This window comes from Eucalyptus grandis, chromosome 3 (genome assembly GCF_016545825.1).
Source record: "Eucalyptus grandis isolate ANBG69807.140 chromosome 3, ASM1654582v1, whole genome shotgun sequence".
In the NCBI taxonomy this organism is placed as follows: Eukaryota; Viridiplantae; Streptophyta; class Magnoliopsida; order Myrtales; family Myrtaceae; genus Eucalyptus; species Eucalyptus grandis.
The window spans coordinates 71,647,498-71,789,440 of NC_052614.1; the positions used below are offsets into that span (position 1 = coordinate 71,647,498).

General features: G+C 38.9%; 12 protein-coding genes and 5 pseudogenes across 17 annotated transcripts; 9 read left to right on the plus strand and 8 right to left on the minus strand.

Moving 5' to 3' along the window:
* The first annotated feature begins 1,018 nt into the window (after positions 1–1,018).
* Positions 1,019–4,440, plus strand: LOC104429128 (3-hydroxyisobutyryl-CoA hydrolase 1). The gene is given in 12 exon segments (XM_039310011.1): positions 1,019–1,023; positions 1,383–1,461; positions 1,595–1,678; positions 1,907–1,931; positions 1,934–1,990; positions 2,132–2,217; positions 2,362–2,483; positions 2,588–2,648; positions 2,754–2,855; positions 3,030–3,131; positions 3,538–3,579; positions 4,128–4,440. Coding segments are annotated over 12 exon segments (912 nt in total). The 3' UTR covers positions 4,275–4,440.
* An 11,364-nt stretch (positions 4,441–15,804) lies between these two features.
* Positions 15,805–16,932, minus strand: LOC104440429 (annotated as a pseudogene).
* A 3,167-nt stretch (positions 16,933–20,099) lies between these two features.
* Positions 20,100–28,096, plus strand: LOC104440428 (annotated as a pseudogene).
* A 1,739-nt stretch (positions 28,097–29,835) lies between these two features.
* Positions 29,836–30,887, minus strand: LOC104440427 (annotated as a pseudogene).
* A 4,247-nt stretch (positions 30,888–35,134) lies between these two features.
* LOC104438367 (secoisolariciresinol dehydrogenase-like) lies at positions 35,135–36,569 on the minus strand. The gene is made up of 2 exons (XM_039308125.1): positions 36,371–36,569; positions 35,135–36,054 (listed from the first exon to the last, which is right to left on the minus strand). The coding sequence occupies exons 1-2, from the start codon at positions 36,406–36,408 to the stop codon at positions 35,280–35,282; spliced, it is 813 nt and encodes a 270-aa protein (XP_039164059.1). The 5' UTR covers positions 36,409–36,569; the 3' UTR covers positions 35,135–35,279.
* A 4,067-nt stretch (positions 36,570–40,636) lies between these two features.
* Positions 40,637–49,270, plus strand: LOC104438365. 2 transcript variants are annotated; one of them, XM_010051489.3, is made up of 20 exons: positions 40,637–40,879; positions 41,046–41,138; positions 41,752–41,890; positions 42,011–42,238; positions 42,831–42,917; positions 43,043–43,132; positions 43,226–43,352; positions 44,014–44,114; positions 44,617–44,785; positions 44,948–45,069; positions 45,184–45,312; positions 45,390–45,488; positions 45,845–45,902; positions 45,989–46,064; positions 46,149–46,278; positions 46,670–46,827; positions 46,989–47,061; positions 47,140–47,334; positions 47,995–48,088; positions 48,246–49,270. In XM_010051489.3, exons 3-20 carry the CDS (start codon positions 41,816–41,818, stop codon positions 49,133–49,135), a joined length of 2,901 nt encoding a protein of 966 aa, XP_010049791.2. In that variant the 5' UTR covers positions 40,637–40,879; positions 41,046–41,138; positions 41,752–41,815; the 3' UTR covers positions 49,136–49,270. The 2 variants fall into 2 exon arrangements, with proteins under 2 accessions (XP_010049791.2, XP_010049790.2); XM_010051488.3 differs by lacking the exon at positions 41,046–41,138 and having other exon boundaries at positions 40,638–40,879.
* Positions 49,271–52,946: 3,676 nt separating this feature from the next.
* LOC104440426 (probable calcium-binding protein CML43) lies at positions 52,947–53,537 on the plus strand. Its single transcript, XM_010053354.3, has one exon. The coding sequence runs from the start codon at positions 53,122–53,124 to the stop codon at positions 53,497–53,499; it is 378 nt and encodes a 125-aa protein (XP_010051656.2). The 5' UTR covers positions 52,947–53,121; the 3' UTR covers positions 53,500–53,537.
* A 241-nt stretch (positions 53,538–53,778) lies between these two features.
* LOC104438364 (basic leucine zipper 9) lies at positions 53,779–56,077 on the minus strand. Of its 3 annotated transcripts, none has more exons than XM_039310516.1 (7): positions 55,598–56,077; positions 55,399–55,516; positions 55,128–55,293; positions 54,966–55,041; positions 54,670–54,795; positions 54,173–54,490; positions 53,779–54,063 (listed from the first exon to the last, which is right to left on the minus strand). In XM_039310516.1, exons 1-6 carry the CDS (start codon positions 55,811–55,813, stop codon positions 54,203–54,205), a joined length of 990 nt encoding a protein of 329 aa, XP_039166450.1. In that variant the 5' UTR covers positions 55,814–56,077; the 3' UTR covers positions 53,779–54,063; positions 54,173–54,202. The 3 variants fall into 3 exon arrangements, with proteins under 3 accessions (XP_039166450.1, XP_010049789.1, XP_039166449.1); XM_010051487.3 differs by having other exon boundaries at positions 53,779–54,068; XM_039310515.1 differs by having other exon boundaries at positions 53,783–54,490; positions 55,598–56,076.
* A 2,781-nt stretch (positions 56,078–58,858) lies between these two features.
* Positions 58,859–60,485, minus strand: LOC104440425 (annotated as a pseudogene).
* Positions 60,486–67,985: 7,500 nt separating this feature from the next.
* On the minus strand, positions 67,986–70,581 carry LOC104438363. The gene is made up of 2 exons (XM_010051485.3): positions 70,228–70,581; positions 67,986–68,770 (listed from the first exon to the last, which is right to left on the minus strand). Exons 1-2 carry the CDS (start codon positions 70,399–70,401, stop codon positions 68,201–68,203), a joined length of 744 nt encoding a protein of 247 aa, XP_010049787.2. The 5' UTR covers positions 70,402–70,581; the 3' UTR covers positions 67,986–68,200.
* Positions 70,582–74,869: 4,288 nt separating this feature from the next.
* LOC104438362 (AIG2-like protein D) lies at positions 74,870–76,576 on the minus strand. The gene is made up of 5 exons (XM_010051484.3): positions 76,392–76,576; positions 76,186–76,258; positions 75,780–75,872; positions 75,513–75,596; positions 74,870–75,246 (listed from the first exon to the last, which is right to left on the minus strand). The coding sequence occupies exons 1-5, from the start codon at positions 76,499–76,501 to the stop codon at positions 75,103–75,105; spliced, it is 504 nt and encodes a 167-aa protein (XP_010049786.2). The 5' UTR covers positions 76,502–76,576; the 3' UTR covers positions 74,870–75,102.
* Positions 76,577–76,720: 144 nt separating this feature from the next.
* Positions 76,721–78,665, plus strand: LOC104438361 (probable nucleoredoxin 3). The gene is made up of 3 exons (XM_010051483.3): positions 76,721–77,102; positions 77,204–77,692; positions 77,781–78,665. Exons 1-3 carry the CDS (start codon positions 76,968–76,970, stop codon positions 78,357–78,359), a joined length of 1,203 nt encoding a protein of 400 aa, XP_010049785.2. The 5' UTR covers positions 76,721–76,967; the 3' UTR covers positions 78,360–78,665.
* A 659-nt stretch (positions 78,666–79,324) lies between these two features.
* LOC104438360 (aspartate--tRNA ligase 2, cytoplasmic) lies at positions 79,325–84,564 on the plus strand. Its single transcript, XM_039308745.1, is given in 12 exon segments — positions 79,325–79,887; positions 79,890–79,950; positions 79,952–80,216; positions 80,317–80,430; positions 80,933–81,223; positions 81,294–81,404; positions 81,508–81,544; positions 81,547–81,560; positions 83,161–83,240; positions 83,351–83,466; positions 83,949–84,063; positions 84,253–84,564. Coding segments are annotated over 12 exon segments (1,617 nt in total). The 5' UTR covers positions 79,325–79,601; the 3' UTR covers positions 84,380–84,564.
* Positions 84,565–86,456: 1,892 nt separating this feature from the next.
* Positions 86,457–96,241, minus strand: LOC104438359 (DDB1- and CUL4-associated factor homolog 1). Its single transcript, XM_010051479.3, is given in 15 exon segments — positions 86,457–87,397; positions 88,008–89,619; positions 89,718–89,836; positions 91,256–91,366; positions 91,758–92,321; positions 92,436–92,618; positions 92,704–93,296; positions 93,299–93,308; positions 93,429–93,846; positions 93,980–94,077; positions 94,181–94,973; positions 95,072–95,238; positions 95,358–95,474; positions 95,617–95,695; positions 95,832–96,241. Coding segments are annotated over 15 exon segments (5,739 nt in total). The 5' UTR covers positions 96,002–96,241; the 3' UTR covers positions 86,457–86,692.
* A 672-nt stretch (positions 96,242–96,913) lies between these two features.
* LOC120292112 lies at positions 96,914–98,080 on the plus strand (annotated as a pseudogene).
* Positions 98,081–102,872: 4,792 nt separating this feature from the next.
* On the plus strand, positions 102,873–105,243 carry LOC104440424. Its single transcript, XM_010053353.2, has 3 exons — positions 102,873–102,962; positions 103,478–103,692; positions 104,952–105,243. The coding sequence occupies exons 1-3, from the start codon at positions 102,873–102,875 to the stop codon at positions 105,235–105,237; spliced, it is 591 nt and encodes a 196-aa protein (XP_010051655.1). The 3' UTR covers positions 105,238–105,243.
* Positions 105,244–106,377: 1,134 nt separating this feature from the next.
* Positions 106,378–118,945, plus strand: LOC104438357. Of its 3 annotated transcripts, none has more exons than XM_039309006.1 (7): positions 106,378–106,699; positions 106,795–107,010; positions 107,131–107,239; positions 107,620–107,665; positions 108,061–108,146; positions 108,886–108,944; positions 117,734–118,095. In XM_039309006.1, exons 1-7 carry the CDS (start codon positions 106,587–106,589, stop codon positions 117,780–117,782), a joined length of 678 nt encoding a protein of 225 aa, XP_039164940.1. In that variant the 5' UTR covers positions 106,378–106,586; the 3' UTR covers positions 117,783–118,095. The 3 variants fall into 3 exon arrangements, with proteins under 3 accessions (XP_039164940.1, XP_010049780.2, XP_010049779.2); XM_010051478.3 differs by lacking the exon at positions 117,734–118,095 and adding an exon at positions 118,611–118,945 and having other exon boundaries at positions 106,379–106,699; positions 106,825–107,010; XM_010051477.3 differs by lacking the exon at positions 117,734–118,095 and adding an exon at positions 118,611–118,945 and having other exon boundaries at positions 106,383–106,699.
* Positions 118,946–141,943: the final 22,998 nt, after the last annotated feature.

Sequence of the window (141,943 nt, forward strand, 5' to 3'; positions counted from 1 at the left end):
TGTGACTACTTTTTTCGCATTAAGTTATAAAAATTATTTGGGTATACCAATTTTCATTAAAGTCACTTGTCAACATTTGGTTTCTCTTTTACCAACTTTTTAATTGAATTACCAACTTTTATTTGCCTGTGTTAGCAATCTTTACAGCAGACAAACTCTGATCAAACATTACCAACCTAAATCAAAGTGATTTACCAATTTTTGTCACTAAATGTTAATAACAACAATTACAATTGCCGCTATTGTGATGTTATAAGTAGAAATAATTGTCTTTGTTAAGGGTCTTTTCAGACATATAATGGTACCGATTTCCTTTATGTTTATTGTGAAGTTATGTCCAGTTTAGAGTTGATGAATCAAAATGAGTTAATCACTTAACGGGAGAAAAATTGATAAGTCACACATATATATTTTGATAAGTTCATATGAGAGTTAGTAAATTTAATGCGAAGACATATGAAAGATGGTAAACGATTAGAAGACTTCGTTTTTTAAAATCAAACGAGAGTTCATAACTTAATTGAGGGAAAGGTTGGGAAGTCAATCACTTAAAGTTTGATAATTTCATATGATAGTCGGTAAACTTAAGGCCTTACATAGCTAAAAGTGGTAAAACATAAATGATTTTTTTTTTTTTTTTTAATATCGGAGATAAGAGAAGTTGGTAATTTGAATAATCAAATTAACCTTGATAACTTACTCAACTTTAAGAGTTGCTAATGCAAAACTAGTTGGTAACTTTATTGAAGGGTTTTTAATTTCTCTAATTGAGGTTGTTAATTTCTAAAAGGAATTGGTAATATTTAAAATGTTGGCAAGCAAAACCAAAAAAAAAAAATGAAAGGGGAAAAGTAAATTTTGTGAATATATTAAAAAAACCAGATAAATTAGGATAAGCAATAGAAATGAATTGATAACCCAAAACTAATTGGAAATTTGATAAAAAAAAATTATAAACTTCACCAAAATAAATATTGGTAATTTCTTATAATAGTTGTTGAATTTAAGGCGTTCGTAAATGAGGTAAATACAAATAGATAAAAGATAAGAGGATTTTTCTTTGCGAAAGATAAGAGAAGTAGATACTCTTTAAGATTAAAAAAAAAAAACAAATAAACATTGGTAACTAGCGAATAAGTGGCCAAAATTAGTTCGTAACTTAATCAGAAAAAAAGTAAAAATTTTGTTTCTATCAATTGTTCTTTGACACTTAGAAACCTTTTCGAAATTAACCATCACCGGAAAAAAAAAAATCAGTTCTAAGGGAATAGTAAATCATATATAGATATATAAATATATCTTCCACAAACGAAGAAATGTCATCAATATAAATCTTAATCTTATGATCCAAGTAATTTCTGGTATTAATTAAAACCCTTCAGGACATTGGAGCTACGGAGCAAGCTTTACAAGAAAGAGCTCACGTTGGATCACTTGATTGCTACCTATAAAAAGCCTTTGGTGAGACTTGGGCTCTTCTCTTCTTATCCAGTACTTGCATGTTTGATGAACCAAACAATGCAGCTTCTGAAATTAATTTACTAATACCTTCTAAATCAACTTGAACATCTTCTTCATGTGAATTTTTTTAAAGATATGCCTCATCGATGGAGTCGTAATGGGTGGTGGCGCTGGAATCTCCATGCATGGGAGCTTTAGAGTTGTGACAGAGAAGACGGTAAATAGTCACCAGATGAGCTTAGTTCATCGTACTTTTCCTTTTTTATCGGGAAAATGATTTATTAGCTAACTCAAAGAGTTTGAGTACAAAAGACACGAATCAGAACAAAGTAAGGCCGACAAGGCTACTGGTGGACTTGATAACCAATAAAAGGAAGAGACCCATTTCTAGGGGAGTTCATCGTAATTTGTCTTGTGGATAGTGTGACGATTTATGATATTGCAGGTATTGGCAATGCCTGAAGCCTCAATTGACTTTTCCCGGATGTGGGTGCTTCTTATTTCCTGTCCAAGCTTCCCGGTTACTTTGGTAATTTTCAACATCGTTTTCTTTTGGAAGGGAGTTAAAGGCATATTATCATGAGCAAAGAATTCATTTATTGTCCTTTGGAAGGAGGGAGTTAAAGAGGGAGAGAATGACATTGAATCAAACTTTTCATTCCTCGTGCAGGTGAATATTTAGGGCTAACAGGAGCACGAATAGATGGAGCAACAATGCTTGCATGTGGTCTTGCAACTCATTTTGTCTTTTCAAAGGTTACTAGTTAGCAGTAATTCTAAAACTTGTGCGCTTTTTAAATTCAAAAGTTAAAATGAAAAAATGTGAAATGGTAGATGTATTAATATTTAAATGAATATAATTTTGCTTTTCTTTATATGGGTAACTTGTATTATCAATAGGATCTTCCTCCGTTAGAACAAGCTCTCTCTTTAGTGGAGTCCTCAAATGCATCAGAAATTTTATCTGTCATCAGCAAATATACGCACAAATCCAATGTGAAAGAGGAAGAATTCCACAAAAGGTGACTCGTATTCAGTTCTGGCATTTCACTCTCTTCTTGTTGAATTTAAGCTCTTCATTAGAGCTAGTCAGAAAAATTCCAACAAGTCTTCATCGTGGGAATAGATTGAAGAGTATAAACAAATGTTTCTCAAGACAAACTGTGGAGGACATATTACATTCTCTTGTAAGTGCATGTTGTTGTGAATTTTTCCTTTTTCTTTCTTTTTTACTTTAGCTACAAAAGCGTTGATCGTGATAATTGCACAGCTGAGATAATAATATGGTGCAGGAAGAGAAGTTGTTAGACAACTTTACAGAGAAATGGATCGCGGATGCAGTGAAAAATATGAAGTCTGCTAGTCCAACTAGCCTAAAGATATTTCTGAGATCGGTAATACACAAAACTAACTCCTTGCGTACGGACGTACATGCATGTATATGTTTATTCCTACAGTTCTGTACATTATTGCGTGCCGGACATTGTCAATTATTTTTGTGTAACATTTCGAGGAACATGGCATATTCCATTCAACAACCAGAAGAATTTGCTGGTTTTGATGATTAGATAAGAGAAGGACGTGGTCAGACGATTGAACAATGTCTAGCTCGAGAGTACACCATCTTTTGCAACATCGTGCGAAGGAAGATCACCAATGACTTCTATGAGGTACTTCGAGCAAGGGTAGCGATAGGGTGTAATATAAACAGCTTTTTGTGGAATTCATTTACAAATTGATGCCACTAAATAGACATTTTAATATCTAGGACACATTCAAGTACCCCATCGGAGGTTTACTTTATCACATCACTTTTGTAAGCGACCTCTTAATAGCGAAGAAGTTATTGCTTAGACTGTAGACCCACATAGATCAATACTATCTCAACCATTGATTATCTAGATCCGACTATGAGGGCCACATAATCAATAGTGGAGATCAGCTTGGTTTAGATCATTTGTGGACCATAAAATACTTTTGTAATCAGATTATTCAACAAGCAGTTCTAACATTTTTCTTATATGTTCTTCTCTTCATTAATTTGGGCAATGCATTGCTAAATCCGTTTCGGTGCAGGGTTCAAGGGCAATTTTATTCGATAAAGACAATAAACCCAAGGTGCAAACACATATTCTGTGACCCTACTATTTGACTTGTCGAGATGGATCTTGAAACTTTATTTAGAAAGAGAAAAAATAATATCGATTTATTTGACATTTAATATGGTTATGACATCATGCTTTAGACATCTCTCTCTCTCTCTCTCTCTCTCTCTCTCTCTCTCTCTCTCTCTCTCTCTTTTAATGTCCAAACCTTTTGATTGGTACTTGGCTTTATCCGTCATTAGCTGTATATTGGCTAGACTAGGACGGTCTTAATCAATAACTTCTCTTAACGAATTAATGGGAGGGAAAGGATTTATATTGCAATAACAAACTATAGAGTCTCATGTATATTAGCCCAGTAAAAAGAAAACCATGGACTTAACACCCATGAGTTTAAGAGAGAATAATTGAAGACTCACATTGTTAAGTCATATACTACATATACATTGCTGGTCCAATTTCCAATAGCTCAACCTTATGGGATAAACGGTTTATCTAACATATTTGATGAATTAATACACGGGGCTGAGTTTGAGCCTGATTTTAGTTTGATGAACACAGTGGGAGCCGCCAAAGTTGGAGTTAGTCAGTGCAGAGACGGTGGATATGCTGTTCAAAGCATTGGAAGAGGATGATGACGATTGGCATTGTCTGCAGCTCCCTGCACGGTCCTCCAATTTGCTTGACCATGCAAGATCGAAGCTCTGAATGAACCTATATGTAGTATTTAATAAAGATGAATGCAACCGGACTATCTTGCATCTATCTTCAATACGTTTCTTTCTGAACTATCTCACTAGCAATTTCTCAAAAGACTTGTAAGTTGACTATTGCGGTGGTAATTTAAATAATATGTGCGTCATGGTGATAAAAATTTCATTCCAACAATACTAAGGTTTTTTTTTTCCCAGCAGCAGTATTTATGTCTTTCAGATTATAGAGGCTTGGTGATTGTTGTTGTAGAGATGCGACAGATGTAGGCCATCATTTTCCTTTGGCAACTCAGTCCGTTGAATGAAGGAAAACTATTTTTAAGAAATTATTTTCCAATTTTTCGGTGTTTAGATAACAAAAAACTAATTAATCTATAGAAAACATTTTTTATTGACTGAAAATAAGTTTAGATTGGGGAAAAACTACCTTCCGGGGATGTTGTCCTTTCCAACGGCATATTTTAAAGATGACCACAGGAAGCAATCTCGCTTAAACATTACACAAGTCGGATCAAACTCTGCTATGTATACGATTTTTCGTTTTAGCAATTTGTTGACAGCTAAATTTTGGGCAACCCGTTTAGTCATTTATTGCATTAAAAATTAGGGGGTAATTTTATCATTGAAAAAAATATTAGTTGCATAGCATACAGATTTAGGTGCATTGATTTTTGATTTGCATTTTTTACATTTATTGGACCAATGACGGATGGGTCGAATTAGTGGTTTTAAACTTTAATTTGATAAGTTGGGCTAAGCTCACGAAGCGATAAATTGGCCCAAGCCCCTCCCCCCCGCCCCTTTTATGATCGGAAATTATCTTGTGAAAATAGGAGTTTGAAATTTTCCGAGATATGATGGAATTTTTCGGATAGGACAAGTGTAAACAAATATTGTGTTCGGAAAAGTGAATATTGCGTTTGAAAAAGATCTTCGTGCATATCGATTTGGAAAAATTAAAAACCCTAATCGATTAAGCTAATGAAAAGGTAAAACACATAGGATTTTGGGGGCCACACAATTCCATACACGACCACCGTTGGGAGAGGACGCTGGTTCACGAGAAAAGAGAGGGTCAGCAACATTTAAAACCCACCAATGTAAATCTAGAGAGTGGAGAGGGAACGTGAGGGGAAGGAGGCTGGCTTTTCTCTGCAATGGCTCGTTGAAGCTTCCCGCAGCATCTCGGCGCAATCTTTAGCAAATCTCTGCCACATCAAACAAGCCTTCGAGCCAGCATTGGAGTTCCAGCAGTCATACGGGTTTCCCCGAGGATAGTCCAGCAACCTCCAGGTTCATGAAAGTTTGCAGAGGATACGTGAAAGAAAGCTTGTTAATTTCATTGAGTGGGGCCCGGCGAGTATTCAGGTTGCCCTATCAAGAAAGTCTCCATATGTTGAAACCGCCCATAGGGTCAGTGGTCTTATGTTAGCAAGCCACACCAGCATACGGCATCTCTTTAGCAAGTGTTTGAATTAGTACGAGAAGTTGAGAAAGAAGCAGGCCTTCCTTGACAATTACCGGAAATTCCCAATGTTTGCTGCGAAATTTCTTAGACGATTATACGGTATCCAACTCGGCTTTGCCTCGCATCGTCACGTGGAGATTCCTCGACGTTAACTCAGCCCACCTCACCATCGGCTACACCACCACCTTCGCCGAGCACCGTACCGCAAGCTAAGGCGACGAGCTACTGATCCAAATCGAACTCTATCACGATTCATGAGCCATCGTTCAAAGTCCAAAATAGGTAAAAATTTTGTCTATTTTAATTTCCAAAAATTTCGTCAATGCGGTGTCCGTAATCTCAAGTAAGATTATAAATTGGGAAATCTTTTTAATTTCATAACGTGCATACGGTTGATAGTTCGATTTTCGCACCCGAAATCTGACTCTTAATCGCACAGAAAATCGCCAATCCGATTTCATGCTTGAAATTCGATTATCGGTTTTATTTAAAATTGACCAATTTGATCCTATGTGCATGATATGATTTGTCAATTTATAGATATCCATCTTATCTTGTCTGATTTGTTGTCGTGGTGTTTGAGTCGATTTTATTTCCGTAAAAGAAAATCCCAAAAAAATTTGAGTTAGAATAGGTTCATTGCTTGTTTTAGGGTTATTTTGCATGTTTAGAATAGGAAATTTAGTTATTTCAAATTTTTGAAATAAAAATCCAAAAACATAAATTTAGGATGTTAGATTTTCCTTTCATTAATTTAAATGGCACGTTTAATTATTTGGCAATTTTAAATTTCGAATTTTATAAAAAAAAACACAAAAATCATCATGCACATGGCATATAGAATTAGGAAATTCTTTGTACATCATTGCATATTATGATAAAATTGAGTGTTTCATTTTAAGCTTAGATTTATTTTTTAGATAGATTGCATCTTAGGTTAGAGATTGCTAAGTTAAGATAATATATTAGTTTAAATTATGGTTTAGCATGATCTAATCCTTAATATAAGTTGGATAGAATTTTAATCTAGCTAGATAATTTTTGCATTTTTCTTAATTTCAAATTTCAGGGAAAATACCAAAAAGATTGCCTTTAGAATAAATCAATTTCATTCTTTAGTATAGACTGCATTTTATTTATGTCATATAGTTTGAGTCATATTGCCATGCCATATCATTACATGTTAGATTAATAGCATTGCATTGCATATTAGAGTAGATTATCGTTAATTAAACAAAAAAGAATTTGCGTGTTAATTAGAAATCATATCTAGGACTGTCGATGTGAATTCTGATCTAACATTGCAGATGCTTTTGTTGTCATGAGGTAAGTCCTGCAATTTATTCACTGCTTTATCTGGGTGTTAAATTGGTGGTTTGCGCACCCGCATGATTACCTCATATGTTAAGGAATAAATTAAAATCAATTCAAGCTACCTGCAAAATATTTTTTCAAAAATGAAAAAGAAAGGTAGTGAAAGGGCATTAGAGAAATCTAGCATAATCAAGTTCCCGAACTCACAAATTTCTAGTTTGTAAAAGTAAAGTAAATCTCCCGTTATTTACTTGGGTTTCTAATCGACCCACCAAAGATAGATTAATGGTGACTCTTGATTAAAAACATTTTGCATGTTAAGAACTTGAATCTAAGTCGCGAATTGGTATGAGCCTAGGAGAGCCCGAGCTAAGTTTAGGCTTAGTAGTTTATTAGCCAAATCTTAGGTGGTTCACCCAAAATTTTGGTCGCGACACAATTGTATGTGTAATTTCATTAGTAAGTCAATTTCATTTCCTTTGTGTAAAAAATATTTTACACCAATGGTGTTCCTCGTATTTATCCTTGTTTAGATTCCTATAAAGTTCGAAAGAAATAGTTTCAAAAAATAGAGAGCAAATTTCTTTTTCCATAAAGTTGAAACAAAATCCTTTCTAGCATCAACATCGTCACGCCCCGATCCTCGAGCGCATGCCCATCCCTTGATGGTGGATAAAAAAATTTGGGACGAGTTGCCAACCCTTTCTTTTTTATTGCATATGCGAAAGTGAAAACAAATCCCCCGACAGTAACCATCTCGGGATAGAAAAACAAGACAATAGATTCACAAACAAAACATGCTTTTATAAATCAATTAAGTCAAGTACAAAAGTCAACAACCAATAGACTTCAAAAGACCAGCTCTCAAAGAAACTGTCTTATTTGACCCATACCTCAGATCTCCTTAGCTCAGCTCCAGGTCCCCTACTCTACAATCCTGAAAAGTTAAAGTCCACGATAGGGTGAGATATAAATCTCGGCGAGTTCACGTCCTAAACCCCAATTAGGAGGGTAATATGCCTAGAGGTATCCTAACCATATAATCATACAACCACAGAGACTTCCCTCATCTTAGATCCTCCCTACACGTTAGTATAATTTATATAACACAGAAGTGCAGTGATAACACTTTATCAAATGGAGTGTCTCAAATCACATTTCCATCAATCACCACATCTCAGTTGATCATATGTTCCAATTGATCACTATTACATAGGCACGACCTATCATGCATTTCAATTGATAATAGTCACATAGGTACGATCTAACCTTCACATAGCGGATCAAACCATTACATAGCGAGTTTATCCGTCACACAACGGATCTACCCAGCACACAGCAGACTTAATTGTCACATAGCGGGTTTATCCGTCACACAGTGGGTTTATATGTCATATAGCAGATCTAACTGACACGCAATGGATCTATCCGTCACACAGCGGATCTATCCGCCGCATAGCTAGGCGTCGTCTCGCCCCATTGAGCACAATAACGTCTACCTCAAGACGGCTTTCCATATAAAAGCATTGTTCACTTGACACAAAGCGGGAGATGAATTCTCTTAACCAACACATGATCATCCAATTTTAGAATAAGTAACCCAATTTCCAATCAATACTCAATTTGCACAAATTGCCAATCAATTGCAGAAATTAACCACACCATTGCAATCAACACGAAATTCCGGTCATCGGCTATCCCGGTCTAATTTCTAGAAAATATTAAATAATTAAATAAATTACAAAATAATTAAATAAATGCAATTAAGTAAATAGATAAATTGTGATTAATTAAATTGAACTACTTAATTAACCTAACCATGCAGGCACCTGAACAATTAGGTCAACTTTAGCCTCCTTCATATAGAACTCCAAAACCCCATTTTAAAAATAAACTTGGCACCTATTTTTTCTTTTTTCAAACCCTCCAAAATAAATTCATACGGGGTCTCGTATTTGAAATTAACCCACCAAACTTTGCACACACCTCATACAAAACCCCATCATTTTATTGAGCACATAAAACTTGGCATTCAAACCCGACACCATATTTCTTTTCTAATTTATTTTCCAACCACCCTCTTTTGAGAACAAACCTTAGTAACCCCTTTTTTTTTTTTTTTGTTCTAAATGTTTAGAAATAAATTCATAAGTGCTCACGTACTTAAAGTTAATCCGTCAAAATTTGCACGCACCTAGTTTAGAACCTCATTTTTTTATGGACAAATAAGTTTTGGTGTCCGGACCCGACACCTCATTTATTTTTTATTTAATAGTCCAATGGGTCACTTTTTGCAATAGTAATAAATCACCAACAAAGAGCAATCCACCATATGACCTCACACATAAGTTCTCAATATGCCACAAGTCCACCACATCACTAAAAACACCTTATTTAGCAAGCACAATATCAAGAACAATCACCAAACCATAACCGATTCTAATTGGTAGAAATCGGGCCACTCGCGCGTCTCCAAGTTTAAATCAAGAAACCTACCCGAACAAGCTTAGAAAATTCTCAAATTTGAATATATTGTAAAGAACACCTAAATGAACATTTTTCATGCAGACATATTAACCTATATCCTTCTAGATTCGTCCAAGTAAATCACTCAATCTAGTACCAAAAATTGGATCCGTTTCCAGAAAGTCTATTTTCCGAAATCAGTTTGGTTCAAGGTCCAAAAAATTATCCGTTTTATCTGAAATTTGAGTATGTTAAATTAGAAGATGTAAAAAAAAATTTTTGTGAAGAAACTATTTTGAAATTTAGACCCTAAGAGTTGATAAAAACCCCTAGAATCCCGAAATGTCACAAATTTCAACACAGTCTGAGACTCTGTTTGCAAATGACAGAGCTGATATCTCATTCTTTTAAATCCCTAAAAATCTTGAGAAAAATATATGTCATAGCTGAAGATGTCTAAAACCTTTCTCAAGAAGGAATAAACCTCAAATTCGCAACTCATTTCGATTTACAAAAATGGTAAATGACAAGGGTCCAAAAATCCGAATTGCAGAAAGTCCACTGATTTGGACTAATCCATCTTAAATGTGTTAATCTCACTAATTAGATTAACACTAATCAATTCTAAGACTAATCTAACCATTCTAGATTATCACAAATCCATTCTTAAGCTAATTTAACCAACCCTTAAACATAATTAACCTCATAAGCAAGGTTTAGTGAGTAAACTCATCGATTTAGTGGTCCGGTGAGTCCACGGCGACGGCGGCACGAAGGCGACTAAGGCCCCTGTCTTCGGCGGCTCCAAAGGAGGCCCAGATGAGGTTGAAAACAGCCAACAAGCTTGCTTCTTGAGCTGGGAAACCAATTCTGAGCTAAGCTGGATCGAGGGGTTGAGCTAGGCGAACCAGTTACTGGTCATTGGCATTGGCTGGGCGTGGGGCTACTCTACTGCTAGAGTTGGAACGCTGAACGGTGGCTTGCGGGTTGAGCGGCACGAGGAGCTGGTCGCGGTTGCTAGCCTTGCTACCCTTATTGGATTGGCTGCTGGAATTGCTGGCTTGCAGCAACAAAACAAAAGGAAAGGGCCTGGTGAAGGAGAGGGACGTGAGGTGAGAGTTTGCTGGGTTGAAGTGTTGCTGGTGTGACTGAAATTGGAGGCTATGGCAGCCGAGTGTGAAGCTTTGGTGGATGCTGGCATTATATGGTGGGGTGAGGGCTGGTGACGTGAAGGGGTGAAGAAACGTGAGATGGAGAGAGTGGAGGGGAAGAAAGATGAACACGTGAAAGGGAAATGGAGTGGGTAGAAGATGAAAAGAAAGGAGGGGCTATTCTATCGAGTGCGCCGGGGGGGGGGGCTGAATGTGAAAATAGAGAGGGAGAGAGAGAGAGACCCATTTAGTCAAGGGAAAATATCCTATGTCATGATTAAAATGCCACAAAAGTCTTCTTATGCTCATCTTCTTGTCCTCAATTACTTTCTTGAGCCTAATATCCCAAATGTCGCGACCTAAATTTTCAGATGTATCATCTAAAATTAGGTTAATAAACTACTAAGTTTAACTTAACTTGGGTTTTCCCAAGCTCATACTAATTCACAACTTATGTTCAAATATCTAGCATGCAAAAAAGAGTCGTCATTAATCAATTTACAGTAAGTCGATTAAACACTAAGTAAAATAATGGGAGAATTATTTCACTTCTACGAACCAGAGATTTTAGGTACAGGGACTTGATTACGTTAGATTTGTCTAACGCCCTTTCGGTACATTTTTCTTTTATTTTGAAAAATGCTTGGCAAGCAACTTGAATTGATTTTGATTTATCTTCCTAACATGTGAGGTTATCATGTAGTGTACAAACCACCAATTTAACACTTAAAAATACAAATAAAAAAATGCAAAACTTACCTCATAGTAACGAAAGCATCTACGAATTCACAATCTAGAAAAATTTCTAATTAACACGCAATCACTCAATTTTTCACATCAACTATATTGAATGAGAATATAAAATGCAATGCTTCTAATTTAATATAAAATGATATGGCATGGCAATAGGTCATAAACTATATGAATGAGTAAAAAAATTTTGTGATTTCTTAATGAACATGCAACAATTAAAGATGCAATCTGAATTAATCAAAATGACCTAATCTTAATGACATGTAATTTCTAATTAAATAAACCTAGCAACAATTACTAAATGGCATGCATTTCATGAACCTAATTCCTTATGACGTGCACATGATTTTTTATTTTTTTAATAAGAACATGTAATTTATCTAGGAGAAATTATTTAAACCTATAATTAATAAACACACAATGACGTGTGAAGAATGCCCTAATTCTACATGATATATGCATGATGATTTTTTTTGTTTGTTTTTTCTAAAATTCGAAATTTAAAATTGCCAATTAATGAAATATGCAATCTAAGTTTAAAATAAAACTAGCATCCTAAATTGATTTTTTTGAATTTTTTATTTTTTCAAAATTCGGAATAAAATCCCTATTCTAAATATGCAAGATAACAAAAAATATTATAAAACAAACTTAATCTTAATTTCAGCATTTTTTTATTTTTTATTTTACGAAAAAATAAAATTAATTCAATCAACACCACGGCAAACCAAACAAGATAGATTAATATCCATAAATTGGTGAACTATGGGTTGGCCAATTTTAAAATTAAATCACGAATCGAATCTTGGACGTGAGATTGGATTGTCGATTTTTACAAGAAATTGTGAGTTGAATTTCGAGCGCAAAATCGGAGTGTCAATCCTAATTTAAGGAACTAATTCATGTCGTAATCCCAATCATACATTATTACACTAAAAAAAAAATACTATAAAAGACATAAAGATAATAATAAAAACATAATAAATAAATAAAACTACCTAATGTTTTTTTTTTCCTTTTTTATCTTTTGCTTTCCAACCAAGGGCAGTGCTCGTGGTGGCTGGTCACCGTCAGTCCGGCGAGGGCGTCGCGGTCGGAGCTCCGGCGAAGGTCCGGCGAGGGGCAGGAGCGCGCGGCAAGGAGCAGCAGCAGATCGGCGTTCGGGTGTTTCGGGTCTGCTGGCGTCAGTCACTGGCAGAAACGAACAGGGCAGAGGGCAACGCGGGGTCGTCGGATCGCTGGGTCTGTGGCGTCGGGTCGCTGATCGGAGGTCGCGGTGGTCGGATCTAGCTGCAGGAGCGGAGCAAAGCGAGCACGGTGGTGCGGCGCGGTGCAGGGATGCGGGCTCGCAGGCGAGAGTTCCGGCGAGATGGGACAGCGACGACTTCGTGGGTCCGGGGCAGATCTCTGCTCGGAGCAGGGCGTCGGAGCAGCAGAGGCGGTGGCGCTGCAGGTCGCAACAAAACCGGCGGCTCCGGCACGGGCTGCAGCGGCTTCGTGGCTCAGGTGAAGAGGCAGGCGCTCGAGCTGCTGCAGGGGCGGCAGAGACCGACGAAGGCTCGAGCCCGGCTTTGGCGGTTGGCAACGACAGCAAACGGGGGCGTCGCGGGTCTCTGCAGGGGCACGGAGGTGGAGGTGGCAACGCTCGGACGGAGGACTCGGCAGCAGGCTTTGGCGTCGACGACGGCGAGAGCAAGGGGTCCCGATCTGGCGCGGCGGAAGAGGCTCGGTCGGTCGCTCGGTTGCTGCGGGGCGTGAGCTGGAGGCGCACGGTGGTGTGGTTGTCGAAGAGCAGATTGCGGGCGGAATTGGGTGGCGGAAGGGCGATGCGGCGTCCGGCGGGGCAGCTACCGGTGCTGGGCTTGCGAAAAACAGGCGGGCGGCGAATGTGGCTTCCGGCGGGCAGAAGGTGAAGCACGGCAGGCGGTAGACGAGCCCACCGGGGAAGAAGAACAGTGCTCTTCTTCCCCTTTTTTTGAAATTCTCTCTCTCCTCCTGTCTCCTGACGTCTCTTCACCGTTCCTCCCCTCTGCTGGACGTCCCCTCTCCCTTTCCTCTCTTTTTCACTTTTGTTTTTTCTTCTTTGGTCGACCAAAAGAAACCCTAGAAAAGCCCCCCTTGTCCGTACCCGAATAACTTCTTTTATAGGGGAAAAAATTAGACATTTGTTGCATATTTTATTTCCAATTTTACTTGTGCATAATCCTCTAAATATATCGTTGCACCTCGCGCGATATTCTCTTTTCTATTTTCCGAATATTCCGTCCAAAAAATTTCTTTTTTGCTCAAAATTCGTCCCCCAGTGTCTATTACCTAAATATATGAAAATCCCAACGGAATATGTAAAAAATTTAGCGATCACCGTCAGTCCAATAAAACAAAAATAAGATAAATGTTCCTAAACTATATGCCGTGCAATTTTTTTGTTATTATTCTTTTGGGTAAAAATTAACCCATTTTTTATGCAAAATTTAGGTGTTAATACCAAAATTAAGGATTTTTGGGCAGCAAAATAGCCCACACCTCCTCCCATCCAAATTTCACATTTATTTTCCTTTTGTCCGAAATTCGATTTTTCCGCAAAATCCCGGACTCGACAGAATTTTTTCGAAAGATGAGATGACGTCCTATAAATGAATCATGACACGCTCGAATGTCCGAATCCCAAAACTGAATTCAACTTCGTGGTTAAAATTGACCGGATGCAATTTTAGTCAAATCCTACCTACCGGGTAGCTTATAGGGATTTTACCGCAGTTATATCCCTTAATGGCTTCATCCAATAGATTGGTTAACTCGTAAGTGATCAGTTCATAGAAAAATGATCATAGGCGCGCCGATGAAAAGCCCATTTCGTTTTATTGGGACGAGTCAAAAATTTAGGATGTCACAAACATCTTGTTATTATTATTCGGGAAAATTCCAAATAATAGCACAAAGTGCAATCATTTTTCTCAAATAAGATTGTGAAGTGGATATTATTTTAAATAAAGGCCTGAAGTGCCTTCATTTTTTTTTTTTTTTTTTTTCAAATAAGAGCATGAAGTGGTTATGTTAATTTTAAAAATCGCTTGACTTTCTAGTTGGTCAAGGGCATTTTTCTCCTTGACCTTTATTGAGTTTTTTCTTTCTTTTTTTTTTCTTTTTTCGGATTATCCTTTTCATCTTCGTCGATGGTCGGCTACTGGCCATTGGGAATGCCCAGAGAGGGCTGGGCGAGGGATGCCTTTGTCTAATCTGGTGAGAGCCACCCTCGCCGACCATAAATGAGGCGGCCCTTGCCTTGGGTGAGGTTGCCCTTGCCGACCATGGTCGAGGGCTCGTAGGGGCAGGACCTTGCCCAGCAGTTGGTAAGTGTCTAGTAACCCTCACTAGCGCTTGCCGAAAAGAAAAGAAAAAGGAAAGAGAAAAAAAGGAAATTAAAATAATTTAAATTACAATTTTCTTTTGACGAAAATGCCTAAATTACTTGGAATATTTAGCCAGCTGACGACTAGCTAGGTCAAGCTCTTATTTGAAATTATCATAGCTACTTTAAGTCTTTATTTGATATTGATATGGCCACTTTAAATCCTTATTTGATACAAGATCTAGTTTATGCTTTTATTTGAGAAAATAAGAGCACTTTAGGCCCTTATTTGAAATTTACCCTTATTATTCTTAAGTCTTCATTATTCAAAGATCAAATCTTAATCGATGAAAAACCCAATATAAATAAAATCAAGAAATAACAAATGAAGTCATATAGATATATCATTCCTCAATCTTTCATAACATCAAATAATATATCGCAATCCAAAACCATATTGGTTTTCGTTTTTTACACAATTCAGAGATAAGCATACCTATTAAATCCCTTAGATATTAATGCCCATAGACTATTCCATACACTTGAAAATTTTAAAAAACTTCTATCCCTTGGGTATATTGGGAGATAATTTATAATCTTTAGAAGCTACATTATGAGGACAAAGGGTCATCACTTTAACGATATTAAGTTACCAATATCAAAATTCCTGTGGCTTAACTAATCATATGATTTCAAATTTGTCATGCGTACTTGAAAGTAAACTATGGCATTTCTCTAGGGCCAATATTAAAAATCAAGTTAAGAAGTGACCTGACTTTAGAATATGTTTAATACTCGGGGTTAAGTTTAGAGTATCCTCTATAAATTGACCTAAACCCAAAAAATAGTGCAACTTCCAGTGTAGGTGTCATCTCAACTTCTAGATGGGAGCTCTTCTGAAGATTGGAACCTTTCGATTCCTTTCAATTTCGACATGAAAATTACAAGACCGTTTATTCGACAAAAGGTACAAAGTGGAAGGACATGAAGGGTACAAAATTAGGGCTTGAAAGGGTGTGTTTCCTTAGGCACGAGCAAGCAAGCCAAAGGCGGGATTGATGGTGGTGAAGCCTCCATCCACTGCCAGATTGTGGCCACTTATGTACTTGGATTCATCACTCCCCAGAAACACGGCAGCCTCCCCTCCATCTTCTCTCTAAAGACTCACCCCATCCAAGTTAGAGTACACCCCGATTCTTTCATTTCGGACGACGTTGAAATACTCCCTTGACAATGGTGATAGAATGAAATAGGGCGAGAGACAGTTCACGTGAATTCCATATCGCCCGAGCTCCGCAGCCACGTTCCTTGTGAGCCCCACGACACCGTGCTTGGAGCTGGTGTATGCATGGGGTGCAACCCCACCCACACTGGAGCTGACGCTTCCAACATTGATGATGCTTCCTCTTCGTGACGGGATCATGGCTCGAGCCGCATGCTTGGTTCCTAGGAAAACACCCGTCAGGTTCACGCTTACTACTCTCTCAAAGTCGGCCTTGTCATTGTCCAATATTTTGGCTTTGAGTGGTTCCATGGTTGCAGCATTGTTCACCATTATGTCCAGCTTTCCATGCATGCCAATGGCAGTGTTAATGGCTTTTTCCACGTCGGATACGCTTGATATATCACAATATACAAAGGATGCAGTCTCTGGCCCTAGATTCTTGCACACCGACTTGCCCAAGTCGTCGCGAATGTCAGCTATAATGACTCAAGCCCCATGCTTCGAGAAGAGCCTCGCAGTAGATTCTCCTATGCCACCCGCCCCACCACTGATCACTGCCACCTTTCCCTCTAGTCTGAAAAGAAAAATGATCATCTTAAACTTCATCTATGCATTGATATGTGAATGTCTAAGTTGTGCAAGCAAAACTCCATATCGTTTTTCTTTTGGAAGATCGATCAAGAACAACGTCATGATTACAAAAAAACTGAGCTAAGAAGTTTCACTTAATGGGGCAAGCTAGCCTTATCAAACTACCGTCTTGCAGTTTCCATGACATTGAATCGTGCTTAGTAAGGAACAACGCATGTGAGGGTTCGTGGCGGAAAAGTTGTATGCTTTGCTTGAACCTTTTAACATGAAAAGCAATTTAGTCCTAAAAAGCGGATACCTTCTTGCGGCTCGGGAGAGAAGTGCTCCTGTTGCCATCGTTTGCTCCGATAATAAATTTTTGTGGTCTGAGGAGTGTGTGGGTATGCAGGCTTTGATCACTTGGTCCCAGGAATTTCTTTTGAATGAACAAATCAAGACTGCTACAAGACCACCAGCTCACTCTTACTCATTTCCATTTTCTTTCCTCTATCCTTTGCATACATTGTGGAGCTCTCTCTCGCTCCTCCTCAGGAGCTTTTTTATAGAGAGCATTCTGATAGATAATCGTCATGTCACGAAAATCTCATTTTTCTTATGACCACCTCATTTTTCTTATTATTTTGTCCTTTTTCCCACGCACAAGTATCCTGTTTGCCCAACTTTTTGACTGGACTTGCCTTTACTCAAATCCATCCTTCTCTTCTTGATGCATTTAATTCCTCTGTCTCCTTCTTTTGATGGATATAGAACCACAAATTGTGTGGATGAAAGCTTACCCAATCAGCAAAGATCGGGAGTTAGATATTGCCGACATCATTTTTAGGACCGACACTAAATAAATATTGTTCGACTTTTAATCCTTATATTTGTGTGTTCTAAAGTGCATCGTTGAATTAATCATCGTTGGAGGTAGCTGGCAACTCCAAAGATTGATGGCCTTTCGATCAAGACATGCTGGCAGCTATATCTATCCTTGCTTACGAGGACGACTACCAAGAATTTGAAGAGCAGAAAATGAAGCAACTTAGCAGTTTGCCACATGTTTGCCTGGCTTGAAGGCGAAAAAATTATTTTCCATTTTCTCTTCTATCTTAAAAGTTATTGTGTAATTCCTTTTTGAATTGTTATTTTATTACGGAAAGAAGGGTAGAATTTCCCATAGAAAAAACAGGCCAAGAGGAATGAATATTATGAGATTATATGATTTCAACGAGTGAGACCTATGTCCACGTAGAAGGAAGTGGCCATGAAAACACTGCAGAAATCAACTTAGAATTTGTAAGTGTTGTTCAATTCCAATCTCCAGTTTTACCCAAGTTGACTTAGTGTATCTCTCACAATGTTCAAAGAGCTCACAAAGAACATGCAATTTATATTAAATTACACGTTATTTGTCTATTTTATTATTTGATCGCTTACTTTTGCAACAGTCTTTTTAGCCCATTTTGGTAGAAGATCGCTGACGTGGACGTCAGCTATCCTACATGGTATGGCTGGCGGTAAAGTGGATAATTTTTGTAATTCCTTTTAAAAGTTTTTCGATTTTTTTTTCCTTTTTCCTGGTTTTTCTTTCTTTTCTTTACCTTTTATTTTTTCCTCTGTTGCATTTCTAGCCAGCGGGGCCTTTGCAATGCCCTAGCCGACTATGGGCGAGAGCCTCTGCACCCTCCCTAGTCACCAGCCATAGGGAAGGTCCTGTTTTTCACATGGATATTGTTTAGGCAATGTGATACATTGGTCCCTAATTGATTGCCCAATTCCAGCTAAATCAGGGGATCCATCTTTTGCTCCCGATGGTTGCACCATTCTATGTTGAAGGTATCGCATGTGATCTCATGACATGACCTAATAAATAGTTTGAGGACGGAATCATCTCTATCTCATTAAGGAATTACAAATAAATCTTATCATGAGATTTAATTTGCACCAACATTTGAATTGTTAGCGTGGTTCCACAAGGAATGTCCTTTGTCAAGCACTCATGAAAACGAGGCTTCTCTACATTCACATCGACGACGGCAACACACCCAAGGTTCCCACAACCATGTATTTATATATTATTATTGGAGAAGGAATCCAACTATAGGTTTGGCCTATACGTGAAAAGGAATTCAACATGAAGAAAAGAAATCCTCGCATAGTATTTGTTGCAACCTTCCCAAAGGTGAATTACCAAATAAAAAGCTAATGAATTGTTGAGTCCAAAGATTTAACACAGACTCTCCCAAGTCCTACCAATCGTAACTTGGTACTCAAATTAATCAATTTAAGCATGCAATTTATATCAATTGGGAGTCTCAACTATTAATTTGGGTTGATTAGAAACCCAAGTAAAGTACGCAAGAATACTTACTTCTACGAGCTAGAGATTAAATAGGTTTGGGGACTTGATTATGCTATATTAATCCAATGTACTCTCGGTACATTTTCTAATTATTTTCAAAAATATTTACAAAGTAATTTGGATTAATTTTTAGCTTAAATCACTAACATGCAAGGGCGATCATGCAGGTTGTGCAATCAATTGTTGTAACACTTAATAATCCAAACTATTAAATAAATTGCTGGAATAGGGTAATAATTTAAATATCTCAAGCAAGCAAAGCATAACCCTACCCATTAATTTCTAAATTATTGCGAAGTATTAATTAAAAACGCAGAGCCTAACATTCCTAGATAATTAATTCCTTTTGAGTTTTTTATTAATGAAAATTAAACTATATGCAAGGCATAAAATGCAGTCTTAACTACATGACACTAATTTAATTTGATGGGTGACATGCAATTTATCTAACTGTCCTAATTCTAGTGACAAGTAAAACTATGGAAAACTATTTTAACATAACTTGTAATTTAATATAAATGACCTTAAACATGCAATTATTAAATGACATTATTTTGGCATTTGATGGCATGTTATATGACATAACATTCATGACATGGCATAAGTGGTTGACCTAACATATGACATTGCATGTGATATAATGTGGCGATGATGATGCAACTAATTTTAAATAACACACTATTTTTTATGATTTTTTTTTAAATTAAAGATATGAGACTATCTAAAATGCAAGATTACTTAATTTAAATTAGAACTTAATTTTGATTAAATCCTATTCTAAATTGAAAACCTTCCTAAATTACTAGATATTTCCTAAGCATGCAATTCTAACTAGGAAGTTAAACTATTTATATGCAATGTAACATTTTTGTTTTTTTTTTTTAAGAACGAATTCCATCAAATTAACGACATAAAATATATTAAATCCACATCAAGATTCAAAACAAAAAAAATAAAAATCAACATAATAAAAACTGATCTGACATCTCGCTGCTCATAGTAGTGATTATCTCCTTAATTGGATATTGTCTAAAATCAAAACAAATCAAGTTAGATTTGATGAATCTCAAATATCACAAATTAAGCAATGAATTATTGTAACTGAAATTGGTTAAGAAAATTACTTAGTTTGGAAGATTTGTTTATGTAAACGGGGCTGATGACCACCGATTACGGTGGTCGACGTAAGGATCATGGTGACATGGCTAGGATGACGATTGGACTAGGGCCGGTCGGCCGCCCGAGGACTTTCCGAGTCACCCAAGAACCTGTAATAACACTGATCAAATTGTTGAAACCATGACAGGGTTGCCGGGATTCACTGGAGCTCGCCAGAAAAGGAACTCCTCGGAAAAGGACTCCTCGATTGGGCCGCGTTCGCTCCACGTAGTCGTCGTGACGCCAACGTCTAACGACAAAAAGAAGCGTTATGCTGCTTCTTTGAGTTTTAACTGGAACTAAACTTGAGCTGCACGCATCCCGATGCATAAAATATGTGTGGTCCTTACCCATTTTTATCCGATTAGAGTCTTCGAAACAAATTCCATGACATCCTTGCCATTGCCAAGCCAGGCAGGTGTTTGCTACTAGAAAGGTCAATTAATGTCGCCCAAAAATAGGAAAGAAAAAAAGAATAATAGAACTAGAACCGAGACAGAGCAGCGAATGGGCTCTTTCTTCTCTCGTCGTTTCTGTCTGGTGGTGGAAGATCGTTTTCTTATCGGCAGTGGGGACTCATTGAGTAGGATGTTCTTGTTAAATTGCGAGGACAGCATTACTGGCTCCACTTATAATAGGAATTGAGCTTTTTCCTTCGCCCTGTGCAGCTCAAATAGGAGTATAGAGAGAAAGAGAGAGAGAGAGAAGGATGCAGGCTTTAAGCTCTACTCTGTTGTTCAGCAGAGACTTAACCGAGCAGCCGGTGCGTGGTCTCTACTCATTGATCTCCAACCATATCAATGTAGGGCATGCTTGGTGGCTTGATAGATGATGATTTCATCTGGCTTTGGCAGGTACTGTTTGAAGAGCATTCAGGAGTGAAAAAGGTGATCCTGAACCGGCCTTCCAAGTTGAAAACCCCCACTTTCGAAATGGTACGTCCCTTTCTATTTTTCTTTACTCATTCATGTGTCTCCATTATTAATGTTGGCGGTTGTCTCCTCCGAGCACGCAGGTCTCTCAAATGTTTAGGAAGTTGCAAATGTACGAGGACGATCACACCGTGAACCTTGTCATCTTGAAGGTAATTAGATTTTGCATTTGTGTGTGTCCTTTCATTTCATTGAGTATGAAGTTTTGTAGAACCACTGTCAACTGTTCTAAAAGTTTTAAGTTGTAAAAAGACAATGTGGTTTAATATTTACATATTCCAACTCTGAGTTGCTATGGCATATTTACGTAAATTACACAAATTCATGTTCAATTTGCTATTATTTTTTCGTCTCAAGTATTAAATTTTGTTCGATTGACTAATTTTCATCACCAGCATGGAAGTTAAAAGGTACGCAGCTAAAAACAATGGTACGAGCATCGAACAAACAATTGTGCGTGTCCAGAGCACAAGCATGCACAAATCATTCATTTGTGCATGTCATATGGATGATTCGTACAACATCAAACAAACATTTGTGCACTTCATGAGTACTTTTAGGCTTCATTTGTTTAATGGAAACTAACTTATAGGAAACGATTTCCGAATTTTCCGATGTTTAATTCTTTAAAAATGAATTAGTTGGGGAAAATGCTTTCCATGAAGGGAAAAAAAATCTTCTAAGAAAGGGAGAAATATTTTCCACTTTTAATAAAAAGGAAAACATTTTCCTCACTTACTTTCTTTTATCTCACACCCATATCAAATCTTTCTTTTTCTTTTTAATCTTTTTTCATTTGAAAAAAAATTCAAAATTTTATTTCCTTTTCCTTTTTTCCTTTTTTTTTTCTTTTTTTGCCTTTTTTTTTTTGTAAAACTTTGTCTTGGCTGGTTGTTGGGCACAATGTTGCCGACGACTAGCCATAGGCAAGTCTTGAGCTCATCGGCCTTGGGCAAGCTCAAGGCTCAAGCTAGGTGAGTGGCAAGCTCGAGTCCTAGTTTGTTGCTGCCCGATCGGTGATGAGCTTGAGCCCTAAAATGCTGCTCACCCAATCGATAGCAAGCTAGGGCTCTAGGCTTGCCGCTCACAGGCTTGTTGATCTAGTGAGTAGCTAGCTCAAGGGCTTGGCATGCTCGCTCGCCTAGCTTGCCGATCTCGACGAGTGGTGAGCTTAGGCCTCGCCAGATCGGTGAGCGTGAGCCTCGGCTCGCCGATCCGGCAAGCATCTCGCGAGCTCGCTTGTCGATGACCGATTGACTAAGGAAGAAGAAGACAAAAACAAAGAAAAGAAAAATATAAATAAAAAATAAAAAATAATTTAAAAAATCGGTTTTTTAAAATAAAAAAATATTGAAAAAAGACTGTACGAAAGAAAAAATTTTCCTTATTGAATATCATAAAATATTTTTCCTTTCTTTTCAGGTTTTGGCTGAACACTAAAAAATAATTATATTTTCCTAGAATATGGCTTCTTGGTAAATATTTTTTAGAAACGTCACATTTTCCGCGAAAGGAACAGAGTTTTAGTTAGAAAAACACTAACTATAAAGTAGAGATGAAAAAAATAAAAATACATGAAGTAACGAGAGTAATCAAGATCATGTTATTTATTGAAAATTCCCTATCACTTGATAATGAGGTTCATATACTTCTTATATACATGTGATCTTCATTCATCTAATAGTTTAAGTTTTTGGACTGAAATTTCTGAAATTGCATTAGAGCTGGGTTTCACCACTTTCGCATGTCCATCCAATCTTATTAGTTAGATTCCACGTGTCACTCCTAATTTGATTTTTTTTTTTTGTGGTCATATTAATTCAATGTTGTAAATTAAGTCGGATCGCCATTGATTGCAATGGAATTTTAACTATTAGAATTGCACAATATGTGGAACGTAAAGAACACAGTAGGTGAGAGAAAAGAAGTGCAACACACCAGCAATTTTTTAGGTGGAAAACCCAAGATGGGAAAAACCATGGGAAGCTAATCCAGGAACTCTCCACTATAATCAAATGATTACAATTAACACTTTAACCGTGTTTCTCTCACAAGCTATCTAAAAACACACCTTCTCTTGAAAAATTCTCAAGAACTCTCATATTTACTCACGTTGTTGAAGACTTTTGTCATCTCTCTAGAGTATTTTCTAGTGCTCTTTAAATCTCCATCCAATCCTTTTATTTATAGTGGTAGACCTCCACCCAAATTAGGAATCTTGCCTTGATTGATAATCACCTCCCAATTAGAAACTTTCATGATTTATTGAATTCCTCTAATTTTGGTAGTCACTAGAATTATATCATGGTATTCTTCCTAAATAAGACTAATTCTTATTTAGATTTCTTCCTTTTCAGCGTCCTACCATATAAGACTCCCTTCCTATTATGTAAGCTTGATAAGTAATCTTCAGAATATTCCAAATCGACTCTCGAGCATGTTTGGCTACTCCCAACATCCGGTTTAAAGGTGTATTGAAATATCCACATCGCTTGACAATGGGGTTTATATGCTTTTTATATAAATATGGTCTACCCCCACCTAATAATCTAAACGTTTGGGTTTGACTTTATAACATTATTAATACTTTTTAGCAAAGGAATATGATGCACAAATGTAAATCATCATCGAAAACAACAAATGAACTTGCGTAATTGATTTGGTAACAAGAAAACGCATGCAAACAACTGGAGTTCCTTATATATCCAATTTAATCAATCTTCACATCCGGTCTGTCTACAAGCAAGATTTAATTAATTTGATGAGTAGATTAATCAAATATTTAGATGACTGCCACTTCAGTTTAGCTAAATACACACAATGATGAAAAGACGGCATCAAACATTTGTAATGATGGAAATAGGAGCAAACATCACTTGTATAACAAAGCATTTATGAGTGATTTTGTGAAAAGGAGAAAAAAATGATTATAAAAAACATGTGCGTGCCTTTTGTGATAAACAATGAGTTGGACACACATTGTTTTGATGTAAGTTCGTAAAGACATGTTATTTCACGTATGTATGAAGTGTATGAGGGATATGAGCAAGGTTGTGTTGTTTCGCTGAACTGATGTGTGCACATGAAGAGAAGCCTTGTATTGTGATATCAAATGATGCAATTTTTGGTAATTTAAAGGTTGTAAATTGCGGAGGGCATAACTGGAAGAGGAAAAGTTCAAACACATCCTCTAGAGTTTCACGTTTTAATAAACTGACTGGATTTAGGTTTCGATTAGATTAATTGGGTACATAAGTGTTGATTGTACATTGATAATATATTTTCTGGTATATGCGTTGGCTGATTCTTGTGACTTATGTAATTATTCACCTCTTGCTCAAATATTCATCAGGGAAATGGGAGATCATTTTGTGCGGGTGGTGATGTCGTGGGAATTATGTGCTCCATATTAACAGGTGATTAAATTTGAATCTGCTCTCTTTTAATCGTGTTTCATATAACTCTAACCTGTGAAAAATGCAAGAGAAATAAGACTACCCTAGTTAATGGCATGCAGTAATCTTGGCCAGAAACTAATCATAAACTGATGGAAGAAAATTTTGGGAGATCAATGAATCATATAAGAGTTAAAAGAAAATTCTAATGTTCATAAGAAAGACAAATAAAATTTGATAAACGATAACAAAAATTGATAAATTAAGGAAAAAGAACCAAATGGATATTGGTAAGTAACGTGAATGAGAGTTCGTAATCAAAATAGTTCGTAAGTCACTCATATAAAAATTGGTAATTTCATAGAGAGTTAGTAAATTTAAGGCATTGATAAGGAAACAAATAGGTGTGGTAAAAGATAGGAAAACAATTAGTGAAATGGAGAAGAGATGGTGATTTCATAAAAGCATTGTTGAGTTAATCATCAAATTGTTGGAATATCAGTTTACCGATGATATATTTCTACCGACAGTTTTTGACACTAACAACTCACTAAAAATCATCTGGCACGAAAAAATTAAATTTGTCTTATGGAACAATTAGATTATCCTATGAATATGCATACATATAATATCTACACACACATATATACAGATATTTAAGAGTCATGGGTAGACATTCTAATTAATGAATGTTTTGGGCTAAGTTTGACAGTTCCCACCTATTTTATCAAGATTAGAAATGCCTTCCATAAGCAAAGAAAACTCATTAATATACATTTTAATCTTATTATACAAATGATCTCTGACATTACTCGAACCTTCTAGGACATTGGAGCTTTGGAGCAAGCTACTACAAGAAATTGCTCAACCTGGATCACTTGATAGCTACCTATAAAAAGCCTCTGGTGAGATTGGAGGCTTTTCTTCTTATACAGCACTTTCGTGGCTGATGAACCAAAGCAACTGAACATTTTTCTGTCTATATGCATCATGCCGAAGGTATGCCTCATCAATGGCATTGTAATGGGTTTGGTGCTGGAATCTCCATGCACGGGAGCTTTAGAGTTGTCACGGAGAAGACGGTAAATAGTCCTTGTATATAACCTCATTCAGTATGAAAAACTGGACATAATGCTCCTGAATGATGATCGCATATGAGCTTTGTTCATCCTGATGTGTCTTCTGAGACATCTGATACAAACTTTCTGGTCAGTACAGAAGATGAATCTTCTGAAGAGTGTTTCGATTCATGCTGTCGCAGGTATTTGCAATGCCTGAAGCAACACTTGGACTTTTTCCGGATATGGGTGCATCTCATTTCCTATCCAAGCTTCCTGGTTACTTCGGTAATTTTTAACACCTCTTTCTTTTCCGTTCTTGAATTTCCCATGACACAGAACATATTTTGTCCTTTGTAGAAGGGAGTTGAAGAGGGAGAGAATTACATTGTATCAATCTTTTCATTTGTCGTCTTTGTGTTTGTGCCCCATCGACAAAATTTTAATTGCCAGTCAGTGTGTATAGTAAATCAATCTTACATATAGAGTATATTTTTCCATAATTTAGATTTTATAAGCGGTGTTATGTCGAGCAGGTGAATATCTAGGACTAACTGGAGCACGGCTAGATGGAGCAATGATGCTTGCATGTGGTCTTGCAACTCATTTTGTCTTTTCAAAGGTAACTAGTTAGTAGCCATTCCATAAATCGAGATTTAAAAAAGTAAGTCTACTTTTTACTATGATTTTATTTTGTATTCTATATATACGGCTCATTCCCTATGTTCTCCATAGGATCTTCCTCTTTTAGAACATGCTCTCTCTTCGGTTGATCCATCAAATGCATCAGAAATTTCATTTGTCATCAACAAATTTGCCCAAAAGTCCAATACGAAAGGGGAAGAGCTCCACAAAAGGTTACTAATATTCTGCTCTAGCATGTCACTTTCTTCCTATCGAATATAATCTCTTCATCGCAGCTAGTCAAGAAAATTCCAACCAGTCTTCATTGTTTGAATAGACTGAAGAGTATAAACAAATGTTTCTCAAGACAAACTGTGGAGGATATATTACATTCTATTGTAAGTATTTGTCGGTACGCTTTTTCCTTTTACCCGTTCTTTTTTAGCTACAAAGCAGCGACCGCGATAGTTTGCACAACTGAGATAACTATATGGTGCAGGAAAAGGAGTTGCTAGACAACTTGGCAGAGAATTGGATCGCCGTTGCAGTGAAGGGTATGAAGTCTGCTAGTCCGACCAGCCTAAAGGTTTTTCTAAGATCGGTAATATGCAAAACCGAAAGTATAATATCCAGCTTAGCGAAACATTTTACAAGTTAAACAGTTTTAAATGATAGCGAAATTCGACAGATACCTTCCTATTTTCAATTTCTACTCTTATAGCCTCGAAAGTATTCAGCAATTTGTGTTGGAATAGAATAGGAGCTATCTCATTATTGAAGTAACTCCTAGCGGAGTATATGGAATACGTGATTGTGTACATGGCATTTTTCAATTATTTATGTTTAACAATACGAGGAGCATGGCTTATTCCCTTCAACAACTTAAACAAATCATCGATTTTGACGATTAGATAAGAGAAGGACGTGGTCAGAGGATTGAACAATGTCTAGCTCGTGAGTACATCATCTTTTGCAACATCGTGCGAAGGAAGATCACCAATGACTTCTACGAGGTACTTCCAACATGAGTAATGATAGGGGATGTGATATAGTCATCTTTCTATCGAATTTCATTTACAAAGTGATGTCATGAAATCTAAATGGATATTTAAATATGTTGGACACATTCAATACCCAGTCACAAGCTTTAAATGGATATTTATCACATGGCTTTTGTAAGCAACTTTCTATTAACTGAGAAGTTGTTGCATGCACTATAGACCACATAGATCCATACCGACTCAGCTGTCGATTGCATGGGTCCAACTGTGGGGCCCACATAATCAACGGCGAAGATGATCAATATCTTTGTAACCGAGTATTCATCAAGCGCATTTGTCATTTTTCATGTATAGTATCCTCTACATCAGTTTGTGTGATGCATTGGTGAATCTGTTTTGGCGCAGGGCTCAAGGCGACTTTATTTGACAAGGACAAAAAGCCCAAGGTGCAAACGTCATCTACTTTATTTAGAAAGAGCAACAATGTATCATTTTACTTGACGTTGAATATGGTTATGACATACTACTTTAGACATCTTTTTTGTTTCATTCCCAAACCTTTCGATTGGTAATTGGCCTTATCCGTCATTAGTTGTATATTGGCTAAGCGAAGACGGACCAAATCATTAGTTTCTCTTAACTAATTTATGGGAGGGAAAAGGACATATGTTGCAATAACGAACTATAGTCTCTTGCACATTATTCTAGTAGTAAAAACTCATATACTTAACCTCAATGAGTTCAAGAGGAAATCTTTAAAGCCTCGCAGAGATTTGACATCCTATAATGGTCGGTAAAGTATAGTGTAAATTAGAATTATGTTAAGTAATAAATACGTTGTTGGTTTATTTCTTGACAGTTTTACCTTTTGGAACAAACGGTTTATCCTGAGCCTAATTTTAATTTGATGAACACAGTGGGAGCCCCCGAAGTTGGAGTCAGTCGGATGAGAGACGGTGGATATGCTATTCAAACCATTAGAGGATGAAGACGATTGGAATTGTCTACAGCTTCCTGCACGGTCCTCCAACTCAGTTGACCACGCGAGATCGAAGCTCTGAACAAATCCATATGAAATGTTTAAATAAGATGCAATTAAACTGTCATCTATGTTTCTTTTTATTTATCTATTTATGTATGGGGCCACTTATTTGAAACGTCAATAAGAACGTGGTACACTATTAAATAAGTTAATTTCAGTACTCTTAAGTCCTAATATTTCTCTTAAAGTGCGCTAGTACATGCTATATACAAGAATTTGTAACGACTTTCGTAAGTTGTTAACATCAGCACATGGTGTTAACTGTTAGCTACGCCTTAATGAATTTTTATTCAATCATAGCAAATTATGCCTTCCAAATGACAAATTATTCAGTAAATTTTCTGTCGACGCAAGGCTACTCTATAAAAGCCAAGTACAAGTAATACAAAGGAGCATTCGTAGTATAAACTTTATAGAAATTAAAAATTGTTCATGGGTAGCAATTTTAGAAGGGTTTGGTAGTAAATGTTGCGCGGATACAGTAGCTCCGTATGTGAATTAGTACATGTGACTGAACAATTGATAGCAAGTGTCAAAAGATTGGTAATTTAACAATAGTATGCCGACAATCCAAGTAACTATAATCACCAATGATAATTATCAAAACCTATTGGCATTAATATATATTGCAATGAGTTTTTATCTCTGAAATATGGATCAATATGTTTTTCGAAGGAAAGTTGTTTAAAAAATTTTAATTTATTGTTTTTATGTCAATTTAGTCATAAACATTTTAAACTTCTTACAAAAAAAAAAAAAAAACATTTTAATTGTGCTAATTAAGTACTAAACTTTTTTACATTTTGTTAATTGAATTCATTCGGATAATTTTTGTCGGAAAACACTGACGTAGATATCGACCGTCCCACATAACGTGACTGTCATTGATGTAGACAATTATTAATAATATTTTTAATTCTTTTGAATTTATTTATTTATTTTTCTTTTCTTTTTCTTTTTTGTCTTTTTCCCCCTTCCACCTCTTGTGGGTCCCTATGCCTTGGCAATGGTCAATGACTAACCAAAGGTGAGGGCTAGCAAGTCTGAGCCTTGCCCAACCACTAGCAAGGTTCGACTTGGCCGTCATTAGGCCAGGTTGGCCTTGCTATGGTTGGGTGGAGTGGTCGATGAGGTCCTTTCTAGCCCTCGCCTCTAGTCAGTCACTGAGGCCAACAACTTCCTAGAGGAAGAATGGAAAGGAAAAAAAAAAAAAAACAAGAAAAGAAGGAAAAAGAAAAAAAAAAAAAAAATTGCAAAAACATGAAAATCTTATTTAAAATGATCTATATCAGCATTGGTTAGAGGGATTCAAATGATAAAACATGAAAATATATAAAACTCAATTAGCACGATTAAAATGTAAAAGTGCAATAGATTTAGAATTTTTTTGACAAATTTTCTATTTTTTCAATCTGTCACTAGTAATAAGTAACTTGAAGACAGACGTAGCCCAAGGTATGCTCCAAAGTCTATTACTATATCAACTTGCCTAAACCCAAAAAGCAGCGCGACTTCCGGAGTCGGTTGCTACCCACCTTCTAGATTGGAGCTGTTTTTGAAATTTGAAACCTTTTGATTTCCTTTCAATTTGGACATGATAGTCACTAGACTTCTTATTTGACCCAAGGTACAAAGTGGAAGGACATGAACGGTACAATGATTAGGGCATGAAGAGGTGTTTTTCCTTAAGCACGAGAAAACAAGCCAAAGGCGGGATTGATGGCGGTGAAACCTCCATCCACAGGCGGCACTGATGGTGGTGAAGCCTCCATCCACAGCCAGATTGTGGCCACTGATGCACTTGGATTCATCCCTCCCCAGAAATACAGCAGCCTCCGCTACGTCTTCTTTCTGAAGACTCACACCATCCATGTTAGAATACACTCAAACTCCTGCATTCTCGTCGATTTGGAAGATCTTTTTTGTCAATGGTGTTAGAATGAAATAAGGTGAGAGATAGTTCATGCAAATTCCATATTAACCAAGCTCTGCAGCCACTTTTCTTGTGAGCACCAGGACGGCATGCTTCAAGCTGGTGTATGCATGGGATGCAACCCCTCCCTCGCTCGAGCAGATGCTTCCGACATTGATGATGCTTCCTCTTCATGACAGGATCATGGCTCGAGCTGCATGCTTGGTCCCTAGGAAGACACCCGTCAGGTTCACACTAACCACTTTCTCAAAGTCAGCCTTGTCATTGTCGAATATGCTAGCTTCGCTTGAGTCCCCGATTGCAGCATTGTTCACCATTATGTCCAGCTTTCCATGCTTGTCAACTGCAGTGGCAATGGCATTTTCGATGTCAGATTCGCTTGATACATCACAACGTACAAAGGATGCGGTCTCTAGCCCTAGATCCTCACACACGAACTTGCCCAAGTCATCGCGAATGTCAGCTATAATGACTCTAGCCCCATGCTTTGAGAAGAGCCTTGCGACAGATTCTCCTATGCCACCCGCCCCACCTGTGATGACTGCCACCTTTCCCTCAAGTCTTTAAAAAAAAAAAAAAAAAAAGAATATCATCTCAAACTTCATCTGATGCTGCCCAAGCAAAATCAAACTACTGTTTTGCGGTTTCCATAATGTTGAATCGCGCTTATTAAGGAATAGCGCACGTGAGGGTTCGTGCGGGAAAAGTTGCATACTTTGCTTGAACCTTTTACACGAAAAGCAATCGAGGCCTACAATGTGGATACCTTCTCGCGACTTGGGAGAGAAGTGCTCCTGTTGCCATCGTTTGCTCCGATACTAAATTATTGTGGTGTGAGGAGTGTGTGGGTATTGAGGCTTTGATCACTTGCTCCCAAGAATTTTTTATTTTATTTTATTGGATGAACAAATCAAGACTTCTACAAGACCACCATTCACTCTTACTTATTTCGATTTTCTTCCCTCTATCCCTTGTCTCTGGGGTGAAGCTATCACTCGTTCCTCAGGAGCTTTCTTATAGAGAACGAAAATTTCATTTTTCTTATTATTTTGTCCTTTTTCCCCTGCGCACGAGAATCCCATTTGCCCAACTTTTTGATTGGACCTGCCTTACTCAATTCCATCATTTTCTTCCTGATGCATTTAATTCCTATCTCCCTTCTTTTGATGGATTTAGAACCATAAGCTGTGTGGAAGAAAGCTTACACAATCAGCAAAGCTTGGGAGTTTGATATGGCTGACATCATTATTAGGACCGATACTAAAAAAATATTGTTCGAGTTTTAATCCTTCTATTCATGAGTGTTTTAAAGTGCATTGTTGAATTAATCATTGTTGGAGCTAGCTTGCAACTTCAAAGATTAGAGGCCCTTCGATGAAGACATGTTGGCAGCTATATCTAACTCTGCTACCGAGGACGACTACCAAGAATTTGAAGAGCATAAAAAATGAAGCAACTTAGCAGTTTGCCGCATCCTTTATCTATCTTAAAAGTTATTGTGTAATTTCTTATTAATTTTTTATTGTATTACAAAAAGAAGGGTCGAATTTGCCATAGAAAAAGCAAGCGAAGAGGAATGAACATCATGAGCTTATACAATTTCGGTGAGTGGGATTTGGTGTCCACTCAGAAAGAAGTGACCATGCAAACACCAGAGAAGCCAACTAGAATTGACAAGTATTGTTCAATCCCAATCCCCAGTGATACCCAAAGTTGACGTAATGTATCTCTCAGAAAGAATATTGTACTAATAAATTAAACACTCCCAAAAGCACACTTAAGAAGAGGGAAATGATCAAAAAACATAAATTCTAAACCTATCGGACAACCAATTAGTCATAAACCTTTTAATTTGGTTAATTTAATACTTTATCTTTTAGCGATTTGCCAATAAAGTTTTTTTGGCCAATGTTAGTAGAAAATCGCTAACGTGGATGTCGGCCATTTTATATGATTTGACCGGTGCTAACATAGACAATTTTTGCATTTCTTTTAAAAAGTTTTCTGAATATTTTGTTCCTTTTCTCTGTTCTTTTCTTTTCTTTTTGTTATTTCCTCTGTTGGAATTTTGGACCGGCAAGGCCCCCATGCCCTCCCTAGTAACCGACCACCGACCGCTCAGGAGGTCTCATTTTCACATGGATATTGTTTAGGCAATGCAATAAATTGGCTCCAAATTGAGAGCCCACTGCTAGCTAAATCAAGGGTCCATCTTTTGCTCCCGGTGGTTGCACCATTCCATCTTGATCTCATCGCGTGTGATCTATTGACATGACTTGTGACTAGCTAGCTGTCTGTCCATTCTTGAGTTTGCATCACAGAAATAATAGAAAGAGAGTCGGAACACCTTAACCTAGAGCTACATAATACTACAGGTCTTGACCGGCGCCGATGATTGATGACCTTGCCCCATTTCCATGTTCGATTCTTGTGGTCTTCCATCGAGCTAGTGTTTGGGAATAAATGTTATGGTTTTATTTTTTTTACCAAGTCTACAAATCAACTAAGCATACTAAATGATATTTGCTTATTGCAACTAGCGATTGAATAGTAAAATAGACAGAACAAGAAAATAAATCGAATACTAAAGCCCTGTTTGGTAACCATCCAAACATGGTCAAATTCTGATTTTTTGTTTCTAGAATCAGTTTGGGCTGAGAATCGCATTTGGTAAAATTTTTATTCTTGAGAACAGATTGAGAGTGGAATCAAGAACAAACAAAAAGTTGATTCTTATTCCGAAAACAAATTTGACAATCAAAAACCAACTCTTATTTTTCTTCCCTTTGCCATCTCGTGATCGTTGTTCACCCCCGCTTGCCGTCGCCCGCCACCGTTTGTCACCGTTCGCCGCCGCCACCGCCGATTGCCGCTCGCCGATCCGGCGAGCTTGCCAGAGGCTCGCAAGCTAGGGCGAGGTCCGGCGATCTGGTGAGGCCGAGCCTCGCCGGTGGTTGGGCTTGCCTCCGGCGAGCTCGCCGGACAGATCTGGTGAGGCCGAGCCTTGCCAGTGGCCAGGCAAGCCTCGCCGGGGCCGGGCAAGGCCCACCTAGCCCCTGAGGAGCGGCCGGGCTGGGCAAGCCTTGCGATGCCTAGCCTCGCCGGTGACCAGGCGAGCCTCGCCCAGCCTCGGCAAGGCTCAGTCAACAAGGGCCGGCGACGCTTTGGTGAGGTCGCCGGCCCTTGTCTGGCCGGTTGCCAATGCCAATCCCAAGAACCGACCACAAGAAGAATAAGAAGAATAGGAGAAAAAGGAAAAAAAAAAAAAAAAAAAGCAAAAAGGAAAAAGAAAAGAAAAAAAATGAAAAAAGTAAAAATTTATTTAAAAATTAAAAGAAATTGATTTGGAACATAATCAATTAGCACAATACATCAAACACAATTCTATTACAGAATCAGAAATTTTGGATAGTTATCAAACATGTTCTTTTACTCAAAATCAGTTCCCGGAAACAGAATATAATATAATCATTTCTGATCATAATCTGTTCTCGAGAACATAATCGTTATCAAACGTGCCCTAAATTTATGTAGTTTGATTTAGTCAGTGTGACCTACGTCTATGCAGGAGCATAAAAAAAATAAGCAATACAATGCACATTACAACCATACTCAAGTCACTCAAACACGTTCGGTGTCTTTCAATCTTAATTATACTCAACAACTCACATAGTATTGAGCTCTATAATTCTTCACGAAATAATCTCTTAGTCTCATAAAGGAATTAAATATAAATTTTATCATAAGATTGTATTTGACTTCAACACCTAAGTTGTTGGTGAGAATGTCCTTTGTCAAGAACTCGTGAAAACGAGGCTGCTCCGCATTCACATCAAGACGGCCACGCTCCCAAGGTTTCCACAACCATGTATTCATATATCATAATTGGAGAAGAAAATTAAATATAAGTATGACCCTACATGGCAGAGGAATTCAACATAAATAACAAAATTCTCTAATAGTATCTGTTGTGACCTTCCTAAAAGTAAATCATCAAACGAAAAGCTAATGAATTACTGAGCTCAAAGACTTAATATGGACTCTCCCAAGTCCTACCAATGCAATTGGTACTCAAATTAATCAATTTAAGCATGCAATTTCATCCAATTAGGAGTCCCCATTAATCAATTAGAGTCAATTAGAAACCCAAATAAATTATGTGATAATACTTTTACGAGCTAAAGATTCAATAGGTTTGGAGACTTGATTATGCTAGATTAATTTAATGCTCTTTCGATATATTTTCTATTTATTTCAAAAACATTTTGCAAACAATTTTGATTAATTTTTAGCCTAAACCATCAAAATGCAATAATGATCATGCGAGTACACAATCAATTAGTGTAACACTCAATAAACCAAAGTGTTAAATAAATTGCCATAATAGGATATCTCAAGCAAGCAAAGCATAACCCTACCAATTAATTTTCAAATTATGATGAATAAAATTCAATGCTTAGCCTAACATGATTTTTAGAGAATTATTCTTTTTGAGTTTGTTAAATGAAAATTAAACTGCAAGGCATAGAATGCAACTTTAATTCTAAATTATATTCGCGTGATACTAATTTAACATGACGTGTGACATGCAATTTATCTAAATGTCATAATTCTAATGACAAGTAAAAATATTGAAAATTATTTCAACGCAATTTAAACTTAATAACCCTAAACATGCTATCATCAAATGACATGATTTGATGGAGGTTATTGATTAGAGGACAGATGATATGACATATTATGACAAGATGACATGACATTCATAACATGTCATATGAGCGACTTGACATATCACATGGCATGTGATATGATGTGGCAATGATAATACGGCTTATTTTATATGACATGCTATACTTTCATGACTCTTCTAAATGAAGATATGAGACTATCTAAAATAGAAGATCAATTAAATTAGAAAATAATATTGATTAAATCAAGAATCTTTACTATTGCTATTAACTTACATAAACCCAAAAGATAGTGCAACTTCCAGAGTCGGTCTCCACCCAACTTTTAGATTTGAGCTGTTTTGAAATTTGAAACCTTCGGATTGCTTTTCAATTTCGACATAATAGTCATTAGACTTTTTATTGGACAAAAAGTACAAAGTGGGAGGACATGAAGGGTACAATAATTCAGACCAAAAAAACAAAACAAAGAAGGGTACAATAATTAGGGCATGAAGCGGTGTTTTTCTCAAGCACGAGCAAACAAGCCAAAGGCCGGATTGATGGTGGTGAAGCCTCCATCCACTGCCAGATTGTGGCCACTCACGTACTTGGACTCATCGCTCCCCAAATACAGAGCAGCCTCCGCTACGTCTTCCTGCCGTAGAGTCACCCCATCCATGTTAGAATACACTCGGACTCCTGCATCCTCGTCAATTTGGAAGATCGCCTTCGTCAATGGCGTTAGAATGAAGTAAGGTGAGAGACAATTTATGCGAACTCCATATCGGCCAAGCTCCGCAGCCACATTTCTTGTGAGCCCCAGGACGGCATGCTTCGAGCTGGTGTATGCATGGGATGCAACCCCTCCGACACTCGAGCAGACGCTTCCGAGATTGATTATGCTTCCTCTTTGTGACGGGATCATGGCTCGAGCGGCATGCTTGGTCCCTAGGAAGACGCCCGTCAGGTTCACGCTAATCACTTTCTCAAAGTCAGCCTTGTCATTGTCCAATATACTGGCTTTGCTTGGGTCCCCGATCGCAGCATTGTTCACCATTATGTCCAGCTTTCCATGCTTGTCAACTGCAGTGGCAATGGCATTTTTGATGTCGGATTCGCTTGATACATCACAATGTACAAAGGATGCGGTCTCTGGCCCTAGATCCTTGCACACAGACTTGCCCAAGTCATCGCGAATGTCGGCTATAATGACTCTAGCCCCATGCTTTGAGAACAGACTCGCGGTAGATTCTCCTATGCCACCCGCCCCACCAGTGATCACTGCCACCTTTCCCTCTAGTCTGAAAAGAAAAATAATCATCTCAAACTTCATCTATATGTGCCTATGTGAATATGTGGATGTCTAAGTTGTGGAAGCAAAACTCCATATTGTTTTTCTTTTGGAAGATCGATTGAGAACAACGTTATGATTACAAGGAAACTGAGCTAAGAAGTCTCACTTAATGGAGCAAAATCAAACTACTGTCTTGCAGTTTCCATGATGTTTAATCATGCTTATTAAGGATTCGTGTGGGAAAAGTTGATTACAAAAAAACTCAGATAAAAAGTTGTGTATTTTGCTGCCCAAACAAAATCCAATTCATAAAACGTGGATACCTTCTTGCAGCTTGGGAGAGAAGTGCCCCTGTTGCCATAGTTTGCTCCGATGCTAAATTGTTGTGGTCTGAGTAGTGTGTGGGTATTCAGGTTTTGATCACTTGCTCACAAGAATTTTCTTTTGGATGAACAAATCAAGACCGCTACACAACCACCAGCTCCCTCTTACTTCGATTTTTTTCCCTGTTTCCCTTGTCTCTATTTGTGAAGTTGTGACTCCCTCCTCAGTCCTCAGGAGCTCTCTTATAGAGAGCATTATGATGGATAATCGTCGTGTTACAAAAACTTCATTTTTCTTAGGGTTAATACCCTAAGAAATCCTAAACTGATACATTTGTGACAAATTTATCCCAAACTATTTTTTTGACCATGAAAAATCTCAAAGCGGTACATCCGTGACAAATTTATCCCGACTCGACCATCAAAAACCCTAAACTAGTACATTTATGACAAATTTACCAAAAACTAATTTATTCAACTGCAAAAAACCCTAAACTAGTAAATTTGTGACAAATATATCCTCCGCTAAATTGTATTAATACCACAAAAAAAATCACAAAAATTGTAAACTGTGACAAACGAAGCGTAAAATCCCAAATTTGTATACCAGTCAACTATCACGTGTCATTTAACTTAATAATTTTATAGTACAATTTAACGAAAACTAACAAAGAGTAAATTTATCACAAGTGTACCAGTTTGGAGTAAATTTGTCAAATGTATATCAGTTTGGGATTTTTGGTAGTCAAAAAAATAGTTTGAGGTAAATTTGTCACCGGTGTACCAATAATTTTGTCCCTTTTTCCCCATACGCACGAGAATCACGTTTTGCCCAATTTTTTTGGCTGGACTTGGCTTGTACTCTGTCCTTTTCTTCTTGATGCATTTGATTCCTTTGTCTCTCTTCTTCTGATGGATTTAGAACCACATGTTGTGTGGATGAAAGCTTTCCCATTCATCGCCGTCGGTGCAATAATATATGCTTGGGAGTCATGTCACGGAAGATGTGCTAAAAATATGAATATGATCAATTATATATGCATTTGATTTTCTATGTCTCCCTTCTTTTGATGGATTTAGGGTGGATTTGGTTCAACTTTAGCACATGCAATTCATTTTTAGGCAAATTTACCCATTCATTTTTGGGATTAATGACTGGTTATTATATTAATTCTACTCCAACTCTATTATTGTCTGGAAAAATGCCTTTCAAGCTTTTGTTTGGGAAACCCCCGGATTATGCTCATTTGTGAGTTTTTAGAACATTATGCTATGCTCACAAAATGTTGAAGGGCAAAAATAAATTCGATGAAAGCGCAAGAAAATGTGTATTTTTGAGATATTCGTATGGTACAAAGGGTTGGGATGATTTTGATTTGGAAATTGAAGAGTTATTGGTATCTCGCAATGTTGAATCTATGAGGAGAATTTCCCATTTGCTCAGCAATCTACACATGAGACTCAAGACTCTCCTCCTCTTTTGACACCAATTTGTGAGCTAGATCCTATTAATGAGGGCGGGAATCGATCTTAGAGGGAGGAAGAAAGGATACCAAGCCAAGTTCCAAAAATAAATGGGTAAACAATGATATAGGATTGTGATAGTACAGTCCAAGTTGACGAGCAACCCAACAAGCAACCCGATGACCAAATTCAAGGCCCAAATCCCCCTACACGACAGAAAAGCCAACTAACCCATCTACAAGATTATGTGTGCCATGTGGTCCAAATGAAGGCCCCAACTCCTTAACCCACTTCGTTGATATCTTCAATTACGATCTATCCAATTGAGAAGTCTATTTCTTATGAACAACTTACTAAGCCTGACATCGCCTTTTTAGTTGTTGTGGATTGTGATATTGAACCTAGGAATTACACTGAGGCTATTAAAAATCCTTTGTAAAGAGAAGTGATGGCAGCAGAAATTAAAACCCCCGAAATAATAAGACTTGGACTCTAGCAACTTTGTTGGAGGGTAAGAAATCCATAGGGTACAAGTGGGTTTACAAAATCAAGCGTCGAGTTGTTAGTAGTATTGAGCGATATAAAGCTCGTTTTGGTGTCGATGGAAAGGAGAAAAATTCATAAAAAAATATTAAAAAAATATTACAATCAACATCGATCATACCACGTAAGATAGTTGGTGCCCACTTCAGTAATTTCCGACCTAAATTAGCTTGATGGACTGAATTATTAACAATGTGAAAGGAGTTAGAGTCCAATTGAAAAGTTTAAAACTAAATTAATATTGATGTAATAAGTTTAGAATTTTTTTAGTATTTTCCCTCTCTTTCTTAATAGTAGGGCATTGCACATAAACACTCCTTTGGACATATCAAAGCATATAGATGGAATGAAAACAAAGCCTAATCTTTGTAGCCCACCTCCCTTAGAGACCATTTGAAGTGGGCTTACAACATGCACATCGGGCTTTAGAATCCTTTTGAGTTGCATCGTGTGAAGCAAAAAGGACAATACAAACCTTGTATTACAAGGGGACAAATCAAGGTTCAAAGAAGAGCAAAAAAGATGAGAGCTTTTGAGCAAGTTGACCGTATTCCTCCCTTGAGCCCCACGAATAGAATTAAAGATGGGCCAGCCATCCAATTTTTTTTTTTTTTTTTTTTTTTTTTTTTTTTTTTTGAGCAAGCCAGCCATCCATTAAAAAGCCGGAACAAGTAGTAGGCTTTTCCCACAAGAAAATCCCACACGGTCTCTTTCGAACAGCTCACTGAAATGGAGGGGGTGCTCCACTTCCCTTCTCCATTTACTATACCAATTTCATCAGTACATCCATTTCAAGGTGTACTAGCCCGTCGTCCCTGGCTCCATCCGCGTAATAGAAATTAGAAAATCCCTCAATGTGATGTAGCAATTCCTTGTCCCTTAACGATACACGCACTTGTCACTTCGTGAAAAACATTATGGTGGTGGGGCAGATGGAGGTGCAACTGACTGACGTGGTTAGAAATGTTTCCATTCATCTTACATCCACCTTAAAAATGTTCTATTCCTTTTATAAGAAGATGATATATGGATTCCCTACAGCTGAAGCTACCAAAAATGTTTGCATTAAGAAGCAAAGATTTGGAATCGAGATCAGTACCATTAAAGAGTGGCGAGCGAGCCTGTAATACATGATGCACTTTCTTTGAAAAAAGACTTTGGTGTTCCGATTGCAATAAGCTCAAAAACCTTCCGTACACTACTGGATTAGATGAAGCGAGATGTGTGTGGATTTCACTGACTTAAGCTTAAATTTTGTAGTTATGATAAAATTTATGATATGATTAATTTATCATATCTTGTGTTTGAGTCTTACTCAAGATAGGATAATGTCAAATATAAGATGGATACAAGTCGATAAAAATATCCCATAAAGGAGGTAGGATAAATTTAATGTTTATTATTATAAAAAAAAACTTATTTTTCTCATATAACGAAATTCTTAAATTAATAGAATTAAAATAATATTTGAATATAGATGTTATTTAAATAATAACAAATAATAATAATAATAATAATTTTAATAATAATAATAATAATTATAAAATAAAATAATAATAACTTTCAATATTTAATTTATACATATATATTTTATTTATAAATTAGGTATTTTAGTATTTTAGTTATATATAAATTAATATTATAAAATTTTATTATAAATGATGGCCTGGAAAAAAAAAACAATGAAAAAATACGAAAAAAGAGAGAAAAAATAATAATAATAAATAAGCAAATAAAAAATGAAGTAGGTAAGAGTGTCGGTAAAGATTCTGACCATCGGCCATTTTTTTAAGTTCACTTACTACGTTGCATGGAAATAGAGAAATTCCTAAATTTCACGTCACAAATTCTGTTTTGACTAAAAATTCAGCCATTCAAACGAAATCTAAAGGTACTTGTGCACCCCGGGTCGGGTCCCGTTTGACCCGGAGAACTCGCGTACGTCAGCCAGCCACGGTAACCCCGAAGAACGCATATGTGGACGGTGGGCGTTGGCGACTGGCGGCGAGGCCCCCTCCACAGTGGGGATCGGACGGACGACGTCGAATTCGGCGAATCCACGCGACCCATTGGATGCTCCTCCTGCCTCTTCGGGCCCCACAACACCGCCCCTCTCGCGCGGTTTTGTTAGCGTGACAGGGGGGATACGAGCGGCGGGGCATAACTAACCCGGGAGCGCGGGCGGGCCACGTAAGCACCGACTGGGGGGGGCTCGCATCACAGTCCCCGGCATGTCATCGTAGCGTTTTCGCGAACAGGGAAGACGGAGACGCAAAGCCAAAAATTCCTCTATCTCCCACCCGCAAAACCGGCCGCTGAGTCAACTCGCTTCGTCCTTTAATTTCGACCGAGGCAGAGGCAGAGGCAGAGGCGGGTCCCCACACCCGACGCGGCCAAATTTCGTCAACCACCAACGCCGCCTCAACAAAGGCGATCGCTGCGAGGAAAGGAAGGGAGGGACGGACGACTTCCCCCATTCATCGCGTTGAATTCCGCTCTCGGGTACGAGTTCTCTCCCTTCGTCCTTCGTTTCCCGATTCCCCTCGTCGGAACGTGTCCGTGCTGCTGCGTCGTACGTGTGAATCGGTTTGTTCGTTTCTGCCGTATAATTCATTTCCGGAACGCGTGATTTACCGGGCGTAGGGTTTCGCTTCACGGTTTGGTGCAGGATTTCGTGCCGGAAACAGGGGGGAAGGGCGGGTGAGATTGCGTCGGAGAGAGCTTGTGCGGTTAGCTAGCTGTCGCTGTTTTCGATTGCCGGGTATTGTGTGTTTAGGCTATTTAATTGTGGTGTTTAGGAAGCGAAGAGAATGAATTGGGATGGGGAAAGAGGATGACTGAGTCTTGGAGTATGGCTGTAGGTATAGCGAATTCACTTATTTGTTGTCGGTATCCTAGCGATGCATCTGAAGGAGAGTTCTGGGGCTAAGTCTGGTATGGCTGAAATGCACTTTTTTTTTTTTAATTTTTTTTTTCCTTTAAGATAAGTAATGATCCACCTCAGAGATAATATTCTCTCTCTACTGTTGTGATTACAACTATTACTTTTTAGTTAGGAGTCATTCATTGTTGCATGGGGCTTAGATTGGACTACAGTTTTCCACCTCACGGTAAAAGACTATTCCAAGAACTGGCTTGAATTTTACTGTCGAATGGTTAAGAATCAAATTTGAGGAGAACCAACATCAGTGCAGAGGTCGTTTTCTCTATTCAGACATAACATTCTTCACTTGTTAGATGATATTTCAGGACAGTTGCGTCATTTATGTATAACTTGGAGAGTAGAATTCGAAAAATTCTTGTTGTAATGCTGATGTATTATTTCTACGTGTGAAATCTATTGAGTACTCCAGTTTCCTTTCTCCAATGTGTAGGTCTAGATTCTAGCTTCCAAACTGCCCTACTTCTATTTCCTTGGCCTTCTTCTAGCTGCCACTGATGGGGTGGGGGAACATTTACAGAAGACGGATGAGAGTGTTCTCTGTTGCTTTGGTGATTTATCTGGATTATAAGGTAAAGATTTGCCGGCCTTTCTTACCTTTTTCTTATCTATTCTGTTTTATGATGGTAGAATCTTTTATATAATTTTTTGCTATGTGCTCTTGCTCACGTATAATTGTATTGATTGTATAGGCGCTGCAACAAAGAGAGAAATGGGCTAGTAAATCTAAAGGTTCTGCTTTGTGGGAGAAGGCTCATCACCGCAATGCAAGACGCGTTCTCAATCTGATTATTGAGTTAGAAGGTTTGTGGGTTAAACTTGGACAGTACCTCTCTACACGCGCTGACGTGCTTCCTCAGGCTTACATTACCCTACTCAAGCAATTACAAGACTCACTTCCTCCTCGTCCCTTAGAAGAGGTTCAGTACATCATGTTTCTTGCATTACTATTATTTCTGTACTCACTTTTCTATCCACAGGATGAAAGCAACTACTCTAAATGTTTTCCTTGTGGGATATGTTTTTCAAGTAATGGCTTGATATGCATGGAGAAAATCATGTTGTCTCATGAGCGTGTTAAGTTAATTCGGAAAATGGTTTAGATATACAAAGCTCGTTAAGGGTGAGGTTTTAAGCTGTTAACACGTAATGTGGTTGCCACCCTAATGTTGTTGGATAACTCTTGTGATTAGCAAATTCTCTGTCCACAAAAATCATACTTCTCTGTCCCTAATGTTGCCATGTTGCCCTAATGTAGGTCTGTTTTTGTTCGCATAATTTCTACATTTCCTTTGTAAGCTGAGTGGTAAAAGGTCCATTTGTTAGTGGCGCAGACGTTCTCTGTGGGATGAAGTTTGTATCATAATCTCTTGCGGATTATTTGTTGTCTTAATTTTTTTTATTACTTTATTTCACCATTTGCTCTCTGCTTCCTTTATGATATTCTCGTGAACTTGTTTGTCTGAAAATTCAGTGAGCAATTGATCAGTGTTCTTCTAACGTCTTATGCAGGTCAACAGGAGTATAGAGAGGGAGCTGGGTAAAGCTTTGGATGATTTATTCTCAAAATTTGTTGAATCCCCTTTGGCTACAGCATCTGTTAAGTATAGTTGTTATTGGTGAAATAAAGTTTAAATCTTGCTGGGATAAATATCAACTGTTGGTCTTGGTATTTGGAGATTATTTCATGCTAGATTTCCTAATTTTGCATTTTTTCTACGCAGATAGCACAGGTGCATCGTGCAACGTTGAAGGACGGACGGGAAGTAGTTGTTAAAGTTCAACATGAGGGCATAAAAGCAATTATATTGGAGGTTTCTCATGATTTTCTAGGTTGTTGCATGAAATGCAATTCGATAAATTATGTAGTTGTGATATAGCTGTTATGCCTTTCTTATGTGCGGTAGGATTTGAAGAATGCCAAGTCAATAGTCGACTGGATAGCATGGGCAGAGCCTCAATATGACTTCAATCCCATGATAGATGAATGGTGCAAAGAGGCTCCAAAGGAACTCGACTTCAATCGTGAAGCCGGTATGTGACTAGTAGTGAGATTGTCCATAATCGTAAGTGCCAGTGTTTAAGAGATGTTAATTTGAATCTCAACTCCTTACTTCTCCCAAAAAGAACTAAAAAAACAGGAATCTCCAGTTTGCAGCTTCACTCATGCTCTCTGCAATCTTGTTTCTTCCTTAATAGCTGGTTAAAGTTGTCAATGCTTTTAGAAATTAAACTGGGTTTAATATGTTGAATGGCATGTAATAGCATTATTGCTTGTTCCATAATTATTCTGCATTCGTCCCCCACCGCCCCCCAAAAAAAAAAAAAAAAAAACTATTAAGCTTATTGAACACATTTGGAAGGTGGCAAGAAGAATTGAAAATGTGAAATTTGAAAGTAGCAACATGAATCATGTCATGTTATTTCTATTCATTTTAAAGTTTACATCCTTGTACATTGGGCTAATTGTCAATAGAAGATAAAAAGTTATACTGAATTAAACAACTAGGCTACCGTCCATCAAAGTGGCGAAGGCATATTGGCCTAGAGGGGAGGTTATTTAAGAAAATTATTAGTTCATATTTCTTAAAGTTATCTTATTTAGCTCCTTGATATCTTATGAAGTAATGCATATCTTGCTGTTTAGTACTTTCATTCCTGAGTATGTTTCTTTTTCCTTTGCATGTGTTTGTAGAGAATACGAAAACGGTGTCCAGAAACCTTGGCTGCAAAGACAGACATGGTGACGGGACATCATCCCATCGAGTGGAAGTATTGATTCCAGAAGTTATTCAGGTGAGTGCTGACTTTACTCCCATGATGAAGTAAATATCTGGAAGTGCTTTGACTGATAACTATGAGCCCAAAATTTGAGATCTAAAAGAATCTGTTATTTTCTTGTTTTAATTTTGTCATTTATATATTGTCTGGCGAGGATGCTCGGGCAACTGCCAATTTTAGTTTTTTTGACCGGAGAGAGGTGCAATCTGTCAAGTAAAGTATCCTTTGGACATTAGCTCATTTAAACTTGCCTCTGCAAGTGGTGAACTTTCTCATTTAAAATTTTTCCAAAATAACTGATTTACTTGAGAAATTTATATTCATGTGCCTTTGTTTTGTGAATTTGTAATTTCACTCCTTTGGGGGATGAATGCAATATTGGTTTTAAAAAGTTATACTCCCTCATTTCATGTTCTCCTTGTAGTAGACTTTATAGTATGCCAAGCTATCTTAGAATGGGGAAACTTCCCATCGTAATTCCTTGGATGACTTTAAATCTGGTTTTCCTACAAGGAAGTCAACTGAAAAGGTGCTGATTTTGGAGTACATGGATGGAATACGCCTGAATGACTTTGAATCATTGGAAACTTTTGGTGTAAACAAGCAAAAGATTGTTGAGGAAATCACACGTGCATATGCTCATCAAATCTATATTGATGGGTTCTTCAATGGCGATCCTCATCCCGGTATTCTCTTTCAACCCTTCTACTCATTTTGGTAATTTTTTTACTAGTCTAATTATTAAGGGGACTTCAATTGAAAATATGAATCTGCTCAAAGTACACTGTATGGATATTTTCAATAATAATCTTTACTTTCTTTTTTGGTCATTTTTGGATACTGTACAGGAAATTTTCTGGTGAGCAAAGAAGCCCCTCATCGCCCAATTTTGCTAGACTTTGGGCTTACAAAGTCACTGTCGTTTCCCATGAAGCAGGCATTAGCAAAAATGTTTCTGGCATCTGCTGAGGTTTGTGTTCTTAGATTTAATACTTTAGATAAGAAGTGGTACAATTACAATTGATTGTCTTAACAAGTTAAGCAATTTTATGAAGAAATTTGACATCACAAGCCCTTTTCTCAGGGGGATCATGTGGCATTGCTGTCCGCTTTTGCAGAGATGGGACTTAAATTGCGCCTAGACATCCCAGAACAGGCCATGGAGGTCACAAGTGTATTTTTCCGCACGTCAACACCAGCAACTGAAGCTTTTGTGAGTTTTCAGTGCCCATGTCTTGAATTACCTTTCGTAGTGAGATCTCTTATCTCATGGACCTTTGCTTTAATCAGGAGAACGTGAAATCCTTGAATGAGCAGAGAACAAAAAATCTGAAGGTCATACAGGAGAAGATGAAACTTGACCCAAAGGAAGTTAAACGCTTTAATCCTGTAAGTGTTGATGCTGCCTTTTGTTATCCATCTTGTGAATAATAATAATGACGTAGGTACACCGCATATGTTGATTACCATAATGAGAGTGACATGGATCCAGCAACCATTGGGTTCATGTGTAACTTATTTGTCAGACTTTGGATGTCGCCATATGTTTAAGAAAATGTTCACATTTATATTTTTCATCAAACAATTTGTCATTTGTGGGAAGGAAATGACTTATTGGAGGGCATAATTGGGGGCTATCCATGTTTTACCTTATTACAGAGGGTATTAGCTGCCCTTGGGAACCGTATTTTTTTAAATGTGCTTGTGATTACTCGATTGGCATTAACAATCTTTTTATTGTTTAGGTTGATGCATTTCCTGGTGATATTGTAATTTTCTCTCGGGTTCTGAATCTTCTGAGAGGTTTGTATAAGAATCCTCCCTTATCGACCTCTCTTTTGTAATTTGTTGATTATGTACTGAACTTTTACATTAAATAACTTCCTTAGGGCTTTCTTCCACAATGAATGTCCGCATTATATATCATGATATAATGAGACCATTTGCAGAGCATGTTTTACAAGGGTGAGTCATCTTGAACACTAATCCACTAGCCCTTCACTTTCATGTCTGCCTTAATTCTAATTGATTCTGCAATTTTATTGTCAGAACCATCTATAAGGCACCAGCAGTGAATGCACAGTGGGTCTGTGATACACCTGTTCATTCTACTGTGGAGGCCAAGCTGAGACAGCTTTTGATTGATCTGGGAAATGATGATAAAATATTGGGGATCCAGGTAGACTGGACTTTATTTACATTCATATCTGTAATGAACAAGTAATGTTTTTTCCTTTTCCCATCCAACATTTAAAGTTATGTTCTTTTCTTCGGATGAGACCAAGTAATGTTCTTCACTATCTGTAAGTGGTTAAATTATTGCTTTTGTCAAGGTTGGTGTAGACTTTGTTTATTCTCAAGAGTGTTATTAGCTTCCGTGATTTTTGTGACTTTGCTTCTGCTCTTGAATTGTTGAATTTCGAATGTGTCACAAATGTCCGACTGAACTTTTTTAATGGTAGCTATGGTAAACAAGTTTAGGAACTTGCTGCTTTATATCATTCAAATGATATCAATTTGAAGGCGTACATAATCTAGATCCATGATATGATCGATTGCCCTGCTTTAAGGTTTGTGCCTACAAAGATGGGGAGGTCATAATTGATACTGCGGCTGGAGTGCTTGGAAAGTATGATCCTCGTCCAGTGCAGCCCGATAGCCTGTTTCCTGTTTTTTCAGTCACAAAAGGTGTCACCGCAGCGATGGTGCATTGGTTGGCTGAGAAGGGGTAAGGGACTCTACTGCTCTAATATGAAGCAGTTTTAGCTGTGTATGTATTATATTTGATAATGATAGGATTTTTATCTCTCTTTTCCTTTCTACTTACTGAGATTTGACATCCTAGTGCTATTGGGTGGTAAACTGCTAAAGTTGTTTGTCATTTTGCAGAAAGCTCAGACTAGATGAAAATGTAGCAAATATTTGGCCAGAATTTGGATGCGATGGAAAAGATCTTATTAAGGTTTCCAAAGTCTGATTATGATAATTTCTGGTCCTTTGAAATTCTTGATTTCATTGGTGCTATTGCTGCTCATTTCAGGTTCATCATGTGCTTAACCATACAGCTGGTCTGCATAATGCATTAAGCGAAATTAGGAGTGAAAATCCTTTGTTAATTTGTGACTGGAACGAATGTCTGAAGCGCATTGCTTCTTCAGTACCAGAAACTGAACCTGGTCAGCGCCAGCTTTATCACTATCTATCATTTGGCTGGCTATGTGGTGGAATTATCGAGGTATGACAATATTTACCCATGAGACTGTTTGGAATTCAAACTAACTGGCTCTTTCTCTATCTGATCAGGGGATAACTATCTAAAGATTAGTTGTTGGTTGTCATGCTTGGGAGAATTTCTGATGGTTCCATAAGATGTTTGTTTTTCTTTGTCCATTAGATGTCCTGCTACGCGTGTGATGCAATGATTTTGGATCCCTTATGATTATTCTCTATGCTATCAGTGTCATCATCCTTGGAACTCTTAAACACCTTTGTGCTAAACTCTCCTTGTCCTCTGCTATTTGATCCTGCACTAAGAAATCATCATTTAACTCTCTCTCTCTCTCTCTCTCTCTCTCTCTCTCTGTGTACATGCACATGTGTGGGATTATGGTGAGAGGATTCTCAGTCGTGTGGGTCTCTTTCTGTGCTTGTATGCATGCGTCAGGTGTCTGTGTGCAACTGGCATGCATAGCCAGGCGTTTGGCAGTTTTGAGATGTTCCAATCCGCAATGTGTTTGCTTTTGCAACATGCATTGCATTAGCATTTGCCTAGATTCGAAGTTCAACTCATCGATATAATTTGCTTGATAGAAATCAGTTGCCTCGTCTTCAAGATTCCTTATAGGCTTGAGTAATTTTATACCCTGACTCATCATCTCCAATGTGTTGAACATAGCATGCATCGGGAAAGAAATTCCAAGAGATTCTGGAAGAAGCTTTTATCCAGCCCCTCAACATTGAAGGAGAACTATATATTGGAGTTCCTCCAGGTATGCCTCAAGCTAATGTTTTCTTGTGTTTTTTTTATCTATGTTTCTTACTTACCGGGCACTAAGTAAACTAAACAGGCGACAAAGTCCAGTCCTTGAAAAGGTCATGTAAATGAACCAGCTTCAATTGTTGCCATCGCTTTGTCTTCTGTTTCAGGTGTGGAATCTCGACTTGCTACGCTTACCGTTGACCGGAATGATCTAACCAAGGTTTCTCAGATCCGCAATCGTCCTGACTTACCATCTTCTTTCCAGCCAGAAGCCATCATGGAAGCTATTATAAACCTACCCGCAATGTTCAACATGCTTAATATCCGCCGTGCGATTATACCTGCTGCTAATGGACATTGCTCCGCGAGGGCTCTGGCACGTTACTATGCAGCTTTGGTTGATGGTGGTTTGGTCCCTCCACCACATTCAGCTTCCTTTCAACCAAATCTCGGTAGCCATGTCCACATCCCCAAATTCCCCTCCCTAAAAGTCTCCAAAAGGCAGAGAGGCCGCAGAAATAAGGGATTGCTCTCTTTACTGAGGAACCCATATTTGCAGATACCAAACCGCCCCAATGATCTCCAAGGTGGTGATTGCGGTAGAAGCACTACTGGACAGAGTACCCCTGTGCCTGATTGTGGGAGCAGCAGTTGCAGTATCAATACCTCTGGCAGTGGAGGTAATGGTGACAAGCGTCAAAATAGTGATCATCACAAGATTTTTTCTGGCAAAGGAATTCATGATGCATTTTTGGGTGCTGGTGACTATGCAAATTTGGCCCTGCCTGATGGGATGTTTGGGCTTGGGTTTAAGAGATCTAAAACGAAAGATGGATCCTGCTTCGGCTTTGGGCACACTGGGATGGGCGGGTCAACAGGTTTCTGTGACATGAACAATCGGTTTGCGATGGCCGTGACTGTGAATAAGATGTCGCTTGGGGCTGCAACCCGAAGTATCATTGAACTTGTGTGTTCAGAGCTTGATCTTCCATTACCAGAGGACTTTGCCACACCAACTGACGGTGGGCTTAACACAGAGAGACCTCTAATTAACTGAGGTCAGCGAACTGTATCTATATACGTAGTGATTTTGTATACTGAATAATGCAAACCACATTGACTTTTGAATGATGCGGTTGGGCATCTGTAACATTTTGAAATTATGGATTGTATAATGATGTTATTTATGGTGCGTAGGGTGTCAAAATGGATCCGTAGGGTGTCAAAATGGATCCACGACCCATTTTCTGACTCATATTTTGTATTTAATAGGTTATATATGAGTTATAAATATATAAATTCCCAATTAAAATGGGTCAAGCAAGTTTTAAGCTAAATTAATATGAATCGAAAATGAGCTAGAACAGCTAACTCATTTTGGATATTAAGGGCGCGTTTGGTAACGATTCTCGTTCCCAGGAGTAGATTCCGATCGTAACCGATTCTTTATTCTCGTTTCCGAGAACCGATTCTAAGATTTTGCCGTTTGGTAATGCTGTCCAAAATTTTTTTCTCGCAATAGAATGCCATTTAGTACCGTGTTCTTTAATTACGTTTCAAATCAATTTCTTTTAATTTTTAAATAATTTTTTTACTTTTTCCTTTTTTTTTTTTCTTTTTCATTTTTTCATTTTTCCTTTTCTTTTTCCTTTTTTTTTCCTTTTTTTTTTTTTTTTTTTCTTTTTCTTTTCTTTTTTTCCTTTTTCTCATTTTCTTCTTCTTCTTGTGGCTAGTCGCCGAACCGGTGACCGATGAGCGTTGAGCCTCGGCGAGGTCGGCCCTCGTCGACCGAGCCTCGCCGGCAACCGGGCGAGGCTCGCCAAGCCCCACCGAGGCTCGGCCTCGCCGGATCTAGCTGGCCGAGCCCCGCCACCGGTGAGGCTGGGCGAGCCTCAACGGTGGCCAGGGGAGCCTCGCCTGGCCACCGGTGGGGCTGGGTGTCACGAGGCTTGCCCAGCCCCTGCCCAGCCCTCGCCGAGGCTCACCGGACCGGTGGTCGGCGGAGACGGACGGCGGCCGGCGACGACAGTGGATGGCGGCGGCGGACGGCGGATGGCGGACGATGGCGGGCGGTGGTGGATGGCGGTCGCGAGATGGTCGAAGGGAAGAAGAAGGGAAGAAGAAGAGTTCTTGATTTTGATCTTCAAATTCGTTCCCGAAACAAGAATTAATTTTTTTTTTTTTTTATTCTTGATTCTATTCCCAATGCTCCCCGAACAAATTTGTTTCCGAGGAACAAAAATTTACCAAATGCGCGATTCTTCCCAAACCGATTCCAGGAACAAAAAAAATTAAAATTTGGCCTGTTTGGATGGTTACCAAACGGGGCCTAAGTGGGTGCCCTAGCTAGCACAAAGCGTCCGCAATCATGACACTCCGCCACTTGCGTCCGCGCTCCCTCTGCCGCTTGCCTTCACAGTTCACACCACTAGCCTCTGTCACTAGCCTTCGACACTCATCTCCGCACAGCCTCCCCTGCTCGCCTTCGCAGCTTGCCTCCGCCACTCGCCTCCACAACCATGGCCAGATCGAGGTGGTTCTCTACCGGAAATCCTTCCCGTTGTTCCTCCGTTTCTCGTTTCGTCTCTCCTCCCCTCTTGTTCATCCGTTTCTTGTTTCTCCTTCCATCTTCGTTTGAGGGTGGCAGCAACAGCGAAAAAGCTTCAATTTTTCTTTGATAGAGTTTGTCGGTCTTATTATTATTTTTCTTATTTTCCCTCTGATGTTTGGTTCGTGATTGGCCTTTTTTTTTCTCATGTCGTTGTTTTCGGTGGGTCTCTCTGCAATGCATCAAGAGGAGTGACATTTATGAAAATATATCTTATTGGTCAGATTCTTTATAAATATTTCAATTTATAAGTTTTTTTTAATATATTTTATTTTATTTACTATTTTTAATCATTTAATTTGCTTTTTTGATTTGATTTGAAGTTTTAAAGTGGGTGTGGATTTTCTATAGAGTTTTAATGAGATTTAATAATACGGGTTGAGTCAAGTCAGATATGAATTGAGTTGGATATGTATTATTAGATTTACACTTAATGAATATGGGTTAAAAATGATTAAATGAGTTAATACAGCTTGGATTATCTTCAATTCGATCCAAACCCAATCCGACGCACTCATTTGATGGGTCTCATGGTGTAGTGCGCATTCGTTTGAGATCTAGAGGATGTGCATGAGGAGGATGCTGTGATGCTGGCATGGAGCCTGTCATCGCGTGGCCCACCCTCTGGGCCGGGGGGCAGCGGAGAGGTTGCTAACTTGTATTTGGTGGGAGAGCAGTGAGATTTGATTTTGATCAATTTGGCCTCTACAAATATAGTCATACACTCTCTCTCTCTCTCTTTTATATATCTGAGAATGATTTGCATTACATACATGAATTCTCTTCCTTACTTATGTAATGTATAATGTATGTAGTGGTCCTTGCTATATATGTTAAATAATAAGTAATTACTTATTTATTTCAGCTAATGAAAGAACCAAAAAAAGAAAATGTCGTAATCAAATATGTGCAATTTTTAATGCATAAATGGTTGCATACGAATTCGTTTGGCTGCGTTGTGTGGCATGACACATGCCCGCATTCATAATATGACAGCACATTGTAAATTATCATTCGACTCATTGAATATAATATAATCTAACATAATGTCCATCCATGATTATGTATGAATAACTTATTGCAGTAATTTCATTGCTAGAATAGAAAGAATAGTCAATTCCATGATACATGCATAAAATGGTGTTTGGTCCAAAAATATAGTTACCCATGCAGATTCTACAACCCGACGTCACAATAGTAGGAACGTCACTCAGCCAATTTGAAGAAACCATAATAAATCTCTCTCTACCTTTTTTCATGACCCTTTGTACTATATAAGTTAGAGAGTTGTTTGTTCATCGACGTTTGACATTCTAATAACGTTCGGCTTTTTGTCATTGCAAACGAAATAACTAATCGATAGAGATGGAAATGGGTGCATGATATTGAGGGCAATCAATGAGGATAAGTTAAATGATATAAAATAAACTATGCTGAAGAGACACAATTAAGTGCGCTAAATAACACCTCATAAACATCAAAACTTCCAAATTCTGTTTCCCTAAATCAACTACTAGAACTAGTCCATGGGAAACGAGGCAGTAGAGGAATAGAGATTTGCCAAAATTAAACACGGTTTCTGTCACTCTCACTTTTTTTTTTCTTTTTTTTTTGGTAAGGGTCACTCTCACTCTCACTTTTTCTTTTTTTCTTTTCTTTTCTTTTCTGAAAATAGCCGGAAAATTCTTTCTTTCTTTTGTTATTTTGGTTGTAATCCCCGATTCAGCGGCCACCCTGCTTCTTGGAACATGCCGTTTAGTGCCTTCCAATCCCGTTGGATCAGATCTTGAATCTTGTATATTAATCAAAGCCAGAGAGATCTTCAGCTTTTCATCTCTCCATCACCCATCTTCCCATTTGCCTAGAACTGACATTCCTCGGATCATGCAGTAATGGAAGGGGCATGCAAGAGTTGTCAAATTGTTGATTCGTCTTCGTCATCGTAGCTGTTCAACACAAGTGCCTATTCCTCGCAAGACAGGTACCGAGTCAATTTGAAGGTAAATTCGACTGCAGACTTGCTTATTAATAATATTTTGCGCTTAAGCTGCCTGGCAGATCAGCTTAGTTTAAGGTCTACGATCATTTGTCGTTCCAACGGAGTATTAAAAAAAATCAATAGCTGAAATGCATGCTCTAGCCGTGCCACATCTCATTGCCCTGCATACGACATATAAATAATCTCGGTCCTTGCTCCCAGCGAAATTGTGCATCGTGTTTCACTCTCCTGGACACTACTTCTGCGGTTACTTCATATCTGTAAAGTTGGGATGGGCGTGCCGCGTGAGGGGAACTTGGCAATGTCTTCTCATGAGCTTAGGGCATGCTTTTGGCTTCGTTAACTCGGAAATCCCACCATCCAAAGTCGATCCAGGTCCAGCTTGCAAAACTACTAAACCACCCCTATTTGATGGGCCTTAACTGCCGTCCTCGGAATGGAAGCAAATGGGAAGATGAAGAAGGATAGGGTTCATGCAGTCGTCAAGAAACTTGGTTTGACCGGCGGTGAAGAGAATAGTCTCAACTGCCCCGATCCATGCGATGGCCTGAAGGAAGAAATTGATGCAGAAGATATCGTTGGTGGATTGGAGGATGCATCAGGACGGAATGAGTTCCTGCACGAAGCCTTCAAGATTTTCGACGAGGATGGTAATGGGTTCATAGAAGCAGTTGAGCTGAAGAGGGTCCTCGAATGTCTTGGGTTAGACAGAGGTTGGAATATGGGAGATATCGAGAAAATGGTTCATGTCGTTGATTTGAATTTGGACGGTAAGGTTGATTTTAGTGAGTTCGAATTGATGATGGCCCTGTAACTGTTAATATGATACCTATCGTAAAACTCCAATCAAGAATCCTTTACCTTGATCGTCTTACAAATACTAGTCTTTGACTCAATAAATTTGTCATTAGCAAAAATTGGCAAATATGATCGCTTTCTTATGTGTTCTCATGAATGCATTCTTGTCTCTTGGGTATTCCTTTAAAGGTATAGGCTTAGTAAGCAAGCTTTCCCTTACTCATCTAATACCTACGTACTCATGTCACAGCTCAGCGTTTGATTTATGAAATGCCAGATGGAAATCAGTGCAATGGATCTGAAGTTTCTAAGCTTCTACTGCATTTGTACAAGAAATATCAGAGACAGTTTCCAGCCTAGATTAAGCTGCTAATGCATGAAAAGTCCATTACATAGTCTAGCCCCGGAGATAGACTACTTTGTACCATTAATGCGGAAAAAAACTACAAATGCTCAAATAAGGCAACTGTTCAGCATCTGAGTTGGAGCTTTTGAAAAACATAGTCACAACATATCGCTATATTGATACTACGGACATAAAAAATGCTAACTTGTCCTTCAGTCTTCTGACATCTCAAGTCTGCCCTGGAGATTGTTTTAAACGTAAGGGACAGCCTGAGTACAAGAAGAAACCACGCAAGACTAATCTTTTAAGAGGACTATTAGGACTGGCAGAACAAAAGACTTACCTAATTGAAACAGAAAGGAACATAAGAATTTCAGGGCCAAATCCCAGACACACAGCTTACAGGATCATGGATGACTCCATTTGTGAAGTTGCTATTATTAGGATTGCTGTTTTCAACTCCAAGGCAAGAATTTGGCATTGGAACTGTCAAGCCAGTTGAAGAGTCATCATCCCCGTAGACAGTGATTGTAGGAGAAACATTTGCCACAGCACTAAGACCACGAGTACCAATAGAATGTTGGTGATTCAAAGTTTGCAAAACATGATTTAAGCTACAAGAAAAAGGGCCTCGAGCCACCATATCTTCAGCCAGCTTCACCTAAATATATGGCACAAGTATGCTAAAAAGTAAGTGCATTTTACCAATCTCAGAAAGTTTTGCTAGGTGATCAGTCAAAATCTTTGAGTATAATGAAAATAGCTAAAATTCCACCTAAATCTGTCTCATCTTTCTGGGGTTGTCACGAATCTTATGACAGAGACAGAGAGGTCGATTACCTTAGCTCTTAAGGCTTCCACATCAGATTTCAGCACTCGATTATTTGTATCAGCATGGCGGTAGTGCTGTGCAGCATCTAATAGTTGCTTAAACAAAGTAGAATTTTCTCCTCTAAGTCGGTCAGCCTGAGGGAAACCCAGGAATATGACTAAAGTAAGAAATCTTAACGGCAAGCACAAGTATTATATTTTTAAAATAAAAGTCAGCACAAGAAAGGTTGGCCGTGAGTAGCTATTAGTGATGCCTCGAAGGTCCTATTTAAAAACCTAGATGATGCTGAGAGAGTGCAAGGCACCTGTATTTCAAGTTCAGCTAAGTGTGCTTGTTTCCTTTTACGTGATTTTCTAGCAGACTCCCTATTGGAAACCATCCTGCGAAAAAACTTGTTAAGAAAATCCTAACATGGGTATGATTACAATCTCAAATCCAGATAATAGTGGCACGAAAATTTCATTACCTTTTAATTCGCTTGAGATCAGTAGGATATCTGCTCTGTTCGCTTGGATCTGCCACTGTTGCAGCATCATCTTCATCTGAGTGTTGGCGGGATGAACCACTCATGGCTTCCCTTGCTTGGATATCTCTATATTCAGGCTTATTAGCCAATGATGTACTGCTACCAACTGAAACCAATTCGCATCCAATTATACATCGGATAGTCCACATCAATAAAAGAGTAATTGGAACAAGCATCATAAGGGACCATGTCCACGGGGTCCGACTCTTACCAAAAATGGACGAGTTAGAATCAGGAGGGGAGTGCTCGGTAAGAAGAGGGGGATCCCAGAAAGCGGTTATTGCGGTGGCCATATCATGTTGATGATCGCTACCAGGACCACTGATGTCCTGCAATGCAAATGCAGATGCTCTTAATGAAGTATCTGAGTCTGCCGGTATGACGAGATAAGAGTCAAGACTGAGACTGACCCAATCGTGAAAAGAGAGAGGAGGAGCGTCTGTGATGCATGATATACTAGTAGTATGAGGACTGTCATAACAATAGTTATGAGGAGGATGATGGTCCAGGTGGTGGTGTTCAGGAGAAGGGGCGATCATCATGATTCGCATCGACTCCTCCAGCCCCAACTCTGATGCGCTTTTCTTCATCTTCTCAGCTCCTCCTCCTGCTTTTCCCTCCTCCATATGGTCTTCTAATTCCCTTGGACTTCCTACTCCAATTCCAATCCGAACCGAAGTATCAGTTAAGTAGTACCAGGAGGACTAGGAGGGTTCAAAGCCCTGCTCTCACTCCTGCCTTTATAGAGAGATGAAGTGGATGACACGTTGAGCTTTAGAAATACTCTCTTCAAAGCATGAGAAGAGTCGCTTTTTTTGGTCTTGGCACAGTCGATGAAAGTCTTGTGTACGTGGACGTAATGACAGGTACTTAGAGGCGAAGGAAGGAGGAGGAGAAGTTCAGTATGACAATTCTTTCCCTCCCTTTTTTTGGAGGAGACACTTAAAAGATATAAAAGTACTACAGCATTGCCTCATCGATCGAGCTCGTGGAATTTAACCATTAATTACTTGTTTCATATTGACTGAGTTCACCAAATGAAATCCAAGAGAGTGATTAGTTGATAGGGGAGAGGGAGAGAGAGAGAGAGAGAGAGAGAGCGAGAGAGAGAGGTTAATTATTAGACCAAAAGTAAAGTGGGGATATAAAAGGACAAAAGGCAAAAAAGCTGAGTTGATTTGGACGGGCACCGACCCCCCCTCCAAACTAAACCAAGTTGGGAGGCTAATGTCTCCCTTTGGTGTGCTATTTAAAGAGAGCGACTAAGTACTTTTTGTAAAGAGAGAGAGAGAGAGAGAGAGAGAGAGACGAGAAAACATCAGCTTTTTTGCCACTTTCATTCAAGTCTGGCCAAAATGCAAAAGCTTACGATGCTTTTGTAGCTTTGTTGGCTCTTTTTTCCTTTATTCTCTTGCTCTCGGTATTGTGATGAAGTGACCTGTTACCTAACTTTTCTTAATTGCATCACTCACTACATTGAAGCCTCAACCAGGGCCATCCTACCCTCCTTAAGAGATTCTTTGTAACATGGGATATCAGCACAAATGATCCTTGACTTGTCCTTATACTTTCAAATTTATTCAATGTGGTCTCAGAAGTTTAATCCAATGTTTAATGAAATCTCTAAATTATGCGAGAATGCATAAAGGTTAAAGGGACCACATCGAATATTTGAAATTTCAATGATCACATCGAACAAATTTAAAATTTAGAAATGATTTTTGCCCATTGAACTAAGTTTCAAGGATGCTTGTCATTTTCCTTCGTAACTTCTTTGGCATATATTGTCAGTGGCCATTGCTCCAAATAACAAACAAATTCAGCCCAATTTCACTGCACTTTGGATGTGGAACAAATGAAGAATCCATTGGACGCAGATCGGAAAAAGTAGGAAAAAGAGTTCCAACCAATGCTTTTAAGTAAGTGCATAAGCATCAAATCAGCGGTTACTTCAATGGAGGAGGTATTCTTTAATGCGCAAGTGGTCAGGGGGGTTGAACCCCCCATGCCTTAGCTCGTTGGATTTCTTCACCAAGTCAACAACTTGGACAAAGATCCGGTTCAATCCGGGGCCGGTTGACCAGGTTGAACGGTTGAACCAGGTCAGGACCTGGTTTGACCAGTCTGGGAGGATAAGAAAAACTAAGATCGAGCCATCGTCCCTTTCTTGGTCCAACCGATTGAACCGGCCTTCCGGTCCATACTTGAACAGCACTGGTATCAACTTTCAAGTGCTAAAGAGGCATGGATTTCTCTCGTATATGACTGTTGAATGGGAAGACTATGCGTTTAGGGAGCTTCTATCATCCCGTGAAAATGGTGTCTCATGCGCTCGATAAAATGGCTTCTAAGTTGGACTCCAAGCATGAAAATCTACTCCATCTGCATCCCGGACAAAAGTAATCGATTGAGACATATTTGTTACATTATAGCAAAAATAATCCTCAATCTTACATTCCAGACAAATGTAGTCACATCTTTGTTATGTTATCGTAAAAATAATTCTTGATATCATTGTTGTCAATGTTACAACATTTAAACAACATTTAAATATTCAATCAAGTTTTAGTTTCTAGAACCGTTTAGTACTCCACAAAATATTATTTTGTATCAGAGGCAAACACAAATTTTCATGCCCCATTCCATCTTTCTTTTTCGTGCGTGGTTCCGGTATGTCTTATTCCACATTCATCAGATCCATGTGTGCCTTGATTTATATGCACCTTGATCTCTCTCAATTTATTAGCTAATTAAGGCCCCATTTAGTTTAGTATTCCAAATAGGGTTTGGGACTCTAAAGTCCCTAAGCCAAATGCAAATAGCATTTGATTCGTTTTTTGCTCAATTTTAGGAAAATAAAATTGCATCTCCAAAGAGCCGTATGGGCCCTTAGCCCAAAGCAAGTTTGGAGGTCCTTCGGAATGTTGCATTCTCAGAATGCAAGTCTTAGTGATTCATTCAATGTTCATCTTCTCCATGGTTTGAATGGAAAAGGTGATTGAAGGCCAATGACTGCTGGTCAAGGGGTCCTGTGCGCCGACGATTGTCACCTAACCTCAGGCGACGCAGGCAATGTTGCTGGGGTCGCACACCCAAACAATGCTAGAGATCGTACCACCTTAGGTAGCCTTTCTTGAGGTCACTTGACCTTAGGTGAGGTCATCCAGCTGCCAAATCTAGCCATCGATAGCTAAACTCCAAAAAAAAAAAAAATTACAAACTTTTTTTAAAAATAAATTAGTAATAGTCTTTTATATGATGTAATTTTTACCGGACGATATTTAAGTCAAAATTGTTTCCCAATGCACTTTAAAATCACAATTCACCAAATATTAGTTGTATTTCGGAAAATCCTTTTAGCCCAAAGGTATTTGTATTTTCCTAAGGATATTTCTCCAAAGCCAAACAAAATGGGGCCTAAACTTTTAGAATAGTTTGTAATGGCCTCACAATATTTTACACCGAATGTGTTACATTTGTGATGAAAAATTAAGGCTATGCAATGACCTCAAAATTTATTGTCTAAATCCCCGTAAATATGTAATCATGTTAAGCAAAACTAGGGTGTAAGTGTATCTATCTGCAAGAGTGGATTGTTAGATTTTTTTTTCCCCTTTTGCTTTTTCGGTCCAAATGTAGTGAATTCGAGAGTGGTTAAATGGTATTTCTTTCTAATAAAGAGCGTGTAAATATATGGTTGGACATAAGCTTGGGGGATTTGTATTGCGAAACACGAGAAGTGGGCAGAACAACTCAAAATGGAGGCAGGATGACATGTTGTAATAAGCTAGTGCACTCCTACAGATACACATGATGAACCCATAATTCCACGCAAAGCGGGTGGTAGTGATGGTTATGTTTGGACTGCTTGTGCTGGTGATGGATATGGGCTTGGGCTTGGGCTTGAGCTTGGAGTGATTGGGTTTGACGAAGACGAAATTGAGGTTGGAGAGGATGCGGACGAGAGAGAGAGAAAATAGGAAGATGGAGAGCAATACAAATATCCAGAAGCAGCAGTCCTGCGTTGAAGATGCAGTTCCTGACGGTGTTGAGCACGAATCCCTTCTCTAGCGGCTCCGCAACGTACTCCGGTGACCCCACCCCATCATTGTCCTGGGGAGATTTTGATAAGGATGTTGACTTGGTTGATGAAGCGGATGGAGAGGGAGTGGCAGAGGAAGGAGAAGAAGAAGAGGGTGAGAAGAGTGACATACATGAGGGGCACTGTGAACTCCCCATGTGTCCCATGTACCGCTTCATTCAAAGGCTTCTTCACACTGTACGTGCTGCTTACCACCGTGGCCATCCCCGTGCTTGGCAGTATCAATGTTGTCGTCATCAATGTCGACCCCATTGTTGTGTTTCTCGGCGTCTACACCGCCAGGATGTTCTTCTCGCTGTCCTGCTTGCATTACCGTGCATTAAGACAACCTGAACCGGTCAGAAATTTGACTACGTGTTGATCAGATTAATCTAACGTTGTCCATATCCATAAGCACGTATTATTAAGCCAACACGCCGTTTTCCCGGGCATAGTGTTAATTTGCACCTATGACGAATGCGACAAAAAATTGCGCCCAAACTTTAATTTTCTACTTCTCTTTTTCCACGATTTTGAAACTCTAACGCAAAATCTATTTAGCGATTTGGTGTTAATAATTTAAACGTGATATTTTCATCCTTTTTTTTTTATTTAAAGTTATCAAAAACTAGGTTCCTTCAAGAATATTCTGACATAATACAAAAAGCACACTAAATTTTGCAACCGTATTATATTCTGATATATAGTAATATTTTCATCCTTTTATTTATTTAAAGTTTTCAAAATCTAGTTTCCTTCGAGAAATTTCTGACACAGTATGAAAGCACACTAGACTTTGCAATCGTATATAGAGTACGAACAAAGTGTTATGAAATACATTTGATATACGCCACTTGGAAATTGCAGTTGAATATCCCATGGCTTCTCTTTTTATTTTTATTTTTTGGCTTGAAGAATCTCCTTGGATTTATTTATTTGAATGCATAAAACTATCTCTAATCCACGTCCAAATTGCAATATATTACCAACTAGTATATGGTAACGGTACTGTCCTGCTAGCAAATGCTCTAATTACAAAGACATAAAAATACAAATAATTTTGATTGAGGGTCACGTGCCTTAACAATGGCGGAAACCCAGAAGCGGCGGGCGCGAGAATTAGTGCCGATGGTAATGGAGAAAGGGTGGGTGCAAACCTGGTGCCATAACCAGACACGGTAACCTACCATCACCAGGAACCCAAAGGTTACAAGCATCGCGTCTGTCTACCATTTCCTCCATTCCACATCGGTCCCTCACGCTTCCAACTCTCTTTCTTCTTCCTTTTGCTTCACCTGGTCAGTGAACTTTGCTTTCCTCCCTCTTTCCCCATCTTTATAAAAGCATGAGAGAGACCACCCAACTTCAAATATTTTAGTTTATCGCAAGCTTTGGACTGTTTCGAACGCTTTATTCAACGGCCACAAACCCAGCACGAAAAGGCAAGCCCTTCTTTTCCATGCTTCTTCATCAAAAAGTCATATGCATGAGCGATGTTACGATAAGCCCGAAACGCGGTTGGCAGCTTTGGGACGACATTTGTCTCCTCATTTCCTTTCCTCTGCCTTTTCTCGGTTGACGCTTCCTATATAACCTCTTTTTGGCCCCGTATATCCCATAGTGCCCCTCTACGATCGGGGAATGTACTATCAGCTAGAGTTCCACTATCTTAAGTAGACGTCTTGCGCGTAAATCGCACTCCCCATCCTGCATTGGACTTGTGTATTCCAAAGAACATGCCGAGAGGCTTGAGATCCAGTTCTCTACGCTGGTGGGAGTGGTGTTAATATGATATGCTTATAAAATCAATTGAGGAGTGACAATCAAAAGTCCTTTTATATGGATATTTTCTTATAAACTTAGGCACGTTAGCTGGTTACATTCGTAGCAAGATGATCCTTCATTTTTATTTAACTATAAATACATCCCTAGCCAATATTCAAGAGTCAACGTACTATAGAATTGATTGAAGAGCACTCAAAACCGTACAATTTGGGTACATTGATATCTCTTAGTCAAAGCATGCATTGTATGTGTCCGGTTGTCTACAAATGTATTGTGTATGTAATATCCGCACTAATACAGTGAACTCTATTTGTCAATACAAATGGGTTAGTTTAAATACTTCTTTCTTGGAAGGGTTTTACCGCTGCCATCCTACAATATCGACCCTGCAGTTAATGACATGTGGCTGTCATCTACATCAGTTTTGGTAATCCCAACGGCTACTCATATTCTACACGGCAACAAAAACCCTCAAAGCTAAGGGCAGTACATTTTTTTTTTCTCTCCTTTCTTTCTTCATCGCCGTAGGACACAGCCTCTCCATGCCTATCAAACGTGTCGAATGTTGCCAACCTTGCCCCTTGTCGCCCAGCTAGGCCTCGTGGCCGTTGTCACCCAGCCTCGTTGCGCACCACCTGACCTTGTCTCCCTTCCTCGAGTTTTTTGTGAGAAGAGAGGTTTTCGTTTTATTTTATTTTTATTATTATTTTTTTTTTAGGGAAGAGGGTAAAAGGGCATCTTCCATTGAACGTGGACTTCAAATGTTACAAGCTTACATCCTCCTTTGTGTTGATTTGTAACGCTTAGCGATCTTTCCCTTATTTGATGTACCGTGTGATCCATTCTTGCTCCCTCTACCCTTTCAAAAATTTGTGGGGAGCCGCACCTTTTCCTAGCCATCTCTCGCCCCGGCAACAACTCCTGCCTCTTCTTGCATTAAGTATGACCCTTGTCCATACACAAGTCTAACATCTTCTTAAAGGGATCTAGTTTCATATCCTTAGTAATGATCCCTCCCAATACATGTGGATCAAGCCCTCAAAAGGAATACTCAAAATAATCATACAAGGTAGTGGTCAAGTGGAGGTGTAAGATAACTTAATATTACTTTAAAAGGTCTCTCCCATGTTATAGCCATCAAGGTTGATAATAATATTTTAATAATAAACCACACTTTCGCTTAACAGTTTAAATTTTAGAACGGTTGGTCGTGGTTCTACAATATCTTTCATGGTATTATAGCTGGAGATCCTAAATTTGAATCTTTTAAAGTCTCATTTGTCTCTCAAAATAAATATTTCACGCTTAGTACTAGGCAAAAAACCTAAACTAAGCAGTAATGAGAACATTATAATATTTAAATAATAATTCACGCATTCATTTAACAACTTAAGCTTTCCACAAGATTTTACATGATATTAGAGTTAGAGGTCCTGAGTTTAAATTTTTCCAAACCTCATTTGTCTCCCCAATTAAACTTCCACACTTAGTACTTAGCAAATGACCAGACTAAGCTTTATTTAAATAATAAAATCATGCTTTCATTTAATGGCTTAAACTTTTAGAACGGTTAATTCACAAAATCTTACATGGTATTAGAGTTGGAGGTGTCGAATTCAAATTTTTCTAGAGGCCCCATTTATCTCCCTAATTAAATATTTCCACGCTTAGTACAAGGTAAAAAGACTAGACTAAGCATGAGGGAGAGTATTAAAATATTTAAATAATAATCTACGCTTTCATTTAACAGCTCAAGTTTTTTGAATAATCGATAGTGATTCCATAAAATCTTTCATGATATCTAAGCTAAAGGTTTTGAGTTTGAATCTTTTGAGGCCCCATTCCGCATCCCTAATTAAATTTTCACGCGTAGTACTAGGCAAATGACTAGATTAAACATGAGGAAGAATGTTAAAATATTTATATAATAAGCTAGACTTTCATTTAATAGTTTAAACTTTTAAAACAGTTGGCAGTCAAATTCACAAATAAAGTATGGCTATGTTAGGTTACAACTGGGGGAAGGGGGTGAGGGGGGATGTCATGGTCCCCTGACATTAATTTTTATGGAAGTGATGTTTGTCTAGTGACCTGCAAGCAGATCAATAACACGTCATTTCCTTGTGTTGAATATATATAGGCGATGGCTACTGTTAAATTAAATTGCTCATGATTTACCAATGTAATGGTCAGTACGGTGATTTGGTGTGAGTCCTGTTTGAGTGTTTTCTTCTTCGTTTGGGGTGATAGGAAATGGGGTATAGGGAAAGTTGGAGAGAAAGAGAGGGGCCAAAATGACAAAAGTCAGCGGATTGGAGTCTGACAAGGAGCAAAGAAAGTGGAAGAAAACAGCAATGCAAAATAACGTCAATTCCATTTCTATGGACTGAGCAAGAGACGATAAAAGAGAAACGGTTGCTCTTCCTCCACAAAGTTGGGGTTTACGCGGTGTCCTAAAGTACAAGAGGGATAAGAACGTAAACAGCATGACAGCATGTAGTGAGATACACGTGTGTACAACCCATTTCGCTTAACCCCCGGTTTACATGAGTCGCTCAACACCTTATTATCGTTCCCTTATTCACGAAAATGATAGCTCCCATGAAATTGAAGAGACTGCTCCTGATCCCCATCATCCTGCTGTTGAGTCTTGTAGGGAAACCAAAAGAAGCATTTGCATTTGGAACTTCCACTATCATCTCAACTATTAGTTGCTACTAAAAGTTCCAGACATTTGCTCCTTCTTCGCACTCAACTGGGGGGTTAGTCAAAAGGGGGATAAAGGGAGATTCAAGGCCATAAAGCATTAAAATTAATTTGTTTATAGGTACTACTTGACTTTGACCGGACTTGATAGCTCGATTGATTCTAGTATTAAACATTGCCGTGACTTTACCAAGCGAAAGCTAATGGAAGACTAAACAAACACTTAGGGAAGACTCTCCCAAGCCCATATTAATCGCTACTTTGGGTTTTTAATTTAACCAATTAAAGATTCAATTTAATTCAAATAGCAGTTATCACTAATCTATTATAAATTGATCAGAAACCCAAGTAAAATGTAGAAAAACATTTTGCTTTTGTGTATCAAACCTAAACTTTAATACACCTAACATAGCCTAAGTGACTTTATTAAGAGATGATGACTGATGCAAAGTTAATGATTTTTCGTATTTTCTTTTAGAGCTAAAACATGAAACTACTTAAAGTGCATAATGACCTAACTTAAACTAAAAAATAATTTATATTAAATCCTAATCTAAATTAGGTAATTTCCTAATCACTACATTGTTCTTAAGATATGCAATTCTAATTTAGGAAATTTAATTGTTTTCAATTTATCCTAAATGCAATGCAATTTTTTATACTTCAGTAATAAGAATATTTCCTAACTTAATGACATACAATGTACAAGCCCACTTATTATAAATTCACCACGACCCAAAATAGGGAATGATTTTAATGGAGGATCCAATTTCAAGTGTTAAAGATCGAAACCTCAACTATCATATGATTTAAAACGGGAAAACTGCCTATTCGGAAAATACCTAACACTTCCACACCAAATCAATTTAATATTCAATAATCCAAATTTAGGCAACCACGGCGAGAGTGTTTCCAAAGACAAGGGCAACGCTATGAGTGTGATTGGCAACTGAAGGATTGTGGGACTTGGTGGAATTGCACCAAAAAACTAGAATCACTGGCTTTGCGTGGGGAGGCTCGGAGCCGCTGTCACTCACCAGAAAACCTAGACGTGACCGAGAAACTCACCGGTGTTGGACTAGAGGGGCTATGTTGGAATTGGTCGAGTTGGTGCCGAGGCAGGGAGGAGCAACTGAGTTGTGTAGCTTGCAGGGTGTCGGACAAGGATGACAAGAGGGGGCGCTACTAAGTATTGTAAGCTAAAAAGCACCGACACTCTTCGGAGGTCTTTGTATTGTGTCCGACACTTCAATACATGTCCGATGCGCTCTAACATAATCCGACACACATTCTGACACACAGTCAACAAATGTTGGAAAGTCCAACACATGATCAACTTTTCCCGACATGTGAGTTTGAAATTTCAACACACATTAGGTCAATTTTAAAAAAATTTAATACTTGGTGGGTCAAAACGAAAATATATGAAAAAATAATGAAAATAACAAGGGTTAATACCCTGAAAAACCCCAAACTAGTACACTTGTGACAAATTTACCCCAAACTATTTTTTTGACCACCAAAAACCCCAAACTGGTATACTTTTGATAAATTTACCCCAAACTAGTACACTTGTGACAAATTTACCCCAAACTATTTTTTTGACCACCAAAACCCCAAACTGGTATACTTTTGATAAATTTACCCCAAACTAGTACACTTGTGACAAATTTACCCTATGTTAGTTTTTGTTAAATTTTATTCTCAAATTATTAAGTTAAATGACACGTGACAGTTAACCGGTATACCAATTTAGGATTTTATGCTCCGTTTGTCACAGTTTACAATTTTTATGATTTTTTTGTGGTATTAATCCAATTTAGCATAAGGTATATTTGTCACAAATTGACCAGTTTAGGGTTTTTTGCAGTCGAATAAATTAGTTTGGGGTAAATTTGTCATAAATATACCAGTTTAGGGTTTTTTATAGTCAGTCGGAGTAAATTTGTTACAAGTTTACTAGTTTGGGGTTTTTCATGGTCAAAAAAATTGTTTGGGGTAAATTAGTCACAAGTGTACCAGTTTGGGGTTTTTTAAGGTATTAACCCAAATAACAAAAATAAAAGGGGAAAGAAGAAAATTCTCACTCTCAAGTTTCTTACTTCTAAGTTTTGATCTCCCTAAGTGACGATCAACATTTGCCGTGAGGAGTCAAACTTGATCGAAACTTGGAATTCAAGTAGTTTCAGTACTTTCGGAATGAGAACCGATTAGGAAATTCAATCATTTTGCTAGTTTGGGATTAGTGATTTCGTGACGCAATTGTGGGTAGTTGGCTCATGGTCAAAAAGATTGATAAGGATGAAGTAGAAGAGACCTAGTATTTGTATGACTCATAGATTCGTGAAAGTAGACTTAAAGTAGTGGTTTTCTTTTGCTTCTTTCCGCCTCTCGCAAGCGTCGCTTGCAAGATATCTCTTTAGGTATATATCATTGGCTTGTGAGTTATTTCTCCCATTTTTCATGTCAAATTTAGTGATTTCCTATTCTTTTGGTCATACTTCGAGGGTTCTTGTCCTGCATTTTCATTTTTCTTGAATCTTGTTTTGCAGAGGAGCTCCAAGCCAGTCTTTACAAGGAACTCTGAACTCTGTTTGGGACTATAAGAAATCTCACTAATCTTCAACAAGTATAAGAAAACATGACATGTTCCTTCAAGTTTACTATTTTGTGTTTGCAATTTTTGAATTTCTTGTTCAATCTCTATCAAATTAAAACAATGAATGATATTAACAAATGTTGGATTAATGTTTTTAGTATAAATTAATTATATGCTCTTTTTTATTATTTATTTATTTTGTATTTATATTTAAAAATATATATTTAATATATAACGTATTAACACGTGTTTGAATTCTCTATTTTTTTTTATAAATTAAGTGTTGGCGTGTCGTGTCATGACATATTATATCACATGTCGCGTGTCCATATCAATGCTACATAGGTTGTAGGAGCTACAAGGCTCGATGACATCACCTAGATCGCTATTGAGCAGTGATGCAACTTTGAAGCATGATTGTAGGAGCACATAATAGAAGTTGTCCTAAATATTATCACATTTTATCAATTGAGTCCACTCAGTCATTTTAACTAAAAATTGTTAATATGGGTGATGGTCATCTTACGTGACATAACCGGTTTTGGTGTGGATAATTTTTAATAATATTTTAATATTTTTATTGATTTTTATTTTTATTTTTTTTCATTTTCTTCTATTTTCCTTCTTTTCTTTCTTCTTCTTCCTTTTTCCCTCTATTGGCCATCACCAAGCCTTGTTATCCACCAGTGTCAAGCGAGGGTGACCCTTGCCTAGGCTGGCAAAGGCCACCCTTTGCTAGATTGAGTGGCGAGGGTTTGCCCTTGCCATCCCAGGTGAGGGCGGCTGTTCGCTAGTTCAGGCGATGGAAGCCAAGGCGGCCATCGCCAACCTAGGCCTAGGCATCTTTGTCAAAAGGCAGCCCTTGCTTGAGGTTGATGATCTTCATTAGCCATCAAAAAGGCCAGGTGATGGCTAGCGAAGGGAAAAAGGGAAAAAAAAATTTTAAAAAAGAAAAAATTAAAATTAAAATATTATAAAAAATTGTCCAGGTTAGTGCTAGTTATGTCACGTAAAATGCCTAGTATATCGTCAATGATTTCTGACTAAAATTGATTAGATGAACTCATTTGGCAAAATTTGAAAAGATTTAGAGCTCAATTGGCAACATTGAAAATTTATAACTAATTAGTAAAATTGTAATAAGTTTATGATTTTTAGACAATTTTTCTAAGCTTTTCATGCTCAGCTCGTGTGATTTTCGGTCACGTAGGATATTCAATGGGCTTGGTTTAAATTTTTTTTCTCCCAAGCCTGATCCTGATCATTTAATTAAGCTCAAAGCCTCCCTTCGCAGACCCATTTAGTGCCAGTCTGATTAAAATGTGATTGACGTGGGCCTAAGGCTATGAAAATGGTTTAAATATGCAAATGTAATTAATAATATTTTTGTTTAGGGGTTAGGATCGATTTCTAATTTTTCTATGAAACAAGGGTGTCGCCAAAATATAAGTGTCAATGGACGTCTTATTTTAGGTTAAAGATATTCTACAATTATGGTCTAAATCTTCATAAGTACGTAACCCTGTTAAGCAAAACTAAGATGTAAATATATCTACTAGTGTGGACTGTTAGACTTTGCTTTTTCCCTTTTGTTTTTTTAGCCCAAACGTAGTGAATCCGAGAGTGGATAATGGTTTTTCTTTCGAATAAATGGCGAGTAGATATATAGTTGGACATATGTTAAGCGGCGGATTTGTACTCTGAAATGCTAGAGAAATGAGGGGAACAACTCAACATGGAGGCAGGATGACATGTAACAAGCTTGTAACTCCTACATATACACATGATGAGCACATAAGTCCAATCTTTCCATATAGAGTAGGATTAATTGGAAAGGTTGGGTCAAACAAAGTGGATGCTGGTGCTGGTGATGGTTCCGTTTGTGGTGCTAGTATTGCTGATGGATTTGGGCTTGGAGTGATCTGATTTGAGGAAGACAAAATCAAGGTTGTAGAGGATGGGGACGAGAGTGAGAGAGAATAGGAAGACAAGGACTGGCCCAAATATCCACAGCAGCAGCGGCAGGCCCGCGTAGAAGAGGCGGTTCCCGATGGTGTTGAGCACGAATCCCTTCTCTAGCAGCTCCATCACATACTCCGGCAACACTGCCCCATCACTATCCTGGGGGCAGTTGATGAGGATGTTGACTTGGCTGATGAAACAGATGGAGAGGGAGTGGCAAAGGAAGGAGAAGAGGAAGAGGGTGAGGAGAGTGACATATTTGAGGGCCACCGTGAAGTCCCCATGTGCCCCGTAAACCGCATCATTCAAAGGCTTCTTCACACTGTACGTGCTGCTAATCACCGCCGCCAATCCCGTGCTTAGAAGGATCGATGTCGTTGCCATCAATGTCGACCCCATTATCATGTTCCTCAGTGATTGCACCGCTAGTATGTTCTTCTTCTCGTTGTCCTGCTTGCGTGCGCATGCATTAACACAACCCAAACCATTTAGCATTTAGGTTTCATGTTAGCCATAAGCTCTAATATTATCTATGTCTATGCATACATATTATTAGGCAAACACACCATTTGTCCCTGGCTAACTTTTCTCGCACAGTGATTAAAAAAGTAGGGACACCATTATTAATTGGTCACTACGTAAGTGTTTGATCTAGAAGTTATTGATAAGCTCCTTTCTTCACCGACACACGAGGGTTCTCATCTTATCCTTGGCATGATAACGTTAAATGCATTTGACAAATAGGAATTATAGTATAAATTGCTCAAAAATAATGACACACGTGCAAATATAGCGAGTACGTGAGAACTAGTTATGGTTAATTAGAAAAAACCAACAGAAACTATAGCTGAAGTCGATTGATTGTAAATGTATCATGAGACGTGATGACTTTTGAGAAAAGACCAAGAGGTGAAAGGCAAGGATAGAGGAATCTTCCAGGTAACTCATATGGTGGAAGATGCGTAAGCACGCGTATGGGCTTCTAATCGTACATTTGCAAGCCAATATTCCTATCGGTAGCACCAGCCGCGTTAGCCTCTCTCTCTCTCTCTCTCTTTCTCTCTGCAACTCTAAGGTCAAAAACCTCATATCGGGGATCACAACCTCAATTCTAGGTAGAGAGAGGACTCGAGGGAGGCAATCAGTGGCAGTGGCGACGTCAAGTTTGCATAGCTTTGGCTAGGATGAGGCGGAAAGATAGGAACGAAAACGGACAGAAAATGGGGGCAAAAATAGGATAGACATCTCAGTCATTAAACCCGAACAAGCTAAAAAAGCATCATTCTTTCAAAAGGAGTAATTTTTTAAGCATAAAACTATCCTCTGAATCTGAATTATAATCAGTTCACCGTTCATGCTTAAGTCCTTCATTAGATATGTGCTTGATAAACACGCGATTCTACTTGTAGAAAAATCAATTAGCAAGCATTGGATTATATTTAATCTAATTGCAGCGCTGATTTGTGATTGCCTTCCTAGTCCAGATGCACCCCGGTATATGTTCCACAAGCAAAGCCATGTATGTCTTCTTGCAATGTATTTCACGTCTGTAGTGGAGGTTGAGTTAAATTTCAAATGAAAAAGCTTAGTTTCTTCTGAAAAACATAACGTCCCATCGGTTGTATTAGATATCTATATTGGTTTTATTTTGTTTCACAACGCAAATGCTCTTTCTCATGAACATCAAATCAACCAACCACCGACTGAAGCAAGGAATTGATTAACTTGAAGCTAATTTCGGGTTCAATATATGCAACCTCTCGTTAGATAGGAATGGATCAACTAGTGGTGATCGTAGATACATACTTTGTAATGATATAAATAATTTATTTCGACGAAGAAAGAATCTAATAGATAGATTTAGCACAACTAATATCGATTGGAATGGAGAGATGAGAGATACGTGCCTTGATCATGGCAGAAACCCAGAAGCGGCGGGCGCGAGCATTAGTGCCGATAATGGTGGAGAGAGGGTGGGTGCGAACCTGGTGCCATAACCAGACATGGTAAGCAATCATCGCCAGGAACCCCAAGGGCACAAGCATCACGTCCAGGTACCATTTCCTCCATTCCACATCCATCCCTCACGCTTCCAACTCTCTTTCTTCTTCCTTTTGCTTCACCTGATCGGTGAACTTTGCTTTCCTCCCTCTTTCCCTTATATAAAAACGTGAGGGAGCAACCACAAATATTTTAGTCTGTCCTAAGCTTTCCCATGCTTATATGGAGAAATGAATGTGGACTAGTTCGAACGCGTTATTCAACGGGCCACAAACCCAGCATGAAAAAAGGCAAACCCCTCTTTTCGTGCACATTCACCAAAAAGATTTATCTTTGAACGATGATACGATGAGCCCGTAATGCGGTTCGCAACTTTGGGACGTTGTCTCCTCGTTTTCTTTACGTTCCCTTTTCTCTTTTGAAGCTTTCTATCTAGCCTCTTTTTGCACGCACATATTCAATTTCGACCCTCTATCAATAGGTAAATTTACACTTACATACGGTTGTACTATATTAAGTAGACATGCAGTATAAGGCAACAGGAACTTATAATTTGATGGATGGGATTGCTCCTCCTTAGTAGTCTTGCACGTAAATTGTCCTCCCGTCCAGCATGGGACTCTTATATACAAAGGACAATCTAAGAGGCTTTAGACTCAGTTCTTTACTGGAGAGTGTAAATGATATACATGATATAATATGCTTACAGAATTCATTGTAGAGTGGTGATTAAAAGCCTTTCTATATTAATATTTACTCAGGAACTTAGGTCAATTGGCTGGTCAAGTGGATCCTTCATTTTCGTTTAACAAGAAATACCAGACCTTGCCAATATTCAAGAGTCGACATACTATAGAATTGACTTGACGTGGACCCAAAACTGTATAGTTTAGGCATATCAATTCCTCTTAGCGAAAGCATGCATCGCATGTGTTCGGTTATCCATACATGTACTGAGTACATTGATATAATTGAACTCTATTTGTCAATACAAATTGGTTATTTCAAATACTTTCTTGGGAAAAGTTTTACTGCTGCCATCCCTGCAATATCAATCCTGCAATTAAGAAACGTGACTGTCATTTACGGGTCTGTTTGTTTAGAGGAAAACCATTTCCAAAAAAAATATTTTCCCACTTTTCAGTACTGGGATGATAAAAAATTATTCAATGCGTGGAACGCATTTTCCTTGAACTGAAAACAATAAATTTAGTTCGGGGAAAAATGACTTCTCCTTCTAGCAAAAGGAAATCATTTTTCTTAAACTACCCAAGAAGTTAAAACTAATAATTTTGACTGATAATGAAAATTGTCCAAGTACAAGTAGTGGCTATTAGGGAAGCGAGCTAGCTCATGGTCCTCCGAAATTAGTTTTTACACAAGTGACGTTTATCTAGTGACATGTATGCAGATTAATTACACATTTTATTCTTTATTTTAGGTAGAGGAAATGGGGTATTGATGGAATTAGAGAAAAAGGAGGGGCCAAAATGACAAGAGTCAGCGGAGTGAGAGTCTGACGAGGCGCAACGAAAGTAGAAGAAAACAGCAAACCGAAATCACGTCAATTCCATTTCTATGAATAGAGAAAGACATGGTAAAAGAGGGAAGGTTGGCCTTCCTTCACAAACTTGGGGTCTTTACGTGGTGTCCTGAAATACAAGGCATACAGGGGTGTAAACAGCGTGACGATGTGTAGTGAGATACACGTGTGTTCAATCCAAACCTTATCACTACTTCACCTATTCAAGAAAAGGATAGCTCCCGTGAATTTGAAGAGGCTATTCATGATTGCAGAGTCTTGTCGGGAAAGCCCAAAAAAGAATTTGCATTTGGGACTTCCACTACCATATTCACCTATCAAGGAAATTCCACAATCGCCTCAAGTTGCTATTAAAAACTTAGGATGTTTGTTGTCACGACCTGGTCCATGACAAAGAATGACTCTAAGCTTTTAGGATGATGAAGGGGATGAGCATAAATCTAATTGCGCACCAAACGGTAGAAAAACATATTCAATATATATCTAGAATTAACTCACAAATGATATAAATATTGACGTAAGGGCAATATTTAACATTGGACAGGTCAAAGGATAAAATTGTGAAACTTGATATAAGATGGATCAAAGCAGACAATACATAAAGCAAGTTAATTCAAAGATGATCACATTTGTTCTTTCTTCCCACTCATTTGGATCAGTCAAAAAGCAGGACAAAGGTCGATTCGAATCCATAAAGCATTCATCCATCAGTTTGTTTGTATGTATTACTTAACTTTGACCGGAGTTGACAGCTCCATCGAATCTAGAATCACAAATATCTGTTTTTAGGATTGATGCAATAAAGAGATTCTAAAATAATGCCCGGAAAGAAGAATATTAAAGATTTCACGAAATAATTGAGGGGCAACTGCTGGTTTTGATTTGCTGGACATGCCTTGTCCTTTCCTTCTGGCTTTTACAAAAGATGAAAGATGAATCAGCATTTTCACGTAGTGGAAGCCGACAAAACCTGGGCAATGTACTCGTGATGGAATCCAAACAAAGCCATTTCCATGTGTTAGTGCTCGGTGACATCGCACAAGCGATCAATCCATGAATAAGGACTACTTTCTCTAAATCGACAGGCCCACGACATATCTTAAAGAGTAGAAACTCTTTCGTTGCTGTAGTGAGTGCCGGTGATGTGAAAGGGAAATTCTCTCTCTCCCTCCCTGCCTCCCTCACTTTAACTGAGAGGGAGAGAGAAGCAGAAGCGGAGGAAAATTCATAAAAACCTAGGCAATTTGAAATGCATTATGATGGTAATAGCTCTTCTTTAATTGCTTGCCATTAAGACTTGCAATGACCATATAGCCATGAAAAACACAAAAAAGAGAGACGGGCAATTCAAGTGTCATATCCAATGGGTGCAAGTTCGGATCTGCAACCAAAGCAAGTTCACTAGCAGAAGCCATCCAGGAGGAAGCCGAAGTGAGCTCACTACAGGACGTACATTAGTATCCTTGGATGAAAACTTGATGGAGGGACTAAGTAAAACGATGGGGAAGAAACTAGATACAATACACAGAGGCAGATAAATTCGGAAAATCAACGCCATCTATATGCCTCATGTTCAACATCATAACCAAGAAAAAGACATTAACAAGATCTAGGCTCCAATATCAAGTTCTAATCAGAATGCGAATAATTAAAGCATGCACAGCCAAATACTTTCAGCAAAGTAAGAAACCATGACACCGAGTTCTGAGTCTGTAGACAGCAATTAGAGCAGCTTCCTCCACAAGTGTTCAGGACGGAAGGATGTGTGCAGTGCTGGTGTTAACTCACTTATGTGCCAATGCTCTCTTTAAGCCCCACCATTTTAAGGGAAAGTACATTGACACACGAATGCCAGAGAAGGGTTCCTTCCACTTTCAAAATGGAAAGATGTCACTTTTCCCTATGCTCCACAGGACCTCAATTTGTTGGAGAAATTGAGTTTTAACATGGTAGCTTGGACAAAACAACCAACTTATTTCATCCCTCTACCGAAAAACATCCGGTCCTTGTAAAACAAATTGAGTAGCATGTTTGCAACTGATTTGAATGTAAATTCAACGTATAGCATAACTCAATCTCCTAGACAAGGTATCAGCCCAAGGCCACTGCAGCTGATGGCGTACCCCTTGCCACTACCAAGTGAGAAGCAGAGAGACAAACAACCAAGACTCAAAGTAAACCTCCCTCCAAACTTTGGAGGTCCCTCTCAAATCTCTTCTGGAAACAAGGACCACTTAGCAATAGTTACGAATATCATCCAGCTTCCCAGGCAATGGAATTGCCTTCTCAAACAAACTGCTTACAAAGTAATTTTGCCTCATCAATTTCCAGAGGAACAATCATGCTAAGACCAGGAAAGCAGTGAATAGCCAGAACTCCTCTCAGGCTAATACCACGAACCTTGAAATCTGTCCATCTTGACAGCCTGCCTGACCAGAAACATCCAGCCTTTGAGAAAGTCATCCTCTCTATCTTGTATGCATTGTTCAAGCAAACGCATGATGTGACCATTAACTATCTGCTCACTACATATATGCATGATGCAATGACACCAGTGAAAACATGGAAGTGGACAATGACTCAAATTTATTAAGACCTGAGTTTACATTACTCAAAAGAATCATCTCAGTGATTGCAGTTAAATGATAATACAGAGTGTACAGTCACAACAGGAAGTCTATCAATACTAGATTCATGAGGAAAATACTTCGCCTTAATTGTAATTTGGGAATGTAAAGCATTCGGACACTTTGAACTTTGAAAAAAAGACGAATCCTGGACTAAGGTCTACGAGAGTGAACAGCAATGACTCCAGGCGGCAGCCAATTGACATCACCATCATCATATAGAACATATCTCATCTAATTCTTTATGTGATTTTGCCTTTCATATGCACAACTCGTCCAAAAAAGCGCAACGAAAAAAAGAGAACCGAAAGATGTGAAAACAACCGCACAGAAACAAATGAGGATCGAACTTGTATTTAAAAAAATAATAATAATAAATAAAATAAAAGCTCACTCTACTTGCAAGAAAATATATCTTGAATCAGAACATGAAGAACAAGAAATAGCCTTGCAAAAAATCTGCTACATCCAAGAATAGATAGCATCTGCACAATGGCATTAACATGTCCTGGCAGCTTAATTTAGGTAGCTGCTCACAGAGATAAATGATGCAGGATCATGATACCAGCAGTTTGTGAAAATTATTCAGAATATACATATTGGTGAAGAAATCAAGGTGCGGGGGGATTATCACCATCCTGGCTATAGAAAGATTCATAGGTCGCCACCCTAGGCTTGGATTCAGGCCGCTCTAATTCCCCCACGAAACCAACAGTCATCTTAAGAAAGTCATCCATGTGTTTTTGTTTCCATTCCTTAAGAAGAGCATGAAGAAAAGAGTCTTATATCAAACGAACAGAAGAAAAATACAGTAAAGGTTACAATAACAGTAGATAACGCAAAAAGAAAAAACAGCAAAGGAGAGAGAAGCTTCAGTTGGTAGAAAACAGCAAAATATTGGTTGCCGAGAAGAAGGTCCCGCAGCTTCAAATTATGCAAGACTTTGTAGTTTAACCCTATATGACAATCATATGCACGGAAGAAGAGATTAACCGTTTAAAGAAAAGTGAAACTGAGGTACCTCAAAGTCCCAGTCTCCATACAAGTTTGGATCATGTTTGTCGCTCCAAACATAAGCTTCAGCTTCCAATTTGTCAGAACTATCCTGCAAAGGGCTCAACATCATCCGTTAGATGATGTAGACATCTGAGGAGTTGATTCATTTCATGATGAAAGCCAAAGAAAAATCAAACGCACTAAAAGTTGACATAAATGTACAGAGAAGACTATATGTTTTGCCTGAAGTAATCATGAAAAGCAATGAACAGAAAGGAGCGAGGGAACTAACCAACAAAGTGACCTGCACAGTGGTCCTCGTGTACTCCACATCCTCAAATGTATCTAACATATCCAGTTCAGGAACAGTGATTCCCATCAATACCTGCAAGAGGAAAAATTGCAGGAAGCCATGAGGAAACGGAGCGGCGGTGGTGGCTCACTGCTTGGTCGAGGACAGTTGAGTAGAAATGCATAAACCCTGTTGAGAATACATTCTTATGATCATACCAGAAAGGTGGCAATTTTAGAGGTTGTATAATATCACGTGAGAAGGTACATCATCTAGCTATCAAAAGGGAACAGGGGCAATCACGCAAGATGCTAGTCCTTAGCCAAATGAGTTATTGATACATCGTATGTCTACCAAATAAGAGGCAAAGAGAAAATGATGACAAGGAGGGAGAGAGAACACAGACCTTGCCCGAGACGGTGTGTTTGGGGAGGGGGAGAATAGCAGGATAAACCCGACCCTTGATGCTAAACCTGTGACTGTTCTTTTTTATTTGTTTAAATTCGCCATTTCCAATACCCAGACACAGACAGAGACAGAGAGAGAGTGAGATTCGAATGGAATTGAATCAGGGGAACCGAAGGGAAGAAAACGGAGAGGGAGGGAACGGACAAGTCAGGGAGGAGGGCAGGGCTGGAAGGAGGGACGCGATTCAGGAGGGCCCTGACAACATCGTCCACCAGAAGGCTACCGTACACGAACACGTTCACCGTCGCCGCCATCTTCCCTCAGACCTTCCCTGGCTCCTCTGTCAACGGCGATGAATCATCATCATCATGGTCCCCTGTAGTTCATTCCTTTAGACAGAACCTGGGCTTTGTTGAGGGCCCAGGCCCATGCCTGCATATGCAGGCATCCGCATCTCATTCTTTCACCCAAATTGCCCCAAATGGGAGAAAATATTCAGGTGGTTCCCTTATCTCTCTCATTCTCTGTAGCTTACCTTATGTTTTTTTTTTTTTTTTTTGGTCGAACTGTAGCTTACCTTCTTGACACGCCGCTTCTTCCTCCCCTCGACCTCTTTTTCATATCTTAAACGAATCAATGCATCGTAAACACCGCCCGGACAACCGTGCCGACCCATTCGTGCATCCGAAAAAAGGGGGAATATACCTTTTGGGATAATTCCAGGCGGCAAGCAAAGCATCTCATTTCGATCTTATCCCCACTTCACTCGGACACTTTTACATGCCCTCCCTCCCCTCCAACCCCCACACGACTCTCTGCTCTCTGCACTTGGGGGCGCTCGCCATGTCCGATCAAAGTGCTCTCGACGTCTTGGCGTCCCATGGGGTCACCTGTCTCTTGTCTTCTCATGGCCAGGTTCGTACCCTATCCACCTCCTTCATCCTTTCGCTTCGATCATGGATCGTCCTTTGCTGATTTGCCCTTTTCTGCTCTTCTTCTTTGGGCCATCACATCAGGTTCCCCTCTCCTCCCTTGAAAACCGGTCAGTCTGCATCCTCTTCTCTGCAAATTGGTGCAGGCCTTGTAGAACCTTCGTTCCTCAGCTGGCGCGGCTGTACGAGACCGTGAATGCTGCTGGTGAGCATCCGCTGGAGATCCTGTTCGTTTCCTCGGATCACGACGAGAAGGCTTTCGATGAGCACTTCCGGTGCATGCCCTGGCTCGCCGTCCCCTTCGATGCGAGCTTGCACGGACGGCTCAATAAACACTACCGCGTCCATCGCATTCCATCCCTTGTTCCGTTGACTTCGGAAGAGATGCCGGGTCATGACGAGTTGATTGGCATGATAGAAGATTACGGAGCTGAAGCATTCCCTTTCACGAAGAAAAGGCTAGAGGAGCTCAAGCTTCTCGATGCTTCCAGGCGCGAAGGTGGAAACTTGGAGCGCCTATTGGCCGGGGAAGGTCGAGACTGTCTTCTCCTCTCCGACGGTGGAGCTGGAAGGGTACGTTTGAGGGTCGACGGATGCTATTCCTTTCGTTGCACATGTTGGTTTCACTGCATTGCTAACGCCATCTCTCCTATTTTTCCAGCTGCCGGTACCCCATCTCGTTGGAAAGACCGTGGGGCTCTACTTCGGGGCAAGCTGGAGCCCCCCGTGTTCTGATTTCACCCAACAACTCAAGGAAGCTTATGCGGAGCTCAAAGCAGCCGCTAGAGATCAATGCTTCGAGGTCATATTCGTGTCGACGGATGGTAATAAGGAGGAATTCGAGGCGGGCACGAGCAGCATGCCGTGGCCGTTCATTCCATACGAGGACAAGAGCCGAAAGGACCTGTGCAGGATCTTCGGCATCCGGAGGATTCCGGCGCTGATAATCGTGGGCCGAGACGGGAGGACGGCGAGCCGGGAGGGGAGGGAGATGGTGTCGGAGTACGGGGCGATGGGGTTCCCGTTCACGGCGGAGAGGAGGAGGGAGATAGAGGAGGCGCTGAGGGAGGAAGGGGAGAAGCTGGGGAGGAGGGAGGTGAAGGACGCGAGGCACGAGCATGCGCTGAAGCCGGGGATGGCCAAGGCGTATGTATGCGACTCCTGCAAGAGAGAAGGCAGGTTCTGGGCCTTGTCCTGTGAAGACTGCAACTACGACCTTCACCCCACCTGCTTGAATTAGCATCCGACTCGTGCATGGTACATTCTTAGTTGCACTTGAATTAGCATCCGAATGCTACTACGACCTTCACCCCCACCTGCTTGAACTAATATCTTGACTCGGGCATTGGCAGATTCTTAGTTGCACTTTTGGATGTGATTGTAATGTAACCTATCGAATGCTACTTACTACACTCGATTTGATGAGACCTCTCTACTACTTATATCAAAGTGGCGCATGCCATCTCATCGACGACTAATCCTATCGAGGCAACTACCAAACATTCCAAGCCTCGGCTTGGCTCTTTATTTTTTAGCATTGGACTGATTTTTGTCTCTTTTTTCTTTTGGCTGGCCTCAAATGAATGTATCTTCTACAAATGAGCACCAGCATATGCATGTGGGGGAAAAGAAAGAAGTTAAAATGGGGTTTGGAGATAAGTAAATGTTTAAGAAATACGCCCATACAGTTGTAAGAGGAGACTAAGAGAGATTCACAATAATATGTGAGGAAAGAAACGGGAACCTTAAATGTCCTGATAGAAAAGGAAAAAAAAAAAAAAAAACATATTTCGCGAATATTGATGAGCTTGTAAAATGAATTTAAAGGATAATAGGTAAATTCTAAATTTAGAATTGAAATAGTTATGGAATTAATAGATAATTATGATATACATATTTTGAAAGTTTCCTTTTGTCTCACAAATTATCATCACATATATAAGACATAAGTGTAAGTGGGGTCTTGGTTACAAGTTATGCTTCAATGAACAAAACACATTTGGTTACATTGATGACGACGGTAGAGCTCGATCTTACAAAATTTTGGAAATTTGCTTTAGGGATCATGAATTTATTGATAAATTCCATCCGATTTATTATTAAGTTAGTCACTTGACTAGCATATGCAAATACACAGATACACACACACACACACACACACACACACACACACACACATATATATATATATATATATATATATATATATTTATATATATTTCAAAGAAATTTTTTTATAAAACCTTTTTATACGTAAATAACAAGTGGGTGGAATTTACCCCGGTCGAGAGGAGAGAAGAGCAGAGAAGAGCAGAGGAGAGGAAGGGAATTGCGCTTAGCGTGGAGGCTACGGTTTTCTTTCTTAAGGCCTTAAAATATTCTCCGGCATCTCTCTCCCTCCATAGTCCATAGTCTAGTCTCCACTCTTCACTGCATTTCTTCTGCATTGTACGACCGTTGTTCCTCCTCCTCGAGAACCACCATGACGACGTCGTCTGAAGCCGATGCTCACCCGTCGGAGCAACCCAAGCTAAGCAAGAAGGCCGCCAAGAAGGAGGAGGCCAAGCTCGAGAAGCTCCGCCGCCGCCTGGAGGCCTCCTCCGCCGTCTCGGGCGCCGCCGAGGAGGAGGAGGAGGAGGAGGAGGATCCCCTCGCCGCCAACTACGGGGAGGTCCCGCTGGCCGATTTGCAGTCCAAGGAGGAGGTGGGCGAGCCGTACACGGAGGTCGGGGCGCTGGGGGAGGGGATGCAGGGGAGGAGCGTGCTGGTGCGGGGAGGGCGCAGGCGATCAGGGCGGTGGGGAAGAAGATGGCGTTCGTGGTGGTGAGGGAGGGGGTTCACGGTGCAGTGCGTGGTGACCGAGCAGGAGGGCTCGGTCAGCCGGCAGATGGTGAAGTTCGTGGCCTCCTTGAACCGCGAGTCCATCGTGGACGTCCGTGGCACCCTCACCGTCCCTTCCTCCCCCATCAAGGGCGCCTCCCAGCAGGTGGAGATTCAGGTCCACAAGCTCCATTGCGTCAGCAAGGCCTTCCCCACCCTCCCCATCAATCTCGAGGACGCTGCCCGCAGCGAGGCTGAGATCGAGAAGGCTCTCCAGGTCTCTCTCTTTCTCTCTCTCTCGATAATCATTTCGTCTTTCCACTCGTGTCCAGGCTTAGGCTCTCTTGTTTTAAGTTCCTTGTTCGCATAATTCGCAGGCCGGGGAGCAGCTCGTTCGTGTTAATCAGGGTACGAGGTTAAATTTTAGGGTCCTCGACATACGCACGCCAGCTAATCAAGGCATCTTTCGAATCCAGAGTCAAGTTGGCAATGTGAGCTTCCCCCATGTCCCATACCCGATGAAATTCCCAAACTCATTATATTCTCCCCTCTTTCACAACAGCAACTAGTCCATAGAAAATGACATGATTCTGTCTTGCTCTCTTTTCTGTACGTACTGGAAATAACTGCAAGATGTCTAGATGTAAAATGTTATGGTCCAAAATAGTTTATCTGATGCCTATGTTTTTCCTCCAATCATTTAGGAGGATATGGCTCAAAACGTTAGGGAGCTTTATGATGCATGGGGCGAAAGCATAGTAGAAATGGGGAAGTCTGTTTCCTTTGTTTCTGTTTACTTCAAATGAAAATGGGTTGTTTTTGTAGTCACTAACTTACAAATAACAGATCGTTCAATTTCTTAAGATAAGATGCTGATGGTGTGGCTGTTCTGCATTCGGCTGCCAAGGTTCCTCCCAGTTTGCTATATATGTTTATCTTGGATAATGTGTTCTGAGTCTGACGCCTAAACTTATACAATCCCACATTGTTCAGATATTTAGGCAGTTCTTGTTATCTGAAGGCTTTATTGAAATCCATACGCCGAAACTGATAGCTGGATCCAGTGAAGGAGGTTCTGCCGTTTTTAAGCTGGACTATAAAGGGCGCCCCGCGTGCCTGGCGCAGTCACCCCAGCTTCACAAGCAAATGTCTATTTGTGGTGATTTTGGGCGTGTTTTTGAGATTGGCCCTGTTTTTAGGGCAGAAGACTCCTACACACACAGGCATTTATGTGAATTTACTGGGCTTGATGTTGAAATGGAGATTAAGAAGCATTATTTTGAGGTGGGATTGGGTACTTTTGCATTTATTTTGTGCTTCAATTCAGTTCAGTGAACCAGACTTTTATGTGCAGGTGATGGACATCGTGGACCAGTTGTTTGTTGCAATGTTTGACTCATTGAATGCGAGTTGCAAGAAAGAACTCGAAGCTATCGGAAGACAATATCCTTTTGAACCTTTAAAGGTGATGATACGATCCACCTTCTTTTTCCCCGCAATCCTCATAACAGTTGGTAATGTTTACAAAAAACATAGTGCACCTGATGGGCAATAAGTTTCAATTGCAGTACTTGAGAAAGACCTTGCGGCTTACGTTTCAAGAAGGGTTCAAATGCTCAAGGTGAGGAGAAATTTTTTGGCAGCTAAGGGCCTGTTTGTTTTCACTTCTTTTTTCTGTTTAAAAACAGTTTTTTTGTTCCTACGAACAAAAAAGGAATAGAAACGCGTTTGTTTGCGTTTTTATTCCAAATCTATTTTTTTGTTCCAAATCTATTTTTTATTCCAGAAACACATCTGGGAAGAAACAAGAAAAAAAAATTGTTTTTTGTTTCTGGAACAAAATTTAAGAACACTTTCTCTCTCTTCCATTTTCTTCTCTTTCTTTTTTTCTTTTCTTTTTCTTTTTTTTCTTTTTTTTTTGGCCGGTCGCCGGCCTCAGCCATGGCCGATCGTCGGCCATCGAGGGTCGCGACCTCACCGAAGCATCGCCGACCCCGGCGAGGCTGACCTCGCGCCGTGCTGGGCGAGCTCAATCTTGCCCAGATCCAGCGAGGCCGAGCTTGCCGGCGGCCGGCGGAGGCTCGACCTCGCCGAGCCACCGCTAGGTCGACATCACCTAGCGGTGGCGACGCCGAGCCTCGCCGCCGCTGGGTGAGTTTGGCCTTGCCAAATCTAGGCGAGCTCGAGCTCGCCACCAGCGACCGACCCTCATCGGCCATGGCCGAGGCCGGCAACCAGCCAAAAGAAGAAAATGAAAAATAAATAAGAAAAATAAGAAATAAAATAGAAAATATTTAAAAATTAAAATAAATAAAAAAATTATACAAATTTATCAAACGTGTTTTTATTCTTTTTATATTTCTGGAACAGATTTACCAAACGCATTTTTTTGTTCAAAAATTGTTTCCTGAAGTAGAAATACTTTTTTTTATTTCTGTTCCCAGAAACAATTTTTAAACAGAAATGTTACAAAACGCACCCTAAATAACTGCCGAGACTTAAAAGAACTATAACAGATAATAATGGCAGCATATGGGTTCATTGGCACTTATGAATACTGTCTACTAAACAACCAACTTATGAGCTTTCCAGATGTCAAAGCAGTCCCAAAATCACCATTATTCGCTAGATTGATACATGCTGTTTAATAAATAACTTGCATCAAATGTGATGGATATAGTTTATATATTTGAGTTCCAGCATTTGTTTTGGCCTTTTGGGTCAATTTTCAGCATATTTGCTTAGGGATAGTTTTCAGCTGGAACTAATGTTTTAGTGAATTTTACGCTTGATTGAGTAGGGAAAATCATGTCCATTCAGCAATAAGCTCTTATCATGAGCTAAATCTAAAGAAATCCCCTCAAGACTGAGATTCACCCAGTCAACAAAGGGTTGGTAGTTTCTCTTTGATTGTTGTTTAGAGTTTGTTTTCTTGTCTCCTTGGAATGAGTGCATTGGGTTTCTGGAGTCAATTCATTGTCCAATATAGCATGTATAGATGGAATCAACTTACTGATTGAATACTCAAGGTTAGTAATGTCTTGAAACTAATCGCCTTTGGTCCAAAATCCTTGAGGTTGCTTTTTCCATTTGTTACATTTACCGGTTTGTGGATGAGTGCTCTTGAAGTAGTTTGTCTGGCTCTGAACCTACTGAACCTACATATCTTCACACGCGCTAAATTTTTCCGTTGGTGCTCTGACATTACTATGCTTGTACAGGATGCCAGTGTTGAGATTGATCCTCTAGGTGACTTGAACACAGAAGTAGAGAGAAAATTGGGTCAGCTGGTTCTAGAAAAGTAATATGTTAAATAATTTTTCATGTGCCTGAAGTACTAAGTTGGGTTTCCGATTGTTAGTGCAATTATTTTCTGTATAATTAACTTACCAAGCTTTCTTTTAATTTTAGGTATGGCACCGAGTTCTATATACTTCATCGTTATCCTTTGGCTGTTAGGCCATTCTACACCATGCCGTGTTATGACAATCCTGCCTACAGTAATTCATTTGATGTTTTTATTAGAGGTAAACTATTGGGCCATTCTACATGTCAGCAAACTTTCTCTGATTGATGGTTTCGGAATTATGCCTTTGTCTTGATTATTTGGCCTTACAATTTGTTTGAAACTGTTTAAAATGCATCGTCAAATTGTTCAAAAAGACTGGGGAAATTGGATGGAAGCGAAGGCTTGAAATGTCAGGAGAATTATATGTTCCATTGATTCTTGTATACCATGAAGTCTTATATAGTGACATCTTTACCATAAATCCAAGATGGTTTAGAAATTTTTCCATATATTATGAGGCTTCTGCTTTCTCTTTTGCATGAACTCTATAAAGTTGCATCTGGAGGCCGTTTAGCAATGCCCAGTAAATCTCATTTGTCTCCTCACATGATTGTGTTATAAATGCTTGAGAGTTTCCCATATGAGTATCTCTTGACCAGCAAAGCTTGCATTCAACCCATGTTCGACTGCAAACTTCTGATTTGTATTACTCTGTCCCAGGCGAGGAGATTATCTCAGGAGCTCAGCGTGTCCATGTTCCTGAATTCCTTACCAAACGTGCAGAGGCATGTGGAATTGATGTGAAGACTATTGAAACATACATCGACTCTTTCAGGTTATTCAGTTTGGTCACCTTTGTTCTCCTGTAAACGGTTGGCTTATTGTACTATCACTGATGAAATGGTTGCGTTAGCTTATCAAAGCCTTGATGATCCAAATCCGGTTCTTGGTTAGCTACTTGATCAGAGTGAACATGATTATTTCTCCATTCTAACGAGTCAGCATAATTGGTGATTTTGTGCAGGTATGGGGCACCTCCGCATGGGGGCTTTGGAGTGGGATTGGAGCGGGTAGTTATGCTCTTCTGCGGTCTCAACAATATCAGGAAAACCTCGCTTTTCCCTCGTGATCCACTTAGAATCTCCCCATGAGAACAGACTTAGTAATGGTGTTATAACCGGGCTGTTCTTTGACACAATTGTATGGTGCTCCTTGATTGTGGTGTATTTCAGTAAAATAATTTTTACGATTAGCCACTTGTAACTTGGACATTTCTGGTCGTCCCTTGCCAAATGAAATCGGACAATGAGAATGAGGATCCGGGTTAAATCTCTCAGCCCAGAGAATGGATGGACATGAGCACGGGTTGGAAATGGTACATCACCATTAGTTTGATTCCTGATAACACAAGCAACTCACTAAATAATGCCGTTGTATCATATGCAATTGATGTGTAACATGATTTCTCCTCTATTTATTAAAGGAGATGGGAGTTTATGCAATGGGTTCGGCTCAAGTTTTGACTAACTGGTGCGCACGAACTACCAGATTGAAGCGCTTTCAGATTTCATGATACACCATCTTGATAAAAAAAATAGGATATGTTCAACACAAGTCCTAAAACTTGTCAAAAAAGTGCAATTGAGTTCTAAAACTTATAAATGTGCAATTAAGTCTTAAAACTTGTTAAATTGGTTTAATTGAGTCCTAAAGTTAATACCTTCAAAAAAGTTAATGGAAATTGCTGACGTCATATTTTAAATGAGTTTTTTTATTTTTATATGGCTTTTAAAATTATTTTTTATTCAAAATCTTTAAAAATTAGATTAAAAAATAAAAAGGAAAAGCTAAATTTATTATATTAAAAAAAAAAAAAAAAAGAACTGTTTAAAGAAAAAAAAAAAAAAGGCCACCGGTGGAGCTTCCGCCGCCGCCCATTGCCGAAGGGCTGGCAACGGTCATTGGCCCTAGGCTGGGTGGCCAGCCCTTGCTCGGGCAAGGCCTCGCCAGCCCTGGGTGAGGGCCGGTCACCCCTGCCAAGTTGGGCAAGGACACCTAAATCTGGGCACGCTGGCCCTCGCTTAGGGTCGGCGATGCTCGCCTAGATCCTGGGCACCGAGCAACCGAACCTCGTGGTCCTCCTCCTCGGCCTCTCCATTCTTGTCAGCAACAAGGGCTTGTCCTCGTCGGCAGAGTTGGCGAGCGAGCGACGGCCTCGAGCTCCTCCTCATCGACTCGTTAATCGACCGAGCCGCCGCTACTCCTCCCCTTGGACACGTCTCGATAGGGCCTTGTCGACGACGCTTGCTCCCCTAGATCCGGGTGAGCATCGCCAACCCCAGGCGAGGGTCGGTGAGGCCTCGCCTAGGGTGGGCGATGGTCATCGGCCCCCCGCGAGGGTTGGCGTGCCCAGATCTGGGTGTCCTCGTCTAACCTGGCGAGGGTGATCGACCCTCACCTGGGGTCGGAGAGGCCTTGACCGGGCGAGGGCCGATGACCGTCGCTGGCCCCTCCGGCGATGGGCGGCGGCGGAAGCTCCATTGGTGGTCTTGTTAAAAAAAAAAAAAAAACTATTTTGTTTTTTTAAATAAATTTAGATTTTTCTTTTTAGTTTTTAATCTAATTTTTAAAGATTTTGAATAAAAAATAATTTTAAAATGCCATATAAAAAAAAAAATTCATTTAAAATATGACGTTAACGCCACGTCAACAATTTCCATTAACTTTCCTAATGGTGTTAATTTTATGACTCAATTGAACCAATTTGACAAGTTTTAAGATTTGATTGCAATTTTTATAAGTTTTAGGATTCAATTATAATTTTTGATAAATTTTAGGACTTCTACTGAATATATCCCTAAAAAATATCATAGAAGCCAGTGATTGAGAGTGGGCCAAGCAGTGAATTTGTGATTGAAATTCCTTGAAGTGTATGCCACATAGGATTTCTCAATGAGAATTTATCACAAGGGTCGCCACGTGCATAGTACAGAGGGATGTCTGAGGGAGAGTAAAATCAAGAGAGCAGTTTCATTAGTACAACGAGCTTAACTATAAAGGGTGTGCACAAGTACCCTTTCATTTATTGATCGTCTCAGTACCTCCCGGTGACTTCACTTGGTTCGAGGAAGGAATCGCTACTATTGCCAGCGTAATCGTGTCGTGCGGAGATCTGAACTCTAAACTCCCCCCTTGTCTGAAAAAAAAAACCTCCCCGCACACAATGGCTAACAAGAGAATTGCAATTAATCTTTTCATGTTTTGAAATAATTCAGACTCGTGATGGATAGGTCGGTATTTTGCATGAGATACTGAATACTTACATAATTCATTCACCCTCACCTATCCGAATAATATCAAAAACAAAATCCCTCCTCCGCCTTTCAGCTACTTCAACCGAAAGAAAAAAAAAATCATACTATCTAAACATATGGAAAATGTTTTACAGCAAGGTTTGGCAACAATTAGAAGCCAAAGCCATTGCGCACGATATCCTCTTCATCATCACTACTGAAAGATTCAACCAGCTGACTTCCATCATCGTCGTCGTCATCTCCCTCTGTCACAATTTCCAATAATCCAGTTCCACCATCAAAGTCAAAACCATCCATTATAAAATCCCCATCTTCCTCATCATCGTCATCAAGATCACTCGCACTATCATCGTCATTGCTCATATTATCAGGGTCACTATCACTATCACCATCTAGACCCGAGCCCAATATAGGATCTACATCAGCATCGTCGTCATCTTCTTCCTCATCTTCCCCGCTCTCAGCATCATCAGGATCAGAGTCGTCGTCCGTCGGCCTCCGTCGACCAATCTCATAGACCCTCGCAGAAGATAACATCTCTTCTTGATCATCCATTGTGATCAACCCCACAAATGAATCCGTCGGTTCTGTTGCAAAGTCAAGGACGCAGCGATCTACTGGAATAGTTGCAATGTCAGCATAGTTGACCGCATCAACTGTGCGAAATGCTGCAAAAAGAGGATGCTTGGCACGACGAGTATGAACAGCAGACATTACATCCTCAAGGTTTCTCCTCAAGATTGCATAAATTACGTCACCACGTGCATTAAATGTTATTGCTGTTTGATCCAGGGAAGGAACACTCCGGAGCAGTCTGAATTTCCGTAGATCCCACACCTCAGAGTTTATTATGACCTGTAACAATGGGATCGTCGCAAAAGTTTAGATGGTAAGCAAAATAAAGCCAAGCAGACTCGCATGTGTTTTGAGTAAATAGGAACAAGATCATAGAAAGTAATCAACTACTGCAATGCAACCAAACTTAAGTGTGATCCACCAACAAGTGCGTGTATATTACACACAAGATAAATGAGCATAATGGACCGACCACTCTTTAATTTAAGGGCACAATAAACGTATGCCAAGGAGTTGCTATCTAAGCATCAGTACCAGCCCTTTGTAACTCGAAGGCAAGTCCCACCAAAAAATTATTTTATAACAAAGGCATAGGGTTGAAAAGAAGACAACAACGCCCACACACATCATAGGAATTCTATGGTTAACTTGTCTCACACGATCGAATTCATATTACAAGCTTGTATATCCCAGATTCCCTCACTACATAATTACAGAATCACAAGTGGACACGTGCACATAAGAGAGAGAGAGAGAGAGCAAAGCACCTTGACTCCTCAACAAAGAAGCTATAATGTTTACCAGTAATGTCAAGTTGTGATCAGCTAATTAATTTTCTGCACTTACATAAACCAGCATGCACAGAAAGACAATACAAGCGTTTAGTTACCTCATTGCCAGCAGGATGAAAGCCACCACCCCCATAGTCTGTGAATTGATCGAATCGATGAACAGGGCCAGAAACTCGCCGATCCCATAATACACCATTCCAGAGCAACATTGTATCTGATGGACTGAAGTGTATCTGAGAATACATATGCGCCCGACCTGAAGAACCAAAAGTTGTGTCCGACAATTTTAGCTCCATCTGATAGGTCTGGATATCATACAAGAGAATCTCTCTATTGCTTAAATCTGATGATAATGCAGCAAAATGGCTCCCAGAATTGCTAAACCTAGCAGCCTTGCACCCTTCAAATGGATGTAATGGTCCATTCCCTATAGAAGAGGCATCCCACAAGCGAACATCCTGAATACTTGATGAGAGCAGCAGCTGTGTATCGCCTGAGACATGTGACTGAACAAGCACCAAAGGAGGCTGGTGGCTTGTGCAGCTGTCTAGGACACTATTGGTATTGGTGTCAAAGACTTTGAGCTCTCCACCATGGCTACCAGCTGCAATATGAGAAGAGTTCCCAAGAAAAGCTATGCAAGTCAAGAGACCACTATTGTCATCTCGGCATGTTCGCCATGGTCTAAATCTACTGAAAACAAATTGACGATCTTTGCGATTTCCAAGGACTCCACCATACACACTTCTGAACTCCCGTGTGCCAAGACGCGCTGTTACATTTGATGGAGCATCAAGACTCCGCTTTGGTTCAGGGCAAACATGTGGGTGTAAGAGTGAGAGAGGTGGAAGAGTAGTAATTGGAGCAGGACACTGCCGATGCTGGTGCTTCAGATATTGAACAACCAGAGAATCCAGAGTTAACCTCTCCATGTTATTGCTAGAATGGGGATCATTCAGTAACCCATGGTCAGTGAAAGTCATGTGACCTGTTTGACAATTAACATATGGACTGTCATCCACATCAGATAAAAGACATGTTGATCGGTCATGTAAGTCCCTGTTAGTTGAGTTTGGTGTGGAAAACCCAGAGGGATCAGTTGATGTACCATTTCTACGGAAGGAATGAGGTGTTACACAAGCAGGGGAGCACAGCCCATGCTCAGCAGTTTGTAACCTCTTCCCAGGTATTGCAAAGCCACTATCTTTTATCTCATGGTGTTTCCTCTTCATTGGCAAAATGATAGGAGTCTTACACTGGGGATCAGTATCTACAAAAGATTTCCCCATAGCTTCCGATGGAGTTTCACGTACAATTACTTGTGCAGGTGGTTTTATGACACTGGATAGCTTCTTATTAAGTTGTGAACTCCCATCATGGAAAGACAGCTGCCTTGATTGTGAACCAAAACTAGGTGAGAAAACCAGCGGTTTCTTCCGTATTGAAGATCCTGCTGAGTCACATCTCAATCTGGAAATATCATTATGTTCAGAGAATCTTAACTTTTCAGATAGAAATCCACGTGGGGTGCGACCACATGGCCACTGAAACTGTACAGAGGCAGATTCTTGGGTGCCTGCTGTATATGAAAGAGATGCTGGGACCACAGTCGATGGGAGAGGAGTCAGTTGAGCCTCTTTCTGCAGCATAGCAGCACTCCCACCCAAACCACACGCTTGCAGATGTTCAAGGATAAGGAGTAAAAGTTCCCTGATATTGGTTGGGCAAGACAATTCGGAGGCTAAATTAACATGACATTAATCATTGACATCAACAAAATATAGAGTTCACTTAAAAGAAAAACAAACCTGGAGTGGTAAGTAATAGGAGTGGCAGCGGCAATAGCTGCTCGTTCTATGCGCCTCAAGGTAGGGGTTGCAGCATCTGTAGCTGCCAACGTACTAGCACGCCCTGAATTTGTCACAATCTACATATGCATAAACAAAATTACGATATAACTGTGCTTCGCAATGAAAGCAAATTTGAGTAATTTGGAACAAGATGCATCATATGGAAACTAAAAAAGGAAGAAGAGGAAAAAAAAAACACTCCATAAGGATCCTCTCTTGCATTCCAACCAGGATTCCTTTCTCCTTTTTTGACCCGAGGGGAATTGGAAACGAGGGATGGGAGGTATCCTAGAGCCGGCGAGCCCTGATCTCTCTGTCTCCCTCCCTGCTTCTCTGTGTGTCTATTTGTTGGGGATGCAAAGGATTTCACAACATGCATGAGCTATTACACAATTTTGATCACCATAATCGGTTTCATTTTCCTTTTACAATGCCACATGGTACACTTAGATGCTGGCCACAATTTACTTGAATTCTAAATAGCTACCCAGCCAAGCAGGGATAAACCCTTTCCTCTTTTCTCTGTATCCATCATTAAAACATTATGGCCGTTTTTGGGCATGAGTAATCACGAGTAGCAAGAGCAGGTACATGTAGAGACCCTATGGGCTCATCAAGCACTATATAAGCAATTAAATATGGGTATCCATAGTGTTCACTCCCATAAAAGTGTTGCTTATCACTATTTAGAACTACTTCGGAAAAAGTAACCTTGTATATGGAATGCAATCAGTTTGTAAACCTTGCCATTAGTGCACTCAAGTCTTAAATCTTCTGAAAAAAAAAAAAAAATCAGATCTCCGTTTTTTCCTAAGTAGAGACAAGCTGCTGACTAGCCAATAATCGCGTAATCGCGTATTCAAAACCCAGTACAATGGCTTAAATTTTTTTTCTTTTTATTTTTTTTTTTTTATTTTGGGGGTGGGGGGTATAGTTTAAGATTTTGATTTTACTAATCGAGAGGTTCTGGAGTCCATTGCATTTCGTAAAAAAGGTTAATGGATCAGGGCTTCCAGCAAAACTTTCACGTGATACAAGATTTACATGCCAAGCACGGAAAGTATTGACATATAGAAAGCTAACAACAAAGAGTTCTACATAGTTTGCCTGCTAATAAAGAGGTAAAAATATCTTTATCATGCTGGAACTCAAAAAACTCAAACGAATACACTATCAAAGTTGTAAGCTCATACACCTGATTCATGTTTTCTCCATCTATTAAAATAAGTATGTACACAATGCAAAATGTTCATAAACAAATTTGCATAAAAAAAAATAAGATATTACTTGGGATGTCCCGAGAATTTATCAAATTGGGTCACTAACGGAGTTGGGATCAAGTAGACTCACTGACTATTGAAACTTAAAAACACGTGCATATTATTAAAATCTTGCTATAATAAAAAATATCACACGTAGGAGCATTACGCATTTTTTGCATCCCCGACATATGCAGTTGTTGACATAAGTTGAGATGAGGAAAATCATTCACTTACCCCTATTAGTTCAATGGCGACCTGGGCTAGTTCAGCTTGCCACCTACCCTGCTCATTCCCAAGTGTCTGGCTTCCAGAATCTCGAATGAGCTCTGACAGTTTTTTCCCAACCTATGAACAAAAATCAAATAAATTCTCTATTACACAAGAAATTGAATATTGTATTTGTTGACAAACTGAATTCAAACTTTGGATTGAAAAACAATTATCCGTCACAAAATTATTGGTGGCTTGACTCATAGCTTCCATGAGTCAAGGCCTTGGAAACTCTGCAAAACAATTATCCAACATTTGGAGACGGGCAGCGGCACTTCTGTGTACTAAGGAAAGTGCAAATTCAAAGTGATTAAATGTGTTCAAAAATTGCACATGATACAGAAAACACTCTGACAGAATCCACATCTCAGGATATAAACAACAACTTGCAGTTTAAGCATCAGCGGAATAATATTCAAATGCCTAAATGTATAATCTGCAAGTGCAGAGAAACAAAACTTCTCACCTGGAGCTTTGTTAATATGTGTGCAATCGTATCATCTCTGGCTAAACCAAGTAGAACACGACAAGCCAGAGCACGTATGCAGTCAAGAGCAACAGGAGGTGAGTATATTCGTGGCTGGAGGAGATGCAGAAGGACCTTTATGCCATTATTAGCACGGACAGCGTCTCTTGCTTGACGATATCCTTGCTCCAGCTGGGCAGCAAGACCGGCAGAACCTGCTCCAGCACCTAAAGATATTCTACGATCTCCAACCAATCCTGAAGTTGATGCAGAAACAGGTGTCAAAGGAGCTGTGCTAGATTGAGTCCCAGATGACGTTGTGCAACCTCTATCAACCCCACTAGATTCACCATTCCGATCCCTTAAATCATTCTGGATGGCCACAGAAGCAATCCGATCCGTGATACTGCGGTCTGCATTTCTATCTCTAGATTCCATGGCAAGGGCATTGGAGCTTTGGGAAGCAGCAGACTGCTGACCTTGTGCAAGCATAGGAGGTCTATTGCTAATTGAAGGCGGAGGGCACACGAGATTAATTAGCACATTCAAAGCAGGCTGTATGATCTGCAGAAATAATGCATAAGAATTACTAGGAAAGAAAGGTTCATGACTCAGATTTTGTCACCATAAAGACAAATAAAAGTGATATCGACATTGAAGTATTAAATGATCACTCACCTCTGGATCGACATAAGTACTAGCAATATTTGCAGCATCCAATACAACTGCAATGCCAACACGTTCATTGCTCAATGTAGCATTCACTATCATTTTACGACTTTGAGGTACTAGTGTAACAATGTGCAGAACACCCAAGGCATATTGAAGCAAGTCGTGCAAATAGCGCTCAACCGGTGGGGCCTGAATAGGGGGAGCATAGAAAAATAAGATGCATTGAATGCCCACAAAAAGAACAGAAGGTTAAGGCAGAACATAAGGCAATTACCTGACACAATTCTAACATGGTCAAATGTCCATTACAGGCTAAGAACTTATCAACTGCTGGCCACCGTGTTCTCACAAAAGCAGGACCCAACTTCCGATCCTTCTGCAATTGTAGGAATACAGCATCCATAGCCTCATTACTAATGTCAAGGGGTTTGTAGGCTGCCCTCATGCTCGAAATATTCCGGGGAGCATTGCGGTTAGTCTTAGATGGACGAATTGAATCCACAATCAACAGTAGATGTGCCCTAAAATATTGCCGTAAAGCAACACATGTGTGATAAGCTATCTGCTTCTCGGATGACGTAAGCACTTCTGGAGGTGACCTGTCATTCCGAAGTGAACTTGAACCGGAGAGTCCTAGTGATATGGAATTAACTCCAGATCTTACTGAGGCTGCATCATTTAAGACACCTAGTATTTTTTGTAAACCATCCAGAGCATCAAAAGCATCAAGGACCGCTCTGAAAACAAAAGCAGCAGCAAAAAACAAGGCTGCATTCTTTCGTGCCATCGGATCCTGGGGGCATTCTAGAAGCTGAATGGCTAACTCAACAACTTGGCGCACAACATCTGAAGGAAGGGCACATACTGTTCCATAATGCCCTAAAAAGATCAGCCCAAAAGAGATGAATATGTTATAAATTAAGGTTAATGACATCTTTAAAACCACAGCCTTGACCCAGTAACAGAAGAATCATGCAAACCAAGTGCTTAAAGAATCACCTGAATCGAACCAATAGTAAACAAGCAAAAGGAAAGACCAAAGAAGGTTTGAGCAATTCTAGGAATAGAAAGGAGTTTTTGCATGCCACCCCTGTCCACAAACAGGGCTGCAAATTTCCGATGAGCTGCCAAAGCACATATTAACTTCATCACATCAGGGCAAAGCACCGCAATCTTCGAAGGCTCTTTATATTTGGAGCTCCTCTGAAGCAACGCAAGACAGACATCAACACCCTTCTCATGCAATACAGGCCCAAGAACCTCAACATATTCTCCCAAAAGTTCTAGGCACTGGATGCAGTACTTTTCTCGCAGCTGTGCCAAGGACTCCATGTCAGGAATAAAGTATTCAACATCTTCATCTATTACGTCCATACCACCTTGATCAGTCGATTCAACCACAACGGTGATAGATTTCCTGTAGGGGATGAACCATGAACTGAATTCAAAGAACTGAACAGACCAGAAAAATAGTGGCAGCCTTATTACTAGAGTGCAGCCTACACTAATGGAGAAACTATTAAATCACAGATAAAGTTGATATCACTAACCTGGAGGCTTCTACAGCACGAGCAGCATCAACAACTGTAGATGCAGCTCTTGAAGCCGCTGAAACTGCAGCTTCTTCATCATTTTTGGTATTAAGTGCCTAAGTATAAGCAAATGAAAATTGTAATAACATTACAAACTGCAAGTTAAAATTTTTCTTCCACAATTAGGGAGATCAGAGACAATTGCAGATGCCAGAGTACCTCCAAAGCTGCACTTTTGACGACTTCAGCAGCGGCGGCAGCGGCTGCCTTAATGGCTTCTTCAGGTGCATTTGCTTCTCTCGCTTCAGCTTCTGCTGCTCTGACTGCTGCCTTCACAAGATCAGAGATATCTCGACTACCAACTTTGCAATCTCCAATTAGCTCCATAAGATCATCTCTTTCTGAGGACAAACCATCAGCACCTCGAGTTGCTAATTTCCGGGTATCAGGTACTTTTTTCACATCAACATGTCTTGAGGAGCTCTTGTCTTTAATACTCCTCCCAACACCTAACCGAGTACCCGATCCTGGAGAGGTCAAGACTTGTTCATTCTCCACCGCTCCTTCACCAACCCTCCCCTTCCCTCTCGATTTTGCCCATCCACGATGTGTTCTACGCCTTGAAGATTCATCCCTACCACTTTCATCAAGATCTCCAGATTTTGACTTCTCATTGACCAGACTATCAAGTGGTTCCCTAGCAATTCGGCTATCTTCTCCACATGCTTGCCAACCACTGCCTCCATCCTGGTCCCTTTCAGAAGCTTGATCCTCCAAGCATCTCTCATCTGGCAGCCTGACATCCTCTGAATGCGGCACTTCCACAACCTGCCGCACTCTCCCCCGACTTTCTTCTCTACCTCTAACAGAATTCAACACAGAAGTACTTTTGCTCTCTGCCAGATGAGTAGTATCTCTCTGTCCAGCATCTCCAAGGACCCGTACACGAAGATAATGCATAAGCTTGGCAGACAGTCCACAAGTCAACACATCCTCCACCAATGGACCACCACTAATCAATCATAAAAGTTAGAACTATCAAAATGGGAAAAAATGGATAATGACTGCAGTAGCTAACCCCACATAAGCCACTAAATTCGAGAAGCATACTTGGACAAAGAGAGTGCAAGAAGTCCGGTGGCATAGGTCCTCAACATATCATTGTCCGAGGCCTCCCTTCTACCAGCATCAAACTTGAACTTAGAATCGTCAGCCGGCTCATCAATCACCCAGCGTTTTATGTTCTCCAAAGCATCATCTTCAAAAACATGGGGATACTGTGTTCCATTTAATATAGCTTGTCAAATAAATAAATATGTAAAAAGGGAAACTACTGGCGAAGTTAAAAGCGGAAAGGCACAGGAATCTGCGGGTGGGAAGGACAGATGAATCATACCACCCAAGTGAGCGAACAGGCCAGAAGAAGCCTAGCAGCAGCTGCCTGGACTGAGGTGGAGAAGGTATTTTCACAGAGGTACTTGGAAGACACCAAATCGAAGAATTCATCGTTGTCCTGCATGGACATGAAGGAGCAATTACAGGAGAATTCTCAAAAAGGGACGTGGAAAGGGAATGCTCTCAGTGCCAAGGGAGTCTTCACCGCAATGCACGTACGTCTCGAGGGAACTAGGAAGGTAAAGAATGTCCCAACTTACGCGGAGTAGGTTGCCGAGGCGCCCAATGGTGTGAGTGGAGCGAGCATTATTGGAGGACTGATCACTTCGTTCCAAGTATCTGCAATATGGGCGCCGAAGAAGCCCAGAAAGAGACTATTCAGCGATGAACTGATTGTAAAGAAGGAATGCCCAGAAGCACGTGGGGGGCACCAAGGGGAAGAAGAAGGGAGGAGGGTGGCAGTGGCGGGCGGTACCGGCACTCGTGGGTCTCGAGGAGAGAGGAGAGAGCGTGGAGGAGGGCAGGGCTGGGATTGTCGGGAGAAGCGGTGACCCTGTCCATGAGGCTCTGAGCCTTGGCCACCGCCTCCTCCTCCTCGTTCCGCGCCTCCTCCGCCGCGGCGGGCTGCCTCGTCGGTTCTTCCATGGCGGCGGTCGCTCCTTCTCGATCGGGCTGCGCGCGCCGGGACTCTCTCGAGAGCGCTCTACTGGGATGGAATTGCGGGGGGCGCGGCGTCGTGTTGTATCGTTGCGTTTTCCACCGGGTTTGATAGGGGGAGGGGGCGGGCTTACGAGGTATTTGCAGGGGTTGAGAGAGAGAGAGAAAAAGGAGGAGAAGACGGAGGAGGAGAAGGTGGTGGTGGTGACTGGTGATGGTGCTGGGGTCGAACGGGGGGTAGGGATTATAACTCGATTAAACCGGTGGTGGTCTGGTGGATCGGAATGTTCCCGATGGAACCGACCCGGATGAAGGATTCCCCCTCCTTCAGCGTTGTCTCTAATTCCAACCCTACCGGCTACGACCACCACCTTCAGCGAAACAGTATTGGGCCCGGCCTGAACCGATTTCTTGGGCCGGTCCAATGAGCATGCTGAGTCGGGAGGGAGTTCCGTGGGGATTATCATTGAATTTAACTTTATTTAATCCCCGCTATAAATGCATCTCTCTTTGGTCAAAATTAAATCTATTTCAACCATTCTACCCTTATATACCGTGAGCTTCACCAAAATGTCGACCTTTAGATTCACGTGCTATTTTACTCGTTATTTTCTTTCTGAAATTTAGTTGTTATTCTAAATTTCAAGAGGAAAGTTAAAAAGGAAGAAGAGTGTTTTATCTAATATTATTATTAAGAGAGACGTCGCATATTTGATGTCTCTCCCTCTTTCATCATTATATGTTAAAAAAAGAAGAGCAATACTCCTTTGGTATCCATTTACTTAAGATATGTCGTTTCTAGTCTATATCTTTCTATTCCTATATACGGAAAATTAAAAGATCATTATATAATAATCCATAAAAGAAATCGAAATAGAAAAAGAAAAATGGAAGTTTGGAATGATTTTAAAATCTTTTCTACTAGGGGGAATCCAGTATCCTTATGCATTAACATAATAATTCAGTCATTATGGTTGGACTCTATTATGGATTTCTAACTACATTCTCCATAAAGGCTCTTTTATCTCTTCCTTCTTCAAGCTTGGGTTCTAGAAGAAGGTGAAGAAGGAACCAAGAAGAAGGTATCGGCAACAGTGGGTTTTATTGCAGGACAGCTCATGATATTCATATCAATCTATCATGCACCTCTGCATCTAATATTGGATAAACCCCATACAATAACTGTCCTAACTTTTAGAACAATCACAAACACTTTTTTGATTATGGATCTAATACTAGAAATTCAATGCTTAATCTTAGCATTTAATGTGTTTTCTTGAATAATCTCATTTTTCAATTATTCAATTATTTCATTTTACTAAGTTCAATGTTAGCCGGATTAGTCAACATTTATATATTTCGATGCAACAACAAGATATTATTTATAACAGGTAGTTTTGTTGGTTGGTTAATTAGTTACATTTTTTTCATGAAACCTTAGAAACAGAAGAAAGGAGGGAAAACAAGGAAGAAACAAATGTAGAAATAGAAATAACTTTCAAAATAAAGGGGACTAAATAGGAACAAGAGGGATCCACCGAAGAACATCCTCCTCCTTCTCTTTTTTTGGAAGAAAATGAAGATCTAGACAAAATCGATAAAAGGGAAGAGATTCAAGTGAATGAAAAGGAAAAAACAAACGATGATTTCAATTTTCAAGAGACATTCTATAAAGATAGCCAAGTTTATAAAACTTCTTATATGGACAGAAATAAAAATAAGGAAAAAACCACAAAAAAAAAAACTCAAAAATTTTGCCCAAAGTGACAAATTTACCCTAAACTTTTTTGTTGTGACATAAAAAATCCCAAACTTTGTTAATCATGACACATTTATTCAAAAAAAAATTGTGACACAAAAGACCTTGAATTTCTATTAGTGTGATACATTTACCTAAACTATAGGGCATTTTGGTCTTTTAACTTTTTTTAAAAAATTTCTCCTTTTTTCTTTTTTTCTTCTTCTTCTATCTTCCCTCCGCTAGCCATGGTGGAGCTAGCTGAGGGAAGCTGGCATTGGGCTAGGGCCACCCTCGTCGGCATCGAGCAAGGGGTGGCCCTCGGCTAGGTTAGGCACCCCGCCCGAGTCTAGTGAGGGGTGTCCTTGCCAGGCCCTCACCGGTGTCGGGCGAGGGCCTCCCTCACTAGGCCCTCGCTCGAGTCTAGCGAGGGCGACCCTCACTCGACGCCGACAAGGGCGACCCTCGTCGAATGCCGGCTTCCTTTCACCGACCCTACCATGGCTAGTGGAGGGAAAAGAGAAGAAGAAGAAAAAAAGAAAAAAAAAAAAAAAAAAAAAAAAAGGAAAAGGAAAACATAAAAAAAATAAGACGAAAATGCCTTTGATGGGGTAAATGTGTCATGGTTTGCAAAGTTTGGGGTTTTTCATGTCATAAAAAAAAAAGGTTTAGGGTAAATTTATCACTTTGAGTAAAGTTTGGGGTTTTTGGTATTTTTTTCCCAAAAAATAAAGAGAATTTAAAGTTAGAAATATTTTTAAAAGATCCATTTTTATTATGGTTTGAAAAAAATAAGAAAGATATTTATTAATTATTGCAACTATTAAATAGAATAAGAATTTTTTTTTGAAAAAAATGGAACTTTCAAAAATTTCAAAATTTAAAAATACAAAAAGGAATAAATTAATAAAAAATTAATAAAAAAGTAAATATAATAAGAGAGAAGAAGAGATGCGACCACCCCTACACATTTGATACCTTCTTTGAAAAAGAAACTCGCAACACCGAAACCATCCGTAATTCCATCAATTACTCGTTTATTAAAAAAAAAATGAATTAGTTCAGCTAGTCCTCTTATACCCTGAGTTAAGGATATTGTATAAAAAGCATCTATGTAACCACAATTATATGACCAATCATATGTCACATTTCTTATTATGTCCCTTAAAATTCTATTATGACCTATTTCAGAAAACGAATTTAGTAAGTTTAAATTTTATAAAGATGAATAAATAGGCTTATATAAAAATGATGCTATAAATATTTCGATAGAAGCTATACGGACAAAAAAACATGGATTTGTCACAAATTCATATCAATTCACAGAATTATGTGAATTTGGATGTAAAAGGTTTATAGAAGGATTAAACAATTTATATAATATATCCAAATGAATTCCTTCTTGATTAAAAGCAAAGGAATTTCCTACAACTCCAACAAACAAAGTAAATAACACTAATATGACCATATGATATAACATGGTATTGTTCGATTAGTGAGGATAAAAGAAAGTATTTCCAGTGACAAAATGAGTAATAGTATAGAAAATAAAATAACTCAACTAAGTCAGATCTTATACCTTCCAAAACCAATTTTAATGAAATAATAAGAAAGAACTACTAATTGAATTTCATCCGCAATTCAACCACCCACTTGTTTTCTCAAATAACAGCTACCCTTTCTTTTTTCTATGCAACGATCAATTTATTTTCTTTTTCTTTGTACGTACTTGTCTTTGCTCTAACCCCACCACCCACAACTATCTGGATTTATATATTTATGTAAGTGATTCTATTACTCTTGTAGTGGCGATTGGTGCTCTTTTTCGTTAAGTAAAAAAAAAAAAAAAAAAGGCCCTAAACCAACATTTCTCTTTATTTCAGGTATGGGCAATTCATTCCAATGAAATATCATATGGCAATTAGGGCTACGCATGGTAACCTTCCCCAGCCCAAAAATTTCTATTCTTTTCTTCCCCGGAACAAAAAAAGAATAAAAACCTGTTTGATAACGGCAAGTTAGTTTTTTGTTCCTAAACAAAAATTTAGCCCGGGAATGGTTTTGGAATAGAAATAAGAAGTAAAAAAGTTGCTTCTTGTTCGGGAACAAGTTTAAGAAATAGGTTAATTTTTTTTTTCTTTTATTCTTCTCTTGCCGACCGCCATTTACCGCTGTTGACCGCTGCCCGCCGCCGCTGCCGGCCGCCGCCACCGCCGCCGGCCCGCCGCCCTTGGCCGCCGGCCGCCGCCACCGCCGCCCGGCCGACCGCCGCTGTCGGAGGCCGACCGACATCGGCCGTCGCCGACGCTGCCGACGCCGCCGGACGCCGCCGCCGCACGTCCCCACAGGCGGTAGCGTGGCTGGTCTATCGGCAAAAATAAAAAACAAATAAATATAACAAAGAAACTGTTTTTTACCAAACGCATTTATATTCTTTTTCTATTTCTAGAGTAAAAATTTTGTGTAGTTACCAAACAGGTTTTTTTTTACATAGAAATTGTTCCCCAAAATAGAAATAAGAACTATTTCTGAAAAGAAATTGTTCCCCAACCAAGAAATGTTCTCATGCACACCCTAGATGGTTGCTGAGCTATATTACTAGAAATCTACTGATTACATAAATCATTTTCTTCTCAAAAGAATTTGAAAGAAGTTGGACCTACCTCACCCGTTGCTATACTATTCGGTTTAAGACAGCAACTAAATACTAAATGCCCACGCAGCATCAGATCAATCGTATTTTACCATCTAGCTTTTCAAGGATCACTTAATTAATATTTACTTTTACTAACAGTATTTAATATTACCGACACTTATAATCTTATATATATATATATCTTCTTTTCTTTTTTTTTCAAAATCCAAATTCTGTTGATACGCATTATTCTTATATTTAATGGTCTCAACTCAATGCGTTTAGCTCACTAACTATCAGCAAGCTTCATTCATCAAAAGAACCCTACATTAATTCCATCTCTAATTAGCTATGAGAAACTACATCCTTACTAGACTACAGATTTCATGTATAGGAGAAGCCATGATAACTTTCTCAATTAGTGTCAGCATTAGCCGGAATTAAGAGAACGTTTTTCAAATTATTTACTAAGTGAACATAGATGGCACGCCACAAAACATAATTGTGTCACATGGCTAATATTCAATCAATTATCATTCGTTTAGGGATTTATCATCCTCGAACTTTTATAACTTAATCGAGTACATAAATTATGTCGATAATGTTGAAGCACAAGAATAAAAAATTCCTATCTATAGTTAGAGATTCCTCTGTTTATTTCGATACCCCCAATAGACAAATATATAGTGAAAGTCTACAAAGTTGTCAATTCCTTAAACACCAAAACTTTTTCAAAACACAAAACTCTTTGATTCAAGTCATCAAAACCCTGACCATCTTTGACTTGAGATCAAGCCATGTAACGGCTTCAAGTTACAAAGACTCCAACTATTTTTGACTTAAGATCAAGCCATCAAGGCCTTCAAGTCCAATTCATGGAAAGGATTCAAATTTGGTGATGTTCGATTTGAGATCAAGCCATTGAGATCATTATATTGTGCACGAGACTCGAGAGAAGAGAACGTTAGAGGACATCTACTATTCAAGATTGTAATTAAAGATTGTTCTACATTTACTGAAATTAAATACAATTTATATACATTTTCTGGTCTAAATTCATATTGGAAATTATTATTTGTGCATAAACACATGTTAAAGTCAAAGCTTGATCGCTTTTATGCTTGCCACGTGGTGTTTCACTTCGTGGGTGTTCAATCTTATGTTTGCCATGTGGCATAAGTTCACCACACGATCTGAATTCTGTCCATAAGTTTATGAACTTGTCATCCCAAAATCTATTTTATTGACTTTAAATTTCGAAAAGACAAAGGATCTCAAAAGAGAAAGCACTTTCAATTTTATATTTCATTTAATTCAAGCAAGTCTTTTAACTAAGAATGAAATAAATGATAAAGTTTATTTCAAATTATAAAATTGATCAACCTAAAAATGAAGTATATGAAATGAACGATACGATTTTTTTTTTCAAAATGATGCATTTCTTGAATGCAACCAAATTTATTTAACTACGAATGAAATAAATAATATAGTTTATTTAATTCAACAATACTTTAAGAATATTGTTTTATTAGGAATGAAACAAATGATATAGTTTATTTAGTTGAAAACAAATTAAGAAAAATAACGTAATAAATGATTTGAAACATTTCATTGTTATTTTATATTTTATTTTTCTTAATTCGAAATTGAGTTAAAAAAGATAATATAGGGAAATATAATTGAACTTGTGGGGAAACTACTAGTATTCAAACTCTAGTTTTATTTTATTTTATTTTATTGCGTTTCTATTTACCTAATAATGACTTCAACTCTTTAGGCCCTATTTCACATGCCCAATTCGAAAAGCATTTTTACTCAGCATTTTCTACACCTGATGATTAGCAACCCAAAAAAAAAAAAAAAAAAAAAAAAACAAAAGAAATGTTAAAAGTAACCTTACAGTAATAACATAGAAGAAATTCACATACATGCAAAAATACGTTTGTCAATATATGCCAGCGCAAAATGCGGGCCATGTAACTAGTTTGTTGAAAACCCGTGAATACAACTCTGTAATTACAATATTACAAACAAAATCAAAGGTGCATTTGTGTTTTGGATAATTGGACAGACCATTTGAAAGGGACGAAATGCCAGAGGAGTTGAGGAGGTGGCAGATGAGGAATAAATAGGAATCCCAAATGGAAGAGGGTCAAAGCTTCTGATCCGGCGAGATACCAGCAGGCATCTCTCCTCTCCCCTCCTTTAGACAACACGAAAGTCCCAAATATAGGCATGGAGAGAGAGAGAGGGGCACGGGACAAGATAAAAAGGGAAGGTTTTGGCCTCTTCATAGGGTGTGACGACTGAGGCATAGGGAGAGAAGAACCCCCTCTCCAAAATATTCCCCTGCCACCGCCATCGACGTAGGTGCAGACTCGTATCCATGTATTCATTTGCTTTTGGTTATTCTTAGCGCCTGCTATATGATGATGATGATGATGATGATGATGATGAATCGATCATGTCTGCATGGTTGCAGCAGAATGGCTCTCACGATGAAGCAGATGTCCGTGATTGTGGTGACTACGGGGATTTTGTCCTTCATATTTGGTGTCATTGCGGAGAACAAGAAGGTGCCTCCTCCTCCTCCTTGATGCCTGCAAGCAAACTCTTACCCTTTACTTTTTTATCGGTTGTTGTTCCTAGTTAAAACAAAGTTCTGCAGGTTTTCCTCCGACCTTCCCATGTTCCATCTTCGACTTTGACGCACCCTTTCTTTAGTTTTCTTGCATTGAACAACTGATAATGTGAACTTCATTTTCAACATTTATTCTCCTGCCCATACGTCATGAAAAATATCATCTTTACTTTTAAGGTTGAGGGGTGGCCATCTCATGAACCCAGCCTTAATGACTAGGCATCGGTTCAACCTTATCAACGCCCTCCCACTTTCCTATCGTCTCAACCCACAGCATTGAGCAATGAAAGAATCGTTGAAAAAATTCCAATGGTTGACCTCCACTTGCATCGACTACATCACATCCATTTCCTCCCCTGCATGCCCATGAGTCCGCACTTCTCTTTTTTCTTTATATTTTAAATTGCTTCTGGGGTTCTTACACGTGCTTTCTCCTCATGAACTGAACAGCCCCCATCTGGGACTCCTATTCCTGGAAAAGATGTAGTCATCTGCAAATATCCATCTGATCCAACCGTCCTCTTAGGATCCCTGTCTGTTGTATTTCTGGTCGTATCTACGGTGGCAGGCTACATTTCTCTGTTTTATCCGTACGAGGGGAAGTCTATCCCACAGTCTGCTTTCTTCCGAAATACAACCTTCGTCATGTTCTTCAACATTGCTTTGTAAGTGCTCCCTGGTACCCTTTTGTCTCATGCTTTTAATTGTGGGTTTTATAAGACATGAAACAATTCATTGTTATGTAGACATCTTACAACTTCTAAATCTCACATAAACATTAATCCCTCAGATAAAATATCGGATTCTGATGCCATGTCCAATTTCTTGGTTAAAGTATCAGACGATCCACTAATCAAATTTAGGCAATTAAGAATTGAAAGGGCCACTGGCCCTGATATTAACTTCAGCAAAAACTGGGAAAACTTTGCCCAGACACATCAAGTGTTGTGCTCCTTCTAGAAAGAACTCTCTTGATACGTATCCCATCATTGATAAAAAAGTTCATATAAGTCAGCTGGAAAATATTGTTCTTGTAGTCCCCTACATAACCTGACAGTTGAAGCTTTCAGAAGCAATGGACCCAGGAAATAAGTTTTGTAAAGCGCTTTCAGTGGTATCTAACTTGATATTTGTAAGAGAATAGAGTAACTGAGACAGTAACCTTGAGTACCGTCTGTCCATCTTTTATTGATATTAAAGCTACATAGCATTCTGATTCTGCATGATCTTTTGGTTGACTAATCATTATATATCTGCAATTTCATTGAGGAAAGCCCAAGTGGATGTTCCCATTCTTTAACTGTCAGGATCTGCCTTATAATAATTGTGTGTTGAGGAATTCTAGATTTACAGAACGCAGAAGCCTTAAATTTCTTAGTAACAAACGGCCTTAGCATCACGTAGACACAGGAGACTCAATGTCTCTATGGTTTTTTTTTTTTTTTTGGTAAAAAGCAATGTCTCTATGTTCATAGTTAAATATTCCAATTTTTTTGCTGAACGTAATGTCGTTCATTCAATGCTTAATAGCCTTGAGCAAACATCAACTAATTTTCTTTTCTAGCCTTGTCATGGTTAGTGCCCATAAAATTTGGTAATTACTACCGAGGAGAGGACAGAAAATTTCCATATTGCTTCTAGCTGTTACTGGCCGTGTGTAACTTTGAACCCGGAAATTTGTGCTCTGGTCTATGGATAGCACATGAATTGTCAATGAGTTATGTTCTTGAGTATCTTGCAGTAACAGTAGATAGGATGAGTTGAGATGGGTCAGGGTTCAATAAAAATTAATAATCACAATGACAAGAGAGCATTCGGATGGGTTAGGTAGTCAAGTGCATTGTATTAGCTGACGCTACAGAGCATCTCTGCTAATCAAGTTTCCCTGTGTTTCCTGGATATGACCATGTAACTTCACAAAAAGGTTTTCGACTGGACTAGCAGCAACATTTCTCCTGTGGCCAACCATCACTGAGCAACTCCACCTGACTCGCAATGTTCACCATGATCTCAGCACCGATTGTCCAACTGCAAAGACAGGTCTCCTGGGTGGCGGTGCTTTTTTCTCCCTCGATTCATCCCTATTCTGGTTGGTCGCTTTAATGTTGGCCAACAATGCCCGTGAGGACTACTTTGGCGAAACAGATGACGTTGATGCAACTGATCTTACAATGGACTTGAAGGGGGAGTCATTTGTGCCCGTCTTATAAATGTGATTCGCCTCTTCTATTATGGAAAACTCAGAAAAGTTATCATAAGTATGTCTGTCGTCTCCAGTAGCTGTGCTTTAACCGGATCTCATTCATTCTCCTCCCGGTGGACTTTGAAGAAGAACATGCAAATTGAGAATAAAAGTCACCGATCAATGATTGACATCTCTGTATAAAGTAAAGTTGATGAGGATTCCAAGCAAATTCATTTCAGCGTGCAACCAAAGAGCCCTGTTCTCATTCCTATATGACTTTATGCTGGGTTTCTCATAGATCAGAGACGAAGAATCACAGATTTTTTTTTTCCTTCTCGTTTTGTATTCTCAACGATTACAGAAACGCCGAGCCTTGGTTTTTCGGGGACGAGACTAAAAATTTAAATGATTTTGGAAAAGTACACCAAGCAAAAAAAAAACCAGTAACATTTGAAGTTTCTTCTTTTGGCGATCTCACCGCATGACATAACAAAATGAATACCAAACAGAGGCCTCCGGTGAAGCCATAAATATTGACCACCAGCTTTTCTTTTTCTTTTCTTTTGTCCTGAGCATAAGAAACATGGAGAAAGGGAAGAAAACGCCGTCGGCCGGAAAAGTACCATTGAGAGACATTGGTGATTCAATTTATATAACAATTTGATACGGGTAATTAACACTCGCATTAACCTAAAATCAAATTGGATCACTTTCTTTCTATAATTTGTTCTTTTTGTATAAAAAATAAATAAAAATAATTAATTTTTCTATGCAAAATGTGCTTAAAGTTGAGGATCCTAATTATTGGAATTTGACCACATTTTCAATATGAAAGGGAGATGTGGGGGTTTCAAATCTTATATTTTTACGGATTGGATGTGAATCATTTAATTTTAAGTATGGATTTCGACTCTTATATTTTGTAAAGGAGACATGTAAAAGTCTAAGAGTGAAAGTTAAATAGAGATAGAGTAAGATCGATTAAAAAAAAAAAAAAAATAGAGTTGAGGATGCTGTGGTATCTCTGTTGTACTTGTGTCCTAAAAAGCATCTTAAGTCTCCTGACGTCATCTCGGTGCTTCATCTCGGTTTTTCGACGTGCCGCGCGTGGAAAGAAGTGGGAATGTGCTTCCTGTGTCTCACGTGCACCGCACTGCTAACGTCTCTCTATCTTCGCTTACCGTATTTGTGGTTAAAAGACCTGACTGCGACCGTGAACGGGATTGTGAATGTGTGAGCACCATCGATGTTGGGGACTGGAAACGGGATTGGGATTAGGATGGAGGAGACCAGACCACCCAGAAGAGAAGTTGATGGAGGGAAGGATTGAGGGTTGTATTCAGAAAGCCTCTGCTATTGCTCCTCGGCGCTAATATGGTCGAAGCCCCCTCTTTCGCTTCTCCTCCAATGGCGAAACCGCTCAGTGCCAGATCACGACCCGGATGGTCGACCCATGCCACTTTTTCCTTGAAGGGTTTCAGCTCCAGGTGTCAAATTGAGCCTTCATATCTACTTCTGGCTCTCTTTCTTTCTTTGATTGCTGTACATCTTCTTGCTCTTTTGGTTCTGGAATTTTGGTCAGGGGAGGGTTTGGTATAATCAGTATGCACAGGGTGGAAATGTCAGAATCGGCTGCGAAGACAGCCAATTTATCTGCTTCTAGGAAGCAAGTCATTCAGTTGCCGAATTATGAACAATATCCCATCAGTCAATTCCTGAGTCATCCATCCGGCATTCAAGCTATACTGAACACAAGAGCTCTTCAGAGTTTTCAGTTCCTCGGTGCTAACACCTACAGGTTCTTCACTTCCACCCCTCTTTCTAATTTATGATTGATCGGTTTCTCTGGACCCCAGGATTCCTTTGTGTTGTGCCTCTCTGTCGTCGTACAAACTCTGACGTATGTATACATGCGAAGGTGTACTCTACCTAAAATCCAATTTCTGAACTTCGAAGCAACTCCAGTAATGGATTTGAGAATGACTTTGACCGATACAGATTGTAAAGTTGAGATGCTCTCTTGCAAGGTGAGATTCTGATCTCTAGAGATTGTGATTAAGGAACTGGAGATGTGGATGTTATGAGGATGAACTATTTAACTTACCGTTCCCAAGGTCAATAGGAACATTCGGAAATAGTGTAATTTATCATAATAATTTTTCTTATGTTGGGATTTTCATTGAAAGTTTAAATGTCCACCCACATACTCTCTAGCTTGTGGAAATACATATCTGTAAACTGATTTTCCTGGTTAACAAAATGACGCTTGTAAGTGACATACTCTGATATAGATGCATTCACCGTACATCTAGAGAAATTCTCTTTATGTATGATGCATTCAAGGGCTTGTAATGCTCTATTTCTGATCTTAGCATCTTAGCAAATGTATTCGAAAAATAATATGCAGTTCAAGGGTTCAAAGATCGTGGAACGCCAAAACAACCATTTTTCAGGTACATATAGACTAAGTTACTTTGCAATTGTCCTAGTAGTGAAGTGATTCAGTCTGGACTGCTATAAGAACCTTGGTTTCTTCAAATGGAAGTAAATTCTGAGTTCTCATTTGAGTAGCAATTTTCCTGATAATAATGGACTTTATAAATGTATATCTTGCACGACCCCATTAATCAACAGTGAGATCTGTATTTGATATATGAACTTATTACGGTTTATGAGTTCCTAGTTATCATGATAAGACACGGTGCTGATAACATGCATTGATGCCGGAGCTTGACAGTAGTTTCCAGGAAGATTTCAGCTGCATGTCAATGCTTTCTCTATGCTTTAAGCTACTTGTGGGATAAAAGCATTCTATTGGAATGATAGTGACATTTCTCTCTTCTGACAGCATTCATGACAAATCACATGAGATGGGATACAAATGATTCTGGGAATACAGTGGAGGTTGACGTGAAGCTGGGTGTTACTCTCGAGGTTTCAGTACTAATCAATGTCATCTTAACGATTTAAACATTTGTCTTTATGATATTTGTGATTATTGACAATATAGCGACTTTAACTTTGAGAGAGCATACTTGGCATCACTGATGTTCTCAAAATTACTGCATATGTATCTTCTGGGAGAGATGTTTAATCTAACTCACAATGGTTGGCATGGACACATCGTTAATGGAGGTGTTGTATCTCGGAGCTTGTACAATATCTTAGTTTTTGACAAATGCCTCTTACTTGATTTAATGAACTTCTCCATGATGTCTCTTAGGTGTCAGCATGCAATTAATTAATTTACCATTATGATCTGGAGATCAATATTGCTTGGGTTGAATAGTAAAACATTAGGAAATGTGTACTTTTTCCTGCTTCAATATCAATGCTGGAACGAAAAGTATGGAAGTCTTAGGTGCTTCAAATTAAGGCCTCTCTTTTGTGGCCATGGGTGTCATGTTCCTCAAGGCCAAACTTGGTGGCATAGAGGTGATACAGTTGAGTCCTAAATCCTAGGAACCCATGGCCAATATCATCAGTTTTCATCAAAGTTCTCCGGCTGTTGGAATTTTACAACTGCAAGAGATTTTTGTAGGTGTATTTAAGTCTACAGACATATTTATGTGAACTGATCTCCTATTTCTCTATTCAATTGTTGCTTTTCTTTCGTCATTGTTTTTGGGCCTCATGAATTACCGAGTACTCATAGTCAATAAATCATGTGCAGATTTTCACTCAACCATTTGCTTTGTTGCCATTATCAGCTGTTGAAGTCCCTGGAAATGCGTAAGTAAATAATTTACCAGAAATTTATTTGTTGACTAAGCTCTTTGACACATCGCACCCAAGTAGTACCAAACAGACAATAAGCCTTCTCTTGGCATTGTCTACCCTCTTCCTTCACCTATCACTTTTTTCTTATGTTTAGTTAGGAAAGAGAATAAGGTGCCCTTTAGTTCGATAGTGTGTTAATATATATTTGTCTTTGAACCTATTGAAATTATGTAGTTAATATGTATGAATGAGCCTTGGGGCATATGCTTCATACATGGACTAGATCTAGAATTTTTAAAAGGATGCTTAATAGCAAGTTAGGAGAATAATGATAGATTGTAATTAGAAATAGTACTTGGAACAGCCATTTACTATTAGCAGATGTTTCATAAAAGAAGATGGTCAAAGAAATTGCATTCTTCTTGGCAGTGTTCTGTGTTAGAGAATAAGAACACAACATTAGAATCTTTGTAATAAATTGATTATGTTCCAGAAGACTTTGGCTTTGCACATAAGAATGTAACCTGTATGGCAGCAAAAGCACCATTTAGATTTGTCTTCTCTACGGTTGAGACATCGTTTGCAATAAGCGTGATAATACAGCATGCATAGTCTCAAGGGCGACTCTTCATCCTTCATGGTTGGAATTTAGTCATAAGATCTGGGGGTGGCAATTCGTGTTTGTGGTCATGCTTGTGTTGTGTTGGCTATGGTATACTACAAAAACAGGTCAATTTGAACATGACAAGATGACCTACTTGACACAATCACGAATTGCAAAGTAAGGGGGTGACATGACATGGCCCATGTAACATTGTTAAATAAAGGATTGACAGGTTGCTGCGATTGCATGAACCGGCATGACATGAAATCGGCCCACCTACACGAATCAAATATACTCAAATTTTTCAAAAGATCTATTCACAAATTGTAATACTGTCCATGAAATATTGTCAAATAAAATTAGTGAACATGTTCATGGTCAATGAAATATAATGAATTTAAAGTCTTAATGGTGAATTACATGGAAATAATAGTCTTTTAGCTAATCATGTCTAAACATATAGATTGTGTCAGCACTAAATCGTTAATTTAAATGGTTTTTGTAGGCCAATTTCTTGTCTAGTGGGTTGGACACTAACACTAACATGAAAAAGATCATCTTAATGGTGAATAACATGGAAATAATTGTTATAGGCTAACAATAAAACCTAGAGGGAGGGGGTAAATAGGTTATTTTAGAAAACTTGACAATCTTTTGCGGAAAATAGCTAATGCTAAGTAAAGATTGTGTCAAAATGATGTTTTAAAGCTCGTCATTGTTTTGTGTGCTTTGAGAGTAAGAGAGAGTAAAACAGTGGCACACAACAATATATAGTGGGTTGTCTTTATGCCTAAGCCTATGTCCACTTTTTAGACCAATTATCACAGTTTGGGCTAGATTGTACTAGTAATCTACTCAGATAGTTACAATAGACAAGCCTTGGTCTTATTATAAGATAGATTAGACTATTAGGACTCAGTTGCTATTCTTACTCTTGTACACTTGGTCTATAGCACAATTATTCAAACAGCACGAATACAAAACTCGGTGAAACACTTGAATGAGAGTGTATCACTAGGAACAAAGTATAGTGCAAATCTTTAGATTATGGTTTTCTCTCTCTCTCTCCCTCCCCTCCTTAGCTTCTTAGGTCTTTTCTTTTATATCCATCTCCAATCTATCCATTTGAAGAGGATCAGAGGAGCAAGGAGCCGTTGGGATTGCCATTGAGCTACCAAAGAATATAACCACCCATACAATCCTTTTTCCTAAATATTTGTAATCTACCTAAGAATAGCATCTACAACTGTCTCGTCACTATTGTCTTTGACAGACCTATCAGACGACCTTGCTTCTTGATTATTGATTTCAATTGGATTCTGCTGTTGTGCGAATCCTCAACCACAATGGCTAGTTTGCTAATCTAAAGAACTTCACTAGATGTTTGTGATTATTACAATATCAATGATATGATATTTGCAATTGCAATATAAACATCACAATCAGCTCATCTTTAGGTCTAGTGGTACTATTTAGCAAATACCATTTTTGGACTTATTGCATACTTTCATCCATTGGATCACACCATGGACATTGTGTAGTCCTTTCTATCACAAACATCTATATACACCAAGGATAGTTTGAATATCATCAAAATCATTTGGAGATAATTCTCCAACAATCTCTCCCTTTTTGATGATAATAAAACTATCTTGCAGATGTGAAATAAATAATCATTGATAGGTTGTAGTAAATATAAATGAGGTCTCCATAAGATATCGAGTGGAATTGGAGAAATTATGTGGTTGATCTTTTTCGAATTGAGAGATAAAGTGAAGATCCACTAGATAAGAACATCATCAAAGGTTGAGAGGTTCATATACGATGTCAAATGGAATTCCTCCTGTTTTGATGATTTTTTAGCTTTTTAAGAGTAAGAACTCTTAAAGCTCCCCCTATATTGATGAACAAATGCATAAAATAAGTTTATATCACATGCACATTTCACATCAAGTCAACTCTCCCCTTTTTTGTCATCGGCAAAAGAGTGATAAAAGTACAAAGCTTCGTTAGTAACTTGGCATGGTAGTACATATTGCTAGAAGAGAAGCAAGATATGATCAGCAAAAGCAAAATATGAGCACATGAAAAATATGCAGATTTTAATTGCGAGGGCATTTGCATTGCCGAGAAGTGGCCAGGGTTCTTGAAGGATTTGCTCTTGGTCAAGATGAAGGGGATTGTAATAGTCGAGATTGATGAATGTGCATTTGATCTTCATGAGATATTGAGTCAGTGAGGAGATGGTTCTCTTGATCTCCTAGATATCAACTTGTAGTTGGTTAAGTCCGACAGTAGGAGCTGCAGCTATTTCCACTGGAGATATAGATTTCTCTGTTTTAGGTGGTCTCAATGCTTGCTTTGGTGCTAGTGCTTTGGCTTGCTTTTTCTTCTCTTGTTTAGTCATGCAAGCAAGTTTTTCCCGATCTGAGCAATGGCCTTTTCATCATCGCCATTTCTAATGGGGATAATTTCTCCTTTCTGATTGACCCATCTATTAGAAGTCATCCTTAGCATCATCCTTAGCATCATCTTTTCTAGTATTTTCTTCCCAATTTCCACATTGACCATGCTCTGAGAAGCAACGTCAGAGAAGTCGATCTTCAGGTGCTTAAAGATGTGAGTGATGAGAGCATTGTAAGGCAGCTTGCTTATCTTTCTTTTGGTCATTTGGTATATGTGGATGACAATCATGTGTGGAAGAGAGGATTCATCAAATTTGTTGAGGATGCCCCAGATGAATCTTGCCTCATAATGAGAAGTGTTGTTGGTAAAGGATATTTTAGAGCATAGGCAAAGGGTCAAAATCTTTTGGATAAAAGTTTTAAAGGGAGTAGATTCAAAGGCACAATTTCTCTAAAATCATGAGAGAAATTGGGAATTTCCAACACAAAAGCTATAAGCCTCATCAAGCTCTACAGGTATTTTCTTGAAAACATTGTACTATGCCTGAATTATCCTAGCGAGTCCATCCAAGGCAATAACATAATTTTGTTTCCGAAAGATAAAAACAAACGAGTCCCTGTATGGAAGATGGATATTGGAATAAAATAGGGCCACAAGGCCAAGATGGACTTCCACTTTCATAGAGTAAGAGAATTTCAGTTTTAGAGATTCAAAAAGATCAAAGAGAAAGATACCACAAGCATAGAGAAAATTAAAGTCAATAAATCTGTGCGAAATAGTTCCTCTTTTGTAAAAACCATTGTTGGCATCTTTGTGGTCTTGAGATAAAAACAACTCAGAGTTAAAAAAAGAAGAATCACGTTCAAAACTTTCAGTAGGTTGAAAGTTTTTGGAATACCTAATCGTGATCATTTTCTCAACATTTGAAGTTCCTATGCTTAAGATTTACCCATATTTGATTTCATGAGTTGAGCTACTGTTGTCTCGTGAACTTTTATCAATACGACAAGTCCTTTGAGTAGATCATCAGATGGAATAGGAATTAAAGCAGAGGGAGCATCTAGCTTGAGAGGTGAGACAAGAGGTATTGTCATTATTTCTTTCCATAGAGGCATCTTTGATTCAAGAGTTTTTCTTAGGGAAGTCTCTCCTTCCATAGATGATGGCAATGTTGCACTTTATCACCAAACCTTCAGCTCTTTGGGACTGGGCAACACTTTAGCTTTGTGTTGCTTCGGTGGATTCTTCAGGCTGAGCTGTGAGATTGACATGCGAAGGTTCTTCTTTGGAGGTTTTAGCCATGATGGCTACTGTGCGAGATGATTTTCTTGTGGGTTTTTGTGAGGTGCGAGCTTTTGGGGCCATGGTTTTTGTAGTAATTGAAGCAAGAAGGGAGTTTGAGGACAGGAAACGTATTGAGAATTTTAAGAAATATGTGGAATGGCTTCAGTGAGGAAGAACGTAAGCACTATCTCCTTATATATCTGCATTAGTTACGTTTGAGAAAACTAGACGTTGTACAGCAATGGTAATTTTCTTATTTGAAATTTTATTGAAGGTTTGTTTTTACAAATAATAAATAATGTAAATCAGAAAAATGAGTGCTGAAAATTCATTGAGAATCGCTATATAAATCGTTAAGGATAGGATTTAGGGTCAGAACAGTAACTGAGAGAGGGGAGAGATTGTACTGACAAGCTGTAACGGTATTATTTTTGAAATATTGTAAATGCGTACTTGTGTTTGACGACTATCCTGATCTTTGTATGATGGATGATTGAAGTAAATTTTACCTGGTAGATTTTGTAATCCAATGCATTGCAAATTCCTGGTTCTCCTCTAATGCATTCAAAAGCTCACTTGTCCAGTGGCTTGGTGAAGATGTTCGCTAATTGATGTTTTGATTCTATGAATTGTATGCAAATATCTCCATTGTTGACATGGTCTCTAACAAAATGATGTTTACCTCAATGTACTTTGCTCTTGAGTGTAATATTGGATTCTTCATAAGGTTGATGGCACTTGTATTGTGACAAAGAATTAGAATGCTTTCTCTTTTCTCTCCGAAATCATTTAGTTGCTATTTCATTCAAATGAGTTGTGCACAACAACTTTCGAGATCAGTATATTCGGCTTCTGTAGTAGATAGAACAACTAAGCTTTGTTTCACTCGACAATCATTTTATTAGCATACTTCCCAATAATTGGCAAGTACATGATATACTCTTTCAATTGATTTTACAATCTGCAGAGTCAGCGTCCAAATATCCAAGTAACATACTTATGACAATAGATTCCTTATTTTGGAAAAGATCCATTGTATCGAATGATTCGTTTAATAGCAAATAAATGCGATTCTTTTGGATTAGATTGAAAATGAGCACACAAACATGTGCCGAATAGAATTTCAGGTCTAGATGCTGTTAGATATATTAGAGACTTTATCATGCTTCTGTATAGCCTGGAGTCTACAAATCTACCTTTTTCATCTTTATCCAACTTAATGGAAGATGACATAGGGGTCTCTATCTTTTTGCAATCTTTTAGATTAAATTTCTTTGCTCTTGGCATACTTTTTTTTGATGTATGAAAGTGCCTTTCGGAGTCTGCTTGATTTGAAGTCCAAGAAGGAAGTTGAGTTCACTGATTAAGCTCATCTCGAAGTCAATTTTCATAATGTTGGCTCCAATAATAATATCAACGTATATTTGGATGATGAGCAGATCTTTACCTTTCTTCTTGATAAAGAGTATAGTGTCTACTTTACCTTTCTGAAAATCATTATCGATTAAGAATGTACTCAATCTTTTATACCAAGCTTTTGGTGCTTGCTTGAGTCCATGTAGTGTCTTTTTGAGTTGAATAGACATCTTTTGGTTTGCCTGGATCCTCAAATCCTGGAGGTTGCTAAAGATATACTTCTTCTTTAATATAATCATTTGAAAATGCACTTTTGATGTTCATTTGATACAATAAGAAGCTATGATAACAAGCATATGCTAATAGTAATTTTATAGCTTCTAGTCTAGCAACATGAACATAAGTTTCATCAAAATCAATACCTTCCTTGTATAAGTAACATTTTTCAACTAACCTTGTCATATTGTGGATCACATTACCTTTCTCATCGAGTATTTTTAAAATACCCATTTTGTTCCTATAAGTGAATGATTTTTGGGTATTGTGATCGATTCCCATACATCATTAACCTTGAATTGATGCAGCTCATCTTGCATAGCTTCAATTCAATTTTCATCAGTGATAGCTTCTTCAATTTATGTAGGTTTTAGCTGGGATATAAGAGCCAGGGAGTTCAACATATTCTTGAGAGATGACTGATCTTGATTCTTTCATCTACTTTCTCCATGATTTATTCTTTTGGATGTTCTGTCTTGAATCTCAAGTCCTTAGGAATTTGTTTTTGATTTGAAGGATCTGTTGGGGTTTGAGGCTACGGCTGTTTGTTTGTGATTGGAATAGATATTTGCATGACATCTACACAATCATCAGCTTGCATCCCTTTTTGATCATTTTTGAATCTTACATTGATAGAATCTTCCTCTACCTGTGAATATTTGTTGAATACATGATAGGCTTTGCTAGTAGTAGAATATCCAAGAAAAATACATTCACTTGCTCTCGCATCAAATTTCCCAATGTTATCATTTGTGCTCTTGAGAATGAAAAATTTGCATCCAAATAGATGAAAGTAATGAATAGTAGGCTTCCTTCATTTGAAAATCTCATAGGAAGTCTTTTATACTAGAGCTCTTAGTAGAACTCTGTTTAGAGTATAACATGCAGTAGTGGCTGCTTCAGCCTAGAAGTAAGTGGGAACATTACTTTCAATGATCATGGTTTGGGTCATATCTTGTAATGACTGATTTCTTTTTTCAGCTACTCAATTTTTGCTGAGAAGTGTAAGCAATGGAAAAATTATGTTCCACTCCATTTTCATCATACTATTTAGCAAAACTTTGATTATCGAATTCTCCACCATGGTTAGTCCTAATGGTTGTGATGTTGTATCCTTTCTTATTTTGAATTTGATGAGTGAATTTCTCAAATGAATGAGATGCTTCATCTTTGTGAGACAAGAACATTACCCATGTAAATCATGATTCCTTTTCACCTAGGCTTATAGTTCTTATAGGTCCAAACAAGTTCATGTGTAACAGCTGCATGGGTCTATTAGTAGTAGTAGATTTTATAGACTTAAAGAAGCCTTTTACCTATTTTCATAATGTACATGTATTGCAAGAGTCACATTTGTTATAATTGATCTTTGGTAGTCCACGAATAAGATCTTAGGAAGATATCTTGTGAATTTGTTTTGCATTTATATGACCTAATCTCTTGTGCCACAATTCATACTCATCCTTGATGACATTAGGCAATATGCTTCCTCAAAGTTGATGTTCAGTAAGTAAATATTGCCATACCTGTTTCTAGTAAAGGATTGAGATTTGTCTTTACTAGTGCCAAGGCACTCACCTTCTTCAAAGCTTATTTTGTATCCCTCGTCACAAAGCTGGCTAATGTTTATGAGGTTGTGCTTTAGCCCCTTGACAAATGAAACATCTTCAACAATCAAATTTCCTAACTTGATGTTTCCTTTGCCGATGATTCTTCCATTATCTTTTTCTCCAAAAGTGATTGTTTCTCCATCTACAATGGTGAGGTTTATAAATTTAGTACTATCTCTCATCTTTTCTTTGGTATCCATATAAATTTGGTTCCTTTCCTATTAGAGTTTGACTTAGCATCAAACATCCTATGAATCTTTCTGGGCTTCATCTGCTCTTTTGGATGATCCATTTTGAAGTGATCATTTTCATTGTAAATTGAGCAATTCGAAAATTGCTTTCCAGAAGATTTTGTGGAGTGTCTATCAGAGTGATACTTGTAAAAGTGTACATGAGGTTTGTGTTTCAGTCTATCCTTAGTTTCTGGAGAAGGATTCTTCTCATTATCATCTCCCTCATGTCCTAGACCACATTTGTTGTAGTGAGGGGTTTGGATTGAGAGTATGTGCTTCAATGTTTTTGAACCTTGTGAAAACTTGGTGATGATTTCTTCTTTAAAATTCTCATTTTCAACTTGAAGGAGTTTTATTTCACTCACCTTAAGATCATATTCATTCTTCAATTTGTCAGTGAGAACTTAACAGCGAAGTTTTTAGTGGTAAGATCATATATTTCTTTTTTCAAAAAAGAAATTCTTTTAAAAGCTTTTTCATGTTCTTCAAACATTTCCCTAAAATAATATTGCAGTTCTTCATAAGTTAGTTCAGAATTGTTTACCTCATCTTCCTCATCATGGTCTGAGTCAGTTATCAGACAAATATTTGCTTCCTCTTTGTCACTCGACTCACATTCGATATCATTTCATGTTTTAGCTTCTTCTTTTCTTACTTTCCTTTGTTTTTCTTGAGAGTTGGACATTTTGGCTTCATGTGACATGGTTTCTTGCATTCATAGTAAACAATGTCCTTAACTTTTGATTCTTCCTTATTCTCGTAAGGTTGTTTGTCATCCGAGAGCTTCATGGGCCTTTTCTGTTTATAGTTTCCTTCTTTTCTCATGAAGTTTTTGAATCTTTTTATTAGCAGCGCCATGTCCTCATCGCTATCTTCTCTTTCTGAAGATATTTGTTTAATCTAGAGCATAATTACTCAAAAAACATGAATACAAAACTTAGTGAAATAGTTGGATGAGAACATATCACTAGGAGCAAAGTTGAATCCAAATCTTTAGATAATGTTGTTCTCTCTCTCTTTTTGGCTTCTTAGGTCTTCTCTTTTATATCTATATTCAATCTATCCGTTGGAAGAGGATTAGAGGAGCAATGAGCCATTGGAGTTGCCGTTGAGCTGCTACCTGAGAATAGCATTGCCCATATAGTTCCATCACTACAATCTCTAATAGGCCTGACGACCTAGCTTCTTGATTACCGGTTTCAACTAGATTTCGCTGCCATGCGAATTCTCAACCACAACGGCTAGTTTGTTGACCCAATGACCTTCACTAGATGTTCGTGGTTGTTACAACACTAGCAACATGATATTTGTAATTGCGATATAAACATCACTATCATATGATCTTTAGGTCCACTGGTACTGTTTACGTGAATACTATTTATGGGCTTGTTGCATACTTCTGTCCACTAGATCACATCATGGACGTTACGTAGTCCTTTCTATCACAGACGTTTGCATACACCATAGTGAATATTATATTAAGAATAGTTTGGACATCATCAAAATTAGTTGAAGATGTTTCTCCAACAATAATAGTCTTTTAGCTAATTATGTCTAAACAATTCACATACAGATTGCGTCAACACCAAGTCGTTAATTTCAATGGGTTTTGTGGGTCAATTTTGTGTTTGGCGAGTTGGACACGAACACTAACACAGCAATATCATTGATTGTACCTTATGGGTTGACACATCATCAATCGAATCCGATTAGCCTCATCTCAAATTTGTTAATTTCGTATTGTATTGGAAGTTGCCATCCTAACAAGATCCAAAGCATATTACAAATACGACTAGTGTGGCGTTGGTCTAAAACACAGCAATGGAAATGATTTCTGTTTTGTACAACTTCCATTAATCTACTGCCTCCATATCTTGTGCACTGAAAGTAACAATTTCATATTGAACAGAGTAATGCAAGCTCTAGTGGATAGACTCGTACCACTTCTTCTGGGGCAGCTGTTGCAGGATTATGAGCAATGGGTTCATCAGCAACGTGAACATCTCTGATAAAGTTCATTGTCTTTTTTGGTTAAGTGATTTCTTGTTTCTTGATGATTTAACGACATTCTTTGCCTCATCCTATTAGACGATGTGATCATTATTATTGGTATGGTTTGTGAAGACAGCTGATTAATTGTGAGGTATGTACCATGCGATGGATGTCTTATCATGTAAGGGTGGTCTCTAGTTCTTCACTTGTTTACATAAAAAATAATTGAGACAAACACACATGCTTAGTACATGATGCATGGACAGTCGCGTGACACACGAACGTTATTACGCTTGTGACACCTTATCGACGACCATAAAGATTAACATTCATGGGTCGACATCGATATGCATCAGAGGTATATGTTCAGTTGTTGATGCAAGATGATGGGCATCTGGAGAGATTATTCATGGGTGGATATCAATTTGCATCTAGGGTACATGTTTGGTTTTTAATGTACGATAACAAACATTTAGGGTTTAGGGTTTAGGATTTTGGGTTTTGGGTTTAGGGCTTAGGGTTTATAGTGTTAGGATGTTTGGGTTTAGGGTTTAGGGTTTAGGAATTGGGATTTAGGGATTTTAACGGTTTTAGGGGTTAGGGTTTTAGGGCTTAGGGCTTGGGGCATGGGGTTTAGGGTTTAAGGGTTAGTTGTTTTGGGTTTGGGGTTTGGGGCGTGGGGTTTCTAGTTTAGGGCTTGGGGTTTAGGGTTTAGGGTTTAGGTCTAGGGTTTAAGGTTTGGCGTTTTAGGGTTTTGGGTTTGGAGGTTTAGGGTTAGGGAGTTGGGGTTTCGGGTTGGGGATGGGGTTCGGGTTTGTGGGTTGAGGGTTTGAGGGTTGAGAGTTTAGGGTTTAGGGTTGAATTGTATTGTTTCTACAATTTTGGGGACGATTTTTGCTTGGCGAGGGCTTCCTCTTAAAATTTTATGCAGAATAAAAGCGTATTTTGTTAAAAAAGTTTGTTGGAACGAGGAGATGCGCCTTCCAGAAGATTTGTCTACTTAAACTCAATACGAAATGACTAATAATTGGAAAAATGCTCTTACTGTATCGTTTCTACAATTTTCGAGATCGTTTTTTCTTTGCGAGGTCTTTCTCTTGAAATATTATGCAGAATAGAAGCAAATTTTGTCAAAAAAGAGTTGTCAAAATGGAGAGATGCAGCCCTCCAAAAGATTTGCCTACTCAAACTCAATGCAATTGGATGGAAAAAAAAAACGCTCTCAATGTATTGTTCCTACAATTTTCGGGATGGTTTTTGCTTTGTGAGGCCCTACTCTCGAAATATTATGTAGAGTAGAAACAAATTTCATCAAAAAAAGTTGTCGGAATAAGGAGATGCGCCCTATAGAAGATTTGCCTACTCAAACTTAATGCAAAAAGACAAATAATTGGAAAAATACTCTAGTTATATCGTTCCTATAATTTTCAAAACAGTTTTTGCTTTGCAAGGACTTCCTCTCGAAATATTAGGCAGAATAGAAATAAATTTCACCAAAAAAAGTTGTCGGAACGAGGAGATACGCCCTCCAGAAGATTTGCCTACTCAAACTACATGCAAGAGGACCAATAACTAGAAAAACGCTACTATTGTGTGGTTCCTACAATTTTTGGGATAGTTTTTGCTTTGTGAGGCATTCCTCTCAAAATATTATGCAGAATAAAACAAATTTCATCAAAAAACTTGTTGGAGCGAGCAGATGCGTCATCCAGAATATTTGCCTACTCAAACTAAATGCAGAACTTTATTATGTTTTAGAATAGACATTGATAAACATTTTCTGTGAAAGATTTTAGTTCTATTTCTCATCGTATAGAGAGCAGCAAGTCATTGAATTAACTCCTAAAACCTATAAAATTTTTCAAAATCTGCTACACACAAAGAAAAGGCATTTCGGTGCTCAAAATCTAACCAATCACCACCAAATTTTAGCATGGTATACGTGAAGACCAACCCCACAACTTTCATGAAGAGAGCAAGACTTGGTTCTATCTCGAAAATGATAAAAAAGTCAAAGAATGAACTGATATCCCATGTTTTCACCTTTTGTAGATTACAACCATAGAAAGTAATCATATTTTCGCTTGTTGTGCTACTTCTAGAAAATCTGGGGAAAATATATGACAAAGTATACACAATTTGCTATAACTTTCATGAAAAACATAAGTCTAAATTTGTGACATTCTTGATTTGACCCCCATTTAAATCGTGAGGAATAGACTAAGGATTGGTATGTCACTAATGAGGATAGGCTATAACTCAATCCTAGGGATTGTTCACAAGCTAACTAGCTGATTAGGGGCAATGTGACTCAGGATCAAGGTTGTGATAGATTGGAGCGTTCGACCATGAAAGGATTGTTTGATCATAAGGATCGTTGTGGATGATTACGTGCCATTACGAGTTGATTAAGGACGGTACATATTGATTCAGCTTGAATATATACTAGTTGTGGGTGATGCCACATGGTTGATGTACTATTCATGAACAACCTTCATCCTATCCTGTAAGATCGTGAATCAAGGTAGGCTGATCGATCCTACTCAATTACATGATAATCAAGGGCCATTCATGGTTCGATTAAACTAAAATAAAAGTCAAGCATAAAACCCTAGATAGGCGTGGAACTCAGTTTGAGTCTAGCCGTGCAAGTTCCATCAATGTCGCCCAAATTTGTGTAAGTTTTATTAGAGCCATTTTCAATCGAAACTTGACCACAAACCTCGGTCTGATTATGGGTACTGACTGTAGATGTTATCAAGACATTCATATCCAATTGAAATATTATTAGTGAGCTAGTTAGTGCATTGATTGGAGAAATGCGCTAACTTGAGAAAATAGACTTTAGTGTACCTATAGATGAGATTAATTTAGCTTCTTAAGATTTAATTAAGCGAGACAAAATTTTGGAGGTCGTGCCAAAGGTGATAGGTGCCCAAAGGAAGAGGAATAAGGTTGATTGGACCATCTTAGCCTTCTTGCATCTAACCAGTATTTAAGACTTGAAGAAGAGATCTTGGCCAATGATGAGCTTGGCAAGATGAAGGGTTAGGATTCCTTCTTGCTGCTCAAGTTTGAAGTCATTATGAAGGAGGGACAATAATGCAAGGTTGCATTTAATACAAGATGGACGTCCATCTATTCTTACCTTCTCCTTCTTCCTCAAGTTTCTTTCTCTCTTTCTTTCCATCTCACTCCCCATTTGGTTGACCCTTCCTCCTCTCCTTCCTCTCTCTCTTTTTCTCTCCTTCTCCCCCCATTGGCTCCTCTGTTCACCGTCTACCCCATCCGCCCATCGTCGTTGTTGCCCACACGTTATTTGCTTGTCCCTGATGGGTTTAGTATATGACTTGATGGGCCTAAGTGGGCCTGTCTGCCCATGTTGGGCCTAAAAGCCCAGCCCGCAAGATAAGGGCCCATGGAGGAACAATTGCGATGTGAAATGTTGCGTTGTTTAGATACGAGGGGTTGTGTTTTTTGGAGGAACGTTTTACGTTGAAGAGATACGTCCTTTGGAGGAGACGCTTCGAGGGAAAGTAAAAAAGGAAAAGGAATGTATCTTTTGGGGTACGTACATGAAAACGCTTTTTCCCCCTCAAGATAACGTAAGACAAAAAAACGCTCCAAGAAAAAAGAACATACGTCTTTTTCCAGAGTTTTCTCCCCTTAATAGCAGCAGCACGCTCCTCAGTAGAACAGGATCAGGATTCTTCCTCGAACTTCAACATTGGTGTTTAATTTGTGGACAATAAGGTATGCTCGATTCCGTGGTGTATCTTTGATCGGTGATACATGTGATTCGTGGGCTCGTCTTCCGCATTCATTTCAGGGGTTCGATTTAGTGTCGGATCGATTTTAGGGAATCCTTTATTCCTAACATTGGTATCATGTTTCCCGACCCCTTTTCATGTTTATGAATTATTTTTTGATTGAATTTTCGTGAAACACCGCTATCGGCCGATCGGGGACGGAAAATCCCGACGCTCGCATACTGTTCACCCCGTTTTTTGATTTTCTGTAAATCAAAGTTTGTTTCTGATAGTGTAGGGTCGAAGGTCTCATCAATACGAGAAAAATGAGTGGCGGATCGTCGCCGGACGGGCTGCCACGCATGGCCAGTAGGAACCGGCGTCATCGGTGTGTGCGTTGCACGGGCCGATTCAGTCCCCAGGCGGGTGCGACACATGCGTGCGCACATGCGTGGCACATGAGCGGACGCTGGCGCGCGCACGTGCGCGGCACGTGCTAGATGACGTCATCGTGACTTCAGCTCGCGGGGCCCACGCACGCGCGTGGCACGTGCCGGGTCGGTCCGTCCGACTCGACCTGATCGAACCAACCCGGTTGACTCGACCCGTTGACCCGTTGGCCTCGACCGTTGACTGTTGACCTCGATTGTTGACTGTTGACAGTTGACATCGATTGTTGACCCTTGACTTCGACTGTTGACCGTTGACTTTGACCGTTGACCAAAAAAAAAAAAGGAAGAAAAGAATGTGTTTCTTTTTTTTTTTCCCAATTAAGTCAATGTGGATTATATGTAATCCCTTATTTGTTCTGCATTTGTTGCAGGAACAATGCCTCCCCGTAAGGTGCGCACACCTAAACGCGCAATTACCGATGAACAAAAGAAAATGCTTTCTAGGTTGATAGCTGAGTTGACTGATTATTGATGGGAGAGTGGTGACTTAATTGATCATGTTCTCGAGGTCAACAGGAAAATACAAGAGGTCAATAGAGCTACTACGTATGGGAGGTCATGCGAGAGTTTAGGCGTTTTGAGAATGCCAAGAAATTAAACAAAAAGGAATCGCCTATGGGAGGTCAATAGAGCTACTACGTATAGGAGCCTAGTAATGGCTTTTATAGATAAACATTACCGGATTGAAGCCACAAGGATTGCGACCCATGGAATGACTTCAATCCGGCGGGGGATGAATGTGCGAAGGAGAAATCCTAAGGGATACCCGTTTGTTTTACCGTGGCTGCCTAGAATGTCTGAGGAATTTAAAGAAGAAAAGATCAAGAAATTAAACAAAAAAGAATCTTTCCCAGTTCATGTGTTGTCTTGGCGTTAGATTTTTTGACTGGTCTTTGTTTAGTATACATTATGGACATCTTATGTAAATGTTTTCTACCTAGTTGTTGTTGGTGTAGCAACTGATATGTTAGTTGCATTATGTGAAAGCATTATTATTCTATCATTATTGGATGTCAAATATTATTTGCTTCTGTTATTATTAACTGTTGTGGGTAGTTCATAGAAGCTTTTGTAGCTTCAAAGAATTTATTTTGCATAAAAGATTATATTAATAATAATTCCAAGTTAGGATTTTTGGATGATGATTGGAAACATAGTGACCTTTTAATTCTGAAACCTTACTTGAAATTATTCATTAATATGATGGGTTTGTGCAAAATGGATGCATAAATGATAGGCATTAATAATTCGTGCATATGTTTCTAATATGTTCAAATCGATGGCTTCAGCCACAAAGAGTATAGTCGCTGAGCTGAACAAAGGTGAGAAGCTTAATGGCGACAACTATGAAATATGGCACATGAAAATCCAATATGTGCTGGAAGAGCAAGAGGCACTAGAAGCTCTTAACCTGACCATGGAAGTACCTGAAGATGGAAACATTGCACAACACAAAAAAGATAAGGATGCATTTGCTGCATGGAAAAGAAAGAACTCTCTTGCTCGCATTACGTTGCCGAGTAGCATGGAAAATGACGTCATGCGAGAGTTTAGGCATTTTGAGAATGCCAAGGAAATGTGGGAAGCGTTGGTAGCAAGATTTGGTCATACTTCGGTGACTAGACTGAGACAGCTCACTATAGGTTTGACTCTTACAAGAAGCCTCATGGTTAGACCATGAAGCAACACCTTAGAAAGATGTTAAACATGATTAATGAGTTGAAAGATGTTGGCTATGTCCTGACTGATGAGCAGCAAGTGCAAGCATTGATTCGTTCCTTGCCTCAGAGTTGGGAGCATATGAAGGTGCACCTGACTCATAATGAGAATATCAAAACCTTTGAGGATGCAGTGCGTCATCTTGAGCTGGAAGAGGACCGCCTCTTGGTAGTTAAGCCGGAAACTGAAATTTATCATGCTGGTTCCAACTCACATGGAGCTTCGAGCTCCAAGCGCAAACGTCCTAACTGGTTCAATAAAAGGAAAGGCAAGGGAGCAAGTGCTTCAGGGAAGAAACCAAAGGTTGACCAACATGAAAGAGGAAAGCGTCCTCGAATGAAGAAACTGACAAGGGTGAAGTGTTACAATTGTGACAAGAAGGGTCACTATATTTGCGATTGTCGCGAGTCAAATAAGGTACACACCCCCTGTACATTTCAGAACTTTGCTTATGTGTCAAGTTCTGTGTTCTTAATTGAGTCTAATCCTTTGTGGACTGTAGATTCAAGAGCGACAGACCATGTAGCGAAGGATAGAGAATTCTTCGTGGAATTTCGACGAGTACCAACTGGAACTAAGTGGATTTATGTAGGAAACAACTCCAGAGCAGAAGTAAAAGGAAATCTGTCAATTGAACATGCGTGGTGGACGCACTTTGTTCCTACATGATGTGTTGTATGCTCCAGAGATTTGTTGGAATTTAGTGTCTGTTTTAATGTTGGTTAAGCTTGGTTTTAATATGAACTTCCATAATAGTGGTGTGGATTTGTATTTGGATACAAATTACTATGGTTGAGGTTATTTTCTAGATGGTTTCATTGTATTGAATGTTGACTATGGTAATACCAATGTTTGTTATTCGCTTTTCACATCTCCTAATTCATATGATAATGATGTGAATGTGTGGCATGCTAGACTTGGTCATATTGGCCAACAACGTATGAATAGGCTAGCCAAAGAGGGCTTGTTGGGCAACATTGAAAAGGTCGATTTGCTCTTATGTGAGCATTGTCTAGTAGGAAAAACAACAAGAAAACCATTTGGAAAAGGTAAAAGAGCTGAATTTTCTTTGCATTTAATCCATTCTGACGTCTGTGGTCCGATGAATGTGAGAGGAAGGCATGGGGCTATTTATTTCATCACATTTATAGATGATTATACTCGATTCAGATATGTCTATTTGATTTCTCATAAATTTGAAGCATTGAGTTGTTTCAAAGGGTTTATGAACTTGGTAGAAAATCAATTAGACAAGAAAATAAAAGTATTGAGATCTGATCGAGGTCGTGAATATTTATCTGATGAGTTCAGAAATTTATGTGATGAAAAAGGAATAGAAAGATAGTTGTCTATTCCATATACTCCTCAACAAAATGGTGTTGCGGAGAGAAGGAATAGAACTCTACTAGAAATGGTTAGGTCCATGATGGCGCATGCTAACTTACCTATCACCTTTTGGAGTGATGCGTTATTAACTGCTGCCTATATACTTAACTGGGTGCCTTCTAAATCATTTACTTCCACTCCATATGAGTTATGGACAGGTAGAAAACCGGACTTAAGTTTTCTTAAACCATGGGGTTGTGCTGCCTATACTCATGAGCCCTCTTACAAGTTTGGGAAATTGGATCCCAGAGGAAAGAAGAGTATTTTCATAAGATACTCTGAACACTCATAAGGGTATATGTTTATAGGTAAGCAGAAAAGTGGAAGTATAACTGAATTCGAATCACGGGATGTCACATTCTTAGAGAATGAATTTCCTAAGAAGGACGAAATAGGTGAGGATTACTCCCTATTTGAAACCTTGGATCCAGATAATGAACTTAGTGGAGTTCGTCCAAGTGGGAGTAACATGAGAATTAATGAATTTAATTCAACTCACTTTCAATTACAACCACATGATGAGATGATATTGTCATTATCTAATCCGAGTGGGAGCATGATGGGGAATGGCGTACAAAGTGTACAATCTCCCATATGGCGAACAACTCGCAAAAGTATTCCCCGTCGATGCTTTGACATTGAAGGAGAAACTTTTATGGTTGCTCTACAAGATGAAGATGAGCCAAGAAATATACATGAGGCTCTAAATTGCCCTAGTAAGGAAAAATGGATGTATACAATGGAAGATGAAATGGAGTCAATGAAGTCAAACCATGTTTGGAAACTGGTTGGTCTTCCAAAAGGACGCAAAGCCATTGGGAACAAGTGGGTTCTCAAAATAAAGCGTAAAGTTGATGGCTCAATAGAAAGACACAAAGCTCGTCTTGTGGTGAAGGGGTATAATCAACATGAAGGAATTGATTATGAAGAAACATTTTTCTCTTGTAGTGAGATTTACCTCGATTTGCATTATTCTGGCAATAGTGGCAAGTATGGATCTTGAGTTACATCAAATGGATATAAAGACTGCTTTTCTCAATGGAGAATTAGATGAAGAAATATATATGGAACATTCTGCTGGTTTCATTATGGAAGGCCAAGAAAAAAAAGTATGTCGACTTTTGAGATCGATATATGGCCTTAAGCAGTCGTCAAGATAATGTTATATACATTTTCATAATGCCATAATGTCATATGATTTTACAATGATTGATGAGGATCATTGTGTATATATCAAAAGATCTAAAGATCAATTTGTGATTATATCATTATATGTTGATGATATACTAATTGCCGGAAGTAATATAGAGTTTGTTAATACTGTCAAGAGTTGGTTATCTTCCAACTGTGAGATGAAAGATATGGGTGAGGCTGCATACATTCTTGGAGTTAAGATTTCAAGAGATCGTTCGAAGATGTCATTATCTTTTTCGCAAGAAACATACATAAACAAGGTTCTTGAACGATTTCGTATGCAAGATTGTAAACCCATAGATACTCCTATTGCAAAAGATGAATGATTGAGCTATAGACTGTGTCCAAGGACTCTGCAAGAGAAGGAACAAATGTAACATGTTCCTTATGCTAGTGCTGTTAGGAGCTTGATGTACGCTATGATGTGTACAAGACCTGACATATGTTTTGCAGTTGGAATGGTGAGTAGATACCAATCTAATCTAGGTCAAGCACATTGGAAAGCCGTTAAAAGAATACTGAGGTATCTGAAGGGAACTGCTGATTACAAGCTGAATTACCAAGGAAATGATTTGCGACTTGAAGGCTATTCAGATGCTGATTGGGGAGGAGATTTAGATGAAAGGAAATCTATCTCTGGATTTGCTTTCTTACTGAATAATGGCACCATATCATGGAGCAGTAAGAAACAAACGTGTATAGCCTTGTCCATGATGGAAGCTGAGTTTGTGGCATTATCAGCAGCAATACAAGAAGGAGTTTGGCTTAAGAGATTTTTGGATCATTTAGGTGTTATTGGGAATGCTGCAAATCCATTATTGGTTAACTGTGATAGCCAAGCAACTATAGTGTACACCAAAGATCCAAAATATCATGGCAATACCAAACATATAGATACCAAGTATAATTATGTCAAAGATATGGTTGCACGAAAAGATGTGAACTTACAGTACATATTTACGCATAGAATGGTAGCAGATCCTATGATAAAGCCAATACCTAGAGATGTGTTTTGTGGTCATGTAAAATCTCTATGACTGCGTAGAGGCTGATGTATTGAATATTGTAATTTCCCTAAAGTGTTCACATTTAATGAATTTGTGTTTTTTCATTATTAATGCCTATGAATCTTTATTTGACGTTTATGCATCTTAATGCTCAGTGCATTATATAAAGTTGAGAAAGTATGTCGGACAGATAAAAGATTAGCCTACTCACACGGGTAATCACCTCTATTTACTATATGATAAATAGAGATGAGACGATTTTAAGCTTATTATCTAAGTGATAATTGAGAGCTCAAACTTAAAATACATGTCGCCTTAACTGAGTGTTAAGATGATGACATAATATATACTATGTCTGAAAGTAAAATAACCCACATATTTTACTTTATCTGTCTATGATGCCAGATGTGAGTTCTGATGAATTCTGTGAATGAGTAGATATGTGAACTCAAGTTAGACATTAGGTATGCCTGAACTATCATCTGTACGGTATTGATGGTGTAGACATACGCTCCATGGAAAATGAGTTAATATTGTAATACGTATTTCATACTACGTATGCATGAGACGATCAATAAGAGTGGCAAAAGTTTGATCTCAACTTTTATGCCGTGTGAGACTCTTGAGGAAAAGAGTTCCTCAATTTAGTGCCCTCATAACTCTTACTTATTCTCAAGATTTCTATGCAGGGTTTGCTATCTTAGGATGTTACCAATGATTATGAATTGATTCGATCTAATGGGACATTTCTAGAAAAACAAGCTGAACTGAAATTGAGAGTTTGAAGGAAAGAGGAAGATCGAATTTGGAGAATCACATTCCAGTTTTGTATTCACTGGTCGACCAATTATGATTGTTTTATGGGACAATCATAATTGTGAATACAATATATCATTGTTTAAAAAGAGATCAAGAGAGATATAAATGTAATTGATCGATCTAGGGTACTGCATACTAAATCTACTCAAAGTGTGATGCCCATTATGAGCTGCTATATATTCCTAACAGATGTATGGCAACGAGCTCTCAAAGTATGTTGGTCGCACGGATTATTCATCGGTATGGATGTTGTAGAGAGGTAAAGAGGATCCTGTTTGGCCCACTATGTGCGAGTGGGAGATGATGGGTTTAGTCTATGACTTGATGGGCCTAAGTGGGCCCGTCCGCCCATGTTGGGCCTAAAAGCCCGGCCCCAAGATAAGGGCCCATGGAGGAACAGTTGCGATGTGAAATGTTGCGTTGTTTAGATACGAGGGGTTGTGTTTTTTGGAGGAACGTTTTACGTTGAAGAGATATGTCCTTTGGAGGAGACGCTTCGAGGGAAAGTAAAAAAGGAAGAGGAACGTACCTTTTGGGGTACGTACGTCAAAACGCTTTTCCCCTCTCAAGACAACGTAAGACAAAAAAACGCTCCAAGAAAAAAGGACATACGTCTTTTTCCAGAGTTTTCTCCCCCTAATAGCAACATCACGCTCCTCAATAGAATGGAATCAGGATTTTTTTCTCAAACTTCAACATTGGTGTTTAAATCTGTGGACAATAAGGTACACTCGATTCCGTGGTGTATCTTTGATCGGTGATACATGTGATTCCTGGGCTCGTCTTCCGCATTCGTTTTAGGGGTTCGATTTAGCATCGGATCGATTTTAGGGAATCCTTTATTCCCAACAATCCTGATAATGCTCTCACTGCATAAGGTTTTATAGGGTAAGATATCGAAAAGGGAAAATCTCTTGGAGCAAAGGGAATTTTTTAAGAAAAATCTTCATTTTCTAATTTCACATGATTTTTCCGAAGTAATCATCTCGTGCAGAGGAAATTACATATAAAAAAGCTCTTAGAAATCTCTTGCCCAAAAAGTTTTCTTTCTACAAGAAGCTTTATGGGGCAAAACAAAGAAACGGTAATCCTTACGAACGCAAAGCCATGTTTTGGGGCAATTCTTTGTTTTTTGATTTCGCATGACAATTCCAATGTATTCAACTCGCATATTTGGAATCACATGAAAATAAAGCTATTAAGCAGAGCTATCCCTACAATTTTCCTTCTGCAAGAAGTTTTATAGGGCACAACTCTGAAAGGGAATCTTTAATGGCGCAAACGGAATTTTTTGGACAGTTTGGTGTATTTTGATTTTGATTTTGCATGACTTTACAGGTGTTGTAATCTCACATATATATATTAAATAATAGGAAGGTCTCAGAAAAAAACTGTGTCGAAAATAAGAGGAACGACACAGTAGCAATATTTTTTCAGTTATATGCACTTTAGCATTGAGTTTGAGTAGGCAAATCTTCTGGATATGGCATCTCCTCTTTCTGACTTTTTTTTTTTCTGACATTTCTATCTATTCTACATAATATTTCGAGTGGACGGCATTAGAAAAAAACTGTGCCGAAAATAAGAGGAACAACACAATAGCAACATTTTTTTAGTTATATGCACTTTTGAATTGAGTTTGAGTAGGCATATCTTTTGGATACGGCATCTCCTCTTTCTGACGGGTTTTTTTTTTTGGTGAAGAATTTCTATCTATTATGCATAATATTTCGAGAGGAAGGTCTCGGAAAAAAAAACGTGTCGAAAATTAGAGGAACGACACGGTAGCAACATTTTTTTTTTTCAGTTATATGCACTTTTGCATTGAGTTTGACTAGGCATATCTTCTGGATGCGGCATCCCCTCTTTCCGATGGGCTTTTTTTTCTAAAATTTTTATCTATTATGCATAATAATTCGAGAGGAAGGGCTCGGAAAAAAACTATGCTGTAAACTAGAGGAACGACATAGTAGTAACATTTTTTCCAGTTATATGCACTTTTACATTGAGTTTGAGTTGGCATATCTTATGGATGTGGCATCTCCTCTTTCCGATGGGTTTTTTTCTTTTTCTTTTTGAAATTTCTATCTATTATGCATAATATTTTGAGAGGAAGGCCTTGGAAAAAAAGGGTTCTGAAAATTAGAGGAATGATACAGTAGCAACATTTTTTCAGTTATATGCACTTTGGCATTGAGTTTGAGTAAGAATATTGTGAAATCCCAGATTTTCAGTTCTATTTTCTACTGAATAAATCGTGCATTTCATTGACGCGCTTATAGGGTTGTTCTCAGAGTTGATCACTCTTGAGATAACTAGACTATCCAGGGAAACCATTAAGGAATTTTAATGCAATAGACTTGAGAATTTGATCAAGAATCGGTTTCTCGACCGTGCTCATCTACCAAGATCATTACGGCACATATATAAATCGATTAGAGATTAGAGATAGGTCTGTTCGACTGAGATATGTGGCTAATCGTGGGTGACACCACTAAATTGGAAAATTCTCGTTGACCAACCCTAGACTGATTCTTCTGTCGTTTTGGTACCCTGTGTCCATATTTGAATCCTTGAGATTTTCACGACAATCGAGAGTCGCCACCATGTCGAGTGGGTTCATTGTGGCTCGAAGAAAATCGATCATGGGTCATTTGTACTAAAAATCTTTGAAAACTACCCGGTAGCCTAGGTCACGCTAAAAACACGCTGAATGGAAATTAAACGCCAATTCAGGTCCGATTTTAGAAATCGAAGATTCTGTCATGTCACAATAAATCCTAGGAACATCAACTCAATCTCAGAAGATTTTTCTGCAACCCGAGACTTTTTGGGAAAAAGTCGTCGTAGGACCGTTTTTGTTACCAATCAGTTGTGATCGTGTCGTGTAATGATATTCCGGTGTATTCGAGGAATGCTAAGGAGCACGAGAGATGTCTAAGAATGGTGAAGGAATCTCCATGGACTCGGCCAAGATCGAATCAGTTATCAGTGGACCAAGATCGACAACAGTATCAGAGATCGGAAACTGTTTGAGTTGGACAAGTTACTACAGGAGGTTCGTGGAAGGAATCTCAACATTAGTGTCGCCATTGACTCGACTCCTGAAGAAAGGAGAGAAATTCATATGGACAGACAAGTGTGAGGATAATTTCCAAGAGCTTAAGTAGAAGTTGGCTATCGCACTTGTGTTGAGCATTCCTTGTGGTTCTGGAGGATGCGAAATTTATAGTGACGCATCACTTAGAGGATTGGGTTACGTGTTGATGTGACGTGGTAGAGTGTTACATACGCGTCCCATCAGTCGATACCCCATGAGTTGAGTTTCCTAGCGCATGACTTGGAACTCGTAGCAATAATTTTCGCTCTGAAAATTTGAAGATGTTATTTGTGTAGGGAAAAATTCCAGATCTTCACGGACCATCAAAGTCTCAAATATCTATTTTCTCAGAAGGAGTTGAACATGAGACAACGTCGATGGATGGAATTGCTGAAAGACTATGACTGTGATATTTTATATCACCCGGGAAAGGCGAATAAGGTCTCCGATGCTTTGAGTCGAAAGTATTCAGTTGCTCATATTCTGATTAAGGAGTGGAACTTACTTGAGAGAGCTCGAGATTCAGTTTTCAAGTTTGAGGTAGGCCACCTTTCGAATTTTATGGCCACCCTTAGAACTGAACCAGAAGTCCAGTTTAGAATTAAGGCGTTTCTGTTGACAAATCGGGATGTTCAGAAAATCTTGTAAGAGGATACCGATAAGGGAAAAGTTGGCTTTCAGATTCAGAAGATGGAATGTCGAAGTATCATGGGTGATGATAGGTGTCAGATAGTACAGAACTTGAGGAGAAGACCTTGTTAGGAAATTCACTGTAGTATTGCAGTATTTGACCAGACGGTACAAAGTAGGTATGAATCGACATTAGTTCGATTGGTAGACCAACATAAAGATAGACATCGCCGGACAGGTTGTAAGTGTCAGATGTGCTAGTAAGTGGTAGTTCAGTAAAGCAAACCGGGAAGAGTTTTATAATCACTCAAGAGTCTTGAGTGGGAATGGAAGTATATTATGATGGAACGTTGTGATAGACTTACCCAAGGAGTTAAGAGAGTAATAATTCCATTTGGGGTTGTGGTCGACAGATTGACGAAGTCGGCTTACTTCTTGGTAGTACGAAAGGATCTGGGCTTAGACAGACATGCAAAGTTGTATGTGCGCCAGATAGTTCCTCTCATGGAGTGTCAGTGACAGATCTATATCAAATCTAGATCAGATGGTTCCTATTGAAGCTTGCATAGCAGAGTGTACAGAATTTCAATGGTGAAAAGAAAGTGAAATGAAGAAAGATTGCAAGACCGGAGTTGGCCCAGTAAGCAGTGATTGCGGTTGCTGTGATCAGTGCCAGAGTACAGACCGCTTAGAACCGCCAGAATAATTGAATCGTTGAGCATTGAAGGCCCTTAGAGTTCTAAATTGGTGATTGTATCTTTCTGAAGGTGTCACCAAAGAGGAATACCTTGTACTTCGGTAAGGAGGGAAAACTGGAACTGAGGTACGTAGGTCCCTTTGAGATTATTGATAGAGAATCAGGATCCTAACGTATCGTCTTGCATTGTCGCCAAGGTTGGCACAAGTGCATGACGTTTTCACGTGTCGATGTTGAGGACATATGAGCCTGACACGACCCACGTGCTAAATCTTGAAGAATTAGACGTGGATGATAGAGTGTTGTACATAGGAAGCCTTGTTCAAAGTGTGAATAAAAAGATTGGATTTTGTGAACCAAGAAGGTCCCATTGGTCAAAGTCATCGACAACACCATGGGACTAAAGTAGCAATCGAGAAAAGTGAGACTTGTGAGACAAAAATACCCCACCTTTTCGTTTATGGATTTGTAAATGTTAAAATTTCGAGGACGAAATTTTTTTAAGAGGGGAAGAGTTGTGACATCCCATATTTTCAATCCTGTTTTCTACTGAATAAATCGGGCATTTCATTGACGCGCCTATAGGGCTGTTCTCAGAGCTGATCACTCTTGAGATAACTAGACTATCCAGGGAAACCATTAAGGAATTTTAATGCAATAAACTTGAGAATGCAACCAGGAATCGATTTCTCGACTGTGCTCATCTACTGAGATCATTACGGTACAGATATAAATCGATTAGAGATCAGAGATAGGTTTTTTCGACTGAGATATGTGGCTAATCGTGGGTGACACCACTAAATTGAAAAATTCTCGTCGACCGACCCTAGACTGATTCTTCTGTCATTTTGGTACCCTGTGTCCGTATTTGAATCATTGAGATTTTCACGACAACCGAGAGTCGCCACTGTGTCGAGTGGGTTCATTGTGGCTCGAAGAAAATCGACCACCGGATATTTGCACTAAAAATATCTGAAAACTACCCGGTAGCCTAGGTCACGTTAAAAATGCGCAGAATGGAAATTAACCGCGAATTCAAGTCCGATTTCAGAAATTGAAGATTCTGTCATGTCACAATAAATCCTAGGAATGTCGACTCAGTCTCAAAAGATTTTTCTGCAACCCAAGACTTTTTAGGAAAAAGTCGTCGCATGACCGTTTTTGTTCAGAAAAAGGCCAAGACCATTTTTGATCGTGAAATTGGGATGCATGATGGATCACTTGGTGGGGAAAAATGCCAAGATGACCGATGGTAGGTGGATCGAATTTGTGAAGGCCAATTGAGGTTGATTTGAAAGGAAATAAGTGATCAATTGGGGGAAAAATGCAACAAATTCGTATGCCCCCTCTTCCTATGGTCTTTGGACCATCTCAAGTGTCCATGGACAAGCCTTGGTGGCTCATTGTGAGCCAAGGAAGGATGCTTGGCCAAGGAGGAGCCTTGGAGAGCAAGTTGTGGAAAAAATTGGTCATGGTGGCCCACCTTCCCCTTATCCCTTCCTCTCTCTCTCTCTCTCTCTCTCTCCCCTTCATCCACCATCCAAGACCTCTCCATCTCCCTCCTCTCACCTTGTTCGAACCCCACCAGCAGCCAAGGAAGTCGTTGGAACAGCCACACCACTGCCGGACTGTTTTCCTCCTCTATTTTCACTTCTGCCGATTTCTGCTCCAGCTGACCTTTTGCCAAAGATCCGAGTAAAAAGTCAATTTCCCGAATGAATAAACAAACGAGCCACCCATCTTCATGACGAGGACATCCATACCGTTCCATCAAGCCCAACCTCATCCCGAACGGAGCCGCCGGCTGTCCGGTACGCCGGCGTGAAGTTACTGGTCGCCGGACCTTCTAGAGCCCTGCCGAGTGAATTGTTTCGTGTTTTTCGCGAGTTTCTCCCAATTCCGACCCTTCCTTTGCCCGTTCCAACCACTAGCACATCCCCCCTTGACCCCAGGAAGCATCGGTTGCTGACCAGTCACTCGCTGGAGCTTCAATCAACCTGTTTCTTTGCTGTTCGGCCGCCGGTTACCTCGCCAAGCCATCCACCGGTCCATCGTCGCCATTCCCGCACCAAACCAGCTTCATTTCCCTTGTTTGCAGCTCAAATTAGAGGGGGAAAATAGTGGGTTTCCGATGAAGGTGTTGGGCCCGTTTTGAGGTGTTTTCGGGCCTCGAATCCTAGGCCTGCTTTGGAGAAAAGCGACCCCCGCTCCGTTCCCGTCGGTTTGATCCGACCTGTGCATTAAGCAAGTGAGTTTTGCTCACTAATCCCTTAGTAGTATGCTAATGATGCTTAGGGGTTGATTAGATTTAATTAAGTGAAATTAGGTGGATAGATTATATTAGAATAAATAAATTAGGGACTTACCTATGCATGTTAGGCAAATGGTTAGTGTAATTAGCGAGTGGATAGGCTCCTGTATTTATTGAGTGAGTCTCGGAATTTTTCCGGGCTTGTCTCGGCTTCCAATTAGGCATTACAAGCCTAAATTGGATTTATTGTATTTATTTAATAATTTTTCGGAATTATTTAATTAATTATTTATTTTCCGAAAATTAGGCAGGGATAGTCGACGACCGGAATTTTATGTTGATTATTGTGGTGTAGTCCATTTATTTATTTGAGCGTTGATTTGTGCTGAATTGAATTAATTGTGATTTTAGGATTTTATTCATAAATTAATTAATTTTGGTAATTAATGGGAAAATTACCGGGCGTCGGTTTACAGCGCCAAAAATATGCAATGGTTTGTTGAAACGGTGGGTTGTCCAAAAAGGTGAAATTATTATATTTTGGCTAAGGCCGACCGTGTATCCACACACGGCTATTTTTATTGGGAATGATAAAAAGATGGAATTGATTGTATGATTGGGATGGTGTACTATATCAGCCTACAGGCGATATGTCGGCTTAGATAGAGAGCAGTATACCGGTATACTATATCAACCTACGGGCTTTGATATGGCAGCTTAGCAGAGAGCAGTATGCCTTGTCAGCTTAGCAGAGAGCAATGTCGGTATACTATATCAGCCTACGGGCGATATGGTAGCTTAGTAGAGAGCAGTATACCTTATCATCTCAGAAGCGGGCTATACTATCTATTTATTAGCTTAGCAATGAGCAGTCCAAATATGAATGGACTTATAGATAGTATGAGATGAGTCGACTAAGAAAGGGTCGAGATGACATGTAATCGACTAGGTCGATTGATCAATAATTTGATATGATGTTATGAATTGATTGAGTGATGTGATGTAAGGCATTTGTAAATAACGTTAATTTGCAGGATGGAACTGAGGCCAAGGTAAGTCCTTTGACTCGTGTTGTGCTTAGGCAGCCTCTAGAGTGTATTGGCTTCCTAATCGGGTCTTAGGGGGTAGAACTTGCTGAGACATAGTCTCATCCCGGTTGTGGGACAACATTTCAGGTCTCTAGATGCAGCAGACCTGGATTTTGAAGATCTCGAAAGTCCGGTGCAGTCTGCTGAAGGCTTTAGTTGGAGTGTGGAGGATGATGAAGAGGAGGACGAGGACCTGTAGTTTGTCGAACCCCCACCCTTGCTTGTAGACCTTGATTCTGAACTTGTTTAAGTTGAATCTGGCGTAGTAGTCCGCCATATATATATATATGTGCATTGGTTTGCATTGTATATAAGTGTGGTTGGTTTTGAAAGTTCGGAATTTAGTCATACTTTCCTATCCCATTGTTTTATTGTCTGGGGATTGTTTATATGCTTCCGCATGCGTATTAAAAAGAAAGGGTCGGCGATGCGTCCTGGGACGTCGCTATTAATTGACCAAGGTGAGGGATGGGTGCGTGCCCGAGGATCGGGGCGTGACAAATATCTTCTGGATGTGGCATCTACTCTTTTCATCAAGCTTTTTGTCTGAAATTTCTACCTATTCAGCATAATATTTTAAGAAGGCCTTGAAAAAAAAACTGCGCCGAAAATAAGAGGAACGACTCAATAGCAGCATCGTTTCGAGTTATATGCACTTTTGTACTGAGTTTGAGTTGGCATATTTTATGGATGCGGCATCTCCTCTTTCGATGGTTTTTTTTTTTTTTTTTTTCTGAAATTTCTATCTATCATGTAGGAAGGCCTCGGAAAAAAGCGGTACCGAAAATAAGAGGAACGTCACAATAGCAACATTTTTTTTTTTTTTTTTTTTTTTGTGGTTATATGCTCTTTTGCATTGAGTTTGAGTTGGCATATCTTATGGATGCAGCATCTCCACTTTCCGATTGGTTTTTTTTTTTTTTTTTTTTTTTTTTTTGTTTTTTCTGAAATTTCTATCTATTATGCATAATATTTCGAGTGGAAGGGCATGGAAAAAATTGTGCCGAAAATAATAGAAACGACACAGTAGCAACATTTTTTCCAGTTATATGCACTTTTGCATTAAGTTTGAGTTGTCATCTCTTATGGATGCAGCATCTCCTATTTCCAACAGGTTTTTTTTTAATTTTTATTTTTCTGAAATTTGTATTTATTCTGCATAATATTTCGAGATGAAGGCTTCAAAAAAAAAAAAAACTGTGCTGAAAATTAGAGGAACGACACAGTAACAACGTTATTTTTTTTTTTTTTTTATTTTTTATTTTTTTCAGTTATACGCACTTTTGCATTGAGTTTGAGTTGGCATATTTTATGGATGTGGCATCTCAACTTTTCGGATGGATTTTTTTTTTTTTTTTTCTGAAATTTCTATCTATTCTGCATAATATTTCGAGAGGAAGGCCTTGGAAAAAAACTGTGCCGAAAATTAGAGTGACGACACAGTAGCAACATTTTTTTTAGTTATATGCACTTTTGCATTGAGTTTGAGTAGGCATATTTTATGGATGCGGCATCTCCACTTTCCGACTGGCTTTTTTAATGAAATTTCTATCTATTCAGCATAATATTTTAAGAGGAAGGCCTCAGAAAAAAATTGTACCGAAACTAAGAGGAATGACATAGTAGCAACATTTTTTTTTTCCAGTTATATACATTTTTTCATTGAGTTTGAGTTGGCATATCTTATGGATGCGGCATCTCAACTTTTCGGATGGCTTTTTTTTTTTTTCCCTAAAATTTCTTATCTATTCTACATAATATTTCGAGGGGAAGGGTTTAGAAAAAAAATTGTGACGAAAATCGGAGGAACGACATAGTAGCAACATTTTTTCCAATTATATGCACTTTTGCATTAAGTTTGAGTTGGCATATCTTATGGATGCGGCATCTCCTATTTTCGATAGGCTTTTTTTTTTTCCTGAAATTTGTATCAATTCTACATAATATTTCGAGACGAAGGCTTCGGAAAAAAACTTTGCCAAAAATTGGAGGAACGACACAGTAGCAGCGTTTTTTTTTTTTTTTTTCCAGTTATACGCACTTTTGTATTGAGTTTGAGTTGGCATATTTTATGGATGTGGCATCTCAACTTTCTGGATGGTTTTTTTTTTTTCTAAAATTTCTATATATTCTGCATAATACTTTGAGGGGAAAGATTTGGAAAAAAAAAACTGTGCCCAAAATCAGAGGAATGACACAGTAGTAACATTTTTTGTAATTATACATATTTTTGCATTGAGTTTTAGTTGGCATATCTGTGGCGTCTCCACTTTCCGGGCGGCTTTTTTCTGAAATTTGTACCTAATATGCATAACATTTCAAGGGGAAGAGCTTGGAAAAAAAAATTGTGTCGAAAATAAGAGGAAGGACACAGTAGCAACATTTTTTGTAGTTATACACATCTTTGCATTGAGTTTGAGTTGGCATATCTTATGGATGCGGCATCTCCACTTTCCGGCTGGCACTTTTTTCTGAAATTTCTACCTATTATGCATAATATTTTGAGAGGGAGGGCTTGGAAAAAAAATTGTGCCGAAAATAAGAGGAACGACACAGTAACAACATTTTTTTCCAGTTATATGCACTTTTGCATAAAGTTTGAGTTGGCATATCTTATGGATACAGCATCTCCTATTTCCGATAGGCTTTTTTCGGAAATTTGTATTTATTTCTGCATAATATTTCGAGATGAAGGCTTCAGAAAAAAAACTGTGCCGAAAATTAGAGGAACGACACAGTAGCAACGTGTTTTCCAGTTATACGCACTTTTGCATTGAGTTTGAGTTCGCATATTTTATGAATGTGGCATCTCAACTTTCCAGATGGTTTTTTTTTTTTTTTCTGAAATTTCTATCTATTTTGCATAATATTTCGAGAGGAAGGGTTCGGAAAAAAAATTGTGCCGAAAATTAGAGTGACGACACAGTTGCAACGTTTTCTCTAGTTATATGTACTCTTGCATTGAGTTTGCGTAGGCATATCTTTATGGATGCGGAATCTCCACTTTCCGGTTGGCTTTTTTTTTTTTTTTTTTTCTGAAATTTCTATCTATTATGCATAATGTTTTGAGAGGAAGGCATCGGAAAAAAAATTGCGCTGAAACTAAGAGGAACGACACAGTAACAACATTTTTTCCAGTTATATGCACTTTTTCATTGAGTGTGAGTTGGCATATCTTATGGATGTGGCATCTTAACTTTCCGGATGGCTTTTATTATTATTATTATTTTCTGAAATTTCTATCTGTTCTGCATAATATTTCAAAGGGAAGGGTTTCGAAGAAAAATTGTGCCGAAAATTAGAGGAACAACACAGTAGCAACATTTTTTGTAATTATACATACTTTTGCATTGAGTTTGAGTTGACATATTTTATGGATGTGGCATCTCCACTCTTCGGGTGGCTTTTTTTTTTTTCTTTCTGAAATTTGTACCTAATCTGCATAATATTTCGAGGGGAAGAGCTTGGAAAAAAAACTGTGTCCAAAATAAGAGGAAGGACACAGTAGCAACATTTTTTGTTGTTATACACTTCTTTGCATTGAGTTTGCGTTCGCATATCTTATGGATGCGGCATCTCCACTTTCCGGCTGGCTTTTTGTTTTTTTTTATGAAATTTCTATCTATTGTCCTTAATATTTCAAGATGAAGGTCTTGGAATTGTTACAAAAATTAGAGGAACAACATAGTAGCAACATTTTTTCTAGTTATATGGAAAAATTATGACGAATATTGTGACAAATGTTCGTTTTCTGATTTCACGTGACATTAGAGGTGTCGTAATCTCCAATACATTAAATGATATGGTAATAAAGCTACTTGAACACATTTGCCCTGATAGATTTGCTACTACAGGAGGTGTTTAGGTAAAATATCGAAAGAGAATTTTTCATGGAGCAAAAGGAAATTTTTTATGACAAATGTTCGTTTTCTGATGTGACTTTAGAGATGTTGCAATCTCCAATACATTAAATGATATAGTAATAAAGCTACTTGAACACATTTGCCCCAATAGATTTGCTACTACACGAGGGGTTTAGGCAAAATATCGAAAGGGAATTTTTCATGGAGCAAAAGGAAATTTTTTCTGACAAATGTTCGTTTGATGATTTCACATGACTTTCGAGGTGTTGCAATCTCCAATTCATTAAATGACATGGTAATAAAGCTACTTGAACACATTTTTCCCGATAGATTTGCTACTACAGGAGGTGTTTAGGCAAAATATCGAAAGTGAATTTTTCATGTAGCAAAAGGAATTTTTTCTGACAAATGTTGTTTTCTGATTTCACGTGACTTTAGAGATGTTGCAATCTCCAATACATTAAATGATATGGTAATAAAGCTACTTGAACACATTTGCCCCAATAGATTTGCTACTATAGGAGGTGTTTAGGCAAAATATTGAAAGGGAATTTTTCATGGAGCAAAAGAGAATTTTTTCTAACAAATGTTCGCTTTCTGATTTCACGTGACTTTAGAGGTGCTACAATCTCCAATACATATATGATATGATAATAAAGCTACTTGAACACATTTGCCCAGATAGATTTGCTACTATAAGAGGTGTTTAGGCAAAATATCGAAAGTGAATTTTTCATGGAGCAAAAGAGAATTTTTCTAACAAATCTTCATTTTCTGATTTCGCCTGACTTTAAGGGTGTTGTGATCTCCAATACAATAAATCGTATGGAAATAAAGCTACTTGAATAGAATTGTCCCTGCAGAATTTCCAACTGTCGGGGGTTTTTAGCCAAAAGAACGAAAGGGAATTTTTCATGGAGCAAAATGGATTTTTTTTCTGACAAAAGTTCGTTTTCCGATTTTATGTGACTTTAGAGGTGTTGCAATCTCCAATACATAAAATGAAATTACAATAAAGCTACTTGAACAAATTTGCCCTGATAAATTTGCTACTACAGGAGGTGTTTAGGCAAAATATCGAGAGACAATTTTTCATGGAGCAAAAGGGAATTTTTTCTGCCAATTCTTCGTTTTCTGATTTCACCGAATATAAAGGTGTTGTTGTGACATCCCAGATTTTCAATCTTGTTTTCTATTGAATAAATCGGGCATTTCATTGACGCGCCTATAGGGTTGTTCTCAGAGCTGATCACTCTTGAGATAACTAGACTAATCAGGGAAGCCATTAAGGAATT

What these genes read in the sequence shown, in the direction of transcription:
- LOC104438365 (XM_010051489.3), top strand. Translation starts at nt 41,816, where the DNA reads ATGGGGTGGGGGAACATTTACAGAAGACGGATGAGAGTGTTCTCTGTT. An exon ending in TAAAAGCAATTATATTGGAG is followed by an intron (nt 43,133 to 43,225) that starts GTTTCTCATGAT and finishes TATGTGCGGTAG; the next exon opens with GATTTGAAGAATGCCAAGTC. An exon ending in GCAGAGCATGTTTTACAAGG is followed by an intron (nt 46,065 to 46,148) that starts GTGAGTCATCTT and finishes TTTTATTGTCAG; the next exon opens with AACCATCTATAAGGCACCAG.
- LOC104440426 (XM_010053354.3), top strand. Translation starts at nt 53,122, where the DNA reads ATGGAAGCAAATGGGAAGATGAAGAAGGATAGGGTTCATGCAGTCGTC.
- LOC104440424 (XM_010053353.2), top strand. Translation starts at nt 102,873, where the DNA reads ATGGCTCTCACGATGAAGCAGATGTCCGTGATTGTGGTGACTACGGGG. An exon ending in TCATTGCGGAGAACAAGAAG is followed by an intron (nt 102,963 to 103,477) that starts GTGCCTCCTCCT and finishes TGAACTGAACAG; the next exon opens with CCCCCATCTGGGACTCCTAT. An exon ending in ATGTTCTTCAACATTGCTTT is followed by an intron (nt 103,693 to 104,951) that starts GTAAGTGCTCCC and finishes CTTCACAAAAAG; the next exon opens with GTTTTCGACTGGACTAGCAG.
- LOC104438364 (XM_039310516.1), bottom strand. Translation starts at nt 55,813, where the DNA reads ATGGAGGAGGGAAAAGCAGGAGGAGGAGCTGAGAAGATGAAGAAAAGC. An exon ending in GATCTCAAGCGAATTAAAAG is followed by an intron (nt 55,042 to 55,127) that starts GTAATGAAATTT and finishes GTTTTTTCGCAG; the next exon opens with GATGGTTTCCAATAGGGAGT. An exon ending in TAGCTGAACTTGAAATACAG is followed by an intron (nt 54,796 to 54,965) that starts GTGCCTTGCACT and finishes GGTTTCCCTCAG; the next exon opens with GCTGACCGACTTAGAGGAGA.
- LOC104438357 (XM_010051477.3), top strand. Translation starts at nt 106,587, where the DNA reads ATGGTCGAAGCCCCCTCTTTCGCTTCTCCTCCAATGGCGAAACCGCTC. An exon ending in CTCGGTGCTAACACCTACAG is followed by an intron (nt 107,011 to 107,130) that starts GTTCTTCACTTC and finishes ATACATGCGAAG; the next exon opens with GTGTACTCTACCTAAAATCC. An exon ending in GTTGAAGTCCCTGGAAATGC is followed by an intron (nt 108,945 to 118,610) that starts GTAAGTAAATAA and finishes CATATTGAACAG; the next exon opens with AGTAATGCAAGCTCTAGTGG.
- LOC104438363 (XM_010051485.3), bottom strand. Translation starts at nt 70,401, where the DNA reads ATGGATGTGGAATGGAGGAAATGGTACCTGGACGTGATGCTTGTGCCC. An exon ending in GGGTTTCTGCCATGATCAAG is followed by an intron (nt 68,771 to 70,227) that starts GCACGTATCTCT and finishes GCACGCAAGCAG; the next exon opens with GACAACGAGAAGAAGAACAT.
- LOC104438361 (XM_010051483.3), top strand. Translation starts at nt 76,968, where the DNA reads ATGCCCTCCCTCCCCTCCAACCCCCACACGACTCTCTGCTCTCTGCAC. An exon ending in TCTTGTCTTCTCATGGCCAG is followed by an intron (nt 77,103 to 77,203) that starts GTTCGTACCCTA and finishes CCATCACATCAG; the next exon opens with GTTCCCCTCTCCTCCCTTGA. An exon ending in CCGACGGTGGAGCTGGAAGG is followed by an intron (nt 77,693 to 77,780) that starts GTACGTTTGAGG and finishes CTATTTTTCCAG; the next exon opens with CTGCCGGTACCCCATCTCGT.
- LOC104438362 (XM_010051484.3), bottom strand. Translation starts at nt 76,501, where the DNA reads ATGGCGGCGACGGTGAACGTGTTCGTGTACGGTAGCCTTCTGGTGGAC. An exon ending in CCTGCCCTCCTCCCTGACTT is followed by an intron (nt 76,259 to 76,391) that starts GTCCGTTCCCTC and finishes AAAAAAGAACAG; the next exon opens with TCACAGGTTTAGCATCAAGG. An exon ending in CTGTGCAGGTCACTTTGTTG is followed by an intron (nt 75,597 to 75,779) that starts GTTAGTTCCCTC and finishes AGCCCTTTGCAG; the next exon opens with GATAGTTCTGACAAATTGGA.
- LOC104438367 (XM_039308125.1), bottom strand. Translation starts at nt 36,408, where the DNA reads ATGGCAACAGGGGCACTTCTCTCCCAAGCTGCAAGAAG. An exon ending in CTCTCCCAAGCTGCAAGAAG is followed by an intron (nt 36,055 to 36,370) that starts GTATCCACGTTT and finishes TTTTCTTTTCAG; the next exon opens with ACTAGAGGGAAAGGTGGCAG.